At 47.6% G+C, this 144,179-nt stretch overlaps 2 protein-coding genes across 4 annotated transcripts in view; both read right to left on the reverse strand.

Moving 5' to 3' along the window:
- The window catches only part of LOC119973896 (protein disulfide isomerase Creld1-like), a 27,291-nt gene extending 13,688 nt beyond the window's left edge, over positions 1-13,603 (reverse strand). The window contains exons 1-6 of one of the 2 annotated variants that reach the window (XM_038812484.1): positions 13,397-13,602; positions 13,258-13,304; positions 9,760-9,929; positions 8,301-8,383; positions 5,615-5,725; positions 5,079-5,170 (exon numbers count right to left, since the gene is read on the reverse strand). In XM_038812484.1, the coding sequence (XP_038668412.1) occupies positions 5,079-5,170; positions 5,615-5,725; positions 8,301-8,383; positions 9,760-9,915 (442 nt within the window). In that variant the 5' untranslated portion in view covers positions 9,916-9,929; positions 13,258-13,304; positions 13,397-13,602. Of the gene's footprint in view, positions 1-5,078; positions 5,171-5,614; positions 5,726-8,300; positions 8,384-9,759; positions 9,930-13,257; positions 13,305-13,396 lie in introns of both variants that reach the window. The other variant, XM_038812483.1, reaches the window with a different exon arrangement.
- Positions 13,604-33,872: 20,269 nt separating this feature from the next.
- LOC119973898 (interleukin-17 receptor C-like) lies at positions 33,873-121,038 on the reverse strand. 2 transcript variants are annotated; one of them, XM_038812486.1, is made up of 19 exons: positions 120,704-121,038; positions 95,459-95,480; positions 93,378-93,509; positions 91,104-91,199; positions 87,514-87,638; positions 84,867-84,969; positions 81,732-81,776; positions 80,134-80,264; positions 78,895-78,951; positions 75,076-75,133; positions 73,301-73,485; positions 72,052-72,102; positions 62,628-62,673; positions 59,827-59,972; positions 58,074-58,121; positions 55,749-55,806; positions 51,302-51,397; positions 38,583-38,636; positions 33,873-36,923 (listed from the first exon to the last, which is right to left on the reverse strand). In XM_038812486.1, exons 1-19 carry the CDS (start codon positions 120,806-120,808, stop codon positions 36,247-36,249), a joined length of 2,235 nt encoding a protein of 744 aa, XP_038668414.1. In that variant the 5' UTR covers positions 120,809-121,038; the 3' UTR covers positions 33,873-36,246. The 2 variants fall into 2 exon arrangements, with proteins under 2 accessions (XP_038668414.1, XP_038668413.1); XM_038812485.1 differs by having other exon boundaries at positions 91,098-91,199.
- Positions 121,039-144,179: the final 23,141 nt, after the last annotated feature.

Here is a 144,179-nt window from a genome sequence, read left to right on the forward strand (position 1 = left end):
AAAGGGGAGAAGGATCCAGGGTATAAACTGAACATGGGGAAAAGCGATATGTTTGCGATCCAGGCAAGATGGCAGGAGAAGAGACTGGGAGAGCTGCCGCTTAGAATGGTAGAGAAGAGCTTTCAATATCTGGGAATCCAGGTAGCCCGGAAATGGGAGGTACTGCACAAGTTAAACCTATCCTGGTTGGTAGAACAAATGGAAGGGGACTTTAAGAGATGGGACAGGCTCCCGCTATCACTGGCAGGAGGGTACAGACTGTGAAAATGACGGTCCTCCCCAAATTTCTGTTCGTCTTTTAGTGCCTCCCCATCTTCATCCTGAAGGCCTTTTTCAAGCGGGTGAATAAGATTATTTTGGGCTTTGTGTGGGCGAGTAAAACCCCGCGAGTGAAGAAAGTTTTGCTGGAGCGCAGTCGGGGGGAGGTTCTGCAATTACTACTGGGCGGCTAATATAGCCATAATAGCCATGATCAGGAAATGGGTAGTGGGGGAGGGGGAGGCATGGGAGCGGATGGAGGCGATGTCATGTAAAGACACCAGTCTGGGAGCATTGGTAACGACACCTCTGCCGTTTTCGCCGGCCCAATACTCCACAAGTCCGGTGGTACTGGCGGCTCTGAGGATCTTGGGGCAGTGGGGGAGATATAAGAGAGTGGAGGGAGCATCGATTTGGACCCCGATTTATAACAACCACAGGTTTGTACCGGGTAGGCTAGATGGTGGGTTCCGGAGTTGGTAGAGGGCAGGAATTAGAAGGATAGGGGATCTATTTATAGATGGGAGCTTTCCCAGCTGGAAAGCTTTGGAGGATAAATTTAAATTGCCAGCAGGGAATGGTTTTAAGTACTTGCAGGTGCGCCACTTCCTGAGTAAACAGGTGCCAGCCTTTCCGCTGCTGCCACGGGGGATACAGGATAGAGTAGTTTCCAGTACCTGGGTGGGAGAGGGGAAGGTATCGGATATTTACCAGGAGCTTTCGGAGGCGGAGGAAACTCCGGTGTAGAAGCTTAAGGGCAAGTGGGAGGACGAGCTAGGAGGAGAGATAGAGGCGGGTCTATGGGCGGACGCCCTTAGCAGGGTTAATACCTCCTCATTGTGCGCCAGGCTTAGCCTGGTACAATTTAAGGTAGTCCACCGGGCACACATGACAGCGGCTAGGATGAGCAGTTTTTTCGGGGTAGAGGATAGGTGTGCGAGGTGCGCGGGAAGCCCAGCAAATCATGTCCACATGTTTTGGGCATGCCCGAAGCTTTTAGGGTTTTGGCAGGGTTTTGCTGAGGCAATGTCCACAGTGCTATAGATCCGGAGTTCAGGGGGCGAAAGAGGCCGACGTCCTGGCCTTTGCCTCCCCGGTAGCCCGGAGACAGATCTTATTAATGTGGAGGGACTTTAAGCCCCCCCCCCGAGTGTAGAGACCCGGGTTAGTGATACGGCTGGGTTTCTCAGTCTTGAGAAAATAAAGTTTGCCTTAAGAGGGTCAATGTTAGGGTTCTCCCGGAGGTGGCAGCCGTTCGTCGACTTTCTCGGGGAAAATTAAAAATGCCAGCAGATGTAGTATTCCAAAAAAAAGATCCTCAAATAGCAGAAAAGGAGAGGGGGGGGCACCAAAAAGGTACAACATGTAAACTGTTGCCACCTCATCCTTTTTTTTTTAAATGTAAAAATGAAAACTTTAAAAAAAAATTTTCAACAAGGTTTTGGAACGTGCAAAGTTTGCATAGTTAAACAGAAGGAAATCTGGCGTTTAGCAAAATAATGGCAAAAATGCACCTAGGTGAACCTAAATTACATAGTCTTTTTAGCCCAACAATGAGTTTAATAATGGAACAAGTCCTGATGATAACTAGAACAGTTATGGTATATGATTCTAAAGTTTTAATTCCGCTTTATTCTCAAAAGATAAAAATGAATGCCTGCTTAGGAACATTTGAAATGGGAGCAGGAATAGGCCATTTAGGCCAAAAAACCTGCTCTGCCATTCAATAAGATCACAGCTGATTTGATTATGGCCTCAACTCCCCGTACCTGCATGCCTCCCACAATCCTCAACTCCTTTGTCAATCAAAAATCTAACCAAGCCTTGTATACATTCAACGACCCAGCCTCTACTGCCCTCTGGGATAACACTCTTAAGAGAAGAAATTCCTCTTCACCTCAATCTTAAATGGGTGTCGCCTTAATCTGTAACTGTACCCTCGAGTTCTTGATTCCCTTAAGAGCATCTAGTGTCAAGACCCCTCAGAATACGTTTCAGTAAGATTCCCTTCATTTTTATGAACTCCACAGAGTATAGACCCCAACTTGCTCATTCTTTCTTCTTTAGGCAGCCTCTTTATCCCAGGATTCAATGTAGGGAACCTTACCTGAACTGCCTTCATTGCAAGATATTCCTCTTTAGATAAGAACAACAAAACTGGTCACAGTATTCTGGGTATGGTCTCACCATGTCCTGTAAAGTTATAATGGCCTTCCCTACTTTTATACTCCATCCTCCTTCCAATAAAGGTTAATTTTTAATTGTAACAGCTTAGCTGTTTTAGACTCAAGTCAAATGTATAATAATCTTTATTAGTGTCACAAGTAGGCTTACAATAACACTGCAATGAATTTACTGTGAAAATTCCTTCGTCGCTAAACTCTGGCGCCTGTTCAATACACTGAGGGAGAATTCAGAATGTCCAATTCACCTAACAAGCACGCCTTTCTGGACTTGTGGGAGGAAACCGGAGCACCCGGAGGAAACCCATACAGACACAGGGAAAATGTGCAGACTATGCGCGGACAGTGACCCGAGCTGGCGCTGTGAAGCAACATTACTAACCACTGTGCTATGCAGAAATAAGTACATGTATCAGTCCAGGTTAGGACTTAAACCACTCCCTGCTAGTAAATAGTTTTAGCATGAAGTATTTTACTCAATAGAATAGGTTGAGTTTGAACTGTAAAAGATTCTTACAGAATCTAAAATTAGAAGCGTATATAATCTTCCTGTTTGTCCTTAAAAAATTAATAAATATAAACAAGGCCTATTTCAGATGATAACGTGCTTGGTACAACTTTCATATTCCAACCTCAAGTGGCTAAAAAAAAACACACACACAAATCATTATCTCATTCAGTTGTTTGCATATTGTGCTGAATTACATCCACACCACCTGGCTCAGTAGCAAGATAAGGGGAATATTTAAATTATATATTTGCCAAAAGATTTTATTGGTTAATGGTTACCTCGCAAATCTATGTTTCTATTATGAAGGTCAGAGCAAGTAAATGTTTAATATTAGCCTTGGGTAATAATAATGAACCAAGCATTCAGAGAACAAAGTTCTTTCAACATCCACACTACAATCAAGCAAACTGCTGATAACGATCCAGGGTGGCAATAACGCAGGATATTAGAAGCTTTCTTAGCATATTTTATGTATTTTCATTTACAGTCAATCTTGGAGTAAAGTTAGAACATCTACCTTGGACAGCCAGCTTCAACCCAAATGGAATCATCAATTGTAATCAACAGAAAGAATACGAACATACTTCCAACAAGTCTGTAGGTTAGTAATTCTCCCTGCCATTAAGAACCCCCCCCCCCCCCCACCCCATGGGGCAGCATGTGGCAGAGTGGATAGCACTGGGACTGCGGCGCTGAGGACCCGGGTTCGAATCCCGGCCCTGGGTCACTGTCCTTGTAGAGTTTGCACATTCTCCCCATGTCTGCGTGGGTTTCACCCCCACAACCCAAAGATGTGCAGGATAGGTAGATTGGCCACACTAAATTGCCCCTTAATTGGAAAAAAAAAATAATTGGGTGCTCTAAATTTATATTAAAAAAAAGAAACCCCCACAATGTTAATGGACATGTAAATAACATACGGGAGAAAAGGCGATGAATGGTTCCAGTTGGGTGATTTTGAACCCGGCACAGAATGTTTTTGTTTAAAAACAAAGTAAATGGGCCAGATCTGGTGGCCAGCAGCGGAGTGGAGGAGTACACCACTGTCTGTGTTTTAAGTGAATTTGCAGTGGGAGCTTGCTCCTCCAGAAGCAGTATGAATCCAAGAGTGAAGTATGTATGGAGGCCTCATCCAATCCAGTGAAGCCATACATCCTTTGATGACTTGAACTGAAGATATCCCCTTGGGAGTTTTCCTTCAGCTCGATGTCAGGTGCTTTAATGTGCTTTTAATCATTTAAAATATTTTCTTTATTCAACTTTTAATCCCTGCTCCCTCACTCTGGGTTGTGAACAGAGCACAGGTGGGGCGATATTGGGGTTTGGGAGGGGGATGTGGCGTTGGAGTGTTTTGACATTCCACCCGAGTTAAAGGGCTCCATTCCTAGCAGTTCTAGCTTCAGTTTTATTCACTCATATGACGTGGGCGTCGCTGCCTGGGCCAGAACTTATTGCCCGTTTCTAATGGTCCTTGAACTGAGTGGCTTGTTAGGCCATTTAAGAGTCAACCACATTGCTGTGGGTCTGAAGTCACACGTAGGCCAGGCAATGATGGCAGATTTCCTGCGCTAAGGGACATTAGTGAACCAGATGGGTGGTAAGTAAAGGACTATCAGTCCAAGTTTACATACTGATATGTCAACAGTGTGCACACTTTCCCCTTTCTGGCAAACCACAACAACTGGTTGTGGATCTGTTGCAGCGCTCAATAGTGGTGAACAGCTCCATGTTTGCTGCTATTGGGACGACAAGAGCCAGACTAATATGTATTTTCTGTTACACCAATGCTTCACAGGAACACCTAAAGAGGGTCCAACAGAAGCAATCAGTTCAATGCCACTGCGTCATCATAAAGCATGGAAGCAGCAAGCAAGTCTGCTACAATATTCAAAAGATATTTCAATAGTTGCAGAGGTGTAAAAAGCATGCAGTCTCAAACAGAATTTAGTTCCCATATGTACGCTCAACATTTTGAACTTATTTGGAAAATACAAGGAGAAAACACAAAATCATAAAATGCCTTGGTCAATGGAGTATTTCTTTCTGCTGAATGAACAAACAATCCTGTCACACATGTACTGGGATTGCAGGTCTCTATATGAGATTTACAAACTGACTATACTCACGGGAACAGTCGGGTCCAAAGGTCCCAGGAGGACAACACACTTTGATGGTATCCATACAGAGCCACTGGAATAGGTCTGGGTACTCCTCCTGCCTGCAAAGGATGAAACAGATAACAGGGTGAAATCTGGGAAGTGGAATGAGTCCCTCATGCACTGCTCAGGTCAATACTCCCCAAAAATGAAGAGGTCATCGTACCCAGGACAGTGTACAAATAAATCACCAGCGGAAGAAAACCCCTTCCAGATAGTGTCAGGATGCTGTCCCCTCTCCCACAAGAAAGACAAGAAATAAAAGCCTACAAAGACACACATTTGCACTTGTAGAGTAGCAGCACATTTTTCTTACCCTAATTGGGATGTATCTAAAGACAGTTCCACAGTCCAATTACAACTTCCAAAGTTGAGGAACAGAGGAGTTTTAGAATACTTCCAAATCACTCTCTGACCCAAGAGGAGATGGCTGAGAGGCATTTATTGACAAGTATGGCAAAGAGAAGGATAATGCAAATAGCAGCATGACAAAGTCAAACACTCACTTTTTGAACCACCAATTTTCAATGTGCTCTTCATTCTGTTCCACCATCTGATTACAGTCAAAATTCATGCTTTCACATAACATTTCTATGATTTCCAGCAAGCGTGTCTCACTACAAGCAACATAAAGAAAGGAAATGGGGCTCATTAAAATTTTATGTACAAAGATATTAACACAATTAAATTTAAGGTAATCACAATCACCACTCGAGGACATGCCAGCAAAAATGTGGCCACTCGGTCCAGAAGTAGAACATGAGGAACAGCCCAAATGATGACTGTGGACAACCAAGTCAGGCTATCGCCCATATACTGAGCTTCTGCCCAGAGATATCCATTCCTCGTGGCATCATGCATTGGTGCTCAACTTCCATAATTCCATAGATTCTGGAAAGGTTCCTGCAGATTGGAAGGTCGCAAACGTAACCTCACTATTTAAGAAGAAGGAATGAGAAAACGATGGAGGACTCTGGGTTGGTACTTGTTGGAGTCTAGAAGGATGAGGGAGGGATCTTCTTGAAACTTACAGGATACTGTGAGGCCTGGATAGAGTGGATGTGGAGAGGATGTTTCCATGATTAGGAAAAGCTAGAATCAGAGGGCACAATCTCAGACAAAAGGTACGATCCTTTAAAACAGAGAGGAATTTCTTCAGCCAGAGGGTGGTGAATCTGTGGAACGCTTTGCCGCAGAAGACTGTGGAGGCCAAATCACGGAGTGTGTTTAAGACAGAGATATAGGTTTTTGATTAATAAGGGGATCAGGGCTTATGGGGGAAGGCAGGAGAATGGGGATGAGAAAAATATCAGCCATGATTGAATGGCAGAGCAGACCCGATGGGCAGGGTGGCCTAATTCTGCTCCTATGGGGCAGCACGGTAGCACACATGGCTAGTACTGTGGCTTCATAGCGCCAGGGTCCCACGTTCGATTCCCTGCTGGGATACTGTCTGTGCGGAGTCTGCACGTTCTCCCCGTGTCTGCGTGGCTTTCCTCCGGGTGCTCCGGTTTCCTCCCAGTCCAAAGAGATGCAGACTAGGTGGATTGGCCATACTAAATTGCCCTTCGTGTCCAAAATTGCCCTTAGTGTTGGGTGGGGTTACTGGGTTATTGGGATAGGGGAGGTGTTGACCTTGGGTAGGGTGCTCTTTCCAAGAGCCGGTGCAGACTCGATGGGCTGAATGGCCTCCTTCTGCACTGTACGGGGAGGATGTGCAGACTCCACACAGACAGTGACCCAAGCCGGAATCGAACCCGAGACCCTGGAGCTGTGAAGCCATTGTGCTATCCACAATGCTACCGTGCTGCCCTTCAAAAGTTTGCTTTGAGTTGGCCTTGCACACTTGAACAAACCAAGTTAAATTAACACCAGAAGTTTTTTTTAAATAAATTCAGAGGACCCAATTACTTTTTTCCAATTAAGGGGCAATTTGGCATAGCCAATCCACCTACCCTGCACATCTTTGGGTTGTGGGGGTGAGACCCACGCAGACAATGTGCAAACTCCACACGGACAGTGACTCAAGCCGGGATTCGAACCCGGGTCCTCAGTGCTATGAGGCAGCAGGGCTAACCCACTGCGCCATCGTGCCGCCCATCATTGGAATTATCTACCTTAAAGGGCTGTGGAGGTTCAGCCATCTTATGTTCAAGACAGAGGTTGATAGATTTCTGGATATTAAAGATAAGGAATATGGGGATAGTTCTGGAAAATGACACTGAGGTTCAAGATCAGCCTGAGCTGAGAGGCCAAATGACCCACTCTTGCTCCAATGATCCTATTAACACTGTCAGCTGAAGCCATTGAATGGATTGTAGGCCTCAATATGAAACTGTAACTGCTTCCCCGGCAATGAGAATAAAATAAATACAAGTAAGGAAGGCCTATGGTCCATTTTAATTTATCCATCCAAAAAGATCCCTTGACCCCCACCCAGGTGTTTTCTTAAATAATTTCTTGATTTTTACCGTTTTACCGTTACCATAAATAACTTCTTTAGTCTTAAATTTACCTCGCTTCAATTTGAAACGCAAGCCCTTGTAACACTCTCAATTCTGTTTTGTCGTTATTTTCCAGATCTACAGTTTCCATAATTTTTACTGTAGTACCTTATATTCATCCATAAGATCAACTTGTCTTATCACCAATATATATGGCACTCAATGAGACCATGGTTAACATGGCACTGTAACTAATTTTGCAACCAATGCATCAGTGGGCCAATGCTCCAGGGCAGTACCAAAAAATTTCAAAGCTGGTATGCTGCAATTTTTTAAATAGATCAATACTGTAGTCGAAAATGAAGCAAACTAATAGAACCAACGACATATATTGGATTTAACTATCTTCTACCGTTAGATTGGACAATCCTGCTGTATATACTTTCAACATTTGCAGTTTCATTTTTATTTTCTTGCAGAATCATGGCTTAATTATGGTGTGAAATGATGGTGGGAAAGCCCCACTTTTCGAAAGAATATGGGAACTACCAACAGAAACCGGCAACTCACCATTTTAAATTTAGTTCGTAACAAATGACTAAATCAACCTGATTCATCATAAATGCATAACTACCTCTCCTATTTCAACAATATTGGTCATCCATAACACATCCAAGAACCAGAGCTAAATGCACATGTTCCAACCTATATAGTTTTGTGAATACACACTGACCTTTTAAGCGCTTACCTGATTTCATACTTTGCCAAATTTTTGTTTTCCCAGTCAGTGTTTCCACCACCAAAATTCTTGTTTGCAGTATTTTCCATACCCTACGAACATAAATAAGGCAAAAGACTCTACTTACAATGATTTGAGTTAAGCCCCTTTTATTCAGAGCAATTGATTGTCTCATGTTAATTTTGTTAGGGGCCCAGCACTAGCTTACTTCGAGTTTTTTTTCCAACAGCCTATTTAGCTTTTTCCTCCCTTTGTGGTTACAGCTATGAAAGACAAGAATTGAAGCCACTGAATACATTTCAAGGCAAATGTATTCAGGAAATGCTAAGGAAAAGGAATAACAAACACACCATATAAAACTGTCAAAACCATTCCTACGAAAGGGATTAACTGAAGTTTGGAATTTGTATATTCTTTCTGCTTGAATTGATTTAAAGATTAAAGTGCACCTTCTTACCAGCAGGCAAACTGCAACCAACCTTGTCTTTAAAAAGACAGCCCAGAACACTGACTAACGAATTTCAGGCTATATAATACACTTCATTGGAGAACTATCACGGCAATTCTACAAAATCAGATGAGAGGAAAGAAAACCACGCGCTCAATTCCAGTCTGGCATTCAAAGGTAGATTAGTCTACCATATGCTGCAACATATGGTTCAAACACCAGGAAGCACTCAAGTTTGAGAAAATGTGTTCAAACCTCTTTTTTTAAGCCCATTTTTGAAAGTAATTTATTGAACAGAATGAGGTACACAGCCCAATGCTCTTTCCTTTCATTTTACTAAGGGGAAGCACTTTGCGTTCACTTAATGCCTCCCCCATTGGTTTCTTTTTGGATCTTGTATCCCACGACTCTTCAGAATCATAAGATGAGTGATCAACAGAGACAAAACGTGGGTTGGAACTGAACAACAAAAGCTGCGTGACTTTGAGCCAGCTGTCTGGTCGCAGTTTCAGTTTTTCTGTCCTAACCCACGTCACACCAAGTTACTTCAATGACAATGCAGTTCCTCTCTTGGCGACTAGGGGGTTGTCACAGTAACTTTAGAACACAGAACAGTACAGCACAGAACAGGCCCTTCGGCCCTCAATGTTGTGCCGAGCCATGATCACCCTAATCAAACCCACGTATCCACCCTATGCCCGTAACCCAACAACCCCCCCCCCTTAACCTTACTTTTATTAGGACACTACGGGCAATTTAGCATGGCCAATCCACCTAACCCGCATATCTTTGGACTGTGGGAGGAAACCGGAGCACCCGGAGGAAACCCACGCACACAGGGGGAGGACGTGCAGACTCCACACAGACAGTGACCCAGCCGGGAATCGAACCTGGGACCCTGGAGCTGTGAAGCATTTATGCTAACCTGCAACTTTGTTGCAGTGTTCATGTAAGCCTACTTGTGACACTAAAAAGATTATTATTATGGCCAAAGTGTGATTCATAGCCACAATTCCTTACCCTCCTGAAGTTTTCAGTGATGCGACGACAAATCTGACAGGAGTCCTGTTTTGTGGTAGTAGACTCCAGAGATAGCAGAGGAACAATAGAGTAAATGATGAACCATAGGACTGGGGAGATGAAGAGCCTGTGGCTCAGGAGCTGACAGATGTTCATTGTGAAGATCAGGGCTGCACAAAAAGGAAGAAAAAACATGAATCATATGAAAACAAAATTACAATATAAAATCAAATGCTGGAAGTAAGAAATGAAAAAAAATCCAGAAAATGGCAAAAATACTCTGCAGATCTGTAAAAAGAGAAACATTCAACAGAAAATGTAAAAGTTGTCCAAATTCTTTGTACAGAGCTAGCAGCAGGAGAAATCCAAAGGAGTTCTATACGTGTATTATACCGCACTGCCCCCCTCAACTCAAAGCTACCCAGTGTCTTTCAATTCGGTTTAAAACTGTCCCTCATCAGTCCCTGGACGGCGAAAGTTCACTGTAGACAACAGGTTGAAGGGTGATGTCCCCTATCCCTGGATAGTGAAAGCTCAGAGGACAGCAGGGTAGGTGGGTGGGATATTGGATTTCATAGAATTTACTGTGCAGAAGGAGGCCATTCGGCCCATCGAGTCTGCACCGGCTCCTGGAAAGAGCACCCTACCCAAGGTTAATACCTCCACTCTATCCCCATAACCCAGTAACCCCACCCAATACTAAGGGCAATTTTGGACACTAAGGGCAATTTATCATGGCCAATCCACCTAACCTGCACATCTTTGGACTGTGGGAGGAAACCGCAGCACCCGGAGGAAACCCACGCACACACGGGGAGGATGTGCCGACTCCGCATAGACAGTGACCCAAGCCGGAATCGAACCTGGGACCCTGGAGCTGTGAAGCGATTGTGCTATCCACAATGCTACCGTGCTGCCCAATCGTCTCGCTGGATGGTGAAAGCTCAGGAGGACAGCAGGGTAGGTGGATGTGATATTCTCCCCTCTCCCTGGATAGTGAAAGCTCAGAGGACAGCAGGGCGGGTGTGATATTCTCCCCTCTCCCTGGATAGTGAAAGCTCAGAGGACAGCAGGGTGGGTGTGATATTCTCCCCTCTCCCTGGATGGTGAAAGCTCAGAGGACAGCAGGGTGGGTGTGATATTCTCCCCTCTCCCTGGATGGTGAAAGTCAGAGGACAACAGGGTGGGTGTGATATTCTCCCCTCTCCCTGGATGGTGAAAGCTCAGAGGACAGCAGGGTGGGTGTGATATTCTCCCCTCTCCCTGGATGGTGAAAGTCAGAGGACAACAGCGTGGGTGTGATGTTCTCCCCTCTCCCTGGATGCAGGGGACTCGCTGAGGACATCAGGGTAGGTGTGATGTCCTCCCTCTCCCTGGATGCAGGAGGCTCTTGGGAGAACAGCAGGGTGGGTGGCTGTGATGTCCTCTTCTCTCCCTGGATCAAGATCCCGGAGGAAAGCAGGGTGGGTGTGATGTTATCCCTCTCCCTGGATGAGGGCTGTCTGAGGACAGCAGGGTGGGTGTGATGTTGTCCCTGGATGGAGGAAGCTCGCTGAGGACAGCAGGGTGGGTGTGATGTTGTCCCTGGATGGAGGAGGCTCGCTGAGGACAGCAGGGTGGGTGTGATGTTGTCCCTGGATGGAGGAAGCTCGCTGAGGACAGCAGGGTGGGTGTGATGTTGTCCCTGGATGCAGGAGACTCGCTGAGGACAGCAGGGTGGGTGTGATGTTGTCCCTGGATGGAAGAGGCTCGCTGAGGACATCAGGGTGGGTGTGATGTTGTCCCTGGATGGAGGAGGCTCACTGAGGACAGCAGGGTGGGTGTGAATTTGTCCCTGGATGATGGAGGCTCGCTGAGGACAGCAGGGTGGGTGTGATGCTGTCCCTGGATGCAGGAGGCTCGCTGAGGACAGAAGGGTGGGTGTGATGTTGTCCCTGGATGGAGGAGGCTCGCTGAGGACAGCAGGGTGGGTGTGATGTTGTCCCTGGATGGAGGAGGCTCGCTGAGGACAGCAGGGTGGGTGTGATGTTGTCCCTGGATGGAGGAGGCTCACTGAGGACAGCAGGGTGGGTGTGATGTTGTCCCTGGATGGAGGAGACTCGCTGAGGACAGCAGGGTGGGTGTGATGTTGTCCCTGGATGGAAGAGGCTCGCTGAGGACAGCAGGGTGGGTGTGATGCTGTCCCTGGATGCAGGAGACTCGCTGAGGACAGCAGGGTGGGTATGATGTTGTCCCTGAATGGAGGAGGCTCGCTGAGGACAGCAGGGTGGGTGTGATGTTGTCCCTGGATGGAGGAGGCTCGCTGAGGACAGCAGGGTGGGTGTGATGCTGTCCCTATCCCTGGATGGAGGAGGCTCGCTGAGGACAGCAGGGTGGGTGTGATGCTGTCCCTGGATGCAGGAGGCTCGCTGAGGACAGAAGGGTGCGTATGATGTTGTCCCTGGATGCAGGAGGCTCGCTGAGGACAGCAGGGTGGGTGTGATGTTGTCCCTGGATGGAGGAGGCTCGCTGAGGACAGCAGGGTGGATGTGATGTTGTCCCTGGATGGAGGAGGCTCGCTGAGGACAGCAGGGTGGGTGTGATGTTGTCCCTGGATGGAGGAGGCTCGCTGAGGACAGCAGGGTGGGTGTGATGCTGTCCCTATCCCTGGATGGAGGAGGCTCGCTGAGGACAGCAGGGTGGGTGTGATGCTGTCCCTGGATGCAGAGGGCTCGCTGAGGACAGAAGGGTGGGTGTAATGTTGTCCCTGGATGCAGGAGGCTCGCTGAGGACAGCAGGGTGGGTGTGATGTTGTCCCTGGATGCAGGAGGCTCGCTGAGGACAGCAGGGTGGGTGTGATGTTGTCCCTGGATGCAGGAGGCTCGCTGAGGACAGCAGGGTGGGTGTGGTGTTGTCCCTGGATGCAGGAGGCTCGCTGAGGACAGCAGGGTGGATGTGATGTTTTCCCTGAATGGAGGAGGCTCGCTGAGGACAGCAGGGTGGATGTGATGTTGTCCCTGAATGGAGGAGGCTCGCTGAGGACAGCAGGGTGGGTGTGATGTTGTCCCTGAATGGAGGAGGCTCGCTGAGGACAGCAAAGTGGGTGATGTTGTCCCTGAATGGAGGAGGCTCGCTGAGGACAGCAGGGTGGGTGTGATGTTGTCCCTGAATGGAGGAGGCTCGCTGAGGACAGCAAAGTGGGTGATGTTGTCCCTGGATGGAGGAGGCTCGCTGAGGACAGCAGGGTGGGTGTGATGTTGTCCCTGGATGCAGGAGGCTCGCTGAGGACAGCAGGGTGGGTGTGATGTTGTCCCTGGATGGAGGAGGCTCGCTGAGGACAGCAGGGTGGGTGTGAAGTTGTCCCTGGATGCAGGAGGCTCGCTGAGGACAGCAGGGTGGGTGTGATGTTGTCCCTGGATGCAGGAGGCTCGCTGAGGACAGCAGGGTGGGTGTGATGTTGTCCCTCTCCCTGGATGATGGAGGCTCGCTGGGGACAGCAGGGTAATAGAGATGCTGTACCTGGCTGGAAAGCTCCGGCCGGTCTCAATCCGACACACCCCCGGCACCTGCGGAAAATCAGATCAGAAGACGGGTCAGGAAGGAGGTGAAGACGGACAGAGCCGCGGAGGGCGAGCGGAACAATAATGGCGGCGCTCACCCGGTGATGGCAACAGGAAAGCCGGGGCCGCTCCTCAGCCCGGAGACTCCACTCGGCCTTTCCCCACCACCTCACTCTTCTTTATTATTTTGCCTTTTGTTTTCAGTGGAGGGCTCGAGTTTTATTTAAATTTCCCTTTTCCCCCAAAATAAATTCCACCCCAGCGAACAACCTGCTGTCAATCTAATAACGTTCAACCTGATTGGCCGGCTGTCGGGAGCAGCGTAGGCCAATCCGATCGCGCCGTGGGGTTGGGGGCGTGGTCGGAAGGCGGTGACGTCACGCCCAGCCACGCACATGCGCAGTGGCTGCGGGTGGGAGCCCTTGTTCTGGGGTGGGGAAAGTCTGGCTGCAGGTAGACACAGGGCTCAGGTTACATTAGGTAGTATGGGGGGGAGGTGAGTTGCATATAGGGTTCAGAATGAATACCACAATCTGATATCAAAGCAGCAAGTGCATAGTCCTCAATTTAATTCAAAACAAAATACCGTGGACACAGGATATCCAAAATAAAACCAGACGCATCTGACCATAGAACATAGAACAGTACAGCACAGAACAGGCCCTTCGGCCCTCAATGTTGTGCCGAGCCATGATCACCCTACTCAACCCACGTATCCACCCTATACCTGTAACCCAACAAAGCCCCCCCTTAACCTTACTTTTATTAGGACACTACGGGCAATTTAGCATGGCCAATCCACCTAACCCGCACATCTTTGGACTGTGGGAGGAAACCGGAGCACCCGGAGGAAACCCACGCACACAGGGGGAGGACGTGCAGACTCCACACAGACAGTGACCCAGCCGGGAATCGAACCTGGGACCCTGGAGCTGTGAAGCATTTATGCTAACCACCATGCTACCCTGCTGCCCATGGCTGCAGGTATGATGGTGATGGTGACCATGGTGATGGGGGGGCCCAGCATGTCAGTGCAAAAGATAAGGCTGAAGCATCTGCAACAATCTGCAGCCAGAGGTGCTGAGTGGTTGATCCTCCATCTCCTCCAGGTGGAATCATACTTGGCACAAAGGAAGATGTTTGTAGCTGTTGGAGGCCAATCATCTCAGTTCCAGGACATTACTGCAGGAGTTCCTCAGGCAGTGGCGTGCAGAGGGGGGGGGGGGGGGGGCTGACGGTGCATTGGCCCCGGGCATCCATTGGATGGGGGCATCCAATCAGAGAAGGAAAACATTTTTTTTTTTTTTTATTTTCTTAAAAATTTAGATTACCCAATTATTGTTTTCAATTAAGGGGCAATTTAGCGTGGCCAATCCACCTACTCTGCACATTTTTTGGGTTGTGGGGGCGAAACCCACGCAGACACGGGGAGAATGTGCAAACTCCACACGGACAGTGACCCAGAGCCGGGATCGAACCTGGGACCTCAGTTCCGTGAGGCGGTTGTGCTAACCACTAGGCCACCGTGCTGCCCCAGAGAAGGAAATAAGATAGTAATTTTAAAATTTCAGCGGTGATAAATCAATTTTTGGAGGCTCACCACACTGCAGAGGCAGTTGTTAGCCCTTTATTCCTTAACATGGTGTACCCTTTCTGTCTTGAGAAAATGGTGCTTCTCCCCATCCCCCCACACGCATGCGCATGATGTACGTGGTGCAACCATCAAAAGCAACAAGCAGACGTGGCTGTTCGTTCCTGCGTTTCCTCGAGTCATAACTCGTCTTTTCTTCAGCTTTTTGTTCATCTAGATTAGTTCTTTTACCCACTCAGGTCAGTGAATAGTTCTAGAACGGGTGCAACTACGTTTTTTATAGGTTTTTTTGGTGATATTTAATGAAATATTTACGTGTGATGTAGTAAGAGTGAAGCCTGGATGTTCAGAGGACTGCTATGGCATTTAATCTCGGAATAGGAGACATTTATTCCTTAACATGCTAATATTCAAATACAGATACCACTAATTTGCAAGTCTATGATATAAATTGCACAAAATTATCAGTGGAGAATCAGTGTGAAATAATTTGATACGAAGGAACAAAGAAATGAAATAAGGTTTATCCGTCTGCAACTGACCGATTGTTTACCATTTTCTTCCCATTTTCTCATGCGTCTTACGGTTTTTGAGATAGAAAATGAAATGTTACGAGTATTTTGTGTACAACCGAGTGGAGCACAGAACAGGAAAAAAAAGAGGGCCAGAGTCGAAGAAGAGTCCCATCAAAGAGGGGCATTAGATGCATGGATAAAAAGAAGTAAAGAAGAAGTAGGAGAACCTGGAGAAGTAAAAGATGATGTGGGTGCAGAGAAGGATTTTTCTGATACGGATTCAGCTCGGTCAGAACATAATACTCTCTCTCCTCAGTCTCGTTGTCAGGATGATGATCCATGTGAAGAAAATAAAGAAGATTTTAGCATATTTTTGCAAAGAAGCGATTTGGCTGTTTGAAGAAACCGATTCCAGATCATTTGAAGATGACAATATTACAACATGGCCCTGAAAGATATCAGAATAAAAGTGGTTCATTTGCTGAGAAGGATGGGAGATCATTTTCCAAACAGTGGTTTGATAAAGTTTCCACAAACAGAGAAATTGTGGAGAAAAAATGGTTGTTATACTCTCCATATCGGAAAGCATGCTACTGTTTTGTTTGCTTTTTGTTTTCAAAGGAGCATTTGTCGTCTGTGTCAAACTTTGGAAAGGAAGACGGTTTCTCCACTTGGAGAAAATTAAATCCAACAATACTTGACCATGAGAAAAGCCCTTCTCATAGAGCTCACATGAGGGAATACCTGAACCTCGTAGTTCGACTCCATCATTCAACTACGATAGATGCTGAACTTCAACAGCAAATGTCTGCTGAAAAGAAAAGATGGAAAGCTATAACTGAACGGATTGTCGAGGTTATATCCTTTCTGGCAAAACAGAATCTGGCCTATCGTGGACATCGAGGAGAAGGAATATCTGGGTTATCAGAGCCGGGGGAGACAGTCAGTGAAAATACAGGAAACTTTCTAGCAACAATCAGACTTTTGGCCAAATATGATGACATCTTAGCAAAACACTTGCAGAGAGGGAAAGAGAAACCAAAAAGTGTCACCTACTTGTCCAACAGAATTCAAAACAAAATAATCAATCTTGGTGAAACTGTCAAGAAAAATATAATTTCCGAAATTAAGGGCGCAAAATATTTTAGCATAATGCTGGATTCAACTCCAGATATTGCCCATGAAGATCAGGTTTCTGAAATTCTGCGTTACGTTCATATTGATGAAAACAGAAAAGTAGAAATAAAGGAGACATTTCTGGGATTTTTTCAAGTCAACAAGTAAGATGCAGTCAGCCTGGTAAATAAAATTCAGGAAAAATTGGAAGAAGACAAAATTTCCATGAATGACTGTCGTGGTCAAGCATATGATAACGCAGCAGTTATGGCTGGAGTGAGAGGAGGTGTTCAACAAAAAATTCTTGAAGTTAATCCAAAAGCTGTGTTTGTGAACTGCGAGAACCACAGCCTCAATTTGGCCTGTGTCCATGCAAGTGAGGTGCAACCTGTTGTTGTTACATTTTTTGGCATTCTAGAAAAACTCTTTACTTTTTTTTCTTCATCTACTTCTCGTTGGGAAGTGTTAAAATCATTTGTCACTCGGACTGTGAAAAGACAGTGTGACACAAGGTGGAGTTCCAGCCATGATGCTGTGCAAGTAATCCACGAAGAGTGTGACAACGTTATTGCAAGCCTTCAACACCTGCTGGAAGGAGAATTTTCAAGGGAAACTAAATCTGATGCAGGATCGCTACTGAACTCTATTCAACAGTTCCCGTTTATAGCTTTATTAAATTTTTGGTACTCAGTTTTATCATCAGTGGAGAAAGTCTCAAAACGTTTGCAGGATCCGAAAATGGGGTTCCATGAAGCTTCTTGTGATCTGAGAGGACTTATTCATATCTTGAATTTGAAGAATGACGAAATTATCCACAATGCAATAGATTTAGCCAATGAATATTGTGAAAATTGGGGAATACCAATTGCACGAACAAGGAGAAGAAGAATAATGCCTGGAGAGTCAGCAAGAGATAGTGGACTGACGGCACAAGAAGAAATTAATGGAGAAATGGTAGAGATTGTGAACAGATTAAAAACTGAAATTGAAGACCGCAGTGTCCGTCTTCAAAGACTCAGTGACCGATTTTCTTTTCTTCGGAAATGGAATTCAGTAGTGATTGAAGATGAACAAGAAAGAGAGAAATTAAAAAAGGAATGTTCAGACTTTGCAAATTATTATGACAATGATGTGGTTGCAATTCAGTTATATGACAAAATTATTGATTTTGTGATGCTCCTTCGAGCTGGAGGGAATAGAGTTCCCCCTGATCCTAAAGATGCTCTGGAGTCTTTACTGCAGTATGGGAGGGATGTCTTTCCGACGCTGTGTGTGTCATACAGATTACTGCTTACAATCGCATTTTCAGTCGCAAGCTGTGAAAGGTCATTTTCAAAACTGAAATTAATAAAAACATATCTGAGGTCTATGTCACAGGAGCGACTGACCAACCTGGCTTTAATAAGCATTGAAAAAGAATTTCTCACAGCTGATGTAAAAAGTGAAGTAGTTCAGGTGTTTTGTGACAGGAGGTATCATTTGGGGAAAAGAACTTAATAAATTTGATTGATTTATATTAAAATCGAATAAAGCGTTTATTTCATGTTTCATCTGTGTTTATATATTCAAAATGTTTTCCTTTCTCATAATATTTCTCAGTATATTAGGCCTTATACTTGAGTCTTTGGGGCATACAATCAAGATTTGCCCCGGGCATCACCAGACCTCTGCACGCCACTGTCCTCAGGGTGGTGTCCGAGGCCCAACCATCTTCAGCTGTCTCATCAATGACCATCGTTACATCACAACGTCAAAAATTAGGATGTTCATCAATGATCAGTGATTAACCCTAATACGCAAGAGATACTGAAACAGTTCTTGTTCAAATACAGCAATATCTGGACAATATGAGTCTTGCCTGACAACTTTGAAGTAACATTCACACCGAACAACTGCCAGACAATGACCACCTCCAACAAGAGAGAATCTGACCTTCACCCCTTGACGTTCAGTGGCATTTCCATCACTGAATACCCTGCTATCAACATCCTGGAGGTTACCATTGACCAGAAACTGAACTGAATGAGCCACATAAATGCTACAGCTACAATGGCAGGTCAAATGCTAGGAATCCTGCAGTGACTACTGACTTGCCAAAGCCTGTCCACAAGCACAAATCAGGAGTGTGAAAAAATACTTTTCAACTTGCCTGGATGAGAGTATCTCTAACACTCAAGAAGTTCAACACAACGATAACAAACTTGGCATCTACAGGAGCAGAGAACAAGGAAAATACAGGCGAAAGACGGGACGAACGGCTGAATCGGAGGTGAACGTGAGATACAACGGCAGCGAAAACCGTCCGGAGGAAGCAAGCGACAACACCAACACCAGGTCCGTTCGTGTATTGCCCTCTGTAATTGTTCTGTAATTGTTTCTCCGGCACCCAAATGCATATGTACCTCCTCAGTTCCCCCCTACCCAAAAAAAAGATGCCTACCTATGTGCTAAAAATAATATTGCCAATTGTACAGAGTTGCTGTTGTTGAGCTAGCACATAATACCCCACCAGTTATTCTATTTAACTTTTTTTTTCTTTTGTTTTTGTGCGTGTTCCCTTCTCTTCTATGTATATATATATATATATTATTCTGTGTACGTAATGGTAAATATACTTTGCTCAAAAACCCAATAAAAAACATTTTGTAAAAAATGTATGTTTATTCAAAATTTTTCAATAATTTTTACAAGCCACTACAAAAAGAAAAACAACAAAAGAAAACATAACATTAAAACAGAAAACAACTTAACCATTTAACAGTTTAACCATTGAATAAAATAAGGTGTGGGTATTTGCCCTTTACAAATGAAATCCATCCGCTGCCCCAGCCACCTCCCCCCCCCCTCCCCCCTCCTCCCCCCCCCCCCCCCCCCCCCCCCCCCCCCCCTCTGGACTCCTGCTGCTGCTGACCTCCACCTAACGTTCCGCGAGAAAGTCAAGGAACAGTTCCCACCGCCTGGAGAACCCCTGCAAGGGGCAGCACGGTAGCATGGTGGTTAGCATAAATGCTTCACAGCTCCAGGGTCCCAGGTTCGATTCCCGGCTGGGTCACTGTCTGTGTGGAGTCTGCACGTCCTCCCCGTGTGTGCGTGGGTTTCCTCCCACAGTCCAAAGATGTGCGGGTTAGGTGGATTGGCCGTGCTAAATTGCCCGTAGTGTCCTAAAAAGTAAGGTTAAGGGGGGGTTGTTGGGTTACTGGTATAGGGTAGATACGTGGGTTTGAGTAGGGTGATCATTGCTCGGCACAACATCGAGGGCCGAAGGGCCTGTTCTGTGCTGTACTGTTCTATGTTCTATGTTCTAAGGACCCTCGCAAGGCAAACTTTATCCTCTCTAACTTGAGAAATCCCGCCATATCACTGACCCAAGTCTACACACTTGGGGGTTTTGCATCCCTCCACGTTAACAAGGGCCTTCTCCAGGCTACCAAGGAGGCAAAGGCCAGAACTCCGGCCTCTTTCGACTCCTGCACTCCTGGATCATCTGATACCCCAAATATCGCTATCCCCCAGCTCGGTTTTACCCGAGTGTCCAAGACCTTGGACATAGCCCTTGAGAAGCCTTTCCAAAATCCTGTAAGTGCCGGGCATGCCCAGAACATATGGACATGGTTTGCTGGGCTCCCTGAGCACCTCACACACCTGTCCTCCATCCCAAAGAACTTACTCATTCTCGCCACTGTCATATGTGCCCGGTGCACCACCTTAAACTGAGTCAGGCTAAGCCTGGCGCAAGATGAGGAGGAATTGACCCTGCCCAGGGCGTCAGCCCACAGGCCCTCATCCAGCTCCTCACCCAGCTATAAAAAACATTTAGAAAAAAAAGTTCAACACTGTCCAGGACAAAGCAGCCCTCTTGATCATCATCCTGTCCACAAACATTCACACCCATCACCGCCAATGCACAGTGGCAGCAGTATAAACCATCTACAAGATGAACTGTAGGAACTCACCAAAGATCCGGAGACAGCAAATTTGAAACCCATGACTGTTGGAAGGACCAGGGCAATAGATAGATGGAAACACCATTACCTGGAGGTTCCCCTCCAAGTCATTCACCATCCTGACTTGGAAATATATTGCCGCTCCTTCACTGTTGCTGGGGCAAAATCCTGGAACTCTCTCCATAACAGAACTGTGGGTGTACCTACGCCTTAGGGACTGCAGCAGTTCAAGAAGGCAGCTCGTCACCACCTTATGAAGGGCAATTAGGGTGCCAGCAATGCCCACATCCCATTAATGAATAAAAAGCATAAACTCGCTCCACAGTTGTTGCCAGACCAGCTGAGCTTTTACAGAATGTTCTGTTTTTATTACATTGTGCTGATGTGTCTGGAGAAAAGAGGAGGGATGATTTGGTTCAGTGAGAGCCATCACTGGTCAATGGCTTGAGCCTTAAAGTTTATTTTGCCCTGATCAAAGCCACTGGTTTCCATGGGAAAACTTCAAGCATCACAAATTGACATTAGAACATTAAGCAATGAGTGGCAGGGTGGTTAGCACTGGTGCCACACAGCAGTGCCGGGCACCCGGGTTCTATTGTATATGAGTTGCATAAGACACACTGAAGTGTTTGCAACCATTCGATTTTCTTCTCATCCTTTTTCTGAGGTCCCTACGATTGCAGAAGCATCCTTCAGCAACCTTTATTTATTTAATGCAACACCAACATAAGGCTGAGTGGACTGGACATGGCAACGGTTAAGGGACTAGGAACTCAACTGGACAAGCCACATAACAGCTGCTCCTACTACAGCAGGCAGCAGGCGAATTCACACTGAGTGATGCCTCAAAGCCTCTCTTCACTACAAAGCACATGTCAGAACTGTACTTGCGTTGATGAATGCAGCTGCTGCAACAAGTCAGTCAAGTATTTTTAAGGGGATGGGCCGAGGCGTTAGAGGTCTCATGTCTTTACCGATATACCGTGCCCTGCCGTTGTCCCTGTCCCATTTTCCCCTCCCTTTCACAGATAATCAGCTTGTTGAGACAAGGAGAACTGTCACTTTAAGGCTTTGGAGGGTGGCTGGAAACTGAGGAGCTCTCAAAGTTAAGTGATGAGGAGCGATTAGACAAATTAGGCCCATTTTCTCTGGAATTTAGAATGGTAAGGGGTGATCTGATCAATGTCTTCAAGATATTAACAGGAAAAGACAGGGTTAGATAACGATAACTGGTTCCACTGGTTGGAGATTCTAGAACTCGGGAGCATAGTCTAGAAATTAGGGCCAGACCCAGTGGCGGACTGGGTCTAAAAATATTGGTTGCCAGGAGACAAAGGGGGGCCCACCCACAACTACAATGCTATCATTTCATTTTCATAATGAATAAATAAATTTTTTTTAAAATACACATGGAAAAAAGGGTACAATTAAAATGTTTGTGGAAAAAATGTATATTTCTTAGTAATTACAGTGTACATGTACTGTACATATTACTGGCAGTAGATACCAAATGTAAATTCAGAATGTTATAATTGAATTTTTAATTTTTAAAATTTTTTTTAAGTAATTGGTTGATATTTTTAAATAGTTTACTGCACAATTTACACATTAACAGATAGTTCAAAAGCACAATAGAGCATTGCATGCAGTCCACTATATTAAGAGCAATCGTTTGTGTTCGCTAGATGATTGTGCGAATCTGCCAATAATTGCTTCTGCATCCAATTCATCTAACAATTCCTTTTCAATGGATAGCAACATGTATGATTCCAAATTCTCCTCAGACAGCGAATTTCTTAACCTTGTCTTTATGATCTTTAGCTTTGAAAATGTCCTCTCACATTGGACTTGAGTAACTGATAGTGTGCAGATGACTTTATAAAGTTCATAAAGGTTATCATATGCCTTGTCATGAAGTCTGTTGGATGCCAGAATTTTTAGTATGCACGATGGGCAAGTGCTGCAAATTTTACAATTGTTGCAACTGGAATACATATTCCCACCATCATTAAGCAATAGCTTTAATACATCAAAGTTTGAAGCAAAAGAAAACAATTCCAATATTACTTGATCTTTGCTGATTTGTGGAAACAGCTTAATAATACCTTCCAATGCTTCATCTTCAAGGCCCTTCTCTGCAATAGTTTTAAACTTTGCTGGGTCCATACTGGACAAATCTTTATACAACTGTTTGTGTTGTACAAAACGTGATTCTAGTGACTGGACAATGCAATCCATTATTAGGTTAAACACATTTACTCGATACTTAATTAGAAATAGCCCACATTGGGAAAAATGAATATTGATAATTGCAAGAATAACTTGAAGGAACGCCAGATAAACCCCTACTTGATAAAAAATATAAAATAACTTACTTACACTTCAATAGGCTATGTTCATTGGTCAATACTACTGTGGCCTATGTAGCTTCAGAAGAGGAGACAATCCACTGTCCAGTGTTCACACCAGCAAGCAACTGAGACAACTGTTGAAACTTAGAAGTTTGGTCCGACTATAGTAAGACATTAAGAATGGTTCCACGACCAAAGTTAACATGTCCAGTTTGATACCAGTGTAGTGTTACAAGTCGCAACTCTTTGAGTTTACCGATCATGGCTTATCACTTCAATATCTTTGACCTCATGATTCACGGTCAAAGGCACCGTTTCTCCTTTTCGGTGACCTCATGACCCTATGTACTGCTTGATATCCTTTCAAGTTGCCGACCATCTCACATCACGAACTGTAACTTAATCTTTAAATTCACACACTCTTGCTGAAAACGTGGATTTCCAACTATGTCCGACCCGGGTGAACCAGCTCCCCCCCCCCCCACCCCCCCCTTAACTCCTTTTCACATCCGTTTAACACTGCTTTGTTCCTTTATATACTGAGTGATTATTTGTTTGTTTCTTTATTGCATTTTTATTTGGTATTGCTCTTTTTAGAAACAATTATATTTTAATAAGTTAGAATACAAATCTCAGGAAAGAAGTTGGAGATTTATTTATCTAATTAATTATAATTTTTAAGCGCCCTTCAGAGATTCACGGGCCCCTTCTTGGCTCTCCGGGCCCCGGACCGATGTACCGGCTGAACCAAGACTACTGCTTGATATCCTTTGAAGTTGCCGACCATCTCAAATCAGGAATTGTAACTTTATCTTTAAATTCACACACTCTTGCTGAAAACATGGAATTTCCTTAATTATGCCTGACCCGGGCCCCCCTATTCCACATCCTTCCACTACCTCCCCTGCTTTGTTCCCTTTCATGCACTGCTTATTTGTGTCCTGTTCTCTTTTTTTTCTTATTCCTTTTTATTACTAAAACAGTTGTCTGTGTTTGTTTCTTTATTGCATTTTTATTTGATATAGGGGGCCCACCTCATCAGGGGCCCACTTGCCATCGGGCAAGCTGACACCCTGGCCAGTCCGCCACTGGCCAGACCGTTCAGGGGAGATGTTAGGAAGCACTTCTACTCACAAAGAGCGGTAGAGGTTTGGAACTCTCTCCCGCAAATGGAAATTGATGCTAGATCAGTTGTTCATTTTAAATCTGAGATAGATAATATTTTGTTAAGCTAAGGTATTAAGGAAAATGGGCCAAATGCAGGAATATGGAGTACGGCCACAGATCAGGAATGATCGCGTTGAATGGTGGAGCAGGCTTGAGGGGCTGAATGGCCTACTCAATAGTCCTATGTTCCCAAACGCAGGTGACATTTTGTCATTTTTATTTACCTCGTTTGGTGTGATAGTTCATGTTACAACCTGACAAAGAACTTTCAACCTGGTCTCTCATTGCACTTCAGTGTATCGGCATACAGTTACAGTTTTACAATTAATTTTCCACCTATTCCGATCGTATTACATGTTGGTCCAGTTTTTGTGCTGTGAAAGTTCTGATCAATGCTACAGCTAAATAGTTCCATCCTATCCTATTACATTGTCGCCATGCTGTCTTATGTTGGTGTAGCTCTCAATCCTATAATGTTTCTAAAACTCTTCCCCGTCCTAGTATGAAATTACACTGTTCCATGACATTCAATTACACCTTTACCATGCTTGTCCTGTCGCAACTGTTGTACAATTATAGGCTCTGCCCATTTTGTAGTCATGTACCTGCTCAATCACCATTAGTTCTTCCATATCCCAAGCAGAAATGAGATGATTGATGGGGGAATATATTTTTGATAGTGTTGACTGAGGCGTCAATATTGACCAGGACATCAGGAAAACTTTTATTTCTGCCAACTTTATATCACCTGAAACTGCCAGTTGGAATTTTGGCTCTAATTCCTTCAGTACAGTGCTGATGTTATGGCTCAGATATTGTGGTTGAAATATCAAAACTGTCAACATTTGCCATCAGTCTGGAAACTGGAAGCAACTTCTGACATCCACACTTCCGTGTTAATTTTTGTCTTTGTTCCTTCAAGGGATTCAGGTGTCACTGCTCGGCCTGCATTTATTGTCCATCCCTAATTTCCCTGGAGAAGGTGGTGGTGAGTTGCCTTACTGAACCGCTGCAGTCTATGTGGTGTAGGTACATCCATAGTGCTTTTAGGGAGGGAGTTCCAGGATTTTGACCCAGCGGCAAAGAAGGAATGGCAATATATTTTCAAGTAAGGATGGTGAGTGGCTTGGAGGGCAAATTCCAAATGGCGGTATTCCTATCTATATGCTGCCCCTGCCCTTCTAAATGGTGGTGGTCATTGGTTGGAAGCTGTTCTCTAAGGAATCTTGGTGAGTTGCTGCCACTGTGCATCGGTAGTGGAGCGTGTGAATGTTTATGGAACAATGCCAATCAACTGGGCTACTTTGTCCTGGATGGTATAAAATTCCTCCAGTGTTGTTGAAGCTGCACTCATCCAGGCAAGTGCAAATTATTCCATCACATTCCTGACTTGTGCCTTGTAGATGGAGGACAGGTTTTGGGGAGTCAAGAGGTGAGTTGGTCGCCGCAGGATTCCTAGCCTCTGACCTGCTCTTGTAGTCACGGTATTTATATGGCTAGCTGAGTTCAGATTCTGATCAATGCTAACCCCCAGGGTGTTGATAATGGGGGTTTCCATAATGGTACTGGCATTGTGTCAAAGGCAATGGTTAGATTCTCTTTCGTTGGAGATTGCCTGACACTTGTGCGACACAAATGTTATTTGCCACTGTCAGCCCAAGCCTGGATATCGTCCACACCTTGTTGCATTTGGACATGGACCACTTCAGTTTCTGAGGAGTCGCACATGGTTTTGAACAGTGAGCAGTCATCAGCAAACGCCCCATTTCTGACCTTATGATCGAAGGAAGGTCATTGATGAAGCAGCTGAAGACAGTTGGTCCAAGGACACTACGCTGACGAACTCCTGCAGTGATATCCTGGAGCCGAGATGACCGACCTTCGGCAACCATAGTCCTTTGTGCTCGGTATGACTCCAACCAGCAGAGTCCTCCCTGATTCCCATTGACTCCAGTTTTGCTGGAGCTCGTTGGTGCCACACGCGATCAACTGCTAAGTCAAGGATAGTCACGCTCAGCACCTTTGTCCATGTTTAAATCAAGATTGCAATGAGGTCAGGAGCTGAGTGGCCATGGCGGAATGCAGACTGAGCATCAGTGAGCAGAAAAGTGCAGAAATCCAGACGTCGCTGGTCGTGATTCCCCACTCTACAATAAGGTGAGTTATTGCATTCGTTGTTGATGTTCTCGCAGATGGAAACCAATTAGAAATTACTGAATTGGTTGAGTTTTCATTTTCAGCTATTATTCTCACTGTAAAACCTACGTCAAATGGTGTGTAACTGGGGTTTTAATAGCCTACTAAGTCATAATTCCTGCTGAACAACCTTTCTGGCCCTGAAAGATTAATTTTATATTTGTGGAATGTCAAATTTCTCGATTTTTACATAGAAAAATAGAAAATAGAAGCAGGAGGAGGCCTTTCGGTCCTTCGAGCCAGCTCTGCCATTTATTATAATATGGCTGATCATCAAGTTCAATACACTGATCTCGCCTTCCCCTTATATCCCTTGATCCCTTTAGCCCCAAGATCTATATCTTACTCCTTCTTAAAATTATACAACTCAACTACTTCCTGTGGTAGCGTATTCCACAGATTCACCACTCTCTGCATGAAGAAATTTCTCCTCAGTCCTAAAAGGTTTATTCCTTGGTGGACTCTCCACCATCGGGAACATTCTTTCTGAAGCTACTCCGTCTAATCCCGTTAGAGTTTTGTAAGTTTCTATGAGATCCCCTCTCCTCTTCTAAACTCCAATTCATATAATCCTAATCAGTTTAGTCTCTCTTCACATGACAATCCCGCCATCCCAGGAATCAGCCTGGTAATCCTTCGCTGTACTCCCTCCAGAGAAAGAACATCCTTCCTCAGATAAGGACTCTAAAACTGCACACAATACTTCAGAGTGTGGCCTCATCAATGCCCTATACAATTGCAGTAAAACATCTCTATTCCAATACTCAAATCCCCTTGCAATGAAGGTCAACATACCATTTGGCTTCTTTACTGCCTGCTCTACCTGTGCGCTTACTTTCCACGACTGATGCACAAAGACACCAAGGTCTCGCTGAGTAGCCACGTCTCCATTTACATTCATTTAAATAATAATTTGCCTTCCTATTTTTGCAATCGAAGCAGATACCCTCACATTTGTCCACATTATACTGCATCTTCCATGCACATGTCCATTCATTCAGCCTTTCCAAATCCCACTAAAACATCTCTGCATCCTCCTCACAGCTTACCCTTCCATCCAACTTTGTATCATCTGCAAATTCGTAGATAATACATTTAGTTTCCTCATCCAAATTATTAATATATAATGAACAACTGTTATCCCAGCACAGATCCCTGCGGTACTCCACTAGTCACTGCCTGCCAATCAGAAAAAGACCCATTTATTCCCACTTTTTACATCCTGTCTACTAACCAGCGTATTATATATCTCAAGACACTACCTGTAATCCCATGTGCTTTAACTTTACATATTAATCTGCTTTGTGAGACCTTGTCAAAAGCCTTCTGAAAGTCTAAATAATCCACATCCACCGGTTCTCCCTTGTCAACTCTACTAGTTACATCTTCAAAGAATTCTAGTAGATTTGTCAAGCATGATTTTCCTTTTGTAAATCCATGCTGAGTTTGTCTGATTACACCTCCGCTTTCCACATGCTGTGCTATGAAATTCTTGATAATGGACTCTAACAACTTCCCTACAACCGATGTATGGCTCACTGGTCTATAGTTCCCTGTTTTCTCTCGACCTCCCTTTCTGAATAGTTGGGTTACATTCACTACTCTCCAATGTAGGAACCATTCCAGAGTCCAAAGAATTCTGGAAACTGACCACCGATGAATCTACTATTTTTAGGGCCACTTCCTTAAGTACTCTTGGATGAAGATTATCAGGGCCTGAAGATTTCTCTGCCTTCAATCCCATTAATTTCCCCCAAACCATTTCTTTACTAATAATAATTTACTTCAGCTCCTGAGAAGCACAGGTTTTAGAAAGAACTCCCGGTACAATATTCATGTCTTCCTTTGTGAATACAGAAGCAAAGTACAAATTTAGTTCCAGGGCTGGCTCAAGGTACCGGCAACTCGGGCAGTCGCCCGGGGCGCCATGTGCTAGGGGGCGCCATCAAGGAGTGCGTGACCGGCGTCAGAGACCCGGCGCCGCGTAAAAGACTCGGGTCCCGCGCATGCGCAGTTGGGCCGGTGCCAACCAGCGCATGCGCGGTGGCCGCCCTCCCCCAGGCCGCCCCGCACAAACATGGCGGATGGCCACATGGCCACAGGCATAGAAGCTACAATTTCAGAGGCTTGAATTCGTCCGTGCTCCTTTAGCGAAAAATATTAGACAGGTAATGTTAATATATATCCAGAGCATAGATACAGCAACTAAAATTCATGTACCACTACCAGACAGGTCGCAGCAGCTCAGAATCAATGTCAACCTGACCCGACCCCCCCCGACCCGACCCCTCCCCCGACCCGACCCGACCCGACCCCCCCCGACCCGACCCCCCCGACCCGACCCGACCCCCCCGACCCGACCCCCCCCGACCTGACCCCCCCCCGACCCGACCCCCCCGACCCGACCCCTACGACCCCCCGACCCGACCCCCCCGACCCGACCCCCCCGACCCGACCCCCCCCGACCCGACCCCCCCCGACCCGACACCCCGACCCGGCCCCCCCCGACCCGACCCCGACCTGACCCCCCCCCCCCCGACCCCCCACCCTCCGACCCGACCCCCCCCACCCCCCCGAACCGACCCCCCCGACCCGACCCCCCTCCCCCCGACCCGACCCGACACCCCCCGACCCGACCGACCTGACCCCCCCACCCCCTCCCCAACTCCCCCCCAACCCGACCCCCCCCGACTCGATCCCCCGACCCGACCCCTACGACCCCCCGAACCGACCCCCCGACCCGACCCCCCGACCCGACCCCCCCCGACCCGACCCCCCCGACCCGACCCCCCCCGACCCGACCCCCCCCGACCCGACCCCCCCCGACCCGACCCCCCCCGACCCGACCCCCCGACCCGACCCCCCCCGACCCGACCCGACCCCCCCGACCCGACCGCCCCGACCCGACCCGACCCCCCCCCGACCCGACCCCCCACCCCCCGCCCCGACCCCCCCCATCCCCCCGAACCAACCCCCCGACCCGACCCCCCTCCCCTCGAACCGACCCCCCCGACCCGACCCGACCCCCCCCGACCCGACCCGACCCCCCCCGACCCGACCCGACCCCCCCACCCCCGCCCACGACTCAACCCCCCCCCCGACCCCACCCCCGAAGGGCGCCGAAGTTCAGCTTGCCCGGGGCACCAGCAACCCTAGGGCCGGCGCTGTTTAGTTCCCCAGCCATTTCTTTGTTCCCCATTATGAATTAGCCCGTTTATGACTGTAAGGGGCCTACATTTGTTTTTATTAATCTTTTTCTCTTTACATACCTTTAGAAAGTTTGACAGTCAGTTTTTATGTTCCCGCTGGTTTATTTTCAAATTGTATTTTCCCCTTCTTAATCAATCCCTTGGTCTACCTTTGAAAAGATTATGATGTTTCAGTTCCTAAATCTCATGTCAATGTCCAAATGTATATTTCACTTCCTGTAAAATTATAAAAAAGTGTGGGAAAAGAACCAACTTGTTATTTCCTGGTTTGCTGTCTGTGAGAATTCTTCATTGTGATTGGCTCCTTAGCCTGACAATGGCATCATTATTGATGGATGCCAGAGATCCCTTACAGGTGGGGCCAGAATGAAATTAACATCAGGAAAGGTCTTTGATCTTTACGGACTGCTTTCTTCGAGGTCAGCAGCAAGTGCAGTCACTTTACTGACTGCAAAATTCCAGGCCAATATGCTTCAATCCTTAATCAGGGCATGTACTCAGAGCTTAATGCTTCTACTTAAACCAAGCCGGCAAAAATAAACCTGTGTCTTCAATTATAGCTTTACTAAGGTTTGTGTTTGCATTTCTTGTATTAGCAAATTTTGTTTTTGACTGCAAGTCTTTTCCTATTCTCCTTACCTCGTGTCCAAATTAACCCTGATGCTCATCCATAAAATTTAGCCGAACACAGGAAGTTACGACTAGAGTCATAATATTTTATGAGAGGATATTCAACCCGCATATTCATATTGTCTGTCTGAAAGACCAATCTGATAACAGTGACAGTGTGCAGGAAAGCTCCATTCTTCACTGATAAACGATACACTTTTGGGATACATCATACAGTTCTTGAAACCTGTCTGGATTGTGTACAGAACAGTATAAAACGGGTGCGAAAGGGAAAATGCTGGAAAACCTCAGCAAGTCTGGCAGCATCTGTAGGGAGAGAAAATAGCTAACGTTTCGAGTCCGATGACTCTTTGTCAAAACTAACAGACAGAGAAAGTGGGAAATATTTATACTGTGGAGTGAGAAAGAAAGATGAGTCATAGCCACAGAAACCCAGGGAAACCGGGTGCTAATGGCCACAGATACCAAGGGGAAAGAGTGTTAATGGCAGTCCCCAGAGAGGACAAAAGATGTGAAAGGTCAAACAGCAGGGAAACTAACATCAGAGGATGAACTGTAGGTGTTGGGGGGAGGGGAAGGGGGAAGCAAAGAGGAAAGGTGCAGGAAAGGTGGATAAGATTGGGGGGGGGGGAATTAAATGTATATTAAGAAAGAAAGAAATAGTAAAAGACAGTTAAAATGAAATGAAAACAAATGGGTCGAGGTGGGGCTGATCATCTGAAGTTGTTGAATTCGATGTTCAGGCCGGAAGGCTGTAGCGTGCCTAACCGGAAGGTGAGATGTTGTTCCTCCAGTTTGCGTTGCGCTTCACTGGAACATTGCAGCAGGCCAAGAACAGTCATGTGAGCATGGGAGCAGGGTGGCAAGCAACAGGAAGGTCAGGATCCTGAATGCGCACAGACCGAAGATGCTCAGCAAAGCGATCACCCAGTCTGCGTTTGGTCTCTCCGATATAGAGGAGACCACATTGGGAGCAGCGAATGCAGTAGATCAAATTGGAAGAGTATAAAACGGATTATGTAAAGGATGTGTGCAGGAGGCCCCTACAACAAACAATATTGCTGTTCTGAGAGCATTTGCATTTTCCATTATTTCAGCAGCCTAACACAATGAGCTCCATTTTCCAATTCATTTGGGTGTCACCTGTTTAAAGTTATGAAGTGTTTAATGGAGCTCAGAATAAATGAGCAGCCACAGTGGTTTCACATTTCAGTTGATTCTTTCTAAATGGTTAGTTGAGCTGAGCAAAAGTTGAACTCACTGGGAAACGCAGCTATATTTTGCGACACAAGCAAACAGTGCAGACTTTGGTTAAAAAATGAAGTTGTCTTACTGTATTTCTATTTTTCAATGGGACATTAAGGCATACTTTCATCTTTTTCTTTAGCTAATAATTCCCAGAACAGGTTGCGAGGGGGGACCATTCCACATCAAGTGTGGCTGACCTGGAGGCTTCCCTATTCTCCCCGCCAGCCATTGGTGTATATGGAAGGGTTTGCAGGTAGTTGCGCTCAACCAGTTTGACCGCATTATGAACGCACCTTCCTTGGCCATCAAGTCCTGGGGTGAAACCTGAACCCGGAGCTTCTGTCTCAGAGGCACGGACGCTACCCACTGCGCCACAAGACCCCTGTCTTATTGACTAGCTTCTATTTAACATCGTACTGATCCTGAAATTTATGACAGCCATCAGAGCCAAAAGCAGGTCTGGAGTCCACACTTGCTGACAGGACCACAGGAGGCCTCCCAATTTGCTGACAGCTAGCCTGTTGTCCAATTAAGGATGACGGGCAGCATCCTGATGCTACTGGCCCAATCAGAGGGCCGGCAGACCTGAAGACACAGCAGTGTCACCGATGAGAGAGGCGAGTGCTGCTGAGGAATGTAGGCAACCCTGGGAACAGAGACAGGAAAACTTAAAAGAAATAAATCAAGGGAGCCGAATGTTCAAGGCAAACTCGTCTAAAGCCTACCCTGTCTACAGCCTCCTTTTGAGCTATCAAGCCTCCCAATATGGCGGGGGGTAAGGGGGTTGCCCAGCCCTTGGTGAAATATCCCTAATTGGTCCTATAAAGAGGCCCAAATTGAGCCTGTAACTATCTGATTGCCTCCTTGTAACAGTCAGCCACTCTGTATCTATTCCCAACACTGGTAAAATGTCCTATCTGCAGGGACTTATAGCTGCAGGGCTGCGTTGGTAAGGCCACCTCTTTGATAGCTCGTTCCCTGCCTTGAACGGGCCTGTAAAGTCCAGGCTTAAATGTTTTCAAGCCAGAAGACTGAAAATGTATGGAGAATCAAGAAATTAAAGAACCGTGTAACAAGGAGTTGCACTATGATGAGGAATAGCCTCACAGAGAAAAAGGTTCCAGTCAGGAGTTGGATGAAAAGTAGATAATTTGGAAATGCTTCCAAAGACTATAGAGTCCAGTTTGTATGTGCAAATTGCCCGACCAACTGTTGTGGTCCATTGCATCCAAGTTGTTTACCACACAGGACACAACATCATTCTACAGAATCTAGTGCACACAGACAGATTGTCCATTAATCTCATGTTTTTTTAATGTAGAAATTGCAACATGAAAGCAAATTCCTGTCCACAACTCACTGTTTAAACAAAATGTTTCTCCTGCTTTCTGTCTCATCATTTATTCCTGTATCAATGCTCCTTCTTTCTATACTCATTAACTGCTGGAAACACTCTATCCTGTCCAATAGCACAGTGGTTAGCACTGTTGCTTCACAGCACCAGGGACCCGGGTTCGGTTCACGTCTTGAGTCACTGTCTGTGCGGAATCTGCATGTTCTCCCCGTGTCTGTGTGGGTTTCCTCTGGGTGCTCCTGATTCCTGCCACAAGTCCTGAAAGATGTGCTTGTTAAGTGAATTGGACATTCTGAATTCTCCCTCAGTGTACCTGAACAGGCGCCGGAATGTGGTAACTGGGGAGTTTTCACAGTAACTTCATAGCAGTGTTAATAGGGCTGGTTTTGCACAGTGGGCTAAACAGCTGGCTTGTAATGCAGAACAAGGCAGCAGCGCGGGTTCAATTCCCGTACCGGCCTCCCCGAACAGGTGCCGGAATGTGGCGACGAGGGGCTTTTCACAGCAACTTCATTGAAGCCTAAATGTGACAATAAGCGATTATTATTATTAATGTAAGCCTACGTGTGACACTAATGAAGATTATTATTCATGATTTTAAACACCTCCTACCAAATCATCCTGTAAACGCCTCTGCTGTAAAAAAACAGCCCAATTTTCCAAAATGTTGTATTTGTATTTATATTTGTATTAGCCAACATCTTCATAAATATGCACAGTAACTCCCTATAGCCCTTCAATATCATTCCAATTGTGTGGAGCATAATGCTGCCCACATTACTCCCACTCTGGAGCTCCAAAGGTTTTAGATAGATTTACCAGTATGTCTTCCCTTTTATATGTATACTTTGTGCCATGGGGAGCTGGTTAGCTCAGTTGGCTAGCCAACGGGTGTGTCCACAGCATGGGATTCAATCTCAATTCCAGTTGAAATAGACTTATGGCTTACCTCCTTGGCCGACCCATGGTAAAAGATTCACAGCATTTTGCCACGGTTTGTTGAATAATCACCGAGAACCTGGCTTTAGGCAGAGAAATTACGGCGGCGGCAACTTGCTGTAAACCTTGTATCGTTAGCTTTTCTTTAATGAGTTGCGGCTTTTAATGTCTTTTGAACTCGCAAATCTCTTTGCTCTTACCCATCACCAACCGTCTTCCATTAAAACAATCAGAATTCCCAATCCTTATCACGGATCATGGAGGATTAATGTACTGTATACATGGACATTGAGTTGAGATGGAATTCAGCTTTTGTGTAATGCTCTATAACTGCATTTGCTCCAAAGGCATAACCATGAAGAGTAGCAATTGTTTCTCCATATAATTAAACAGAAATGGTACAGTGATTCAGTCATTGAAGCATAGTATCATGCAATCGACAACATTCCTCTCTATTTAAAATGCAAAAATTTTATGTCCAAAAAAAAAAGTCAAATTGAAAAAGTACTTGTGACTCATTGGTCTTTTAGCAGTTACAGAATTAATTGTACAAACCATCACTCCAGTTCCTCCATAATGCCAATTTAACTACATTTTACTATGTGAGAGATGATATATAAATGCAAGCTGTTGGTATTCCAGTTCTCTAGAATTCTCTCCCAAATCCAGAGGAATACCTCCCAAATCCAACCTGGGGAGGCATCTCATTTGTCACTTTGAAAGCTTGTATTAGGCTGAGTAAGGAGTTATTTTATGTACAAAGTAATGACCAGAAATAAATAAGATATGTGAAATAAATTAATAGGTCAGTGAAACAAATACAGTGGAACTTAATACAGTAAATATCTTACAAAAGGTATTTGCCAACTTAGCAAATGAAACCAGTAGAGAAATGATTTTCCTATGACTTCCACGTTTTCCAGAATGCTCAAATTAACTCTTAACCCTAAATGATGATCTGCTGTTGCCTCCCACTCCATCCTCATCTCGCGCCCCGTCTGGTGCCTCGTGTCATCTCTGAACCCTGCACTGGGAATATATTGCGTGACTTCCTTACTAGTTGAGATCTAACTGCAGCAGTTTACTTCAACATCCACTGACCATAGAATTAGTGAGCTGAGAGAAACTTATGTCCTCGTTAAGATAAAAGCAAATTACTGCGGATGCTGGAATCTGAAACAAAAACAGAAAATGCTGGAAAATCTCAGCAGGTCTGACAGCATCTGTGGAGAGAGACCAGAGCTAACGTTGAGTTTGGATGACTCTTAAAGACCTGATGAGATTTTCCTGCATTTTCCATTTTTGTTAGTGGCCTCATTTATCGGCAGCAGTTATAGAATCATAAAGTCGTACAGTATAGAAGAGGCCCTCCGACTCACTGAGTCTGCACCAGCAAAACTGCACTACATCTACATTAATCCCACTTTCCAGCACTTGGCCCATAGCCTCGAATGTTACGACATTTAAAGTGGTCATCCACATACTTTTTCAAAGGTTGTGAGCTTTCCTGTCTCTACTACCCTCCCAGGTGGTGCTTTCCCATACTCCCGCCACCCTTTGGATGAAAACATGTTTCCTCAAATCCCCTTTAGACCCCTGCCCTTCACCTGAAAATTATGCCCTTTCGTTATTGACGAGGTTATGGTCCATAGGCCTGGAACTGGAAACAGCAGCTCACGAGGGCCAAGTGAAAATTTACAGGTTGGGAGAACCAGCGGAACGTTGTCATGAAAAATAACATTATTTCAGTGAATAACTGAATAAATACTTTTTGCAAATAGACTGTGCACTTAAATGGGCTCCACTAGCGTAGATGGAACCAAATAGTTGGGCTGCTGAAGGAAGAATGATTCGAGGGAAATGTGAGAAAGGTGGAGAGAAGATCATCCAAAAGAAGGACAATGATCTTGGGTTTTCCCCATTGCTAACGTTTCTGGTTTCAAATGACTGATTTGTAGTGAAAAAAAAACAAAGCAATATCAGAGTGATCAGACTGGATACAAAACATTTCAGGTATTTACACAGATGTACATATATATATATACACACACATAAAAGACTAGTTATAAAATTACTGAGTGCCTGAGGTTGACTCAATCTCCTGCATTAGAATGTCCACTCTTACTGGATGGGGTTTGGTACTGAGGACGGTCTTCCTGAAGTCTTTTCCAGTAAAGTCTACTTCTGCTGCAGTGCTTTAGATACTGTTTTGTGCTTAAAATGGTCAAAACCTGAAGGCCAGACTGACAACACATCTTGGTTTGACAAGAATGTGTCTCTGGCAGTGAATACATTGACTTTGTTTTTGGTCCCTTCATTAAAGTAGCAAATCATTTCATGATTTAATTATTGCAGAAAATGAGAAGCTTTGTTTTAGCTCAGTTAGGTTTGCTACAGGTTTTGCTCTTCACCTTTGAAGCTGAAGAGAATTCCAGTATTGTGTTGCCAAATATTGGTTTAAAACACTTCAGCTGTTCCAACCATATCGACTAAAATATTATCTGTTTCAAAGATCATCAGCAGGCTTGAATTACAGTTATTGGTTTGCATGCCGTACAGCTAGTTTTCACAATCTTTCACAGTTGGATAGACACCTGGTGTTTAAGCAACACAGCAGGGGACAATTTTTGCTCAGTGCATTGTTGTATTGTCATTATGGTATCTTCAGACCATTTAAAGCATCTCTATTTATATCAGTGGATAGTGCACCATTGCCTCATTGCCTTGTTGTCCTTCAAGAGTCCACTCTGACTTGCAGTTGTCCTGGCACCAGGTTAAATGATTTTGTTCCCACAACTGGCACTCCTTAATGACGCCATGAAGACGGTTACTAATGGTTGACTGATGGCTGGTTGCTTCCTGCTCAGGTTTGAAGTTGGCCGGCATGCCAAGCTCTTGGAGGAACTCAGAAAGTTGAGCTGGCAAACTGTAGATTGGCATGTTACTAAATACTTCTGGTATTTCTTCCTTCTTCTGCAAGTCTTCAAAATAGACAACAACGTACTTCCCAGAAACATGTCCTTTCATGATATCAGGAAGAACACAGTTCAAGGAAGCCATAAATCCGTCATATGGGTCATATGTGGCTTCTGTGCTTACAGTGGATTGAAGCCATTCATTGTATTTCACACTGGCCCCCTTCGAGAGGAGGATGACGATTTTTCCACCTTCTCCTGCAACTTTTTTTTTCTGGGAATGGACCCATGGCAGGGGACCTTGGGCACCCACTTCTCCACGTTTCCATAGGTCCACAATTACTTGGAATTGAAGTTCGCACAGGACAGACGCAAAAGTGTTAACCAACTTTTCAAACTGATTGTGATCCAGCGAATAGAGAAGAAGGACATTCCTATTACTCGAAGAATCTGGAAAACGCAAAAAAGTATATTATAGGCCATAACATAATTTTTTAAAACGCAATTTAGATAGAATGCCATCACAGACTCAATGTTACATGTATATGTACATGCACAGTATAAGGGATTGATTCTTTGTAAGTGCAACCATTGTTATGTAGGTATTGTGTTGACCATTTATGCAGAGCAAATTCTCCTTAGTGGCAGTTGGGTGAATGACCAGATAATCTTTTTTGACAGTATAGAATTGTTAGCTGGGCCAGAGTGACCTTTCAGCCATTCATCAAATAGTGCTGTGGGGTACTTTTTGTCCACCTGGACAGGCAGATGGGGATCCTGATAATGCATCACTCTAGAGACAGCTTAAGATCCCTGTCGAGGCCGATAACTTTAAACCAGAGACTGGGATTCCAAGTGACCACCTTAAAGGAATTGTATAACAAGATTTCAAGTTTGAAGACTTTTACTGTAATAAACTAACAAAAGCAACATTGACTAAACATTACCAAGTAAGCAACTAATAGTGTAAACTACAGAAAACCTAACCCTTAATAATGCTTAAATGCAATTGATAATCCTATGACTAATTAGTATGTATTACAGCACCATCTCTGCAGGATTACAGTCCGTAACTATTCCCAGCTTCCAATAGATTAATGCCTGTCATAATTCACAAAGAATCTGCAGCCTTCTCTCTGCTGACCCCACCAGTCACAACCGTTTGTCTCTGAGACCTCCTCTCTCCCTTTCTGTCCAAAAACTTGAGAGACCAAAGTCTGTCTGCTTTGGTTGTGTCAATATCACAGACTAACATCCGTATACCACGAACATTTATATGTTTAGTGCTAGTTAAACCAGACATGACCAGCTGATATAGCAACCCTGTCATTGAAAGACTTAAAAATGGAAATTATCTAGAGATGGGTCCTGAAGATTTCAAGTGATAGGGCTGTGACTATTTCCTTTGTCCACAGTTAGCTCAGCCAATTTTGCTTTTGTTTTCAGGTGCCAACATTTTGCACCTTGCTTCCAGTAAGTCTCAACCTGGGCTCCCCTGTCCCCATGGTAACCAAGGCACCCATGCCTATTGGGCAGCCCTCACAAAAAGTCACATGACCCTAGTCACAATTCCATTTTTGCTCATTTAGCTTAAGTTAAAGAGATGGTTTAATACATAACAATCATGTAACCTCATGAGTTAATGGTGTGACAGTGAGGATGAAAATAATTGACAGCAACATTATATAGATAGACTAGCAGAAGTGGCAGATGAAATTTAGAGACGTGTGAGATGATGCATTTTGACAGTGAGAAGGGGAGCAACAATACAGACTTAAAGGCATTGTTCAAAAGAATATGCAGGGACAGAGGGACATACAGTTTTGTGCACAAATTTTATAAAGGAGCAGGACAAAATTGAGGGAGCATTTAGAAAAGCATGCAGAATTTGGGGCTTATAAATAGAGGCATTGAGTACAAAAGTGGGGGATTTATGCTGAACCTTTAGAAAGCTCTGGTTAGGCCACCGTAGCCACAATTAGAGTATAGTGGCCGATTTCAACCACTCGGACATCGAGAATGTAACCAAGGATCACATATCTCGATATATTTCAAGCGCAGGCTAACAAATAAAAATGGCTACCTCTGTTACCCTTTGTAGAGGTTTACCTGCAACTGTAGAACCTGTTTCAAAGGGTTTCCATTTGATCACCTTTATACAACCTGGAGGAACAAAGCAAAAATCTGAGTTAAGGTGGTACTCAAGAAAATAGCGACAAATAAGGAATAGAAGTTTGCTGAGATGGGTTTAGAAAATAGCAATACATTGATACAGGCAGGATTCATGTTACATATTCACACAATTAAACTTCCCTCTAATCCTGTTAGATAGCATAATTATGTGAGTTTGGGCAGAATCAATATTTAGACAGAGGCGGAGGACAACATCGACACAGTTATAGTTTTTCTTTAACCGCATTTTATTCAAACTTGTATCACAGTAGGTTACCGCAAATAAACACTCCGGGAAACATTCTTCCCAACAATCAACTCTACAGTTTGTGTAGATTTTCTTCCTTCCCCCCCCCCCCCCCCCCCCCCCCCCCCCCGCCGCGACGAACAGCTCCTCAAACACGGCCACAAACATCCCCCACTTTTTCCCAAACCCCCCTGCTGAGCCCCTTCACTCATACTTTATCTTCTCTAACTGCAGTAAGTCATACAGGTCACCCAGCCATGCTGCTACCCGCCCCCCCCCCCCCCCCCCCCCCCCCCCCCCCCCGGTGGCGATACTGACTGCCACTCCAGCAAAATTTGTCACCATGCAATCAGAGAGGCGAAGGCCAAGACATCGGCCTTCCTCCTCTCCATGAGCTCCGGCTTCTCTGAAACCCCAAATATCGCCACCAAAGGATCCGTTTCCACTCCCCCCTCCACTATCATGGCTAAGACCGTGAACACTCCTGCCCAGAATCCTCACAATTTTTCACAACCCCAAAACATGTGCACATGATTCGCTGGCCCCCGCCCACACCTCTCACACTCATCTTCTACACCCTGAAAGAACCCACTCATTCTTGCCCGAGTCATCTGCACCCTGTGCACCACCTTAAACTGTATCAGGCTCATCGCACAAGAGGAGGTCCCATTTACCCTTCGCAGTGCCTCACTCCATGCTTCCCAATTGATCTCCATTCCCAACTCCGCTTCCCATTTCTCCTTGATCTTCACCACCCGCTCACCTCTCTGCTTCCCCAGCCACTTATATATATCCCCAATTCTTCCCTCCCCTTCCACATCCGGAAGTAGCAGTCGCTCCAGCAGGGTGTATCCCGGCAATCTAGAGAAACCCTACCAGACCTTTCGTGCAAAGTCCCTAACCTGTAGATACCTGAACTCACTACTCCTCGGCAGCTCTACCCTCCCCCTTAGCTCCTCCAGACTAGCAAACCCTTCCTCCAAATACAAATCCCTCACCTTCACCAGCCCCACTTCCCTCCACCTCCTGTATACCCTATCCATCCCTCCCGGCTCAAACGCATGATTCTCACTGCGTTAGCACCGACATCCCTTCCATCCTAAAATGCCTCCTCAGCTGATTCCATGCATTCACCGTGGACTGTACCACTGGGCTCACTGAATACCTACTCAGAGCCATTGGCAATGCTGCCATCACCATAGCCCTCAAACTAGACCCCTTACAAGATTCCTCCTCCATCCTAAGCCACTCTACTCCTTCTCCTTCCCACCACCGCCGCACCTTGTCCACATTCGCCGCCCAATAATAATGAAGCAAGTTTGGCTTTGCCAACCTTCCCTGCTACCTCTGCCTCTGTAGCAGGGTCCTCCCTACCCTCGGCACCTTCCCCGCCTATACAAAGTCAGAGATGATTGTGTCCACTTTCCGTAAAAAGGCCTTTGGTATAAAGATCGGGAGAGTTTGAAAGATAAACAAGAACCTCGGCAGAATATTCATTTTCACCATTTGGACCCTCCCCGCCAACGTTAAGTGCAGTGTATCCCACCTCTTAAGATCCTCCCTGGCCTCCTCCACCAGCTTCATTAAGTTCCACTTATGGAGCCCTGTCCATTCCCTCGCTACCTGAATCCCCAAGTAACTAAACCTGTCCCTCGCTACCATAAATGGCATCCCCCCTAAATTAGCCCGCTGTGTCAGCTCATTCGCCGGGAATACCTCGCTTTTCCCTACATTCAGCTTGCATCCCGAGAACCCTCCAAACCTGCCCAACAGGCCCATAATCCTTCCCATACTCTCCAACAGATCCGAAACATACAGCAAGAGGTCATCGGCATATAGCGACACCCGATGCTCCCTCTGTCCCCTCATTATCCTCTGCCACTCTGCTGACCCCCCTGAGAGCCATCGCCAATGGCTCTATGGCCAGCGCAAACAGCAGCGGCGACAGCGGGCACCCCTGCCTCATACCCCTGTGTAAGTCAAAGCTTCGTGAGCTCATATCAGTCCTCACCCTCGCTCTTGGTGCCACATACAGCAATCGCACCCATGTCACAAATCTTGGCCTAAACCCAAACTTTCCCAAAATTTCGAACAAGTACTGCCACTCCGCCCGATCAAATGCATCCATGGACACCACCACCTCCGGTACCAGAGCTCTCGACGGATTCATCACCACATTCAACAGCTGTCTTATATTACTTGCGAGCTGCCTGCCCTTCACGAAGCCTGTTTGATCTTCTGCAACCACCCCCAGGACACAATCCTCCATCCTCCCCACCAAAATCGTAGTCAATCTTTCACATCTGTGTTCAATAGTGATATGGTTCTATGCGACCCACATTCCACTGGATCGTTCCCTTTTTTGGGGATTAGTGTGATTACTGCCTGCTTCATCGTCTCCGGCAACTCCCCCTTCTCCAGTGCTTCATTAAACACCCCCAACAGATGTGGTGCTAGGTCCGCTGCTAATTCCTTATAAAATTCTGCCGGGTACCCATCCGGCCCAGGTGCCTTCCCCGACTTCATACCCCTGATACTATCCAGCACCTCCCTCAGCCCCAGGGGCTCCTCCAGCGCCTGCCTCTGTGCTTCCTCCACCTGGGGAAATTCCAGCTCGTCCAGAAACCACCCCATGTCCCCCTCCTCTCCTCCCAGTCCACCTCATAATGTTCCTGGTAATACTCTCTAAATGCCTCATTTATCTTCCCTGGCTCTGACACCACATCCCCAGCCCCAGTCTGGATCTTCAATATTTCCCTGGATGCAGCCTGCCTCCGCAGCTGGTGTGCCAGCATGCGGCTCGCCTTCTCCCCATACTTGTTTTGCACCCCTCTTGCCCTACGCAGTTGCCCTACCGCCCTCCCCATTGTCAGCCTGTCAAATTGCCCCTGCAACGTTTTCCTCTTCGCCAATCCCTCCACGGTGGGCAGTCTCGAATATTCCCTGTCCACCTCCACTATCTCTTAGACGGTCATGTTCCACCCTCCTTTCCTTAGTCGCACGAACCATAAATGAGATCATTTCTCCCCGGACCACTGCCTTCAGTGCTTCCTAAAAAATGCCCGCCGATACCTCCTCATTCTGATTGAACTCCACATAATCCCTAATCACCAACTGCACCTTATCACAAAAACGTCCAACCGCCAACAATCCCGAGTCAAACCTCCATCCCGGCCTCTGCTCTTGTCCCGTACTGAACCGAATATATAGCCAGTGGGGTGCGTGATCCGAGATAACTATCCCCACATACTCTGCCCCCTCCACCCCAACCAAAATCTCCCGACTCACTACAAAGTAATCAATCCTCGAATATACTTTATAGACGTGTGAAAAGAAGGAATATTCCCTTCCCCCTGGTTTCTGAAAGCGCCATAGATCCACCATACCCATGCTCTCCATAAACAACCCCCCCCCCCCCCCCCCCCCCCCCAGCTCCCTTGCCATTTGAACCCTTCCCATCGACCTGGGGCTTGATTTATCCACCCTCGGCTCCAGGACACAGTTAAAATCTCCTCCCGTGATCAACTGGTACGTGGCCAAATCCGGGTTTGCTGCCAGCAACCCCCTCATAAAACCCACATCATCCCAATTTGGGGCAAAGACATTTACTAACACTACCGGTGCCCCTTCCAAAACCCCAATCACATATCTCCCACTGGATCCCTCACCTCCTTCGCACTCACAAATCCCATTTTTTTGTTCATTAAAATCGCCACTCCCCGAGTGAAAAACCTGCCTGGCCCACCCCTTCCTTAACCTAACCTGGTCCTTCACACGGAGATGTGTCTCCTGCAAAAAGATAATCCCTGCTTTCAAGCTCCTGAGATGTGCGAACACCCGCGACCTTTTAACCGGCCCATTCAGTCCCCGGACGTTCCACGTTACCAACCTTACCGGAGGCTTGCGCCTCCAATCCCCTCTACCATCCGTCATCTTCCCCACTTAACTCCTGCCCCTTTAATTCCACTCTGTACCTAGCCCATCCCAGATGGCCCCTTTCTTCGCCCTTGACAATGTCATCTCTCACCCCCGCCGTGTCGCAGAAACCACCCCCCCCCCCGCTTTTCCCCTTCTTCCCCCCCCCCCCACTTCCCTTTTCCCCCCTCCCCCTGGCCACCCCCCTTGGCCTTCTCCCCCACCACCTCACCTCCGTTCACCAGCATAACCAGCTAGCGTGGCTGCCCCTGCCCAAAGGCACATCCTAATGCCCTCCCCCTCCCTCTCCCCCCCACTCCTCAGCTCAAAAAAGAAGGCCTCCTGCTGGCCTTACCCTCCCCCACCCAAACAAGGACTTCTCCTTCTCCAGGTAGCTTTCTCCAAAAGCAAACAAACAGATGTTAAACACAAATAGTCCCATAAAACAGGAAGGGGGATGGGAACATCCATCCCCACATAAACTTTTCACCCCTACAACTCCTTACAATCTCAACATTGAACAGAAACCCCCCTCCCACAATAAAAGGCGAGAATCCCTGATGAGCCATCAATTGCACGAGAGACGAGTTGCTATACAAAAGTTAGGCTTTAATAAGCTAGAACTTAGCCCTGCGGTTGACTACAATAAAATGGACGACCGGCGGGCGTTCCGACTATTCGGTATGGAGGCGTGGTTAACTCAGCCTCTCGACCAATCGGAGAGCTGTCACATGACTGGTCTCAACCAATCGGTCGAGAGGCACATGACCGACCAGGGCCAATGGTAAGCCGGTGTTCTGCACCAATGGCAGACAGCTATGCAAATCATATCACCACATTTACCCCTTGCGGAGAAAGAAGCCGGGGGGGGGGGGGGGGGGGGATCAACAAGAGCCGGGGGCGGAGGGGGGAGAACTGGTGATATGAGTAGCAGCCGGGAGAACAAAAATTTTCTCTCCTTTTCTTTTATTACATTTTTGGCTTCCCACTGGCCCAGACAATATATATATTTAGCGACGACAACAAAGACATAAACGACAAAAACAGCAACAAGAATGGCAACGAAAACAACAAAGTCAGGAACAAAGATAGCGACAACAACAAAGACAGAAACGACAAAAACAGCAACAAGAACGGCAACGAAAACAACAAAGTCAGGAACAAAGATTGCAACAACAACAAAGACTGAAACGACAAAAACAGCAACAAGAACGGCAACGAAAACAACAAAGACAGGAACGACAGACACAACAGCAATGAAACAACGACTTGTACACAATGGTACTACTCGGCACATGAAGGACAATGCCACAGCACACTGCAAAACAATGACAAGACTACAAACATGCCATGGGATGACAACGAATCGCACAAACTCACATCTGCTCCAGAACAAGCAGGGACACCAGCATTCAAGGCGGATGAGATAATAAATCGATACCACAAGCACAGAAAAAAGTCCATGTCAGTCAACATCAGTGGTTCGACCATGCAAACACCTCGGGATGACGCATTGGTTACTTAAAATAACAAGGAACACCAACAACATTCACAACTGATTTGCAATATCAATATCACCACGTCAGCAACAACAAAAGAAAAAACTCTGAACAAATTATTCAACTTTGGACTCATAAATGTTTTTATTGACTGGACTCATAAATATCAATTGGCTTTGTAAGATATGCAATAGCACCATCACTTGTATAGATACACATATCATAAGTAACTGTTTTGTACAATTTTCTTTAACGATGTACAGAAAATATGTAAAGAGAAAAAGGGGGATGTGGTGAGCGTAGAGTTGACTAGATGCAATACAACTGAGCAAACACTAGAGGGAGCACGGGAGAGCTATAAATACACCGGGACAGGAAGTGAGGACACACTTCACGGAAGGCAGAACTGAAAGCAGCACACAGACACAAGCAGGCAGCATTTGAGATAGCCGTAAGTTAAGCTCTGAAGAGAGAACGAATTCACAATAAAGCATCTTCTCCACATTTGAGACTACGAGCTTTATTAAGACACGAGGAACAACACAGCCCGTAATCCGTACTTGTCGACCATTCGGTCCATCTCCTGTTGGAAGACCGAGACCCCATTTGTGACACCAAATGGAACCCTAAGGAAGTGGTAGAGGCGCCCATCTGCCTCAAACGCAGTGTATTTACGGTCACTCGCGCGGAGGGGGAGCTGGTGGTAAGCGGACTTAAGGTCCACAGTGGAGAAGACTTTATATTTCGCGATATCGTTTACCATGGCGGAAATACGGGGGAGAGGATACGCGTCCAGTTGCGTAAACCAGTTGATGGTCTGGCTATAGTCGATGACCATCCGGTTTTTCTCCCCAGTCCGGACCACCAGCACTTGGGCTCGCCAGGGGCTGTTGCTGGCCTCGATGACCCCTTCCTTCAGTAACCTCTGGACCTCGGACCTGATGAAGGTCCGGTCCTGGGCGCTGTACCGTCTGCTCCGTGTCGCGACGGGTTTGCAATCGGGGGTGAGATTAGCAAACAAGTAGGGGGGGTCCACTTTGAGGGACGCGAGGCTGCAGACAGTGAGGGGGGGTATAGGGCCTCCGAATTGGAAGGTCAAGCTCTGCAGGTTACACTGGAAGTCGAGTCCTAGGAGTGCCGGTGCGCAAAGGTCAGGGAGGATGAGGGGCCCGGGGGGTGGCGAGCGGAGAGTAGCGCGGTGCGCTGGAGGGGCCCCGGAGGAGAGAGGCGCGCAGGCCAGGCGCGGTGGCCCGGGGGCGGGGGGGGGGGGGGGGGAGAGAGTTGCGCGGCGTCTAGGAGGGGACCGGAAGGGCCCGGAGGAGAGAGAGATGTGCGCAGGCCAGGCGCGGGGGCCCGGGGGCGGGGGGGGGGGGGGGGGGAGAGTTGTGCGGCGTCTAGGAGGGGACCGGGAGGGCCCGGAGGAGAGAGAGAGGCGCGCTGGTCGGGCGCAGGGGCCCGGGGGGGAGAGAGTTGCGCGGCGCACAGGAGGGGACCGGGAGGGCCCGGAGGTCGGGATCCCTGGTCACTGCGCGGAACCGCAGCGACCGTTTTGGCCTGGCAGACAGTGGAGAAGTGGCCCTTCTTCCCGCAGCTCTTACAGAGGGCGGAGCGGGCTGGGCAGCGTGGCGAGGGTGTTTCGCGAACCCGCAAAAGTAGCAGCGGGGCCCCGTGGACTTGTCGGGGCGTCCCGCGGCACAGGCCTGAGGGAGGTCGGGAGCGGCGGATGGCGGTGGGGAAGCGTGCCAGGAGGCCCAGGGTGGCGCAGCGCGGCTGGGGACATAGGCGCGGGCGTTTAGATCGGCGACCTCCAGGGAGGTGGAGAGAGTCCGTGCCTCAGTTAAGCTGAGGTCGTCTTACTCCAGCATCCGTTGGCAGATAGCGGGGGACTGCATCCCAGCCACGTAAGCGTCTCTGATCAGCAGTTCCATGTGCTCCGTAGCTGAAACTGCGAGGCAGGAGCAATTCCTCCCCAGGATGGTGAGGGCCTGGTAAAATTGGCCTAATGACTCACCGGGGAGCTGTTGTCTGGTGGCCAGCAGATGTCGGGCGAATAATCTGTTGACTGGTTTAAGGAATTGTCCATTCAGCTTTAGCATGGCGGCATCGTAATCTTTCTCTTCCTTGATTATCGCGTAGGCTGCTATACCCACGCTGGAGTGGAGGATGTGAAGCTTCTGTGCCATGGTGGGGGGGCTGTTTGCAGACTCCAGGTGTCCTTCGAGACATGCCAGCCAATGTTGAAAAATTTCTGCAGAGTTCGGAGTTTGCGGGCTGATGCGGAGGCATTCGGGCTTGATCCGGAACTCCATCTTCAAAAATCTGAGCTTATTAAATTGATGAGCCATCAATTGCACGAGAGACGAGTTGCTATACAAAAGTTAGGCTTTAATAAGCTAGAACGTAGCCCTGCGGTTGACTACAATGAAATGGACGACCGGCGGGCGTTCCGACTATTTATACCTCGGTATGGAGGCGTGGTTAACTCAGCCACTCGACCAATCGGAGAGCTGTCACATGACTGGTCTCAACCAATCGGTCGAGAGGCACATGATCGACCAGGGCCAATGGTAAGCTGGTGTTCTGCACCAATGGCAGACAGCTATGCAAATCATATCACCACAATCCCCCAATCACTACACCCACTTCAAACATGCTCCCGATCATTACATAGTGCCAGCACCCTGGTTCCCAAGTATTGTCCACTCAGTTCTCCCCCAGTTTATGCTCCTTAATGAAGTCTTCGGCCGCTTCTGGTGTCTCGAAGTAATACTCCCGGCCTCCGAACGTCACCCATAATTTCGCCGGGTAGAGCACCCCAAACCTGATCTACCGCTGGTACAGCACCAGCTTGGCCTTGTTGAAACCTGCCTTCCGTTTTGCCAACTCGGCTCCGATGTCCTGATAAATCCAGACGTTATTTCCTCCCAGTTGCAGCTACGTTTCTCCCTGGCCCACCGTGGAATTCTTGACACGGTTATAGTTAGCCACAATCTTGGCATGTACAGAGCAGATTTGAAATTGGAAAGGATACAGAGAACTATAACACGATCATACTCCAAAACAAATGAAGACTTAGGTTGGAAAAAATAAGTAATATATTACGATAGGATCAGAGGCTCTTCCTGCTTGACTCAATGCTGAGAGTTCCATCTTACATTGCTTTTCCACTTATACATGGCATTTGTTTTCAGATGGTTCTCGCATTTCGAAAGCTTGTCTTGTTCTGTGTTGTAGTACTTTACACTTCACCTGATTTTCAAAACCTATTGGACAGGATTCCCGGTTTACCGACGCCAAAATCGCAAAACGCGATTGGGTGGAGAATAGGTTCTGACGCCAAATTCTCAGCGGGCGCTGATTTGACGCAAAATCACGATTCTCTGTCACCTTGACAGCGGTGTCAATGCGTACTGGAATGCACGTACAGTAAACACTGTTTGCATATCATTAGTAGGCCCAACCTGGTATTCTCCGGGTCCTCCACGAATCTCTTCCTCCGTTAGGCTGAGTTCCCGACGGCGCGGTTCACTTGTGCCTTTAAAAATCGTCAAACCGGCGTTGTGGCTGATAAGGGAGAGAGAGGAGGTAGGATACAGAGAGGCGCAACGGTGGGCTGCCGGGCTGGACTGAGGGGAGTCCTGCCAAGGCCGGCGGAATGGGGGGGGTAACAGTGGTACAGGCCGAGTGGCCGGGGTGACTCCCTACGGGACTGGGCGGTGCTGGGCACAGATCACCATTACCGCGACCATCTTGCTGCACGCCCCCACTGGCCACCCATTTCGGCACCTTGTTCTGCAGAGTGACACCAGCCGATTGGGTGCCCCCATCCTCCGCCCCACCCCCATCCCCACACCTCTGCCACACTTTCCCCCCAACCTGGCCGCCACCCACCGGTAGCCCAGGGCAACACCCCCACAGCCCATACAGGGGCCGTGGTGCATACCCCTGGCAAAGGCGGTGCCAACTGACAGTACCCCTGACATCTGCAACAGGTGCCAGGGCCAGAGGCCCCCACGGTGCCAGCCACCAACGGGGCCAGGGGTGCAGGGATTGGGCGAGGAGGGACATGCAGGGACAGAGCTGAAAGTGCCTGTGGCACCATGTAGCCCGGTGGACCTGGTTGGCATGGGGGTACACACCATGCTAACATGTTGGCCTTTCACCCCCTGCATACAATGGATATTGGAATTCAACCAGCAACAGTGGCCTTCCTTCTAGTTGTTGCAGCCCTGGGGGATGCCCTGCAGCTGTAAGAGCGGACGCTGCTCGAGGAGGAGGAGGGAGCTGCAGCAGCGGAGCGGGCAGCAGTGGAGTATGCCGCAGAGGAACAGGAGACAGCTGCCCAGGATGGATGGCGAACCGCCCAACATGCCGAGGAGGAGGTGCCAAGGAGGCGCCGGATGAGGCGTTGTGTGTACTGGCACCACCTGTCATTCGAGGAGCTGTTGCACCGGGCATGCTATCGCAGACTCCCGCTAAGCCGAGAAACATTGTGACATATCTGCCAGATGATGGCACACCTGCCACCACGGGGGCATGGGGGAGAACAACCGCTCCCGGTGGCCGTCAAGGTGCGGTCGCCCTGAAAGTCTGTGCCACGTGGTCCTTCCAGGCGCCGAGTGGTTACCTGTCCCTGATCTCACAGATCTCGGTGCGCAAGTGCACCCGTGCCATCACGGAGGCCCTATATGCCCAGGCAGCTCAATACATCCACTTCAATGTAGACCGACCCCAACAGGATGCCCGGACAGCGGGGTGCGCCGCCATCGCCAGGGTGCCCCAGATCCGGAGGGGGGAGGATCGACGGGCTGCATGTCTCCCTACGGGTACCTGCAGATAACAGGCCACTGTACACAAACCAAAAGGGGTTCCATTCGATGAATGTGCAGCTGATATGTGACCATCAGCTGTGCATCATACACGTCTGCACCCAATACCCGTGTGCACGGCTCCTTCATGCTGGCACACTTGACGATTCCTGAAATGCCTGAGACCCCCCCCCCCCCACCTCCCGGCAGGGGGGTTGGCTTCTAAGCAGCAGGGGTTATCCGCTGCGGTCGTGGCTGATGACACCTAACCGAAGGCCACAGACCGATGCAGAGACCCGCTACAACGACTCCCATACAGCGACCAGTTCCGTGATCGAGCAGTGGGGTCGGCCTCCTGAAGATGAGGTTCAGGTGCCTGCACCGCGCTGGAGGGGCCCTCCAGTATGATGCTGAGAGGATCCACCCGTATCATGGCAGCCTGCTGTATCCTCCACAACATTGCGCAGCAGCGGAGCGATGTGCTGGTGAAGGTGGAAGACCAGGCCTCGTCGAATGAGAAGGATGTGGGGAGGGCGAGGATGGGCAGGACATGGGGCCCAGGCAGGTACGGGAAGCCACATGAAGTGTGCGCCAGGGCCAACATGCATGGGAAGCTCCGATCGCCTCCAGGCTCACTGACTGCAGTGGGGGGGGGGGGGGGGGGGGGGGGGGGGAGGAGAGAGACTGGCCAGGAGCAGAGGCACTGCATCCCAACCGCACACACCCTCACACACACCCTCACTCCCCAAAGCCCCCCTGCTGCAACTCCCTCCATCATATATACCAGTCGCACTATGGGGTGGAGGCCCTGGGTTGACAGTAACAGTGGGTCTGAACCATGGAGGATGATGACAACCCGCTCTACAATGAGCACTGGTGCTCCACATCATTTGACAATGTCTGACTCCTGCCTACAGTAGCAATTTCCACTGTCCACCTGGGTGACCCCTGCATGTGAGCTGGCCATTCCATCACACGGCCCTATTGAAACGCCTGGGGTGGCGGTGGTGGGGACAGTCAGGTGTAGGGGGGGGGGGAGAGAACCCTGGCCACCAATACGGTCCGTCCATTTCCCCTCCCAATGTCTGCCCATTTCCTCTCCCTGGCCAGCCCGGACCAGCCCACCCCTCACATTGGACAGAGCACCGAGGCAGGTTGTAATGGTGGTAACAGTTATTTAATGTGAACAAATATACACAGATTTATGCCCTAGCCTCGATAACTAAACTGTGGCCTGCACCCGTGCCAACTTAACTGGTGTCTAACTTTCTGGCCTTACGGGCCCTAATGCTATGCCTAGGTGGTTCCCCAGACGGTACAGCAGGAGATGGCCTGCTGTGACTCCTACCCTGCGACCTGGATCCCCGTTGGCGGGTGTCTTTTAGAGGGGGTCAGAGGTGCTGCGGTGTTCTGGCACATCCCCTACATTCTGTCCTTAATTTCCTTTTAACATTTCTAAGTTATTTTAAGTCCACATTTATAATAGAAACTTGCCGCTCTATGATGGCCCTCCCACCAATGCTAGCACTGGCGCCTCCTACGGGCAGCTGTGTGCAATCGGAGGGGTTGGGGGGGTTCGCGGGGGGGGGGGGGGGGGGGGGGGGGGGGGTTACAAGTTTACTTCGGCTATTTCCATGATAAATGTTCACATCAGAATTTAGAATGCAAAAAGATCACAGGAAGTGTACACAGATAGAAGACACATGTAGATTTCAAGCTTTTGAAATGCCTCAAAGCCATTTGCACAAGGAATTATTTTGAGTGCAATGCTTTTTGTTGTCGGAGTCCCATGTAGCTGTTATTCAATATCAGCTACGTCCTACGAATAGCCATAGAATGACCAGTAAGTTTGCCTTTTTTTGGTGAGGATCTTTGGTGAGGAAAGAACGTTGGCTAGGAACTGGGAAAACACCTTGTTCCTCATGGATTTGCACCGTGGTATTTCAATGCCCAGAGATAAGAGGATGCAACTTTAACAACTTATCCAATAGTCAGTACGGTACTGCACTAGAACCTCCGTCTATGTTAGGTGTTTAAATCTTGCTATGGGACTCAAGCCTGAGGGTGAAAGTGCTGTCTTCAGAGCTCTGCTTGCGTTTGACAAAAATGTGAGATTCATACAGAATACTTTAAAACTGCCAGGTCTCCTGTCTGGAGACTTTGGATTACAGAATGACTGTTCCTTACCTTTCAGTAGCTGTGTCTTGACAGTAATTGTGGCAATCACAATTAGGAAAAGTATCAAAAATAATAACAGAAAGGGAGTCCATCGCTCTCTGGCATCTGCAAACAGAAATAAGGCATCAGCAAATCTACAATGCATTGGTAGAAAGCAGATGACAATACAGATGAGTTTACATAATAAAGTCATAGTGACCTCCCCATCCCACTCATTATGCCACGGGTTGAATGCACGGACCAGGGTTTCTGCAACCTGCATTGTAATGAAGAATTAACTGTACCTCTATGTAGAGCCAGTGTCATTGGTAAAGTTAGAAATGAAAGTAAGCAGAAGGGGGGTAGGGGGGAAGAGGGAGGAGACAGGGAACAATAGAGGGGAACGAGTGAGGCGGGGGGGTAGGCAAGGGAATGACAGCCGGAAGGAGGGCACGGGAAACAATAACAAACTTGGCATCTATAGGAGCAGAGAACAAGGAAAATCCGGGCGGAAGACGGGACGAACGGCTGAAGCGGAGATGATTGTGAGACGACAACGGCAGCGAAAACCGTCCAGGAGAAGCAAGCGACAACACCAATTGTTTCCTCGGCGCCCAAATGTATATGTACCCCCCAGTCCCCCCACCCCACACACAAACAGATGCCTACTTATGTGCTAAAAACAATATTGCCAATTGTACAGAACTGCTGTTGTTGAGCTAGCACATAATACCCCACCAGTTATTTTATTCTAACTTTTTGTTTTGTTGTTGTTTGTTTTGTTTTTTGTCTGTGTTCCCTTCTCGTCTATGTATATATGTATTCTATTTAGTGTACATAACAGTAAATTTACTTTCTTGAAACCCAATAAAAAACATTTATTAAAAAAAAGAAATGAAAGTGATATATCTGATAGTGTGACACCTATATATATGCATTGCACAGAACAGCATCGGATGCACAATCCTCACTTTATTCTCCATCAAAGATCAGTAAGGGTGCCAAAAATGTCCCAGGATTCACACCAGGGCCAGCTCCCGAATTCTAGCGAATGAAATCTGCTGAAGTATCTGATATACCTTCAATTCACAGTGAGGCAGAGAGAGCGAGTGAACAGTAGGCTTTATTAGTCATGAACTTGCCTAGCCAGAGTCAGTAGTACAGATGAATGCCGCCCACAAGAGGCCGGCCTATATATGGCCCCGGTGTGGGCGGAGCTAGAGGCGGAGCCATACTGGGGTTACAGTGCAGTATCTCGAAGCAGTTCATATCACCACTTCCAGGTCATAGGTCCCAGGTTATGGTATCATGCATGCATTATGGTGAATACATCCACCACATTCACCCCCTGTTAAAAAAAATCAAGTCCGGCGGTGGGTCATTACATATTCAGTTGATCTGGAGGCTGGATCGTTCTCTTCGACCTCCGCAGCTCTGGCGGTGCGGCGGGCACAGTTGTCGCCGGTGGTGACTCCAGGGGCGTTGTGTCCAGTGCTTGAGCCTCAGTCCGGGATGTCGGAAACGGTTGGGGTGCGGGGGTAGTGTGGGGGTGATGGGTGGTGGCAGTGTCGGCACGGGACAATACAGGAGACCCAGGGGGGCATATGGGGCGCTATGAGTGGTGGTGGGCAGCGGGCAGGGGGGGGTATGTAGACGGGGGGGCGCATTGGCGGGGGAACCAGCTGGCGCCAGGTCCCATAGGGAGACCGTATCATGCCGTCCGTCCTGGTGCACGATGTAAGCGTACTGGGGGTTGGCGTGCAGCAGCTGAACCCTCTCAACCAGGGGATTGGTATTATGGCTCCTCATGTGCCTCCAGAGAAGGACTGGTCCCGGTGTTTTCAGCCAAGATGGAAGCGAAACCCCAGAGATGGAGTTCCGTGTCAGGGTGGACAAAGCTCTCTGTGCTCCCGGAGATGAAAGGACAGGGGGTCTTGTGCCCGTTGACCCTGACGACCATCATGGAGTTCTTCAGCTGTTTTGGCTGCAACTGGTCGAGGGTGACTGCGCCCAGCTGCGGAAAGTCTGTGTGGTCGGTAGAGTCACAAGATGGCTGCCCCCATGAGTCGCACGTGTCGGGCTGGGGCGAAGATGGCGACCAAGATGGCCACCCCCTCGGTCGCACATGTCGGTCGGTGCCGGGGGCCAAGATGGCGTCCCCCATGAGTCGCACGTGTCAGTCGGTGTTGGGGCCGGCGACCAAGATGGCGGCCTCCACAAGTCGCACGATGCCGATGACGCATCTGACGGGGACGTTTCGGGCAGGCATGCAGCCGCATTGCGGTGTCTGTGGGGCTGCGAGTCCATGGGTCGGGCCTTGTGTGTTTTCGATTTCTGGGCCTTAGGCTGGCCCAGACAGACTCTAGCAAAGTGCCCCTTTTTCCCACAATCGCTACACGTTGCTGTGCGGGCTGGGCAGCGCTGCCGAGGGTGTTGGCCCTGGCCGCAGAAGTAACACTGCGGTTCCCCGGACTGGGCTGGCAGACACGCAGCACAGGCTTGCGACGTAGTCGGGTCCGACAGGGGTCATGACGAGGGTGTCCTGGCCCGCAGGGAATGCGCTGAGATTCTGGTAGGCCACCTCTAGTGAGGTCGCTAGCTTTACCGTTTCTCGCAGGTCGGAGGTCCCGTTTTCCAGCAGGCGTTGCCTGATATAGATCGAGCAAACCCCCGCCACGTGGGAGTCCTGGATCTGTGAGTTCATGTGTTCCTCCACCATCACATCCCGATAGCTGCAGTTCCTCGCAAGTAGGGTCAGGGTTTCCAGATACTCGTCCAACGATTCTCCGGCGCGTTGACGGTGAGTAGTGAGGAGGTGTCTGGTGAACACCTCGTTTACGGGCTTCACGAAGTGTGCCTTGAGAGTTGCGACCGCCGCCTCGTACATGGCCGCTTTTTCGATCATTACCGAGATTCGATGGCTCACCCGGGCGTGGAGGTGTCACAGCTTGAGAGTCTCTCTGGGAGGCGTTGTGGAGGAGTCGAGTTAGGCCTCGAAGCATCTGAGCCAGTGTTCGAAAATTTCCTTGGCTTCGGACTTCGTGCGTCGAGTCCGAGGCTTGTCTGGCTTTAGAACGGCTTGCGTAATGCTGTCGGTGACTAATAAATTGATATATCTTCAGTTCACAGTGAGGCAGAGAGAGCGAGTGAACAGTAGGCTTTATTCGTCCTGAACTTGCCTAGCCAGAGTCAGTGGTACAGATGAATGCCGCCCACAAGAGGCCGGACTATACAGGGCCCTGTTGTGGGCGGAGCCAGAGGCGGAGCCATACCAGGGGTTACCGTACAGTACCTGGAAGCAGTTCATATCGCCACTTCCAGGTCCTAGGCCACAGGTGATGGTATCTGATGTGACCATCAATTCACTAGACACACGATTGGAAATAAACTGTGGTTTTAATAGTCTTACAACTGAGCCAGCCTGCGACCAGAGGAACTGAGAGCAGGCTTACGGCTGCAGCACTTTATACTTCCAGTTAGTGGGAGGAGCCATGGGCGGAGCCAAGGATGAAGCCCAGTACAAGTTCCTCATCTCCCCCTATGGGCAGAGCCGCGCAACGGCTGACATACAGAGCCCACAAGGACATAATACAACGCAATGCAATACAGTGTGAATTACAATGCAGTATAATTCACCACAGTATCATGCATGCATTATGGTGAATACATTCACCACAGTATCCATGTGTGAAACAACGAGTGAGAATAGGACTGGCCCCGGCTGTGACACCTGTTGTGGTTGAAACCTTCCTGATGCCACCTATACTCATGCACCAATATTGGCTTGAAAAGAAAGGTGGCAGCGGATGGCTGGAATCCATCGAATTGCCATCAGCAGCACCAATGCTTCAGCAGAAGAGAAAAACAAAGATGGAAGCGATTTGGAGCAAGAGGCATCTTGCTGGGTCAGTTGAATGAAATTTGAAAGGGGAAGCAGATCTTTTACTGGTGCACCCAAATATGTTTACTGCATCCTTCAACTGATATACCTGTTTTGTCTTGTTTTTAAGGTTCAGGATGACTGACACCATTGCTATAAACTAACTTTGTTAATAACACATTTTCAGAACATGAACAAACAACTGCAAAGCACCTTTAGATTTGTTGCAACCTACTGTACATGTGCTATCTGCCCTTCGACCCTCAGGTCAGGTGACCCCATGAAGTACAGAGTGGAATGTATTATATCCACTGTTGGAGTCCACTACCATAATCACCCTATTGTCACAACAGCCTTCTCTGGTTCTACTTGCATATCAGGAGACACAAAAGGCTATTTTACTTGATGTCTTGGTCATACCAGAAGTCCTGTGTGACACTCCCTCCCTCATTTATACCCACTAAATGCCATTGTTTTTAAAATGTAGATTGACTGAGCATGATCCCGGTGCACAAAATGCTGATTTCAGTGAAAAGAACATCCAAATTTGTTACCGATGCAATACATTCAGCTATCAATAAATTATACAATACTTACACATCTCATAAGGACAGATGGTGATTCTGGGTGAGAACTTCACATCTGATCGCCAGACCTGAAAGATAGAAACGGTATTAGGTCAGCTTGGTCATGAGTTGATAACGGTTGCCATTTTCTAGCACACATTATCCCATGCCTTTTGGATGAGGCATCAAACTGATTATGGAGGGCACGTTCTTGAATCCCTGTAATCCACATGGTTTAGGTACACCCACTGTGCTTTCATGGAGGGAATTCCGGAATTCTGATCCAGCTACAGGGATGGTGAAGTAATTCCAGATGAGGATGTTGTGTGACTTGGAGGAGAGCTTCGAGGTGGTGACATTCCTATGTGCCTGCTGCCCTTGTTCGTCTAGGTAGAAGAGGTCAAGGCTTTGGAAGGTGCTATCGAAGGAACCTTAAAGTTGCTGCAGTGTATCTTCTACAAGGTAAAAGGGCAGCTCCAACTTAGTTCAAAATATTTTAAACTTCAGTATCCGCTTTAGCCTTGGCTCAGCATTTGACTCTTCCCAAAGTCCGAATATCATGGGTTCATGCCCAATTCCAGAAAATACTTAATCCTAGTTAAAACATCAGTCCAGGGTATTGCTCTGGGGACCTACGTTTGAATCTCACCGTGGCTGATGGTGAAATTTGAATTCAATAAAAATCTTGAATTTAAAATCTGATGATGACCGTGAAACCGTGGCCGATTGTTCTAAAACCTCAGAAGGAAGTCTGCCATCCTTACCTGGTCTGGCCCACCAGGTGTGACTCCAGATCTACAGCAATTTGGTTGGCTCTTAAATTCCCTTGGAAATGATCTGGCAAGCCACTCATTTCAAGGGCAAATAGGGATGGGTAATAAATGTTGGCAGAGCCCACACCCTATGAATAAATAAAAAGCATTCCGACCCAGCACAGGAATTCCATCTTGTTAATAGTTTATGGAAATGTATCAATTTTCGAATGTATGTAATTTCCTTCCTCTGTTAGCTGGAATGTTGATGCAGAATCATTTCAACACTGAAAACTTTCAGGCATTGGGCACCAATTACCCATCCTGACCCTGCTCACTTCTGCAGTGCATATTCTTACAGAAGGCAGTGAATTTACAGGCCAACTCCCAGTTCACTGGCCAGAAAATGGATTCCTGTGGTGGGAGGCCCAGTTTAGCTCAGTTGGCTGGACTGCTGGTTCGTGATGCAGAGCAAGGCCAGCAGTGCGGGTTCAATCCCTGTCCCGGCTAAGATTATTCATGAAGGCCCCCCCTTCTCAACCTTGCCCCCTTGCTTTGGGTGTGGCGATCCTCAGGTTAAATCGCCACCAGTCAGCTCTCCCCCTGAAAGGGGAAAGCAGCCTCTGGTCATCCGGGACTGTGGCGACTTTAATAAGCAAAATAATGCAGATGCTGGAATCTGAAACAGAAATAGAGGACGTTGGACAAACTTGGCAGTCTGGCATCATCTATCAGGAGAGAAAGCAGCGCTAATATTTTGAATCCTTCTGGTTCTCTGTCGGAAGAGAGAATGCTAAGATTGTTTCTCCATAGAATCAGCAGAGAGTATCTTATATAAATGCACATTCCTTGTTGTTTCCTTGCACTCTGATGAAGAGATATTTCTACTATTCAGCCTCAATAGAATGGATCAGAAAAAGACAGACCTAACACACACCAGGCAGTAGCTATTATAAACAAATCCTTCTCAATTCACATTAGTGGAGGGTTTATGCATCATAATCATAATATTCTAGTGCTGGCTATTGGTTTGGGGAGAGTATTAGATCCAAGAAGTTAATTGCGGAAGTTAAATTAACATGGCAAGAACTGGAATAACCAGAATTCCAAGCGACAAGGTAAGTGGTTGCGGGAAGGCTGCACTGCCTGGAGCTTTGCATGTTATTGATCGGTAAATAAACAGGAACTATAGCTTCCGTAATGCAGATCTTATCTGTCAGGACAGAATAAAAAGGTGTCTTTTAACAGTAATCCCTCACTCCTGATTTGAATTGGTGTTTCCTTTTCTACTTCCTGAAGGTGCTGGGTGCGATCCTCAAACACCAGCAGAATTCTGGCACGTTGCCCAAGGGGCCTGTCCTCCTGTGTGAGCCATTCAGTGACCACTGGGGGGGGGGGGGGGGGTGGGGGGGGGGGGGGCGGGGGGGGACATCACAGGCAAGACCAGACCTGTCCCTCACTTAACTTCCAGTTGATTGTGCTGTTGCTGAGGCTAACTGTGGTCTTTCCAGTCTACAAGATGCATTTCTAAACCAGGCAATCCATTTGTCCTCGAAAACACTTTTAGAACGATTCCAGTCAGTATTAAAAGGCTACACACCAACCTGAATGCAGTCTTGGGAAACAAAGTCCAGTTGCTTCTTCTGGTCAAGCTGCATTAACCGTGGAAGAAAACTGAGATTAGTAACAGTCACAAAGATGCAAAAAAGTATCTAATTCCTCAGCGTGAACCCCTAATTACTCATTTCTGAATGGAGGAACCTCTCCCACTCATCGCATATCGAATATTCTTATTTTTTTAGTTCATTCACAGAATGTGCACATTTCTGGTCAGGCCAGCATTTGTTGCCCATCCCTAATTGCCCTTGAGAAGGTGGTGATGAGTCACCTTCTTGAACTGCAGCAGTCCATGTGATGTAGGTACATCCACAGTGCTGTTAGGGAGGGAGCTCCAGGATTTTGACCCAGCGGTAGTGAAGGAACAGCGATATAGTTCCAAGTCAGGATGGGGAGTAGCTTGGAGGTGAACTTGCAGGTGACGGTGTTGTCATGAATCTGCTGCCCTCATCCTTCGAGGTGGTAGGGATCGAGTGTTTGTAAGGTGTTGATGAAGGAACCAGAGTGAGTTGCTGCAGTGCACCTAGTACATGGTACACACTGCAGCCTCTGTGCACTGGTGGTAGAGAGGATGACTGTTTAAGCTGGTGGATGGGTTTCAGTCAATTGGGCTGCTTTGTCCTGGATGCTGTTGAGTTACAGAAAATAATACTGTTTCAGAATAATCCATAGTGAGTGTTCATAAATCTTTTTTGGGGGATGATTCTTTAGTTTGCTAAAAGGTTAGGCATGTCAGAGCTAAGGAATGGAATTGGTTTTCCATTTTACACATCTGTCATCAACAACATCATGAGCTCCTAACTTATAGCATGGTCAGATAGAATACAACTTCCATGGATTGCTAAATATTATGGCTTAAACACAACCTCATAGAATACCACCTTTTACATCAATGACAAATATGTCCCCACTGAATACAAATAGAAATTCATGACCAAATTCTGTGTATATTTTTTGTACTATTGATCTCAGTAAATACGAAGGGGGGGTTAGGGTTGATGAAACCCATTTCAATGGAGACCCTTTGGAGAGCTTAGAAAGTGCAGACTAGATGTAAATGCTAGGATCATTCAGAAATGGAGTGAAAAGTCATTACCGTTGCTGCTGCCAAGGAAAACAGTATACCGATAGAAGTACTTCTGACATTTGTTTCATGGCCTCAGCAAGCAAGATTATTTTTCTACACATTACATTGTTTCAGTGAAACTCTTTTACAGTGCTTGCTTGATGGTGATTTGACCAGTCTTGTTTCAGTAAAGGCTGTGGGATGTGTCTCAGGTTACAGGGATATATGTCCAAAGACCAACATAGAGATAAAGACATGATACTGGCACTAGGCAAAGTGGGCAGCATGGTAGCTAGCACAATTGCTTCACAGCTCCAGGGTCACAGGTTCGATTCCCGGCTTGGGTTACTGTCTGTGCGGAGTCTGCACGTTCTCCCCGTGTCTGCGTGGGTTTCCTCGGGTGTTCTGGTTTCCTCCCACAGTCCAAAGATGCGTGGGTTAGGTGGATTGGCCATGCTAAATTGCCAGTGTCCAAAAAGGTTAAGTGGGGGTTACGAGGATAGGGTAAATACGGAGGTTGAGTAGGGTGCTCTTTGTAAGGGCCAGTGCAGACTCTATGGGCCGAACAGCCTCCGTCTGCACTGTAAATTCTATGATTCTATAGTCAGCGGTTAATTTTCAGCTTACAAGCGCTTCAAAGCAGGACTGAGTTGTCCATTACAGATTTAACTTACCATTTTTACGTTCGGCTGCACATGCTCACACTTGTCTCCTTTCACAGCACAGATTGAGAAGTTCATTTCCTTTTTTCGATGAGATATCATCAAGGTAACATTTCTGTGCTTCAATTTGGTATCCACTTCCCATGGGAGTGAGTGATCTAAAAAAATTCATTGATAATAGGAACAATTGTATGTACAATAATCAGTCTACAATTGTAACAATACATAAGTGTACAAGGGGAGGGAGTGGCGGAGTAATCCAGAGGCTCAGTGCTCTGTGGGACTCAGGTTTGAATCCCACTGTGGCAGATGGTGAAATTTGAACTCAATAAATATCTAGAATTAAAGCTCTGACGTAGACTATGAAACCATTGTCGATTGTCATAAAATCCCATGTGACTCCTCAGGCATCTGCCATCCCGACCATCCTCCATGTAATTCCTAGCAAGCCACTCGATTAGGATGGGCAATAAGTGCTGGTCCAGCCCCCACAGTCCACATCCAACCGGCTTTCATGGTGATATAGGTCAGTCAGCAATTTTTAAAAAAAGTTAAAGCCTCCATAGTCCCAGATGACCGTAGCGACTTTCCCCTTTGAGGGGGAAGAGCTGACTGGTGGTGATTTAACTGGAGGATCGCCACACCTGAGGCGAGGGGCAATATCCTCAGCCAGTACAGGAATTGAACCCACACTGTTGACCTTGCTCTGCATCACAACCTAGCTGTCTAGCCAACTGAGCTAAACTATACTTGGTTTAGTCAGATGGTTAAATGGCTCCTTTACAACTCTCTTGATCTTTGTAATACCTCACTATAAAAGCAGGTAAAGTTATGAAAGCTGAAGCCCTGTTTCTTAATTGTGCAATACCAGAACAGAAAACAGCATCCAATATAAAATGCTGGGACAGTGAATAGCTCCAGATAGGAAATTACTACATTATTCATGCTTTGTATCCAATGATATTTTACATATTATTACTAATTATGGTACAAAAGGGGCTGCTTTAGCACCCTGGGCTAAATCGCTGGCCTTTAAAGCAGACCAAGGCAGGCCAGCAGCACAGTTCAATTCCTGTACCAGTCTCCCTGAACAGGTGCCGGAAATGTGGCGACTAGGGGCTTTTCACAGTAACTTCATTGAAGCCTACTCGAGACAATAAGCGATTTTCATTTTCATTTCATTTCAAAAGTAGTTGCTTAAATCAAACAATATTTAACACTGACCCACATAAAGTGATATTAGAGCAGAAAGCCAAAGTCACCAAGAGGTAGATTGTAAGGAGGGTTGAAGTTTGAGGAGGAGGAGAGGTCCAGCCGGGGAACTGCAGACACATTAGGATTCTCAGGGGGGCTTGACAGGGGAGATGGAGAGAGGTTGTTTCCCCTCAAAGCTTCCGATTTAAACATTGCGGTATTTGGTCTGCTGATGGCTGTTGAACTATGGACTCCCCATCGGAGATTTCCGATGTTTCAGTTTCCATCTCTGAATCGGTGTCCATGGGCCTCAGTCACCTTACCGTCTTGACCCCTTCGACATCCCCTGACTGGCTGTTTCGGCAGCAGAGGCGGCTGGGTGAGGATGTGGAGTTCATGAGGAAGCAATCAAAGTGGTCGCCTAGACCAAATGTGATCAAGTTGTTTTCGCACGATCTGACCTTGGACTTGTACTTAATAGAAAACCAGCGGACGATAGTTTCGTAGACCCACTGGGCAGCGTCTGCAAAGTTTAGAATACACATCGAATCACCTGGTACAAAGCGTCGAGGTGGTCGATGCTGAACGGGCAACGCCCTTGCAAATCCTGGATGTGGTGCATTTATGTCCAGGAAAATCATACTAAGGCAGGTTTGAAGCCTACGCCTCATCAGCATTTCAGCCGGGACCATCCCAGTCACAGTATGTGGAGTGGTCCTGTAGCAAAATGAGAAATGAGCCAGCCTGGTATCTGTCAAACCTGAAGGCTGCTTCTTGAGGCCCCTTTTGAATGTCTGTACCACCCGCTCCACTAAACCATTAGAAGCTGGGTGGTTCAGAGCAGTACGAATATGCCATACACCATTCGCCTTCAAAAGCCCCCGAGAACTCTTCACTCGTGAATAGGGTCCTGTTGTCTGCAATGAGCACTTCCGGGATGCTGTGTGTGCAAAACGGCAATCGCAACCTCTCGATGGTTGCCCAGGAGGTGGTCCCCGCCATCTTGTGGACTTCCAGCCATTTTGAATGGCCGCCAATTAAGAGGAAGAACATTGAACCCTGAAATGGGCCAGAAAAGTTGCCATGCAATTGTGCCCATGGCCGTCCTGGCCATTCCCAAGGGGAAAAGGCACAGAGGTGGGGGCTTCTGGTGTTCCTGACAGATGGAGGTTTACTGAGCCATCTTCGCAATGTCCACATCTTTGTCAGGAATGATGACACACATATTCCATCCTTATCGCCAGTTTCAGAATTCCATGAATTCTACTTAGTAATTCAAAGAAATGTAACAATAAATGGTACACGGTAGATTCCAACTGGGTCTCCCTTGCCGGTGCCTAACTGGCCAGCTTTATATAAGCTTACAACTATACATTGTTTAGGTGTCTCCCGCCTCCCTAATGGGGGAGCTCGTATTCTGCAAGGGGCACGGGAAAGTTAATTATTCCCACCCCGTGAGATACTTGCAGGTTACAACAAAGCTCAAACTCAGTTAGTAAAATGCATTGCCCCTTGTAAATCCAAATCTGTAATGAGAAGTGCCATAAAGAACCGTCACGAAAACATGGTTGAGAGTCTATCAATAAACAAAAAACTATCAGGAGGTAAATCCTACTCACCAGCATCAAAAGGGCAACTAAAATTGACGTGGTCTCCAGAGATAACCTAAGCAAATAAGAAAGCAGATTCAGAAGAGAAAATCAGCATTGTGAGGTACAATTTGAAACACATGACACATGTTAGAAACAGTAAATAAATTCCATTTTAATTCCTTGTTGATGGTCATCAAGTACTTTTTTTTTATAACTATTTTATTGAGGTATTTTGGTATAGTGACAAACAACAAAATAAACAATATACATGAAACCATAAACATAGTGCAAAAGCATTTACCTCTCGTACAGGTCCCACCCTTATTGACCCCCCTACTCAAATCTAAACTACTCCACCCCCCGTCTGCTGACGATTAATTTCCCGCAAATAGTTGACGAACAGTTGCCACCTCTCAAGGTAAACTTGATTTTCTCCAAACAGAGAAAGCTAGCCATGTCCAATATCTCCCAGACTCCGCTCAAGCAGTACCTTCCTTACTCTCGGGTCTTGCCCGCCCAGACGAAGCCCATGATCACATCTGTTGACCCGCTTAAAGAAGGACGCGGAATAATGATGGGGAGACACTGAAATACAATAGGAATCCTCGGGAGGACCGTCATTTTCAATGTTTGCACCCTCCCAGCCAGAGACAACGGAAGCATGTCCCATCTCCGAAAAATTGTCCTTCATATTGGTCCACCAGCCGGGCCAGAATCAATTTATGCAGCCGGTTCTATTCCCGCGCTACTTGGATGCCTAGGTACCTAAAGCTTCCTTCTACTAACCTAAACGGCAGCTCTCCCAGTCGCCTCTCCTGTCCCCTCGCCTGGACCACAAACATCTCACTCTTTCCCATTTTAAGCTTATACCCCGAAACCAGCCAAATCCCCCGAGAGTCCTCATGATTTCTTCCATCCCCTCTATTGGATCCGAAAAGTACAGAAGCAGGTCATCCACATAGAGCAAAAACCTGTGCTCCAACCCACCCAGGACCAGTCCTCTCCAGCCCCTTGAGGCTCTCAGAGCAATTGCCAACGGCTCTATACCCAGTGCAAACAACAGTGGGGAGTGGGGGCATCCTTGTCTCGTCCCCTGGTGCAGTCTAAAATAGTCTGATGTTGTCCTATTTGTCCGTACACTTGCCACAGAAGCCTGATACAGTAACCTGACCCAATCAATAAAGCCCTGCCGGAATCTGAACTGTCCCAGTATCTCCCACAGATAATCCCATTCTACCCGATCAAAAGCCTTTTCTGCATCCATTACGATCACTACCTCCACCTCCCTACCTTCCGGGGGCATCATGATTACATTTAATAGCTTTCTTACGTTGGCCACCATCTACCTGCCCTTAACAAACCCCGTCTGGTCCTCCCCAATAACGTCCAGAACACAATCCTCGATCCTGGAGGACACGATTTTGGCCAGCAACTTGGCATCTACATTCAACAGGCAGATCGGCCTGTAGGACCACACAGCTCCGGGTTCTTGTCCCGCTTAAGAATCAGCAGAATTGTTGCCTGTGACATCGTCGGGGGCAACACCCCTCTTTTCCTTGTCTCATTGAACATCCTCAACAATACTGGCCCCAATATCCCCAAGAACTTTTTATAAAACTCCACTGGGTACCCGTCCAGACCCGGGGCTTTACCCGACTGCATGGCCTTCAGACCCTCCACTACCTCTTCCAACCCGATCGGGGCCCCCAGCCCTTCTACCCGCTCCCCGTCCACCTTTGGGAAATTCAGAAACTCCAAGAGGTGCCTCATCCCCTCTGGCCCCGTTGGCGGTTCCGACCTGTACAGCCTGCTGTAGAAATCTCTAAACGCCTTATTCACCCTTACTGAATCCCAACCAGGTTCCCATCTCCGTCTTTTACTTTCCCTATCTCCCTAGCTGCCTCCGTCTCACTAAGCTGTTTGGCAAGCATTCTGCTGGCTTCTCTCCATGCTCATAGATCGTCCCTCTCAGCCTTTCTCAGCTGCTCCAACCGCCCTCCCTGTGATCAGCAAGCTAAACTCCACCTGTATCATCCGCCGTTCCCTTAAAAGCCCTGCCTCTGGGGTCTCCGCATACCTCCTATCGATCTGTAGTATCTCATTTACCAGTCGGTCCGTCTCCGCCCTGTCCACCTTCTCCCTATGGGTCCGGATCGAGATCCGCTCCCCCTGACCACCGCCTTCAGTGCTTCCCACACCACCTCTACACTCAGGTCCTGGTAAACCCGCAGGATGCTATTGTCCAATTTACAGCGCCGTGTCTGCTTGGCCCACTGTAGAATGCGTTCCTTATCCGAGAACCTGTGGAATCTCACCACCATTGCCCTCGGGGTCTCCCATTCGTGGCTTCCTTACGAGTGTTCTGTGAGCCCTATCTACCTCCAAGGGCCGGGAGAATGCCCCATCACCCAGCAGCTTCATAAACATGTCTGAGATGTATACCCCAGCGTCCGTTCCTTCGGATCCCTCCGGGAATCCGACGATTCTTAGGTTCTGCCGGCGGGATCTATTTTCCAGGTCCTCCATCTTCTCCAGGAGCTTCTTCTGCTGGTCCCTCAACATCCCCACCTCCAGCTCCACCACAGTCTGATGTTCCTCCTGCTCAGCCAGCGCCTTCTCCACCTTCTGGATTGCCCGATCCTGGACGCCCAATCTATGCTCCAATCCGCTCAATCGACTCTTTTATCAGGTCCAAGCAGTTCCGTTTCTGCATAGCAAAGCCTTCCTGAATGACTTGCATCAGCTGCTCCATAGACTGCAAGGTCGACAAGCCAGAGGTGCGAACCTCGGCCATGCTGTCTTCTGTTGCAGCTGCAGCCCAAGCCTTCTCTATCTTTTGTTTCTACCTTACGAATACTTCTAGTCCTTCTCTCCATGCACCGAAGTGGGAATTCAGGAAACAATTGCCGGTCCGGTAGAAAAACGGGGGCAAGGTCCAAAAGTCCGACCAGAACGGGAGCCACCAAATGTGTGACTTACTCCTTCGTAGCCGCCACCAGAAGCCGTCATCAAGTACTTTTAATGGTTTAATAATTAATTTACAAAACCCTTTGGGAATTAAAAATGTACAATGAGTAACATCTTGTTCCTCTCTCGTAACAAGATAAACAAACACTGGCCCAGGGTGCTAATTGAGGCAGACGTTCACTATTTTTTTTTAACAAACAATTTTATTGAGGTATTTTAGGCATATAGAAAACGTGACATTGTACAGTACTCTACCCTAGCCCCCCCCCCCCCCCAAACCCGCTGACGCTTACTCCTCTGCGAAAAAGTCAATAAATGGCCGCGACCTTCAGGCGAACCCTAATAGCGAACCTCTCAAGGCAAACTTGACTTTCTCTAGGCCAAGAAAGCTCACCATGTCCGATAGCCATACCTCAGCCCTCGGGGGCTTTGAGTCCCTCCATGCTAAAGTATTCGTCGCTGGGCTACCAGGGAAGCAAAGGCCAGAACGTCGGCCCTCTCTCTCTTCCTGGACTCCCGGGTCCTCCGAAACCCCAAAGATTTCCACCTCCGGGCTCATTACCACCGGCAGTTTTCAATACCCGGGACATGACATCTGCAAATCCCTGCCAATACCCCCTGAGTTTAGGGCACGACCAGAACATGTGTACACGGTTAGCCGGCCCTCCGGCGCATCTAGCACACTTGTCCTCCAGTCCGAAGAATTTACTCATCCGGGCCACCGTCATGTGGGCCCGGTGCACGACCTTAAACTGGATCAGGCTGAGCCTGGCGCATGATGCAGCCATGTTTACTCTGCTCAGGGCTTCTGCCCAAATACCATCCTCCATCTCCCCCCCCCCCCCCCCCCCCCCCCCCCCCCCCCCCACCCGCTGAGCTCCTCTTCCCACTTAAGCTTCAGGTCCTCGGTCTGCGTATCCTCAGCTCCCATTAGTTCCTTGTAGACGTCTGAAACTCTACCCTCTCCCACCTCTCCCCTTGAAACTACCCTGTCCTGTCTCCCCTTCGGCGGGAGACGTGGGAAGGATGGCACCAGTCTGCGTACAAAATCCCTCACCTGCAAGTGTCTAAAGTCGTTCCCTCTCGCCAGCCCAAACTTCTCCTTCAGCGCCCTCATGCTCGGAAAGCTCCCTTCCAGGAACAGATCCCCCATCCTCACAATCCCCGCCCTCCTCCACAGTCGATACTCCCCGTCCATGCTCCCCGGGGCAAATCGGTGGTTGCCGCAGATTGGGGTCCACACCGATGCTCTTACCTCCCCTACATGCCTCCTTCACTGGCCCCAGATCCAAACAGCCACCACCACTATCGGGCTGGTGGAGTACCGTGCCGGCGGAAGTGCAGAGGTGCCGTGACCAGGGCTGCTGAGCTAGTGCCCCTGCACAAAGCAGCCTCCATCCGCTCCCAAACCGACCACGCACCCACCATCTATTTCCTTATCATCGCTATGTTGGCCGCCCAGTAATAGTTGCTGAAGTTCGGCAACGCCAGCCCCCCTTCTCCTCTGTTCCTTTCAAGCATCACCCTCTTCACCCGCGGGGACTTCCCTGCCCATACAAAACCCAGAATAATTTTATTCAGCCTCTTAGTGGCAGCACGGTAGCATTGTGGATAGCACAATCGCTTCACAGCTCCAGGATCCCAGGTTCGATTCCGGCTTGGGTCGCTGTCTGTGTGGAGTCTGCACATCCTCCCCGTGTGTGCGTGGGTTTCCTCTGGGTGCTCCGGTTTCCTCCCTCAGTCCAAAGATGTGCAGGTCAGGTGGATTGGCCATGATAAATTGCCCTTAGTGTCCAAAATTGCCCTTAGTGTTGGGTGGGGTACTGGGTTGTGGGGACAGGGTGGAGGTGTTAACCTTGGGTAGGGTGCTCTTTCCAAGAGCCGGTGCAGACTCGATGGGCCGAATGGCCTCCTTCTGCATTGTAAATTCTATGTAATTAAAGAAGGACCGCAGGATAAAGATGGGGAGACACTGAAAAACAAACAAGAACCTCGGGAGAATGATCATCTTAACAGTCTGCACCCTCCCCGCTAATGACAGCGGGAGCGCATCCCACCTCCGGACCTCCTCCCTCACTCGTTCCACCAGTCGGGACAGGTTGAGCTTGTGCAACCTGCCCAAGTCCCGTGCCACCTGAATCCCCAAATATTGGAAACTCTCCCCCACTAGCCTGAGCGGCAACCCCCTCAGCCTCCTCTCCTGCCCCCTCGCCTGAATTACAAACAACTCACTCTTAGCCATGTTCAGTTTGTGTCCGGAGAACCGGCCAAATTCCCTCAGGGTTGCCATAATACCGTCCATCCCCACCATTGGGTCCGATACATATAACAGCAGATTGTCTGCGTATAACGAGACAACCCCGGGGGGGTTACGAAGTGTACAGCTTCCTATAAAAGTCCCTAAAGACCTTGTTCAGCCCTGCCGGGTCACCCACTAGATTACCCTCCCCATCCACTACCCTCCCTATTTCCCTAGCCGCTTCCCTCCTCCTTAGTTGTTGTGCAAGCATTCTACTAGCCTTCTCCCCATGCTCATAAATTGCGCCTTTCACCTTTCTAAGCTGCACTACAGCCTTGCCTGTAGTCAGCACCCCAAATTCAGCCTGCAGCCTCTGTCGTTTCCTGAGTAACTCTGACCTCGGGGATTCCGCGTAACTCCTGTCCGTCCGTAGAATTTCCTTAATCAGTCGGTTCATCTCTGCCCTGTTGTCCTATCCCTGTACGCCAGGATTGAAATCAGCTCCCCTCTCACCACTGCCTTCAGTGTCTCTCAGAGCACCGCTGCCGAGACTTCTCCAGTATTGTTCACCTTCAGGTAATGCTGCATGCATTTCCTCAGCCTCTTGCACACCGCCTCATCCGCGAGTAATCCAACTTCCAGCCTCCATGATAGGCGCTGAAAGCTGTCCTTACAAAACTGCAGGTCTACCCAGTGCGGAGCATGGTCCGATATGGCAATTGCCGAATATTCTGCCCCCACCATTCCGGCCAGCAGGTCCCTTCTCACAACAAAGTAGTCAATTTGGGAATGCACCTTGTGGACGTGGGAGTAGTACGAGAACTCCCTCGCCGTCGGCCGGCTAAATCCCCATGGATCTGCTTCCCCCATTTGCTCCATGAACCCTCTCAGTCCCTTTGCCATCACTGGCAATCTGCCTGTTCTTGAACATGACCAGTCCAGGCTCGGGTCCAGGACTGTATTAAAGTCCCCGCCCATAATCAGCTTACGTGAGTCCAAGTCGGGGATCTTCCCTAGCATCCTCCTAATAAAATCCACATCGTCCCAATTAGGGGCAAACGCATTGACCAGGACTACTCTCACTCTTTTGAGCTTACCCCTCACCATAACGAACCTGCCACCCCCATCCACAACTGTGCCCTCCGCTTCAAATTGTACCCTTTTATTAATCAGGATCGCAACCCCCCTCGTCTTAGAATCAAGCCCCGAATGAAAGACCTGACCGCCCAGCCCTTCCTTAACCTAACCTGGTCTGCCACTTTCAGGTGCGTCTCCTGCAGCATGACTATGTCTGCCTTCAGAACCCGCAGATGCGCAAACACACGCGTCCTCTTCACTGGCCCGTTTAATCCTCTAACATTCCAGGTGATCAACCTGGTTGGGGGGCACTTCGCCCCCCCTCCTTTGCCGATCAGCCATCCCCTTTCCTTGGCCAGCCTCCCCAGTCATGTGTCGTGCTTCATCTGGCCCGCCTCCTGACCGGCTCCACCCATGACTTGCTCATTGTTACCATGCCCAGTTTCCATCCCCGTCAGCAGAACAACCCCCCCCCCCACCCCCCCCCCCCCCCCCCCCCCCCTAACAATACTGTCCTATCACCTAACCCCTGCTCTAATCTAAGGATATGCACACCCCCCACCTCGGCCTCCATTAACTAGCCCCACTCAGCTAGCCTGGGGCTCCCAGCCTCGGCGCCAGCACGTCTCCCACCCATTGTTCCCAGTCACCCCGACCCCGATCCATCTCTACCACTTCCCCAGATCAGTCTTACTTAAGCAAACACTCCATACAAGTCATAAACAACCCCTACAATAGCACAATTCAAGTTAAACAAGAAAGAAAAAGTGATAAGAAATAACAGGCACTCTCAGTCCTTCCCATTAGGACACAGAAAAAGATTGCACAAAGTTCCCCTGAAGCAACCATCTTAACCCAACCCTTTTAACTGTTTTCTTTATTATTTCCCCCCCAGCCAAACTCCAACTAATCAAAGAGCCCAAAAAGGAAACATTCAGGTAAACCACTCAAAAAAAACACAACCCTACCACCTTCCAACACCCTAAAAAGGTCGAAAAAAGAAACGACAAAAATGGACCCGAACATGCAGGCAATTTTCAAAACGGGAGTGACACCACATATACTTAAAAGTTCTAACATGAGACCAAACGTCCTCAGCTCAGGGCCAGCCCTTGCTTCTTAACGAAGTCCATCGCCTCTTCAGGTTCCTCGAAATAGTGGTGCTGACCCTCATACGTAACCCACAGTCGCGCTGGAAAAAGCAGCCCGAATTTCACCTTGTTTTTAATCAGTATCTCCTTCACTTGCCTGTAGCCTCCCCTCCTCCTGGCCACCTCAGCGTTCAAATCCTGGTAAACATGCAGGGTGGTATTGTCCCAAGTACAGCTTCGTGTGCTCTATGCCCATTGCAGCACCCGTTCCTTGTCCAGGTACCTGTGAAAGTGTACCACCATCGCTCGTGGGGGACCCCCTTGTCGTGGCTGCCTCACCTGCACTCTGTATGCCCTGTCCACCACTGGCGGGCGAGGGAACACCTCGTTCCCCAGCAACTTCTGGAACATACTCTCCACAAACGTGGCAGCATCCAGCCCCTCTGCCCCCTCCGGGAGGCCCACGATTCTTACGTTCTGCTGGCGAGATCTGTTGTCCAGGTCCTTCAGCCTTTCCAGAAGCACTTTTTGCTGGTCCCTCAACCTCCGAATCTCCACATCCGCCACCGTTTGAAAGTCAGCCTGCTCCTCCACTGACTTCTCCAACTGCTGGAGCTTCTCAGCCTGATCATCCAGCCTTTTTCCCATCCGGTCAATCAACTTCTGTAGCAGTTCCAAGTTGTCAGGCTTCAGAGCCAAAAAGCCCTCCTGCACAGCCTGCAGCAGCTGCTCCATTGTGGGCTCTGAACACCAGCCATGCTGGTCCCTCTCACAGCCTCCACTGTGCCCTTACTCGACCACTTCTTCTGCTGTTTACGGTCCCTCCGGCTTCTTTGGTCCATACAATTCTGTATGGGTCCTGTGCCTGAGTATTATTGCTTTCCAGTTCTGTGCTCAAAAGCGCAAAACAAGTCGGGGGAGAAGGTCCAAAAGCCCGACCGAAACAGGAGCCACCAAATGTGCGACCTACTCCCTCATAGCCGCCACCGGAAGTCAGAAGTTCACTATTTAAACATTGCATCATGTTTGCTGAACCAGAATGCCTTGATGAAGGGACAATATTCCTCCCATGAAAATGTAAACAATAACAGCAACCTGGACTTAATGTCACATCTTTAACACTGTAAAATATTCCAAGGTGCTTCACAGCCGCATCAGCAAACAAGGTTTGATACCGTGGCGCGTAAGGACATATTAGGGCATTTGACATAAAGCTGTTTAAAGAGGTGTGTTTTAAGGGGCATCTTGAAATGAATAGAGAGGTGGAGGGAGAAAATTCCAGAATTTAGGTCTGGACAGCTGAAGGCACAGACATCAATGGTGGAGTGAGTAAAATGGGGGATGTGCAAGAGATGGAAATTGGATAACCCCAAGGTTTTGGAGTAATTTACAGACATAGGGATGGAGGAATAAAAAAAAAAGATGGAGGGCTTGATTCTCCGTTCCTGAGGTTAAGTGCTGATGCTAATGGAGGATCTGTGATGTTTCACGACGGGAAAATCGACACAATGCCCACACTGATTCTGGTACCGTGAGGGGCTAGCACCGGCGCCACGTGAAACACTCGTGGAAAACGGTCGGAGAATCGGCGTGTCCCGGGCTGCACATGCGGAGGGCTGACAAGCTGCAGCCGCACACGCCTACACCCCGCCACGTGCATCGGTCCCAGCGGGGGGGGGGGGGGGGGGGGGGGGGGGGGGGTCGGAGAATCCTGTTTGCTCTATTTTGTTAGGTTCTCCTGATGACTTGTAAAATAAAGCACATTTTTTCAATGTTACATGGGACCTGGGAGCAAAGGAGAGCTATAGGTGGGGAATTCTAGTTATATGGTTCCCTCAATTATCCATCTGCACTTGATATTTAGTCATCTGTTGATAGAAGATTCTCTTTAAATGGGAATGATGGTGTGTACAGACAGGGTGCAGATGTGTGTCTAGCTGCTTTGAAACTTCCCCATGTCCTCAAGACCATGCCTCTTAACCATGTCAACTCCACCTCCAATGATAGCTGTGTACAGTTTGAAACGTATCTATCTATTTTTAATTCCTTCTTTCGACGCTGTAATGTTGGTAAATACCTTTATGCAGAGGGCTGGGTGAGGATCCACATTTCTGAATTCATTTCGTTGCTGATTGAAAGAGAAAATGGAAAGACTGAGAACAACTCTTTTCATAGACACCAACATGTCAAGATTCAATGATTTTCGTTGAGGCTTAGGTTTCAGTGTGATTACTTTTACTCATTTCAAAAAATATTATGATCAGTGTTGATAACGGCACTGCCACCAACGCTGTAGCAGCACCAACACAAATATCAGCATCAGTAGAGGTATCAATACTAACAACAGATCTTCCCTGTAAACCTCGTCACTGTAGCTTTTCCTCAGTTTTGACTTTAGTACCATTTGATTCAAATCGTTTCTTAGACCTGGAGCACGAATAGGCCATTTGACCGCCTCGAGCCCACTCCACCTTTTAATAAGATCATGGCTGATCTGATTGTGACCTTAACTCCACTGCCCTACCTTCCCCCATAGCCCTCAATTCACTTATCATTGAAAAATGTATCCAACACAGCCTGTGAATATATTCAATGACCCAGTCTCTCCTGCTCCCTGTGAAATAAAATGCTGAAGAGTAACGACTCGCCAAGAGATGAAATTCTTCCTCGTTTCTGTCCCTTCTTTTTAAATAATGCCAGCTGGTCCTAGATTCCCAGTGAATCACTCTGCTCTGCCGGGAAACCCGTGGGTGGGGGTGCACTGCCGGCGGAAACAGAGAATCCCAATTGCCGGGGAACAGGTTTCTTAGTTGGATGATCAGCCATGATTCTAATGAATGGCAGAGCAGGCTTGAAGGGCTGAATGGCCTCCTCCTGCTCCTATTTTCTATGTTACACAATAGGTGACAGGACAAAAAAGTTCACATTTTGAGTGGAGCATTTCAGTGATGTGTGAGCTTCATATACATCTTCTAATTTGTCATTTCACTCAGATCAGATACTTACCCTGCAGATAATCACTGTCATGGTCCACACATTACCAGGGGCTAGTTTAGCTCACAAGGCTAAATCGCTGGCTTTTAAAGCAGGCCAAGCAGGCCAGCAGCACGGTTCGATTCCCGTACCAGCCTTCCCGGACAGGCGCCGGAATGTGGCGACTAGGGGCTTTTCATAGTAACTTCATTGAAGCCTACTCGTGACAATAAGCGATTTTCATTTCATTTCATTTCATTCTCTGATACTCCAGATTAGCTTCAAGTCCAACTTAAATCGCAAAGACTTAAGCTGTTCTTAGAACAATGTTAATGACCCCAAAAAGGACTTACATTAATTTGAATTGTCCGTCTGGAGTGAGGGATCTCCTGACACAATGTACCACCCCCTGACCTTGAACAAAGGGAGATCTCCCCCTTCATGTCACATGGCGACGAAAACGTCCACTGAAGTGCTTTGCCCTCGTATTCCACTGCCAGACTGCTCCACTTCCAAATGTTTTCTTGAAATTCCTCAACTAAAAGAAATGAATTAAGTTAACAAAAATCAAAATCCACTTTGCATCCCTCTGAAAAAAATGTGTTTGGAGGGAACATCACACAAAGATAAACTGATCAAACCCTTAAAAAATGTTGACAGGCAGAGCTAGTACCAAATCAAAATATATGAAACTTATTAATTAGGGACTGAATGGGTGCAATAGGTTAGGCACCGGGGGGCGGTTTAGCTCAGTTGGCTGTGAGGCAGAGCAAGGTTAACTGCGTGGTTTTAATCCCCGTACCGGCTGAGGTTATTCATGAAGGTCCCACCTTCTCAACCTTGCCCCTCGCCTGAGGTGTGGTGATCCTCAGGTTAAACCACCCTCACAGGAGAACAGGTCAGCTCTCCCCCCTCACAGGAGAAGCAGCCTATGGTTATCTGGGGCTATGGTGACTTGACTTTGCTTACGTTACCAAAACACAAGCATTAGGTGCCATTTGGCCCCATCGTTACAGCAGTGGAACAGAAACCCAACGTTGACTAGGGAAATAGGTTGTGCATAGCGAAGATGAAGTCAGCTTTTCTTTTATCAGGCTGTAGCGAATGCTGAATTGTTTGTCACCCGGCTGCTCCCTTCCGGAGTTTGCTTGGTGGCTGTTACCCAGTGATAAAGGAAGCCTTGAGATATTAGCCTTCATTAAACAAACAAATAGCGAACTGTTCCGATAATTACTCGCCATGGAAACAGATAAAAGTCTGTCTTAAGGCACCACTGGGTGTGGGAAGAGAATTGGTAACACAGACATGCACACATATTTCTGTATCACTGATGGATAGAAAGGGATTGGGCAGGATATACAACAAACAGCAAATCCACTACTTTCTGCTTTGTGCCTCCACCAAGGAATATAATGTGATCCAAGTGATTGGGAAGTTACAACAGTTACCAGTCTGTATTGATCACAGTGAAACACAGACTACATTGTATACACCCCCACCAGGTGTGTTATCCGTGGGACCCACATAAAGTAGGACAGGTGCCCACTCCACCACCTATCTGCCCACCCCCAAGTTCACCCCCATAATACAGGGAGTGGGCGGGCACCAGAATCAGCAGCCCACCCACCATATTTAATTGGATGATTAAGGGTCAATTAATAATAATAATAATCTTTATTGTCACAAGTAGGCATACATTAACATTGCAATGAAGTTACTGTGAAAAGCCACTAGTCGCCACATTCCGGCACCTGTTCGGGTACACTGAGGGAGAATTCAGAATGTCCAAATTTCCTAACAGCATGTCTTTCAGGACTTGCAGGAGGAAACCGGAGCACCCGGACAAAACCCGCGCAGACACAGGGAAAACGTGCAGACTCCGCACAGACAGTGACCCAAGCCGGGAATCGAACCTGGGACTTTGGCGCTACGAAGCAACAGTGCTAACCACTGTGCCGCCCATTGGGCTCATTGCCAAACTAATTAACATTGATAATGCACTGAACACACCATAAAATGATTGTTGTGAGCAGTCAAGTGGAAGTGGATAAATCGAACAAAAACGTACATAAATATACGATGACATAAACACCTGAAAGTGGAAAGTTTTAGAAGCAGTCAAACTCACGCTCAGAAAAGGGACATTTTTCACATCGTCTGGCATCTTCTATTGTTGCAGACCACACCTATCAAAACCAGAATAATATGTAAGCAAAGTCATTACTGAACAATGGTTGTCACAAATAGACTACACTGTAAGCAGGATACAGGATTTTAATCCATTAGAATATAATAATGTCTTCTGCTCAATTTAACAAAACTACAATGTCAACAGTTACTTTGAAGCATTTTACAAAGAAAATATACAGCCAGCACATCATGGTGCTCTTTTTTTGAAAAATAACAATGAGTACATTTGTACGTAGATTCACACATGCACTGTGAATATATCAGTTCCACAATCACACAGCAAACTCTTATTGATGAGTAGCATCAAGGTGCACATTTATGTAAATGCAATTTATGCATTGGGTTATCATCTAAAATTTTCCCTGCGGTATAAAGTAAGTTGTGACTTCATAGAGTGTCCTGGAATTGAATTTTCCTCTTATGAACAAATTAGCAGCAGTGTGAGACTTCAACCCTATACATGACCCTGCTGCTAATCTAATAAAATTCCTCATCAGCAATCGAGGGCACTCACTCACTTACTGGGTTAGCATAGCAGGGAGAAAGTTTGCTGCCACCTCTAAAAGATGCAGTTCAATAAAAGGGGATGTTAGTGAGTTGTAAGAATGTCGGAGTTGGGGGAGGGTTCAGTTGCATGATATTACTCAATAGAGAAGATGTGTGAAGAGGTCAGATCAGTCCATACGTCCATCAGTCCATAAGAGGGTTGTTTAGGAGTCTGGTAACAGCGGGAAAGAAGCTGATTTTGAATCTGTTTATGCGCGTTCTCAGACTTTTGTATCTCCTGCCCGATGGAAGAAGTTGGAAGAGTGAGTAAGCTGGGTGAGAGCAGTCTTTGATTATACTGTCCGCTTTCCCAAGGCAGCGGAAGGTGTAGACAGAGTCAATGGATGGGAGGTGGGTTTGTGTGATGGACTGTGCGGTGTTCACGACTTGAAGTTTCTTGCGGTCTTGGGCCGAGCAGTTACCATATCAGGCTGTGAGGCAGCCAGATAGGATGCTTTCTATAGTGCACCTGTAAAAGTTGGTAGGAGTCAATGTGGACATGCCGAATTTCCTCAGTTTCTTGTGGAAGTATAGGCGCTGTTGTGCTTTCTTGGTCACAACGTTGACGTGGGTGGACCAGGACAGATTTTTGGTGATGTGCACACCTAGGAATTGGAAGTTGTCAACCATCTCCACCTCAGCCCCGTTGATGCTGACAGGGATGTGTACAATGCTTTGCTTCATGAAGACAATGACCAGCTCTTTAGTTTTGCTGACATTGAGGGAGAGATTGTTGTCGGTACACCATTCCACTAGGTTCTCTATCACTCTCCTGTATTCTGACTCATTGTTGTTCGTGATCCGACCCACTACGGTCGTGTAATCAGCAAACGTGTAGATGGAGTTGGAGCCAAATTTTGCCACGCTGTTGTGTGTGTATAGGGAGTATAGTAGGGGGCTAAGTATGCAGCCTTGAGGGGCCCCGGTATTGAGGACTATCGTGGAGGAAGTGTTGTTGTTTATTCTTACTGATTGTGGTCTATGGGTCAGGAAGCTAAATTGCTGGCTTTGAAAGTAGACCATGCAGGCCAGCAGCATGGTTCAATTCCCGTACCAGCCTCCCCGAACAGGTGGCGGAATGTGGCGACTAGGGGATTTTCACAGTAACTTCATTTGAAGCCTATTTGTGACAATAAGCAATTTTTATTTCATCATTTCATTTCAAGGATCCGGTTGCAGAGTGAGGAGCCAAGTCCTAGGTTTTGGGGCTTTGATTTCAGCTTGGCTGGGATTATGGTGTTGAAGGTGAAGCTGTAGTCAACAAATAGGAGTCTGATATAAGAGTCCTTGTTGTCAAGATGCTGCAGGGATGAGTGTAGGACCAGGGAGATGGCGTCTGGGTTGCGGCGGTATGCAATTGCAGTGGATCTCGGCATTCCGGGAGTATGGAGTTGATGTGCCTCATGATCACCTTCTTGAAGCACTTCATTATGATCGATGGCATTTAAATTAGATAACTGTGAAGTTATCCATTTTGGTCAGAGGCATAAAAAGGCAACTTATTATCGTAACGGAGAGAAACTTCAAAATGCTTCCGTGCAGAGGGATCTGGGTGTCCTCACACATGAATCGAGAACGTTAGTATGCAAATTCAGCAGATAATAAGGAAGGTAAGTGGAAATTTGGCATTCTCTGCTAATGGAATAGAGTATAAAAGTAGGGAGGTGCTGTTGCAATTGTATTGGCCACTGGTGAGGCCGCATCTGGAGTACTGCTCACAGTTTTGGGTCCTTACTTGAGGAAGTATCTAAATGCATTAGAGAAGGTTCACTAGATTGATTCCAGGGATGAAGGACTTGGCTTATGAAGAGAACTTGAGAAATTTAAGCCTATATTCACTGGAGTTTAGAAGAATGAGAGAAGATCTAATTGAGGTATACAAGATGCTGAAGGGGATTGGCTAAAGTGGATTGACAGGGTAGACATGGAACAGACATTTCCTCTATTTAGACATTCTGGAATGGGAGACCACAAATTTACGCTAAGGGGTGGCAGATTTAAAGTAGAAATAAGGAAGAATTACTTCACCTCAAAGGGTCATGAACCTGAGAAATTTTCTATCCCAGAGTGCTCTGGACACCAGACAGTAAACAAATTTATGGGGAAAGGTAGTTTTGAATTAGTAGCGGGCAGGAAGATGGAGATGAGGCAGAGATGAGATCAGCCATGAATGTATTGAATGGCGGAGCAGGCGCGAGGGGCTGAATTGCCTACTCCTGCTCCTAGGTTTAGCACAGTGGGCTAAACAGCTGGCTTGTAATGCAGAACAAGGCCAGCAGTGCAGGTTCAATTCCCGTACTAGCCTCCCCCAACAGGTGCTGGACTGTGGTGACTAGGGGCTTTTCACAGTAACTTCATTGAAGCCTACTTGTGACAATAAGTGATTATTATCATTATTAGTTCTTATGTTCTGAAGGAGGCTGCACAGCAGGAGTGGTTGGCAGATTCTCAGGTGAATCCTTAGAGGTGGAGTTAGCTAAAACTAGAGAGACTGTTGGGCACTGAAAGCAGAAGTCCTATTAGGAGATGGTTCAAGCTGTTTGAAGGGCGATTGTACAGGCAGTCATTGCCAATTCCACCACCGCTGGAACTACTACATCACAGAGGAAGAGATACAATGGCTTCCAAAGGATTTCCAAGGAATTAAGGCAGCATTGCCACCCCATATTGTATACCACTGATAGAGCCTTTACCCATATTTCTCACTAACATTTTTTTTTTAAAAATCGCTTATTGTCACGAGTAGACTTCAATGAAGTTACTGTGAAAAGCCCCTAGTCGCCACATTCCGGCGCCTGTCCGGGGAGGCTGGTACGGGAACTTGCACTTTAGGGAAACTCAAGGACATTCCTGCAAACTCAAGTTATTATATCAACTCACAAGGGATTTTGCTCGTCCTGCAGGACAATTGATTGAAGATTTGACTGAAATGTGAGCTTCTTCAGTTCACCGGAGGCAGGATTTTAAGGTCCTGTCACGGCGAGGGTGGGGCCCCAGCAAGGGGTGGAGCCATAATGCTAACGAGCGGTTCAAAGGTCCATTAACTTCGGCGAGACTGAAGATCCTGTCAGTGTGAGGGAAGAGAATTCTGCCCAGGGTGTAACCGTCCAGTCATGGAGCAAGTAGATGTAATGGATGGTGTTCATTGAAACAGTAGAACACTAGTCCTTATCTTAAACATTTTAGATAAAACAATACAATAGACACATACCTGCACGCACAAACAAGGGACGATGTCGGAGTAGTTGAGGAGCACATCACTCGCTTTCTGGATAAACAATAATAAAGAATGATCACTCCCGTGCATTTATAGAAAGCCATATTTCACTGTTGTTGAAACACAACCAACAGGCTGGCCACGGCTGACCAACTCAATGGGGATGAAATTTGTCTTGGGCCTGAATAGAATAGCTGACGGCACATTGGTTATCTGTTTTATAACCTGCCATTGATTTAACTGGGAGAAAGAAATCAGGTGGTGTAAAAAGGGGTAGCTATTCACCATCAACTGTTTTCTTCTTTTTCACCCCTTACGCCTCTACATACCAATGACTTCTCAATTACATGATCACAACACCAAACTGCTCCTCTCTCAAATCCATTTGCCAAAGGTATAATATTCTTTTGCCTTCAGGTTACACAACCTAATTAAAGTTGTTTTTTTTCCCCCTTCTCTCGCGCTCCCCATGAACCCGTTTGCGTCACATTTGGGATTCCCATGACATCACTTCCATCACCTTCACCTCGAAGACGTCCAGTCAGAGGTGGAAATCCTACCGATAAATCAGAATGTTGAGCGGGCGTTTCCCTCCACCCTGGACTCTCTGGATTGTGTAAATGTGAAATGAAATGTTGAGAAAACCTTGTGAATCCAGCCAGGGCCTTCTAAATTTTGAAACTGGCAGATAGTAATTCAAGAAACCCTGTCGCTCCAACCTGCAAACTGGTAAAAATGACATGCCTCCCATTTTTTCTGGGGCACTGGGATATAAGATTTGATTGATCCAGCGATGCCTAGGCGTCTGCAGTGGTAGTTACAAACACACTCCCTGTGATTTGGAGTAAAGACTGACTGTCTAGCAGGAGATACATTTTGATTGAATTCCGTCAGTAGTTAATACTGACACTGGTTCCAGACCAACCCCTAGCGGAGACCACACTACTCATGACTGTGCCTCTTCTTCAAAATATGGAGTTATCATTTTTCTCCCTTCTTCGGTCTTCTACCGTCATATGTTTTTTTACCTCCATTGGCATGGGGTAATAGCGAGCCCTCACTTAGTGCCACTCTACAATAGCATGGGGTACTCGCCATATAAGAAATCAGGGCAGTCTTCTGATTCAATACGAGGACGGTTTGAAATCCAATAAAAGTTTTGGGCTTTGAGGAGTTAACAGATACTACAGATTTACACACCCACATATACCCAGGATTTCCAATGCTACTTACCAACTTTTCAGTGACCAGCCGGCTCTCAAACGGTGCCATCACTTTATACTTGAACATTGTGTAGAAATTCGGTGGTACATGAATAACAGCCATTTGTGTCTTGTTTTCTAATGTGGTACTTATGTTTGGAACTGTAATGCAAGAAATAGAGTTTGACGTGAGGAATCATGTCAAAACCATCCAGGGTCGAAGAAGAATTAAGAATACAGAAAACTGGCACATGAATAGTCGATGCAAACTCATGTCCCTCAGTTATACAGAGTCATGAATTGTCATGTCATGTTCTGTTCTGCCGTACCATTATTTCAGGTTATTTTAAGCACAAATCTATGAAGGAACTATTCACCGAGAAAGCTCCTAATTGTTCTGTACAAACAACAGCAATTGCTCTTAGTAACTTTTACAGGTGTATCATAGAAAGCATCCTTACTGGCTGTATTACAGCCTGGTATGGCAACTGTTCGGCCTAAGACCGCAAGAAACTTCAGAGAGTCCTGAACATTACCCAGTCCATCACATGGACCGACCTCCCATACATTGACTCTATCTACACCTCCCGCTGCCTTGGGAAAGCGGGCACCATAATCAAAGGTCTCTCCCATATGGCTTTATCACTCTTCCAACTTCTTCCATCGGGCAGGAGATACAAAAGTCTGAGAACACGCACGAACAGATTCAAAAGCAGCTTTTGCCCCACTGTTACCAGACTCCCATAATCTGATTAATACTCTTGTATGCTTCACCCGATGCCGGTGTGTATGTATTTATATTATGTGTTGCCCTATTATGTATTTTCTTTCCATGCACTAAATAATCTGTTTGAGCTGCACGGAAAATAATAATTTTCTCTACCTCGGTACATGTGACAATAAACAAATCCAATCCAATCCAATCTTCTGATTGTACTTCAGTGCATGATTGCAGACATCATGTGAAAGATTTTAAACCCATACATTTTGAAGTTCCAAAAGGGTTAAAATGCTGACCACTATACATAAAAAGTTTGAGTAGTCAAGTTTCACCATTGTCGGTCGTTGAGTTTGTTTTACTTGGGACAGTGAGTTGGGTGTCACTGCCTCTCCCTCATCTCTAACCTCCTCCAATGCCCACAGCTTGTGCAGCCCTAATTTTCTTCATCTTTGGTAACTGTACATTCAGCTGCTTATGCCCTCAAGTCCGGAATGCCCACCCCAAACCTCACTGCTTCTCGACATCTCCTTCCTGCTTTAACTCGCTCCATAAAAAGCGGCCTCTTTCAGCAAATAAGGCCTCCTGTCCTTATTTAGCTCGGTGTTATGCCGTTGTCCGATAATATTCCTGCACTTAATGAAGTTGTTGTCATTGATACGTAAGCTTGTACAGTTAGAATGCTATACAACAGTGAGTAAATCACCAGTCTGCAGAATTGTTCTGAGTTACAGAATGAATTTTGATATTTGTTGCATTGTAGCTTTAAAATCATCTTTGATCATTTACAAATTTCAGTTCTTTCCCCATTGCATTATAATGATTTTCTTTATTGCTTCCATATCATTATATATTTTTTAAAAATAGATGATAAAATAGTGTATATAATGTAGATATATGTGCTTCCTTACTCTTGCACCATTCTATGTTCTCCAGAAAATCTTTCACGGTACAATCTGCAAGGAAACACAAAAGACTCATTAGGAATTGTTTACCAGCACATGTATTTTGTGCAGCAGTGGAGCAGCACAGCACTAAACATCTTCAGAAACTATGACGGTTCAACCAGGGATTCTTTACCATCTTTGAATCAGAATACTGAGGACATGTGCTCCAGAACTAGCCATATCCCTTAGCCAAGCTGTGACTTCACTTATGAACAGAGATTGGGTTGCGATTCTCAGAGCCCCCCGCCGGGCTGGCGAATCGCCGCAACCGTGCCACGCCGCCGGCGCGCAATTCTCTGAGGTGCAGAGAAGCAGTGCCATTTGCGCTGGCGCATTGGTGCGGCGCCGGTCACGGATCGCTGTCCGCGGCCGGGCGGCCGATTCTCCGGCCAGATGGGCTGAGCGGCCGCGCGGAAATGGCAGAATTCGCCGTTCACCCCTGGTTGCTGCCGGTGGGAACTCTGCGCAAAGGGTCGGGAGGCAGCCTGTGGGGCTGGGAAAAGCACTCCTTCACCAGGAGGGGGGGGGGAGGGGGGGGGGGGGGGTGTCGGGTGTCTGGCCCGCGATCGGGGCTCACCGATCGGCAGCCCCCCCCCCCCGCCTACTGTGTTGCGCATCCGGCCCCAGAACCCCCACGCCATGTTGCGTGGGGTCGGCGCGTTGAAGAAGTCCCCCGCGCATGCGCTGGTTGGCGTGGTGCCACTGCGTATGCGCGGGTTGACACGGTGCCACTGCGTATGCGTGGGTTGGCGTGGTGCCACTGCGTATGCGCGGGTTGACACGGTGCCACTGCGTATGCGCGGGTTGACACGGTGCCACTGCGTATGCGCGGGTTGGCGCAGTGCCACTGCGTATGCGCGGGTTGGCGCGGTGCCACTGCGTATGCGCGGGTTGGCGCAGTGCCACTGCGTATGCGCGGGTTGGCGCAGTGCCACTGCGTATGCGCGGGTTGGCGCGGTGCCACTGCGTATGCGTGGGTTGGCACGGTGCCACTGCGTATGCGCGGGTTGGCACGGTGCCACTGCGTATGCGCGGGTTGGCGCAGTGCCACTGCGTATGCGCGGGTTGGCACGGTGCCACTGCGTATGCGCGGGTTGGCGCGGTGCCACTGCGTATGCGCGGATTGGCGCGGTGCCACTGCGTATGCGCGGGTTGGCGCGGTGCCACTGCGTATGGGCGGGTTGGCGCGGTGCCACTGCGTATGCGCGGGTTGGCGCGGTGCCACTGCGTATGCGCGGGTTGGCGCGGTGCCACTGCGTATGCGCGGATTGGCGCGGTGCCACTGCGTATGCGCGGATTGGCGCGGTGCCACTGCGTATGCGCGGGTTGGCGTGGTGCCACTGCGTATGCGCGGGTTGACACGGTGCCACTGCGTATGCGTGGGTTGGCGTGGTGCCACTGCGTATGCGCAGGTTGACACGGTGCCACTGCGTATGCGTGGGTTGGCGTGGTGCCACTGCGTATGCGCGGGTTGACACGGTGCCACTGCGTATGCGTGGGTTGGCGTGGTGCCACTGCGTATGCGCTGGTTGACACGGTGCCACTGCGTATGCGCGGGTTGGCGCGGTGCCACTGCGTATGCGCGGGTTGGCGCGGTGCCACTGCGTATGCGCGGGTTGGCGCAGTGCCACTGCGTATGCGCGGGTTGGCGCAGTGCCACTGCGTATGCGCGGGTTGGCGCGGTGCCACTGCGTATGCGCGGGTTGGCACGGTGCCACTGCGTATGCGCGGGTTGGCACGGTGCCACTGCGTATGCGCGGGTTGGCGCAGTGCCACTGCGTATGCGCGGGTTGGCGCAGTGCCACTGCGTATGCGCGGGTTGGCACGGTGCCACTGCGTATGCGCGGGTTGGCGCGGTGCCACTGCGTATGCGCGGATTGGCGCGGTGCCACTGCGTATGCGCGGGTTGGCGCGGTGCCACTGCGTATGCGCGGGTTGGCGCGGTGCCACTGCGTATGGGCGGGTTGGCGCGGTGCCACTGCGTATGCGCGGGTTGGCGCGGTGCCACTGCGTATGCGCGGGTTGGCGCGGTGCCACTGCGTATGCGCGGATTGGCGCGGTGCCACTGCGTATGCGCGGATTGGCGCGGTGCCACTGCGTATGCGCGGATTGGCGCGGTGCCACTGTGTATGCGCGGGTTGGCACGGTGCCACTGCGTATGCGCGGGTTGGCGCGGTGCCACTGCGTATGCGCGGGTTGGCACGGTGCCACTGCGTATGCGCGGGTTGGCGCGGTGCCACTGCGTATGCGCGGGTTGGCGCAGTGCCACTGCGTATGCACGGGTTGGTGCGGTAGGGAGGCTGGAGCGGCCTGAACCGCTCCAGTGCTGTGCTGGCCCCCTCTGGGGGACAGAATCGGTAGCCCCGCGCCAATTTCGCGCCGTCTTGAAACGCGACTGTTCTCCTTGGAGAAAATAAGGCTAACAGGAGATTTGATAGAGGTATTCAAAATCATGAGGGGGCTGGACAGAGTAGATCGGGAGAAACTGTTCCCGCTTGTCAAAGGATCAAGAACGAGGGGGCACAGATTTAAAATGTCACCCTGTTCCCGAGGACACCCAGAAAAACACTTCAGCTTTTGGTGGGGCTTTGAAATGATTGCCCCAGGTCTTTACCTGAATAAGCTGGAAACCTCAGAAAAAAGGGTCCTCCAGCTGTGCAGCACTGCAGGGCTGTTATGAATAATCAATGCACAGAAGATGCACAACACTACACATTGACTCTAAGCTTAAATTGAATAAATCGGTGGCCCTGAGGGGAATATTGCTCGACGCTCCAAAAATAAATGGTAAGAAAAGGGACTTTAAGTCATTTTTTGTGGGGTACCTAGGGATATTATAACCATCCCCCTTGCAATATAAAAATCACTCCCTCCCCTACAATGCTTGACCATCCACAATGATCCTTTGTAATTCCCAAGGAGGAGCCGGTGTACTTCCCGGCCTGCTGACTACTGTAGTGCACTTTTCCGACTGGGTTAGCAAACCTCCCTCACTATGAAAATGGTCACTTAAAAATCCACCCTGCTAAGTCATGAGGTTTGGAGGGCTGGGCTTTTAATAATTCAAGGGTGAACACTGCCTTCTGATGCCTTACCCACCTTCGACTTTATGCATATGCCGCAGACGCGTTACACCTATGGAAGCAGTTATCTGAACGTCACTCTCCACAGCTGTTTGAAAGCAACGCAACTCCACAGTTCCCTAGGAAGAAAAATAATGAGCAATTGTTTAATTTATATCTTTTTCTCTGCGGCTGTAGCAGCTGCATTGTCACCTCTGCCCAAAAAGTTGCATTAGCTTATTATAACCAGCAGGCAATGTGACTGAAGCATGTTTCCTTTGTGCCCTTATACACGAGTGCTGTCTCTTCCCTCCCCCATTTCGTCCCACATCTGTTGACACATGAGCCAGGCAAAGCACATGCACATGTCTTTTCCCAGATGTTGTTTTTTTCCTGGCACAGGGCGCCACTCCACACCAAGCATGGCTGGCCAAGAGACTGCCCTCACTCAGACCAGCAACCATAGGCATATTGGATGGACTTACAGCTTCGTAATTAACATGTTTGTTCAGCCTATGAACGCACCTTCCACGGCCAACAAGTCCTGGAGTGGGACTCGAAACTCAAACCCAGAGCTTCCAGCTCAGAAGCAGGGATTGCATGATTCGAACAGTGGGTGAGATTTGGACGGGTCGGAAGTTAAATTGCAAAGGAAATGTCAAATCTGAACCCAATCCACCTCCAAACGCCCACTCCTGGTTTTAACAGACACGGGACAAAGGGAAGCGATCAGTCAGCTCTCAGGAAGCAAACTGGTTGTTGAAACTGTTTAAAGAAGGTTGCGTCCCTCCACTTTGACAGTGCTTCCATTTATAACTGATGTGGGATAGCTCTCCCAGGCCGAAGAAGCCTGGCAATCACAAGAGGCTATAAAAAATGTCTTTATAGCATGGCTTGTCAACCAAGAGCAGCAGAAGCGTTTCTTCCAGTCCCAACAAAGTAAACCCTACAAACATCCCCATGACCTGCTGGCCCCCAGCACCATGATCTCTTACCCGGCTCCAGCCCTGGGCGATCTCCCATCACCGGTAAACCTCCCGGCTCCTAGATGGAGCCTTCTTCGTCAAGCAAGTAGTCGAACAAGTCGATTAGGCTGGTTGTCAGACAGGGGTCCAAGGAAATAAAGTTCAAACACTCCCGGGCATGAACGCCATATGGGAAACCTGTGCTTCCAGAATTGCTGAATGTAACTATTCCCCAGCACTCCAAAATCCCATCCCAGTAAATCTCAGTACTCTTGACTTCAATTTTCGGTCAAAGGGCTGAATTGCTCTGATGCATTCTGATCTACAACCATTGGCAGAGCCATTGCATGGTTGTGCTAGGTGCTGTACCTGGATTCAGATTCTAGTTGCCCCTTAGTATTGATAGCAATGATTCCGTTATTCCATTAGTGCCCACTGTAGCTGCACTGGTTCCTTGGAAAAGCAATCAAGATTCTCCCACCCACCGGCTCTTTTTCTCTCCTTCAATATTACCTTTCGAAAGCTCCAATAGAATCTTTATTCACCATCCTATCAGACAGTGCATCCCAAATCCTAACCACTCATTGCGAGGAAAGTTTTTCCTTTATGTTTGCAAACATTTATAAGATATTTTACCATAGAATCCCTACAGCCTATTCGGCCCACCTTCTAAACAAAAGGAATCTGTTCATTTCCTCGTGCAAAATTGTTTCACAAGGGAAATAGGTTTCTATCGGATATCTTGGTGAAGCAGTGCCGCGCTGAGATTTGGTTTTTGGAAGCAAAGAACGGAAAATGCTGGAAATGCTCAGCAGGCCAGGCAGCATCCATGGAGAGAAGCAGAGTCAATGTTTCAGCTTTGTGACCTTTCATCAGAACTGGAAGAGTTAGCGATGTAACACGTTTTATGCAAGTAAAAGGCAGAGGGAGAGTGGGAAAGAAGGACTGTGATTGGGGGCATGGGGGGGGGGGGGGCAACAGGAGAGAATGAACAGCAAAAGTGATGCTGGTACAAGGCAAAAAGGAAATGATCGTGGAACAAGAAACAAAAATATAGATCTAGAGGAGATATAACCATCTGCTGCTGCCCAAAACAAACATGATTTTGAGTCCAGAGGGATGTAAAGTACGTCATGGTGAGATGAGGTGCCTTTCCTCATTTGAGCTTCACTGTAACAGTGTAGGAGGATGAATTTAGGCAACAGGCAACCTGAAGCTCTAGGTCACGGTTGCTGACTGAAAGGAGGTTTTCCACAATGGGGTCACCCAATCTGCCTTTGCCATCCCCAATTTATAGAAGGCTGCATTGTACCAGTGACCCAAATTGAAAGAGGTATGAATAAATCATAAATATGGCGCCCGAGGCAGGGCAGCTGAGAGGTCACGGCGTGGCGGGCTTATAGGAGGACGCCAACCAGCATGAGTTCCGTGGATGAATATCTCATGAGCTCTGCAATGGACAAAATGGTGTGAAAACCTACCATTGTGGCTGCCGGCAAACCTGCCGTTTTTCACTCCCGCCACGGCACTTCCCCCGCGCACAAATTAGAAAGTTCCACCGACTGGAAGGAGTGTTTGGGTTCTGGATGGTAGGAGGGAAGGGGGTAAAGTGCTGCATCTAAATTAGCATTGACTCAACAGTATGTTTCCACATTTGGTCTCGTATCAAATTTGTTGACACACGTTTCTCGGAGTTTTAACTCTTCCTCTTGCACTTACCGTTAGGTGTGACCGTGACGGTGTGTTGTATCCATGATCAACGTGAGGAAACTGAATTTTCAGCTGCGCACATGCGGACATCCCACCATTCGGCTGTATTGAAGTAATATTTATCAATCCAACGCCTGTAAGGAAAAGGAGGATTATTTTTTGGTTCCAAAAACCCGCACGTTGACTCGGCCACTCTGTCTAATGCTGCCATTGGTCTTAAAACCAACCTATTTGGAAAATGAGTGGCGGAATGAAAGGTGCAGTTCTTTTTTTGAAGGATAATGTTTGCTAAATAGTGCATTCATAAATTCCCTGTCCATTTGGAGAAGGGATCGCAGGCTAAAGAAACAAATAAACTTTTTTTGTGATCTAGCGTTAGGGAGAAACCAGTAGTAATGTTCCAGTTTTCAAATGTAGGATTAACCTAAAAAGAGAGAGAGAGAGAGAGAGAGCCCATATAAAAGATGCAGTGCATGGGACTGGGTTGAGGTTTTACTGGTGAAGAAGCCAAGTTAATTTAGACTGCCGCCAAGTATCTGCCTTGTGTTTTCTATTTTCTGTCCACTACTTACACACTCCCTCAAAGGTCTTGTGGAGTAGCACAACGGGTCATGACATTTGCTAATGCAGCTGTATGCCACCCTCCTTCTATAAACAATTAGAACATAGAACATAGAACATTACAGTGCAGTACGGGCCCTTCGGCCCTCGATGTTGCGCCGACCCGTGAAACCATCTGAAGCCTATCTGACCTACACTATTCCAATTTCATCCATATGTCTATCCAGTGACCACTTAAATGCCCTTAAATTTGGCGAGTCTACTACTGTTGCAGGCAGGGCGTTTCACACCCCTACTACTCTCTGAGTAAAGAAACTGCCTCTGACATCTGTCCTATATCTACTACCCCTCAATTTACAGCTATGTCCCCTCGTGTTGGTCATCACCATCCGAGGAAAAAGACTCTCACTGTCCACCCTCTGTCTAACCCTCTGACTATCTTATATGTCTCTATTAAGTCACCTCTCAGCCTTCTCCTCTCTAACGAAAACAACCTCAAGTCCCTGAGCCTTTCCTCGTAAGACCTTCCCTTCATACCAGGCAACATCCTAGTAAATCTCCTCTGAACCCTTTCCAAAGGGGTCATCAATTACAGGACAATGAAACTGGGACTGGATCATTCTACAGGTGGACAGTCTACGGGCGGTTCACTGCAATGGCGTAGCATGGTTAATGTTTCTTTTTAAGTACGTGCTACTCCGGTGCTATGTCTTTTCGTCCGACGTCATTTCGTCCAACGACACTTCGTCCACATCTTTTGGTCCAACGTCTTTTTGTCCGCACGTCTTTTGGTCCTACGTCTTTTTGTCCGATGATTTTTTTCGTCAAAGACTTTTTGTGACTTGTTACGTTTTTTTGTCGGATGATTTTTTTTGTCAAAGACTTTTTGTAACTTGACTTTTTGTAACTTGCTTATTAGCACTCCACTCCACTCCCCACATTAACATTTTGTAAATAGAAATCTTCTCTAATGCACATAGCAAGGTATAATATGCAATAAAGGATTTTTATTACCGGTCTCTTTCCTTTAACGAGCCTCGTTAAAGGATAGATATTATCGTTCTCTTTCTTAATTCGCCCATCCCGAAATGGCAAAGTTCATTGTGTCAATTTACATCAATTTTAAGTAACTTTGGGAATTTTAAGTACCGTATATACTCGCGTAACTTTCGATCTCGCGTATTATGCGACCCCTAAACCCAAAAACATGCTTTTATGGTATACCTCATGTATCATGCGAGTGACTTTTTTGGAAATTAATTTTGGAAACTAAAACTTCCAAATGGTATCATTGTGTGTGGTTTCTGCAGAGTTGATTCTGCTGTGAAAGCTGTTCGCGATTCGAACAGCTTTCCAGCTGGCTTTACTAGCGTTGTTCAGCCACTTGCCGTTTCCATTCATAAAAACATGAATGGAAACGTCAAGTGGCTGAACATCTTCCCATCAGAATACTACTCTTCAGACTTTGACCACAGCATTCTGATGGGAAGATGTTCAGCCACTTGACGTTTCCATTCATGTTTTTATGAATGGAAACGGCAAGTGGCTGAACGACACTAGTAAAGCCAGCTGGAAAGCTGTTCGAATCGCGAACAGCTTTCACAGCAGAATCCACTCTTCCCATCAGAATACTACTGATTGTGACCACAGCATTCAAATGGGAAGATGTTCAGCCACTTGACGTTTCCATTCATGTTTTTATGAATGGAAACGGCAAGTGGCTGAACGACGCTAGTAAAGCCAGCTGGATGCTATGTGACTTATCTTGGCCAGCATTTCACACCCGCGATTTTTGTACCTCGCGTATCATGCGACCCCCGAAATATAGGCTTCAAATTAGGTGCTCAAAAGTCGCATGTTACGCGAGTATATACGGTAATTAGTAAACTTTTAGATTTTTTAACTGCATTTTTAGATTTTTTAACTGCATTTTTCAACTTGCATTTTACTTATTAAATGGTTTTATACGGAGTTAATTTGTAATTGGATAATTGGACAAAAAGACGTTGGACCAAAAGACGTGCGGACAAAAAGACGTTGGACCAAAAGACGTGGACGAAGTGTCGTTGGACGAAGTGACGTCGGACGAAAAGACGCGACACGGCTACTCCTTCTCCTACTTGTACACATCTCCCAGTGTTTACGTATTGAATGGGAAATAAAATTACTATTGCTCGTGATTCACCTTAAGTAATAAAATGTACACTTCACAGACTGGATGAGATCACTCATATACCCTTCAGCCAGTCCATAAGAACTTTTCTTTGACCATGTTTTGAGATACATTGGACTGTTTGGTCACACTGCTGAGTTCCTCGCAATAGGAGATTGGAGCACATGGCCCGCGTGCAAAGGCAGTGGGCTGTCACCAGAAACCCGCTCACCTCCCTAAGCGCCTTGAGGAACTCATTAACGGGATGGGGAGGGCCAGGTGCCAATTTTGAAATCTGAAAATGCCAAACTCAAACAGTCTGATGAATATCAATGAATTGCTGCCCAGTTCAATGCGGGGAGGTGTAAAATAGCATTATTAAAACCAATAAATTTATGCCAGCAGGGGTTTTGTTTTGGGATCGGGTGTAGTACCGTCTGGTTGGTTGTTTGGCCAATTCTGAGTGCCAAAACTTCTGAATTCCTAACTCCTCTTTGTGCAGGGCAGTGACAGGCCCCAACATGGCTGTCATCTGCCTTTGACAGGGGCTTTTCACAGTAACTTCATTTGAAACCTACTCGTGACAATAAGCGATTTTCATTTCATTTTCATCTGCCTTTGACACTTTTGCCAGTAAGCATCTCCCATCTCCTCAAAGAGCTTGGCACCATTAATTGGATGTCCAGCTGGCGTCCGGCCCAAATAGGGAATCAATGTGTGAAGATCACGCCCCGCAGGTGTGGTGCAGGATCGGCTTCCGGAAATTAGCTGGGTACCTGATTCCCAACCCCGATTTGAAAATCAAGCGCAATAAATCTGGATTTCTATCGCAGGTTTGGGTTCAGCACTTATGTAGGTTTAGGTCTTGGACATTTCTTACCGATACCTTCATTGTAATCTTCATCCTCACTTTCTGTGTCAACGTTCTTGTTTCTTTTGGATATGCTTCCACTTCCAGCCAGATTCCATTTACCCTCACCCGCTGGTCAAAATAGGCAGAGTTAAAATTTATTATCTTCGGCACCTTCTTTTAACGAAATCAAGCACCTTTATGTAGCACCTAACCATGTCTTCAGGACAGCCTAAAGCATTCTGCTGCCAATTAAGTACGTTTGAACTGCAGTCAAAGTTGTTATATAGATAACTGCAAGAGCCAATTGCATGCAGCAAGGTTTCATAACAATTCTTGTTCTGAATGACCAGTTAAGCTCTTATTCTCTTTGTATTGCTTTTGAGATGGGAAAACAGGCCAGGCAGACCAGGGGAACACCTTGCCCTTGGAAGAGGGTCTGTTATTCCCATCTGTGCAGTCACCTCAACACCACACTGAACCGTTAGCGTAGAATGGGGCTTGAACCCTGAGACAAGAGTGCTCACTGCCATACCCAGGCAACGCTACATTCACTAGGCATTGCCACTGTGATATTTCTTCAGCTAGGTAGAAAGTCCAGGGGGGGTGGGGGGCAAATTCCAGGTATAACCGTGCATGCTCAATAAACAATAGGGAGATTTTTAATTCAGGGCCTAATGGTGCCAAATTCAGCAGGAACCGTTTTAATAAGGACACGGGGCTACCTCACTGGGTAAAGTAAGAACAAAGCGATATATACACTACCCGGGAGATTCCTACTGGGTTTCTCTCTGGTTGGTGCCTTAGTGGCCGACCTTATATTCTGGGTAATTAAGATACCGCGCCCCTAGCGGGGGAACTTGTACTCTGCAGGGAACACGGGGAAGACAAGCATTCCCACCCCCTGGTCACATGAGGGGTATTACACTTGTGCTGCACATGTTTCACAGTGACTGAGAAATTGGTTTTGCACGAGAAACTGCAGCAAAATGGATACACAGAGAGCGGTGGGAATCTGGAACTCACTGGCTGAAAGGGTGGCAAGGGTAGGAACCCTCACAACATTCAAGAAGCATTTTGATGAGCACTTGAAATGCTATAATAGATGTGGCTATGGATCAACTGCTGGAAATGGAATTACAATAGGTATATGTTTGATGGCCTGCGCACACACAATGGGCCGAAGGGTTTCCTTCTGTGCTGTAAAACATGGTTCTATGTCATCAGCCCAAAGCTGAATTCTGGATTCCATATTGTAATGAGTAATGATTCAGGTAGATGCATGGTCTTCCCAGGGAAAGCACAAGGTGGGAATGGGGCTCTTTATGGCACACAGTGATTTTATCTCTGCCACCTCTTGAGGTGGTCTTGTGGCGAGGTGGGTAGCGACCCGGTCTCTGAGCTAGCAAGCTCTCGGTTCGAGTCCCACCCCAGGATTTGATAGCCACGGAAGGCGCGTTAATATCAAGGCCAAACAGGTTTAGTGTCAACCTTCCAACACGCCAATGACTGGCGGCAAGAGCGAGAGACATTCCTGGTCAGTCATAATGCACAGTGACTCTTATCACCTCGGGCAATAGGCGAGCAACTTGTTCCAGGAAAAACTAGCTATGGAGACAGATATATAGATACTCGGGAAAAAGAAGAGAACAAGAACAAGCTCTTGAGGTGATTAGAACAGATGCACTTTAGGGAGAGTTAGATAAACAAGTGAGGGAAATAAAGTAGGACCTTTGATGAGGTCAGGTGAAGATGGGGAGGAGGGGGTTTGTAATTGAACATAAACGCTGGTACGGACCTAATGGCCTGTTTCTGTTGTATATTTGTGTTGGAATACTGTGTAATACTGCCCTATTTATGGCAAGCAGGCAGAGTTCAAATTGTCCACTGTGAGTCTTGCTGGCTGCTTTCTAAAAACAAGTGCTTAATTTTATCTATAACTGGCCTCAGACAGCAAGGATATTAAAGTGGCCTATAAGTACGGTAAAACCTTTTTCTAAGGCTCGCCATTGCTAAGATTGGCAAGTGATTGCTAACGGAATACAGCTCTGAGCAGTGGCCAATTTTTACTGAGCACAAGGAAAACAACGCGTTTAATAAATATTTGCATAGTATAATATATAGTTTCAAATTTATTTATGTATCTGATGAAGCAATAGGGATTTATATCTGAACGCAACGTTAGGCACTGTGTCCACTAAAAATACTTCCTGAGATATTCAGTGGAAATCACTGCAGTTTGTGAATGATTGCAGTCTTGAAATTCCTGAATGTTTGGGCAGTTTGACATAATAAGTTCTTCACTCTTACCTTCCACTTTTACAGTCAGCTGGACACGAATACATGGGGTGCAAGACTCGTCTTCTTCACAGTAAAGTATGGTGGAGGTTATTAAGTTAGTCAGGAGCAGTGTGTTCGCTTCATTATTTTGTTCACAGTTATCTGTTAATAAGAGTAATTGAACAGTTCAGCATGGTAATTACATGGCGGATAGAACAGAAGGTACAAGGGTCACTGGGCAAAGGCGGAATAACTGCTGGCGTGGCTTAAGTGATAACGTTAAAGCTCAAACATAAAATGTTGCAACAGCAGGGACAACAGCACACCTGCGCCATAATCTATAGTACGAACTTTGAAACCACAGAGAGAATTCAAGAAAATAGATTCCATGGTACTTCACCATCTTAAGTAAGATTGACAGCATGTAATGTCTGGGTGCATGTTTCAGAAATGCTGCATGTACGAGGTCCCCACCCCTCTGCATGGGATGAGGTGAGTTTTCAAACTTATTTTACCACTTAGAAATGAGAATTATTTCAAGAAATTAAATATGCCAGTTTTGTTTTTCTTTAGATCTGGTCTATATCTGGTCAACGTTACTAAATGGATGGGAAAGTTAGAATATAAGCAAGAAAATATAAGATAAATTAAAGGCAACAAGGATCTGAGGCAGAATTTAGTGTCCTGTCTTAAAAAATTTTTTTTAGAGCACCCAATTCCTTTTTTCCCAATTAAGGAGCAATTTAGCGTGACCAATTCACCTAACATACACATCTTTGGGTTGTGGGGTCAGACCCAGGCAGACACGGGGAGAATTTGCAAACTCCACATGGACAGTGACCCGGTGCCGGGATCGAACCCGGGTCCTTGGCGTCGTGAGGCAGCATTGCTAACCACTGTGCCGCCCCATTTAATGCCCTCTCCTGATGATAATTTGGTAACTGAGGGGCATCCCTGCCCTCACTCAACTATGGCCTGGCTCCCTCAGTGATCCCAGGAATCTCTCCACGTATATTGATGACACCAGCCATCGCTCCAGCTGGCAATGGACAGCTCAGGAAAGACCAACCATTAGTCAATTAAGTTTGTGTTCAGCACTCAATTCCTCTGACCCTTCCTCAAAAGGAGGTGACTCGCGGTTCCTGCCTTCTCTCCAGCTGGCAAGCAAGACCCACTTGTCGCCTCGATTAAATAACGTCCGGGGTTTCTGCAATGTATGCTGAGGATTAGTTAAGACATCAGACACAACTAATGAGGAATAAAAGCAGAAAGTGCCGGAAATATTCAGCCGGTGTGGCAGAGGGACCTCAAACTACAGAGAGAGGGCAGCATTTTCTATTCAAATTTCAGAAGTCCAGCAGCCACGTATTTTGCTTTCGTTCGGCTAGAGAGGAGGTTTTTAGGAAACACACAAGAGAGGAACTTGATCAGCAAGAGACAATTCCTTGAGTGCACACTTCGGAGAGAGAAACTGGAATGTGTGGCAGTGACAGGGAAGCAGAATGTGGGGGAGAAAAAGGAGGAAATACAGCGACAGGTTAAGAACAACAGGTTAAAAATGTTGGCTCCCATCAAGGACCGTGAAAGATGGAGAGCCAAGATCATTGGTGTTGCAGTAAAACGTATCAGCCAAAGAAGTTGGGCGGGATTCTCCGTCCGTGCCTGCCCGGCGACCGGGGAATCCCGCCGGAGGTCTATGGACTTTTCCATTGTCCCGGTCTCGCCCGTGACAATTTTGTGGCGGTCAGGGCGGAAGAATCCAACCCGTAATCTCTCCAGATTTTACATTCTGCAGCCAATTATGTTCCAATTAGAGTTCATGGTCATGTGACAGTAGCCTATGTAAATTAGGGACAGGGACTCTGATTGTTAAATTCAATAGCAATTGCCCTTCAAGATGACAGCGTGGGAGAGTTTGTGATGTGGGCTGGTCCCATTTTTGCCACTGTTGGAAAATGGAGGCTTAAAAATGTAAACATATTTTTGGAGACTGTTAATCAAGCTAAACATGAAAGGACAGCATACAATTCACAGCTAGAACCATGGTATGGCAATGATGCCAACAGAGGTGGTCTTACTATAAAATACTATTGACAAAATAGAATACTTACACTTGGCTTCACATGAGAAGGCCTGCAAAGAAAAGGAGAGAGAAAAAAAGTTTCAAAATTGAAGTGAGTAAAATCATAGCAATTTCATCTTCATAATAATATTTATTATTGTCACAAGTAGGCTTACATTAACATTGCAATGAATTACTGTGAAAAGCCCCTAGTCACCACATTCCGGTGCCCGTTCGGGTACACAGAGGGAGTATTCAGAATATCCAATTCACCTAACTGCACGTCTTTCAGGACTTTGGGAGGAAACCAGAGCACCCAGTGGAAACCCACGCAGACACGGGGATAATGTGCAGACGCCGCACAGACAGTGACCCAAGCAGGAATCGAACCAGGGACTGCGGTGCTCTGAAGCAACAGAGCTAACCACTGCACATTCAGAAATTCCAGTGCATGGCACATGCTTCTCCATCTCATAGTGGTCACAAAATGAAGGGCAAAGTTTGACAATGACTCCTTTCCAACCCTGACACATGGAAGATGATAACATGTATTTATAATAGTGCCTGAATTGTAGTCAACAGCCCAAGGCACTGCCTACAGGGGAAGCAGATTTTCAACAGAAGTAGGAGAGAAAACTAAATCAAAACCATGAAAATTAAGACAAAGACTTTTGCCACCTCCGGGCATCCACCCCAGGACATTCGGAAACACTTACACACAATTAAGAACTTTTGAAGTGTATTTATTGTTCTAGTGTAGGAAGTGGGGCAGCCAATTTGAACATAACAAACTCCCAGAAACAGCAATGTTTTTGGAAGATTGGCTGAGGGATAGATATTGACCAGGACACTGGAGAGAGCTCGCTTGATCTTCGTTGAAACAGTATCATTGGGTCTTTAACCCCCACCTCAAGCGAGGCAACATGGCCTCAATTTAACCAGCACCTAGAGATCCAGAACACAAAAGGTTTCTAGGATACGTAGGTGAAAACATGAGTGTAATCATTGCTGTGATGATTGTTTCACAACTAGTTTTCTAATAATTGTCAGAAGATAGTATACAGTTAACCAGCAGGAAATGGGTGACTCATTCTGGTTGAGCAAGATGCCATTCTTCACATTGCTAGCAGTCTGTGCTCCTCCCAAGCCTGGAATCAAAATGTGTTGAGTCACATTCTCCCAAATCTGAAGCAAGTACATTTCTTGTAATTGTCCTGAAAACAGTCCCTCAATGCTAGTCTGTAGTCACTGCAGGAACTCCACGTGACCATAACTGATTGTGTGCCTGTCAATGGCCAGGGATAAGCTTCCCCCATCTGCTCGAATGGTCCTGACAAGGGCTTTCTTTCCCACCACTGCCCAACCTCCAAAGTGTTAACAGCTGGAACATTGATATACAGGAACATTAAAATACCAGCCAGTGACTCCAGCTTTTCTCTCAGACTAGTTCTGTGCTGCAGGTTTTAAAGGCCCCAGTCTGCTGCAATCACACATGCTTTGCCCTGAAGGAGGCCATGCCGGGAGTCACATAGCCTCCGAAGGTTTAGGGAGGCCTGGGTCGGGAAGGTCACATGACCCTCAATGTTCATCGCAACATCCATCCCCACTCAGGTCCATTAGCACCTCCCCCGCAAGTACTGGAAATCTTGGTCTCAATAGCCCAGTCTATCAGGGGGGCTCCATTTGCATTGGGAGTGACGAGGTGTTCTCCCTCAGGAGTTGTCTTGCTTGGGCCGGTCTCTCCAATTTCTTCTGAGGGTACGAGTGGCTCTTTGGCCATTGCCAAATGACCACAAGTTCCGGACTTACGATGACTTCTTTGGCCACTTAGGGGGCCACTCTAGTCCTTATGTTCTTGTCACATTTGTACCCTGAAAAATCCTCAAATGAAAAGAATCACTCCTGGGGCAGGATTTTTGAAGATGACAGGGTTTCCCACCCCAACCTGCCACCTGATGAGTCGGCAGAAAACGCATCCCCACCAATCACGGCCATTTAACCCTCCAGAGAGCATTAATCGGCTGCAGGCGGGCCCTCTAACCCTCACTTCGGAGGGAGTCCTGCCTCAGAGAGCCCCAGAAATCTGATTGACTGGCAACTCTGTAGTTCCAGCAGATTCAGTGACGGCAGTAGCAAGGACAGCGACTACAAGCATGCCCCAGATGCTAAATCCCAGAGTCTGGGACCAGCTAAGTGCAGAGGGTCTCACAGCAGAGAAAGGAGGTGAGGCCTAGGGAGGGGATGTTGAGGGGGGGGGGGGGGGGGGGGGGGGGGAAGGGAACAAGTCGGGGTTTGATGGAGAGGTCAGGTAGGGAAGGAGCACCTGGGGAAGGGGTGGGTGGTTGATCTTTTGGAGGGGGTGGAGTCCGTTATGGAAAGGGAGTCTCGGAGAGCAGCGCTCCTTCTCAATCTCACTCGATTTCTGAGCAAGGACAACCTACTGGTCCTCCCTTCAATGCACCCCCCCCCCCCCCCCCCCCCCCCCACCCTCCCGCCTCGCCCTCGCGCATGCCTCAAAATTGAGGCCAGGCAGGAAACAGCCTCAAATGGCCAATAATTGGCCACTTAACGGCCGCAAATGGGGCAAGGACAGGCTGGCTGCCGTTGGCCTTACTTGCCCCACGTAAAATTGCATAATAGGGCATTTGTGGGAGGAAGGCCTCAGGGGAATGTTATTGATGTTTCCGCCTGCAAACCTGCCTGAGAAGGAGTCGGTAAAGTCCTGGCTCCTGGTCCCACTGCTCAGCATCTGCTGTTAACCTTTACACCTGTGCCTCATGAGGATGAAAACGGAGCAGATACATGGTGCTGAGATGGAGGAAGTGGACGGTAAGTGAGTGAACAAGGAAGAGCCAAGAAGCCAGTCATTCAGGCTGGACAGGAAATGGAGAAATACCATCGTCAAACAGAAAGAAATGGGGGAGGCGATTCCCAGCGAAAGCAGGGACTTTCTTGAAAAACTAACAATAATCCAATGTGAGGAGAGGAAAAGCAGTGGGGCGTTCAAGGTGCGGCATATTTGCTCCCAATGCTCCACCTTTGGAGAGATATTTTCAATTGGCAAAACGTATGTACAAACCTTAATATGCTTATACTGCATTGACCAGTGGGATATTTCAATACAGGCACTTGTTTTATTTTTTGAAAATCAGCGTATACTGAACATAATGTGCAGAGGGATGTAATAACAATGCATTAAGAATTCTTAGCTGATGAGTGCTGCTTCAAATTTGTCAATATTACCATCTCCATAATTACTCAGCAGTTGAGGTGTGAATGTACTTTTGTGCACAGTTCATCGAATCCCTACAGTGCATTCGGCCCATCGAGTCTGCACAGACCCTCCGAATGAGCACCCTACCAAGGGTCAGGCCTCACCCTCTCCCCACAACCCAGTAACCCCCCCTAACCTTCTGAATACTAAGGGGCAATTTACCATGGCCAATCTACCTAACCTGCACATTTTTGGATTGTGGGGAGGAAACTGGAGAACCCAGAGGAAACACCCACAGATGAAAATGAAATTAAATGAAAATAAAATGAGATATGGGGAGAATGTGCAAACAGTCACAAGCAGTCACCCGAGGCTGGAATTGAACTCGGGCCCCTAGAGCTGTGAGGCAGCAGTCGTAACCACTGTGCCACCGAGCCACCCTGAAGTTCGTACAGATGTAAAATATTTAATCCTCATAATCTCACAATACTTGCATAAAGGGATACAAGAGTTTAACTATAGGTATAAATGGTTAGCTCAGATCATGCAAGGTGTGTGGAAAATGTGGTTTGATAATCAGAATCCCGCAATGTAAAAGGAGGCCATTCAGCCCATAGAGTCCGCACTGACCCCCCAGGAGAGCACCCCACCCAGGCCACTCCTCGGCCTCATCCCCGTAACCCCACCTAACCTGCACATCTTTGGTTCGGAGCTATGTCAGGGAGAATGCAAAGTATCTCAGGGACTAGTTTTAATGCGTCTAATTAAGTTTTAATTAATTCATGTGGGCATTGCTGGCTGGGCCAACATTTATTGCCCATTCCTAATTGCCCTTCAACTGAGTGGCTTGCTGGGCCATTTCAAAAGGCAAATGACAACAATCCCAGAGGGGGCAGCTGAATCCGAGGAACTGGTACAACAATTGCAAAATGAGTTGGCAGAACATGCAAGTGGACATGGTAATGGCAAGTGAAAGAGTACTGAAAGTGCGACACTGTACGGATTGTTGTAATTCAGGCTTTTCCAGATTCTTTGATGAATGCCCAAAGCTACGCCTTTGTTGGGGCTTCATGTGTATTGATGCATTACCTTGCAAGTGCGGCCGAGTGTATGTGACATATTTACATTTCCCAAAACCCACATTTGTATGTTGTATGTTGGCCTACATACCAACACACACCAAAATTACTTGCCGAATCATTAGAATCAATCTCACCTCGGTACGTGTGACAAGAAACAAATCCATACCAGGACTTTAGTAACAAATAAAAACAAAAGTTTATATTGGATTTGATGATCTCTGGACGCCTCACGAGATCTAACGAGATCTCACGAGATGTCACAATCTGGACCTCACCCTCGCTGTGCGACACCCAGATTTACATATTGAAGTGAGCAGTTACACTCATGTCTCCCAGGCCATCGGAGCATCCCCCCCCCCCCCCCCAACCGAGTGGTTGGGCTCTGGGCAGGGTGATAGCCTGGCACTCCTGCTGTCACTTGGCACCTTGGTACTTCCAGGCTGCCAATGCAACGGTGCCCAGGTGGTAGGTTTCCCGGGATCGTGCCCAGAGGATTCGAGGACCCCCTAACAGGTACGTTGGGGGGGGGGGGTCATTGAGAGATCTCTTCCTGCACTGACGAGCTAAGCGTGGCATCGGCGGGACGTTCCTTGCCGAGGCTCCACATCCCACTAAACACGCCCAAAACTGGACCCTGTTTTTTTCCTGTGAAATCGTGCCCTGTGTGTCTCTCTGCACTGATGCTTCCCGACTTGCTGGCTGTCTTTTTCCAGCACTCCGTTTTTATTCCAGATTTCAGGTATCCGCAGTATTTTACTGAAATAATTTTTTTTCACAGATTGACGCTATTTACAGAGCAATCAACAACAGTGAATTGCCTAAGTCGGTCCAAATGAGGCAGCAGCTTTACCCTAGTCGATGAAAGCTTTAAGCAGGCAAACCCAGCTGTTCAGTTCCTTTGACTGGCGTTTGTCTGAGATATTTCTCACAGACGACAGACAAAGAGTTCTCAGGACGGGAGTCGTGGTCTGTGCTCTAATTTGAAATCACAGTCGAAACTGCAACTGCCTGGTAACTCGACCATTCACTCCAACGTTCAAAACCCTTTGGGATACAGACCCACTTTGGAAATGTTAATCTGTGCAACTGATTGGCCTTACTCAAACAATGAACAATAAACTTCAGCGCGCACACCCAAAGGCATGACAAAGGATATCTATGGTGTTTGACATATTGCTGGAGCTATACTGCGGCATTAAATTGTGGATCAGTATCTGAGTGGTACACACTAGTTGTTTATAGCGATGGAGTGTGTGTTTGCTGGTTGTTCAACCAGAAGCATAAATTGGTGTCACCAACTGCAGCCACTGGCCTTGTGTCTCATCTGTTTCCTACAATGCAAAAAAAAACCACAGTCCCAATTGATGCTGTTGGAGAGGCCACTTTGAGGACAGTCTCAGAAAAATGAATTTTGAAGCCAGAAAACATAATACAGTGAAAATAATAGTTGGAACTTGGTGTCATCGTACAAGCAGCAGGTGATTTATCAGAAAACTGCGGGCATTTTGTCCATGACCTGATAGTGATAGACAGAAGAGTGTAGGTAACTCCCCTGTGATTTTCTGATGAACTCACACTGCATTAGACCCCACTGGTGTCCCGGTGCCTCTTGAAGTTCCACCTCAGGAGCGGGATTCTCTGACCCCCCACCGGGTCGGAGAATCGCCAGGGGCGGTGTGAATCCCGCCCCCGCCAGCCGCTGAATTCTCCGGCACCGGCGATTCGGTGGGGGCGGGAATTACACCAAGCCGTTCGGTGGGATCCCCCCCCCCCCCCCCCCCCCCCCCGGCGATTCTCCAGCCCACAATGGGCCGAAGTCCCGCTGCTGTAATGCTGGTCCTGCCGGCGTGAGTTAAACCACCTACCTTACCGGCAGGACCAGGCGCACGAGCGGGCTCCAGGGTCCTGGGGGTGGGGGGGGGGGGGGGGGGGCGCGGGCGATCTGGCCCCAGGGGGTGCCCCCACGGTGGACTGGCCTGCGATCGGGGCCCACCGATCCGCAGGCGGGCCTGTGCCGTGGGGGCACTCTTTTCCCTCCGCGTCGGCCATATCCTCTGCCACGGCCGACGCGTAAGAGACCCCCCCCCCACTGCGCATGCGCGGGGATGACGTCAGCAGCCGCTGACGCTCCTGCGCATGCGCGGACTTCCGCCGGCCGGCGAAGTCCCTTCAGCCCAAGCTGGCGTGGCGCCAAAGGCCTTCCAAAGGAGAAATCTGCACCTTTAGGGCGGCCCGACGCTGGAGTGGTTCTCGCCGCTCTGTCCCCCCCGGGACCCCCCACCCCGCCGGGTAGGGGAGAATCCCGCCCCAGGTCTTTTCTGACATGAAACTAGCTTCTAAATAACCCTCACATTCGGGGAATATTGTGAATACAATCATTATGATGCTGCCACTAATAGTACCTATAGTGTGCTGTATTTGTAAACAACTCATCAATTCTTCTGCTTTTGGAATATAGAGAATTGTAACCTGAAAGACAGACCTGCATCTTGGCTCTTCAGCAGTTCTATGCTTGTGGATAAAGCTGCTGACATTGCCTGGCTGGTTTTATGATGCTCTGTTTGTGCTTCAGTTTTACACAGAGGTTACTGTTGCTGAAAATGTTATTGAGTAAAGTGCTTTCACAAACTTTGCCAAAGCAACTCTGTTCCAAAGTTCAAACTATGTCTATTTTAGTCACATAGGAATTTGCTATCGCTGCCAATACGTTACACCTATGTTATTTTGTATCACTCAGTGAAGTATTTACTCTTTTAGTCAGGCTAACTCCGGGTCAGTTAGATATATTCCCTCCTCCTACTCCAAATCGTTTGGTGTTTTTAATATGGATTTTCCTCCCCTCTGAGGCTCCCCAATCAGCCCTCTCATATCTGTCTCCAAGTAGTCAGCACCTGTCTGTAACTCCTTGCAAAGGTGCAGCATAAGAGTTACAACTGGCCTGGTCTCCAGACATTCTCATTGGCTTTTATGCGGTAAATTCCTCCAATGGGTCAAGGGTCACTGGGAGAGGAGGGGGGAGCCATGATTCTGACTTCGGTCAACAAGTGTCAGATACTCACCATTGAATCAGTTGCCCATTCTATACCTTTTCAAATTGTCAGAGACTACCCCCTCCATGTGTGTGAGGGAATCATTTACATTAGTTGATGCAATGTGTTCCTCCACCAGTTTAACATTCAATTCCATGTACTAATTAGATTTGCATTGTTCAAGTTTGTAGACCGAAGAGTCATGGCAACAATTTCTTGGCAATATAATTTAAACAGTCCGCCCCTATCCGTTTCTTTATTCTTCAAATCCATGTGCATAGTTCACCTTCAGGGATTACCATTACTAGGTACATTTTAAACAAACATCATCTCTGTGCTTGTTAACTTATCTTGGCTCCCGGTTGAGCAACGCCTCCATTTTGAAATTCTCACCCTTGGTTTTAAAGCTCTCCATGGCCTCACCTCTCCTCCAAGGATCTTCTCCAGTCCTGCGGACCTCCAATACACCGGTGCTTATCTAACTCCAGACTCTTGAGCATCCCTGGTTTTAAGTGTTCCAAAAATAGAGGCTATGCCTTAGCTGCCGCTTCCCTAAACTCTGAAATTTCCTTCCTAAACCTCTCAACCTCCCTTTTCTCTTTCAAGGTGCTCCTTAAAACCTTGCTGTTTGAACAAATTTTTGATCGTCTGCCCTAATTTCTCCTTATGCAGCTTGACATCACATTTTGCTTCATAACATTCTGGTGAACATTTGGGATGTTTTATTTTGCTAAAGGCATCAATCAAAATTGTTGTTTTACACACCAGCTTTGATGGAGAAATGAAGACCAGTACCAATAGCAACCAGCTGGGGTCTCCTGGGGAGGCCATAGATGCCGGGAGCCAGTTGGATCCTGTATCTGCCCGTTTAAGTGCGGTCTTAAACCCATTTAACTGTGCGAGACTGCCATCTGGCTATTTCACGCGAGGCCTGGCCATCTCGAATCCCAGGAGAGATCTCTCCCAGCATTTACTGGCCGCATTCTGCTCCAAATCCAGCGGGATGCAGCTGGTAGATCGTGCCCGAGATTAACAATCTGAGAGAGGCACAGAACTCACTGTGACCAGGATTTTCTGGTCATGCCCACCCCAAGATCAGAGCTGGTGTGTAAAACGTAGAGCTGTATTAAAATTCAACCATTTTACCACTAATCTGGAGTGTGTGTATTCATTTACTGATGAATCAGGTTCTTCTTGAGTTCTCTGCTCAAAGGCAGGGCAGGTGTGACCCACAGCGCCACACCCTCCATCATAGATAGCGCAAAGAAACAGGTCCCAAATTTACCCCAACTGGAATAGGGATTGACTCCATACTGTTGACATCAACCTGGTGTCCCCACAGTAACCCCCCCCCCCCCCCACCCCGCCCCCAAGGATCCAGAAGCTCGGAATTCCTATGACATGCATGAAGCTATGGATAGTGATGGTAGAGGTTCCAATTTTCTTTCCATCACATGGCTGACCAGAATCTCTCCTGCTCTTGCAGCCCACCATTGGTGGATTTGGGAGTTACAAGCCGATACTCAATCTGTTTAGCCGCATTATGAACACACCTTCTTTGGCCATCAGGTCCTACAGTGGGACTTGAACCCAGAGCTTCTGACTCAGAGGCAGGGTCACTACTCACTGTGCCACAAGACCTCCATCACAGATTCTATGCCTGTGGAATCTGCAAGTGCAATATGTTAAATCATGAGTTGCTACATTATTCCAAGAAGGATTGCGTCATGAGGTGGATTTTCCTATGGTGTTGGGGCAGGTGAAATTTGAGTCCACTCATATTGCCAGTATCAATTTCCTGACATTTTCATCAAATGTGAGGGGTTCGATTGAACAGGACGGTTTCTAAGTGTCATTTCAGGCTGGTTTAGCTGGGGGTTTCACCCTGGCTCTGTCGGCGAGTTCCCTTCTCATGACCCTTTCAAGTTCCTCCTCCCTCCTTCACCCCCCTCAACCTGCAGGAGGCCCCTTCATACCCACCCTTCACCCCCACCCTTTACAGCCCACCTCATCCCTCTTTACATGGGTATGGCCCTCCTCTGGCTCTGACCCTTGGCTGTGCTTCTGCCAGCCTGACAGTGCCACCTGGGCACCTTGGGATTGCCAGCGTGGCAGTGCTATGGTGCCAGTATGGCAGTGCCAAGATGTCCAGGTGCCAGCGGGCCACCCTGCTCATTCCCAGGGGACTCCATGGCCTGGGAGACCCCCCAGGTGCTGTTCCTCCTGGTCCATGTTTGGTGGACCAGTACCAATAGCAACCAGCTGGGGTCTCCTGGGGAGGCCATAGATGCCGGGAGCCAGTTGGATCCTGTATCTGCCCGTTTAAGTGCGGTCTTAAACCCATTTAACCGTGCGAGAATCCCAGGAGAGATCTCTCCCAGCATTTACTGGCCGCATTCTGCTCCAAATCCAGCGGGATGCAGCTGGTAGATCGTGCCCAAGATTAACAATCTGAGAGAGGCACAGAACTCACTGTGACCAGGATTTTCTGGTCATGCCCACCCCAAGATCAGAAATTCCCATCAGAGGTCAACAGACCTTTATATGGTCCATCAAATTTCCGTCCCGCTCGCAACGATTTGTCAATTGTCCGGGACCGGACAATTTACTCCTGTTTTCCGTCTACATTTTCAGTCGCAGGTTCTGGGCATTGCTGACATGCTCCCAACCCGAACTGCCCTGAAGAAGTTGGTGCTTTCTCCATACAGTTGCAGTCCGTGTGGTGAAGGCATTCCCTCATTCCTGTTAGAAAGAGAATTTGAGGTTTCTGGCCCAATGACAATGAAACAACAGTGATACATCTCCGAGTTAAGATTGGTGCGTGACTTGGGGGGGGAGCTTGCAGATGTGCCAGGTCTTCCCTTGCACCTGCTGTCACTGTCCTTTCAGACAGTGAAGATCACAGATTTACCTTTAGTGAGAAAATTAAAATTCCAAGCGACTGAACCATTGTTAACACATATTAAGTGCAGCTTACTTCATTACAGGCCTGGAGGGCCGAAGGGCCTGTTTCTGTGCTGTACTTTTCTTTGTTCTTTTTCTTTGTACAATCAACTCTGAAAACTTGTCCATTTTTAATGCAAAGCTATAACAATACATTAAAAATAGAAAAGAGCAGCACGGTGAGCAGTGGTTAGCACCGTTGCCTCACAACGCCGAGGTCCCAGGTTCGATCCCATCTCTGGGTCACTGTCCATGTGGAGTTTGCACATTCTCCCCATGTTTGCGTAGGTTTCGCCCCCACAACCCAAAGATGTGCAGGGTAGGTGGATTGGCCCTTAATTGAAAAAATGAATTGGGTACTCTAAATTTATGTTTTAAAAAATAGAAAATACAGAGCTCTTTGAGGTTACACTTTATACTGAGAACACTTTAAAATAAATTACAAAGAAGCACCAGAGAAATGATTTGTTTTCTAAAGAACCCCAAACTCTGGGCTAATTTTTAATGTCTTGAAGCAATGCAAATGCAGGAAATTTGCATGTGTTGCTCTGTATCCTAGGGCAGAGCCATTGTAATGAGCCGAGATCCAATGCGGGGGGCACGAGGATCGATAGACTGACGTAAAAGATTGAGAAAATCTAGTAACATTAAGTGTGCAACATATCTGCACTCAGGTTTGCTCAATATTTTCTGCTGAATGTTTATGTTCTGATTATGCCTGGTTCTGGATAGAAATTCTCCCTTGCCGAGAGTGTTAATTAAGTGTGCTCTACCCCAGGGCAGGCCCTTGATTCATTGTCTGCCGATGCTTCATTCTGAGCCTCTTTCTTGGCAGGTTCTGTCAGTGGTGGTTTGCACTCACAGGGGCAGGGCGGAGGAGGCAGGTACCAAGTCTACCTCAAGCCGGAACAAGAATAGAACCTGCACACTTGGTGTTACTCTGTGCCACGCGCCAGCTATCTTGCCAACTGAACTGACCAGCTGTGGTGATATGCTTATGGGCCATATCACAGTTGGATGGTGTGGTGAGACCTCCAACCAGCAAGTGGCGGTGCAGACACACTATGCGGTCTCAAGACCAAGGTCATGTGACCTGTATATAACGAGAGGCTCACCCGGCCATCTCCAGATGAAGACGAGATAGACGGTGATAAGATGTACATGTAATAGGTCAGCAGAAGTTGTAAGTTCCAGAGGCAAGACACCAAGGTAACATGCTCTGTATCAGATTGCCATCCGACTGTGCGAGACACAATAAAAGGATCTTGGTTGGACGGATCAAAATGCTTGGTGAGTGTGGTGGTATGATTAACATAGCTGTCTGCCATTGGTGCAGAACACCGGCTTACCATTGGCTCTGGTCGGTCATGTGCCTCTCGACCGATTGGTTGAGACCAGTCATGTGACGGCTCCCCGATTGGTCGAGAGGCTGAGTTAACCCCGCCTCCAGGACGGGGTATAAATACCCAGTACTCCCGGCGGTCGTCCATTTACTGTATACGACCGCAGGGCTAACATCTAGCTGATTAAAGCCATACTTTTGTACAGCAACTCGTCTCGCGTTCAATTGATGGTACATCAGTGAGTTCACTTAAAGTACAAGGGACTAAACACAACACCAGCCACCCCACTCAATGACGGTAAATTTGAAAAACTCACATGGCTGTACAAAGCAGTGAAAGGATGCTTTACACAGTGTGGAAGCACGAGGAAAGGGGAGGCATGGAAGGGGAGAATAAGGACAGGGATTCTATTATATGGGTAGCTGGGAGTTAGGGCACGGGGAAGTTGCATATGTTACTGTGGGGTTTTTGCGTGTGTCGGACCACTCTGTTATTTAGAATGTTAACATGTTAAAATGTTAAAATTATAAATGCCTCAATAAACTGGTTTCTAAAAAAAAAGTGGAAGCATGAGGGCCTGTAACAGAGCTCAGCTTCACACTTGTCTCCACTCAGCTGCTGTTGAAACACTGCTTTCATTAATTTGGATTTGGCGATTCCATTGCACTTCTGGCTGATCTCCCACATTATTGCTCAATAAACTGGAGGTCATCCGAAACTGCTGCCCCCCAGAAAGTCCACTTTCCCATCACGCTTGTAATCTCTTCCAACCCCACAACTCAGATATCTGTGCTCTGCCAATTCAAGCCCCTTGCACATTCCCGGTCAGATTTGCTCCAAATTGGTGGCTGCATCTTCAGTCACCTGGGTCCCAAGCTCTGCAATTCCCTTCTTACAGCCCTCTGCCTCATTACCCTCACTTCTCTCTGTGAAGATACTTCTTACAACCGACCGTTTTGACCAGGACTTCGATCATCTGACCTATTGATCCAAATCTTCCAATCAGCACTTCTATTTTAGGGCAAGGTTACATGGTACCCACGAGTTAGACTAGAATGTTTCTGTCTAACATTTCATAAGAACATAAGAACTAGGAGCAGGAGTAGGCCATCTGGCCCCTCGAGCCTGCTCCGCCATTCAATGAGATCATGGCTGATCTTTTGTGGACTCAGCTCCACTTTCTGCCCGAACACCATAACCCTTAATCCCTTTATTCTTCAAAAAACTATCTATCTTTATCTTAAAAACATTTAATGAAGGAGCCTCTACTGCTTCACTGGGCAAGGAATTCCATAGATTCACAACCCTTTGGGTGAAGAAGTTCCTCCTAAACTCAGTCCTAAATCTACTTCCCCTTATTTTGAGGCTATGCCCCCTAGTTCTGCTTTCACCCGTCAGTGGAAACAAACCTGCCCGCATCTATACTATCTATTCCCTTCATAATTTTATATGTTTCTATAAGATCCCTCCATATCCTTCTAAATTCCAACGAGTACAGTCCCAGTCTACTCAACCTCTCCTCGTAATCCAACCCCTTCAGCTTTAGGATTAACCTAGTGAATCTCCTCTGCACACCCTCCAGTGCCAATACGTCCTTTCTCAGGTAAGGAGTCCAAAACTGAACACAATACTCCAGGTGTGGCCTCACTAACACCGTATACAATTGCAACATAACCTCCCTAGTCTTAAACTCCATCCCTCTAGCAATGAAGGACAAAATTCAATTCGCCTTCTTAATCACCTGTTGCATCTGTAAACCAACTTTTTGCGATTCATGCACTAGCACACCCAGGTCTCTCTGCACAGCAGCATGTTTTAATATTTTATCATTTAAATAATAATCCCTTTTGTTGTTATTCCTACCAAAATGGATAACCTCACATTTGTCAACATTGTATACCATCTGCCAGACCCTAGCCCATTCACTTAACCTGTCCAAATCCCTCTGCAGACTTCCAGTATCCTCTGCACGTTTTGCTTTACCACTCATCTTAGTGTCATCTGCAAACTTGGACACATTGCCCTTGGTCCCCAACTCCAAATCATCTATGTAAATTGTGAACAATTGTGGGCCCAACACGGATCCCTGAGGGACACCACTAGCTCCTGATTGCCAACCAGAGAAACACCCATTAATCCCCACTCTTTGCTTTCTATTAATTAACCAATCCTCTATCCATGCTACTACCTTACCCTTAATGCCATGCATCTTTATCTTATGCAGCAACCTTTTGTGTGGGGAGCCTTGTCAAAGGCTTTCTGGAAATCCAGATATATCACATCCATTGGCTCCCCGTTATCTACCGCACTGGTAATGTCCTCAAAAAATTCCACTAAATTAGTTAGGCACGACCTACCCTTTATGAACCCATGCTGCGTCTGCCCAATGGGACAATTTCTATCCAGATGCCTCGATATTTCTTCCTTGATGATAGATTCCAGCATCTTCCCTACTATCGAAGTTAAGCTCACTGGCCTATAATTACCCTCTCTCTGTCTACCTCCTTTTTTAAACAGTGGTGTCACATTTGCCAATTTCCAATCCGCCGGGACCACCCCAGAGTCTCGTGAATTTTGGTAAACTATCACTAGTACATTTGCAATTTCCCTAGCCATCTCTTTTAGCACTCTGGGATGCATTCCATCATGGCCAGGAGACTTGTCTACCTTTAGCCCCATGAGCTTGCCCATCACTACCTCCTTAGTGATAACAATCCTCTCAAGGTCCTCACCTGTCATAGCCTCATTTCTATCAGTCACAGGCATGTTATTTGTGTCTTCCACTGTGAAGACCGACCCAAAAAACATGTTCAGTTCCTCAGCCATTTCCTCATCTCCCATTATTAAAACTCCCTTTTCATCCTCTAAAGGACCAATATTAACTTTAGCCACTCTTTTTTGGTTTATATTTTTGTAGAAACTTTTACTATCTGTTTTTATATTCTGAGCAACTATTCAAGCAATATTCCTGGCTAACTATCCCGCTAATTGTGTTGAAAATGCCAGAAGTATCCCACTCTAATTGGAGACATTTTCAGAGGGTCTCAGGGAGCAGGGAAATTGCCCATTGGAAGTTCAAATTTCCCAGGCAATTCCCATGGAGATAGTGCGTTGGGAATTCTGTGGGGGGAGAGAGGTTATATCTGGTTTTCAATGATCCAGAAACTAGAAGATCTGGCCCAATATCTCTATTTGACTCGGTGTCATATTTTGTCCGATAATATTCCTCTGAAGTGCCCTGGGATGCTTGATTATATTAATGGTGCTATATAAATATAAGTTGTTGTTGGAGAATAATAGATAGATGAGACTGTGTAACAAAGTTGTTGTTGATGTCCCTGACCATAAAAGATTAAGGAAGCAGCTTATCACAGCACATCTCAAATCTCATCTGTTCATTACATCTGTCAATATCCCTCAAACCAGGTTAGCTTTTACTAAATTTAGAAACTCTGCAAGGAATTCATAGACCAACAACCAGCCTGTTCTTCTCATGTTGTGTGCTTGAATACTTTGGCTTGTGACATCAAGTGGTGCTCCAACAATCTTTTAACAATCTATTTTCTTGAGAAACACTTCCTCCAGCTATTCTCATCACTGTGACTGTGTTGGAACTGGCAACAAGGCAATATTGTAACAGGACACTTGTTTGATGCAACAAGCGCTAACATTTTACTATAAATGAGAAGGAAGTATTGCAAAATTAGTTCCAAGATGCTGTTACACAATATATTACTTGATAACTCTGTGCTAATCCCTGGATATTGTTTCATAATAATAGTGTGATTCACGGAAATGCAACACTCTTGTACATACTTGTTGATCAGCAGTCTGAGTTAACGTCAGAGGCTTCAGACATTTCCGACATACTTAGCTGGATAATTACCCAGGAAATGTCTATAACTCCTGGGTAACCATACGATCACACCCCTCCCTCCATCCCGATTCCACCCCCCTCGACACTCCCAACTACCTCTCCTCACTCCTCCCTGACCTGACTACCGCACACCAGCGTGCCCTCCCCACCTTGCCCACTTACCTCAACCACCCTACCCCCTTAGCTCACCCAGGTAAAAACCATTGTTAGTGGAAGGGAGGGATGGTACAAAGGGGACGTGGGTGGATCCAGGTGGAGGGGGGGGGGACTGAAAACCAAAGGAGAGTTTGGGAAGGGTTGATAGGTGAAGCAGTGGGGGTGGGAGGATGAGGCGAGGGGCAAAGAAGTGAAGGAGGGGAATGAGTGATGAGGACAGACAGACGGGGGTCAGTATTTCCTCTAACGATTTGAACTTGCAGATAGATGAGGGCAGCATCATTGAATTTACAGTGCAGAAGGAAGCCATTCAGCCCATCGAGTCTGCACCGGCTCTTGGAGAGAACACCCTACCCAAGGTCAATACCTCCACCCAGCGCCGGCCCTAGGGTTGCTGGCGCCCCGGGCAAGCTGAACTTCGGCGCCCTTCGGGGGGGGCCGAGGGAGTGGGGCAGGGCCGAGGGGAGGGGGGCGGGGCCGAGGGGAGGGGGGCGGGGCCGAGGGGGGGCCGAGGGGGTGGGGACGGGGGGGCGGACGGAGGGGGGGCGGAGGGGGCCGCCCTGGGGGAGGGCGGCCACCGCGCATGCGCTGATTGGCATTGGCCCAACTGCGCATGCGCGGGACCCGGGTCTCTGGCGCCCCCTAGCACATGGCGTCCCGGGCGACTGCCCGAGTTGCCGGTACCTTGGGCCGGCCCTACCTCCACCCTATCCATAACTCAGTAACCCCACCCAACACTAAGGGCAATTTACCATGGCCAATCCACCTAACCTGCACATCTTTGGCATGGTGGCATAGTGCTGAGGGTTGCTGTCTCACAGCACCAGGGACCCGGGTTCAATTCCGACCTTGGTGACTATGTGTGGAGTTTGCACATTCTCCCAGTGTCTGCGTGGGTTTCCTCCGGTTGCTCTGGTTTCCTTCCACTGTCCAAAGATGTGAAGGTTAGGTGAATTGGCCATGCCAAATTGTCCCCTAGTGTCCAGGGATTTTCAGGTAGGTGTAGTTACGGGGCTAGGAAAAGGGAGGGGTGTTTTTCTTCGAAGGGTCAAAGTGCAATTATTTATACTCTCCAACTGAGCCTCAGAATCCAAAATGACTGATAATTTGACTTTAGTAAAACAGGTAACTGAATTTTACACAGTGCAAAGCAATGAATCAGACATTTTACTATCCTTCGGCCGGTCAGATGGGCAGAACAGTAACAGATGGAATTTAACCCTGAAAAGTGAGAGGTGCTACATTTGGGGAGAGAACTTATAAGGCAAGGAAATACACAATGAATGGTAGGACACTAGGAAGTACAGAGGACCATAGGGGCCTTGGGGTGCATGGAGGCTTGAAGGCAGCAGAACCAGTTGCTAAGGTGGTTAAGAAGGCATACCGGCTGCTTGTCCTTATTAGCCGAGGCATAACGTGTGAGAGCAGGGAGGTTATGGTGGACCACAGCTGGAGTACTGTGTGCAATTCTGGTTGCTACACTATAGAAAGGACGTGATTGCACTAGACAGAGTGCAGAGGAGATCCTCTAGGATGTTGCCTGAGCTGGAGCATTTCAGCTAAGAAGAGAGGCTGTTCCGGGCTGGGATTGTTTTCCTGAGAGCAGAGAAGGCTGAGGGTGGAACTGATTGAGGTATACAAAATTGGGAGGGAGATAAATAGGGTAGAAAGGAATAAACTTTCCCCTTAGACCAAACGAAATAGGAACAGGAGTAGGCCATTCGGCCCCTCAAGCCTTCTCCGCCATTCAATAGGATCATGATTGATCCAAAATTCCTCACAACCACTTTTGTGCCCTTTCCCCATGACCCTTGATTCCCTTACTGATCAAGAATCTCTCTATCTCAGCCTTAAATATACATGAGGACTCTGCCCCCACAGCTCTCTGTGACGAGGAATTCCAAAGACCACAACACTCAGAAAAGAAACTCCTCCTCATCTCAGTCTTAAATTGGCACCCCTTTATTCTGAGAGTATGCCCTCTGGTCCTAGCCTCTCCCAGGAGGAGAAACATCCTCTCAGCATTTACTGTGTCAAACACCTTAAGAATTCTGTCTGTTCTAATGGGATCACCTCTCATTCTTCTAAATTCCAATGAGTAGAGCCCCAACCTGTTTAACCTTTGTTCATAAGACAATCCCTCCATACACGGAATCATCCTGGTGAATCTTCTCTAAATCTGCTCCAACGAACCATAAAATCAAAGGGCGCGATTGCATTGTTCCCGGCGTGGATCCGGGCGTGCCGGGTAAAATCCGGGAGAGTCCCAAAACAGGCTCCGCGCCGAGCCAATGGCAAGTCACCGGACATGAGCCGCCCATTTAGCAGTGGTTTCCACAAACATGGAACAGGCGTAACGGCACCTAGTGGGAGGGGGTCGCAGACCATTAGAGACCGCCCAGGCTTGATCAGTTGTGACCCAGGTCTCTGAAGGTGTCAGTGAAGGTGAAGGAGTTGCAGGGGTTTACAGAGCGGATAGTGGGGTGGACTCGCGGTGGTTTGAGAGGCCGAGCGCGAAGGGGCTTTTGTTTTTTCCGTATGTCCACCGGGTGCATTCCCGGATTGATTTTTTGCACTGGACAAGGCGTTGTTAGTGGAAGTGGTTGGCTCGGAACATTTGCCGATTATGCTGTCCAACCATGCGCCGCACTGGACTTGTGTGTGGAAAGAGGGGGGTGCTCCCAGCGACCACAATGGAGGTTAGATGTGGGGTTGTTGGCAGATAAGGAGATCTGTGAAAAAGTTGGGTTGGCTATCTGGAATTATGTGGAACATTACAAGACAGGTGAGGTCTCCGCCTCCACGTGTGTGAGGTGCTGGAGGTCGTGATTGGGGGAGGGAGGGGTTTATTTTGATTTGGATGCACGAGGAGAGGGTGGAGAGGCAGAGGGTGGTGGAGGCCATGCAGGTGGTGGACCAGAAGTACTCTGCAGCACCTGAGGAGGCGCTGTTGAAGGAGAGGCAGAGGCTCCAAATGGAGTTTGGGCTTATGTCTACAGGGAAGGCGGTGGGGCAATAGCGCAGGGCCCAGGGAGTGATGTACGAATATGGGAAAAAAGCAAGCAGGATGCTGCGCGTCAGCAGAGAAGGCAGGCGGCGAGGGAGATTGGATGGATGAGAGGTACTGGCAGTGTGGTGGTCACGGAGTTGGGGGGGAGGGGCTGGTGAATGGGGTATTTGAGCCTTTTTACCGGAAGCTGTACAGTTCAGAGCTTCCAGTGGGGCATGAGGAAGTTCCTGGAGGGGTTGTAGTTCCCGATGGTGGAGGAGAGGAAGGTGCAGGAGTTGGGGGCACTGATGGGGCTGAGGGAGGTAATGGATTGTGTGGGGCCTATCCAGTCGAAGAAGGGCCCGGATGGGTTCCCAGCAGAGTTTAATAAAAAGTTTGGTTCAGAATTGGGCAGCACGGTGGCACAAGTGGATAGCCCTGTGGCTTCACAGCACCAGGGTCCCAGGTTCGATTCCCTGCTGGGTCACTATCTATGTGGAGTCTGCACATTCTCCCCGTGTCTGCGTGGGTTTCCTCCGGGTGCTCCGGTTTCCTCCCACAGTCCAAAGACGTACAGGTTAGGTGGATTGGCCATGATAAATTGCCCAAAAAAAGGTTAGGAGGGGTTATTGGGTTAAGGGGATAGGGTGGAAGTGAGGGCTTAAGTGGGTCGGTACAGACTCGATGGGCCGAATGGCCTCCTTTTGCACTGTATGTTCTATATTCTAGAATTGGGGACCCTATTAATCGGGATGTGCAAACATCATTGGAGAAGGTGGAGCTCCCCTCGACGCTGTCTCAGGGTTCTATCTCACTTATTTTAAAAAAGGTCTGGGGCAGTGTGAATCATGCCGTTGAACGTGGACGCGAAAATAAACGCTGCTGGTGACTCGTATGGAGGACTGTGTGCTGGGGGTAATAGGAGAGGACCAGACCGAGTTTGTGAAGGGTCTTTTTGTTTGTGGGCGATCTCCTGTTGTATATTTCAAACCCTGTGGAGAAATTCGCTAGGAGTATGGAGATTTTGGGGGAGTTTAGTCTGTTCTCGGGATATAAACTCAACACGGGGAATAGCGGGGTGTTCCCGATCAATGTGCGGGGGCAGCGAAGCAGTTTGGGGATGCTGCATCTTGGCTGGTAGAGGTGAGCTTTCGGTATCTGGGGATACAAGTGGCAAGGTGCTGGGTGCAGCTGCATGAGTTGGTTGAGGGAATGAAGGAGGATTTTAAGAGTTGGGATGTTTTGCTATTATCATTAGCTGGGCGGGTCCAGATGGTAAATATGACTGTGTTGCCAAAGTTTTTGTTCACGTTCCAAAACCTTACGATCTTTGTGCCCATGTCCTTTTATGGAGGGCCATTAAATGATATTGGAGTTTATATGAGCGGGCAAGGTTCCCCAGACTAGGAGGATGTTCGTAGAGCAGGATAAGCAGAGAGGAAGGCTAGTTTGCTAAATCTGCAGAATTATTATTGGACAGCAAATATAACAATGATTAGGAACTGGGCAGTGGGGAGGGGTCGGTGCAGGGCTGATGGAGGAAGCCAGTTTGCGGGCATTTTGCTGGTGCTTCTTCTGTTTTCACTAGCCAGGTACGCCACAAGCCCTGTGGTGGTGTCAGCGCTGAGGGTTTGGAACCAGTGCGCCAGCACTTCAAAATGGAAAGCATGTCCCTTTGGGCGTCAATTTGCTGCAACCACAGGTTTGTCCCGGCTGGATTGGATTTAAAGTTTAGGAAGTAGGGGTGAATGGGGATAGAGTATTTCAAGGACCTGTTTATTGGGGGTGGCGGGTGGTTTGCAGAGACAGAGGAACTGGAGGTGACCTATCAGTTACCAAAGGGAAATAGTTTCCGGTACCTGCAAGTTAAGCAATTCATGAGAAAGGAGCTGGGCTTGTTCCCAAAGCTGCAGAATAAGATTCTGTCTGAGGAGGAGATTGCGGAGGGCAGGGTGTAGGGCATACATGGGGTGTTGATGGAGAGAATGTATTTTGGTGGAGAAAGTAAGCCGCAGGTGGGAGGGTTTCTGAGGCTGGGGTATGGAGTGAGGTGTTCTGGAGGGTGAATTCATCCTCGTCATATGCTCAAGGTGGTATAGGGGCACACATGATGGTGTCCAGGATGAGCTGGTTCTTATTAGGGCTAGAAGTTAGGTGTGGGTGGTGCGCAGGAGGCCATATGTTCAAGGCATGTCAGACGCTGGAGGAGTTCTGGAAAGCTTTTGCGGACACAACGTCAAAGATCCTGGGGGTGAAGATGCTTCCGAGCCTGTGGGATGCAATAAGTGGAGTGATGGTGGATCCGGGACTGCAAGTGGGGAGAGAGGCTGACTTGTTGGCCTTTGCCTCGCTGATAGCCCAGATGCGGATATTGCTAGGGTGGCGGGACTTGGAGCTGCCTGGCTGGGCATGGGGGAGCAATTTGGCGGAGTTTCTGCACCTTGAGAAAATAAAGTTCGCTATAAGGGGTTTGGGTGAGGGATTCTTCGCGAGGTGGAGGCTATTCACCGACTTCTTTAAGAAGTAATAAAACATCGGCAGGAAGGGGAGGGTCCTTTCTTTTGTTTGGAGTTTGATCTGGTAAGAGAAAAGGGGGGGGTGAGTGGGCTGGAGAGAGGAGAGGGGGCAATTTGGATATGGTTATTGCATATTGTGTGTTGATGTTGTTGCTGTTTCTCTTTGGTTTGTATATTTGTGAAAATGCCTTTAATAAAAATATATATTTTTAAATAACCCCCTTATCCCTACTCACTGTTTCCTGTCTGCTAGTGAATTCTCTATCCATGCCAGTATACTACCTCTAACACCGTGAGCTCTGATCATGTAACTCAACCTTTTGAGGTACCTTGTCGAACACCTTCTCAAAAGTCCAAATACGCTACATCTACTGGTTCCCCTCTATCCAATCTAGATGAGATTTCCTCAAAAAAACTCTAATAAATTAGTCAGATGCTATTTCCCTTTGTTGAATCCAGTATTATGACTCTGCTTAATTAGATTATGATTTTCCACATGTGCAACTAGTGCTTCCTTAGTAATTGATGTTAAGAATAGATGTTAGGCTAATTGGCCTATAGTTACCCGCTTTTTGCTTCCCTTCCTTTTTGAATAGGGGTGTCACATTGTGATTTTTCCCAACCTCCAGAATCCAACCAATTTTGGAAAATTACAACCAGTGCATCCACTTTCTCTGTAGCAGCTACTTATAGAATCCTAGGATGCAAGCCATCAGGGCCAGGGGACCTATCTTCCGTTAGCCCCATTAGTTTGACTAATACTACTTCGAGTAGTTGTATTTAATTCCTCCTCAGCATTCTTTAGAATAATGGGATGTTCGAAGTATCTTCCACCGTGCAGACTGATGTAAAATATCTGCCATTTCCTTGTTTCCCCTAACTATCTCCCCAGATTCATTTTCTGAGGGGTCCATGTTCACTTTGACCTCTCTCTTTTTATATATTTAAAGAAGCTCTTAATGTCAGTTTTTATATTCCTCACTTGTCTACCCTTGTAGTTTATTTTCTCTTTCTTTATTATCTTTTAGTCCTCCTTTGCTGAATTCTGAATTTATCCTGACTTTTGCCTCCTTATATGCATTTTCGTTCCAGCCACGTATTCATCCGATATATCCTGCTTTTCTACTCTGACTAGCACATGGCACTGGTAATAATCCTGAGATCACAACATTTCAGGTCCTATTTTTCAACTTACTTCCTAACTCCTTAAATTTGGCTTTTGGACCTCACCCTCTTTGTTACCCATGTCATTGGTATCAATGTGTATCACGGTCATTGGCTGTTTATCTGCCCGCTCCAGAAAGCCACAGCTTCAGCTTCAAAACACAGACTTATTGCTGTAGCTGAATACACTTAGAACATAGAACATAGAACAGTACAGCACAGAACAGGCCCTTCGGCCCTCGATGTTGTGCCGAGCAATGATCACCCTACTCAAACCCACGTATCCACCCTATACCCGTAACCCAACAACCCCCCTTAACCTTACATTTTAGGAAACTACGGGCAATTTAGCACGGCCAATCCACCTAACCCGCACATCTTTGGACTGTGGGAGGAAACCGGAGCACCCAGAGGAAACCCACGCACACACGGGGAGGACGTGCAGACTCCACACAGACAGTGACCCAGCCGGGAATCGAACCTGGGACCCTGGAGCTGTGAAGCATTTATGCTAACCACCATGCCCTCACAACAATAAATCACAAAATGATCTTACAAACGCCACACAGTGACCTGGGGCCAGGATCGAATCCGGTTCCTCGGCGCCGTGAGGCAGCAGTGCTAACCTCTGCACCACAGTGTCGCCCCCTAAGACAGCGCGTTATTAAGGGGAAGAGTTGACTTCATACAAACCATCTCAATTAGGGGGTTGCTGTTGACTTAAAACATACTCCAACACATATTGCGAGTTTATAATTTATGCAAATAAGAATTGCACATCTTTTTGCATTTTTAAAGTTTTCCCAGTTTTCATCACACATGGTGCCATGACAGACAGCCATCCCTGAGCATCAAAATCACCACATCGAACATATGTTGTACATTATGATTTGACAAGTATCGATGTTGGAATTGTCTAATTGTAATGTATACATCCAACAAATAATTTAATGACTGGATCATTATATTCTAGTCTTTGTCACTCAACCTCTGCTAGAAATGCACATCCAACATTGAGAACAAGCACATTAGTCAAGCAGGATTGGAGGATGGAGTGAGATTTAGACTGAGAAGGTGGGGAGGCAAAAAAAGATGAAGGAAGTGGGTGGGGATAAGGGAAGACAATCAGAGTTGGGAGAAACGCTCTCAAAGGGGGTGTCCCTCAACTGAGGGGAGGGGCATATTTGTAGTGGGTTCTTCTTTTGGGGGTTTGATTTTTCCTCTCCGTGAAATGCCTTCTTCTCTACCCTGAAGCTTAATATCAAGATAGGCAAGGCTGCACCAAGCTGGTTTCGAGGTGGGAGGTGGGGGTCAGTTGAACTGTCTGTCTACACCCTGTTATGTAAAGTCTGCTGCATTACATAAGGTGTTGACTATCACTGGGTTATGGTGTTCCTCTATGCAAAACCCATGGTGCCACTGAAGTCCCACCACACCAGGTTAAAGTCCAACAGGTTTATTTGAAATCACAAGCTTTCGGAGCTTCAAATAAACCTGTTGAACTTTAATCTGGTGTTGACTGACTTCTTACTGTGCCCACCCAAGTCCAGCACTGGCATCTCCACGCCACTGAAGTATAACATTTCTGTATTTCCTTATAATTAAAAGGCATTTACACAGGACAGGGGTATCAGAGGCTGACACACCTTAATCGTGTAACTGTGCATCACACCTTAAAATACCTGCAGGGCAAATATGATTTTCTCATATAATACAGTGACTAAGTGTGTGAGATCACCAAAACTCAATTCCAGGTAGGAAACCAGTACCGGCACAAAATCCTCAAACTCACTTCACCAGCAATGTTGTTTTCTGGCCCTCCTGCATAACTTACTCCTTTTACAAAAAGTTTAAGTTCACATGATACGTAGGTTTAAAAGAAAATCATTAAACTTATCCAATGTCTGTTTGGACTCTCAGCATTTACAATACAGGCTACAGTCCAAAAAAACCAGGGCATTCGACCAAACGTTCCAGCCATCCCTGTTCCTCTAATCCTATCCTCACGTCCTTCTAATCACAGGAAAAGAGAGACTGGGTCTCTCCACAATGACTTCAATCTATCTGGAATTTTAATCTTTATTTGTGCCACAAGTAGGCTTACATTAACACTGCAATTAAGTTACTGTGAAAATCTCCTAGTTGCCACACTCCAGCGCCTGTTCGGGTACACTGAGGGAGAATTCAGAATGTCCAATTCACCTAACAAGCATGTCTTTCAAGACTTGTGGGAGGAAACCGGATAACCCGGAGGAAACCCACAAGGGGAGAACGTGCAGACTCCGCAGAGACAGTGACCCAAGTCGGGAATCGTACCCAGGTCCCTAGCACTGTGAAGCAACAGTGCTAACCACTGTACTACCGTGCCGCCCATATGGAACCCATGTCTGATGGGTTAAAGGTTCAGATCGCAGCACCGCTGCCTTCGGGGTCATCCATCCACCCATATAAAGGTAGACAATCCATTTCACTTGCCCGGGGCCCAGCCCTGGCCACAGGCACCAAAACCTCTCTGGGGAAAATAATGAAAGAGAAAAAAATACCTGGCAGCAACTCATTGACTGTATCTGGGGAGGGTGGGAAGGGGTGGAAGAGGATGGGGAAGGGGGGAAAGAGGGTGGGGAAGGGGGTGGAAGAGGGTGGGGAAGGGGGTGGAAGAGGTTGGGGAAGGGGTGGAACAGGATGAGGAAGGGGGTGGAAGAGGATGTGGAAGAGGGTGGGGAAGGGGGTGGAAGAGGGTGGGGAAGGGGGTGGAAGAGGGTGGGTAAGGGGGTGGAAGAGGTTGGGGAAGGGGTGGAAGAGGATGAGGAAGGGGGTGAAAGAGGGTGGGGAAGGGGGTGGAAGAGAGTGGGGAAGGGGGAGGAAGAGGATGAAAGGGGAAGGGGTGGACAGGGTGGGGATGGAGGTGGGATAGGGAAACATCAATGGGGAGGGGGCAAGAGATCAAGGTCCAGAATAAGGTCTGGGGGGGGGAGTCTCACCTCATGGGGACAACTGGCTTCCAGCAGTGGTCCGCGAAACTTCTCCAGGCTGCGGATCCCGCCTAGCCACAGCAGCAGCAGGAGTGGGCGGAGGTCGAGCTGCATGGCCGGGGGGTGGCCCCCGGGGGACGCAGGCTCTTTCAGGCGAAGGACGGGGTGAGAAAGTCGGCTCCCAATCGGTTGGAGCGGCAGCGACCTGACTAGGTCACCGTCCCCATGGCACAAAAAACAAACAACAACTTCTCTCAGTAACAATCCGCAATGTGCCGGGTTCCCGGGGGCAGAGGGACAGCCTGTCGCTGCCTGTCAGGCGGTGTGAGGATCCAGGGGGTGGGGATGGGGACCCGGGGTGGGTGGGTATGTGTGTGGGGGGGGGGGGGGGGGGGGTGTTGTGAGGATCCGGGGGGGGGGGGGGGAGGACCCAGGGGGTGGGTGTGTATGTGTGTGGGGGGGGGGGGATCCGGGGGGTGGGGATTTGTGGGAGGGGGTGAGGACCCCGGGGTGGGGGTGAGGACCCGGGGGGTGGGGGTGAGGATCCGAGGGCTGGGTGTGTGTGTGTGGGGAGAGGGGGGGGGGGGTGAGGACCCCGGGGTGGGGGTGAGGATCCGGGGAGTGGGGGTGAGGATCCGAGGGGTGGGGGTGAGGATCCGTGTGTGTGTGTGGGGAGGGGGGTCCGCTCTGTCAGCCGCTGCGCTCTCCCCCTTCACCGCAGCAGGTTGCTCCCGGGAGGCAGCCCCTAATCCACCGTCTCCTGCAGCCCGCTCCGCCAGCAGCCGACAGGACAACGCTCCAGAGTCCCTGTGGCATCAAACACAGCCGCCGCCCCTTTCGCCCAGGGGGAGGAGTGGTACAGGAGGAGCTGCCCAAAATGCCAGTCCAGCCAATGAAGGGCGGGGAGGCAGCCCTGCCTTCAAAGCTTCGCCAAACTTTCAAACCCTGACATTTCTGCAGTGCCTGGAGTGGGAGAGTGGCCTGTTGGTTGTGACGTTAATCACAATTTTAATTCAATACTCTTCTTCAAATAATGTATCATATTCCAAACACAAACCAAATTTTGTGACAAAGAACATCCACCCAAAAGGGAGGGTGCGGTACGTTTCAGCGCCGCCGTTTCAGCGCCAGGACATTTCAGCGCCAGAAAAAAAAATTCTCCAATGTTGTCATATAGTTATGACAGAATTTGTTTGGCACAAAGCAATTTACAAATCTGTAAGTTCATAAAATGAAATAAAACTCAAGTGTTAACTAAATGTTTTTATTGTAAAAGATCCACTTATAAAGATCCAAAAACAGTACATTAAAACAATTTACAAATCTGTAAGTTCATAAAATCAATCATTAAAAGGAAAGTTCATTGGACATTCATTGGATATTCATTGGAAAAAACGCATTTAGTTTGTTAAATTGTGCCCTATTGAACGAAGGTAGTCAATTTCATTCCTGCTACCATATTCGGAAACAATTCTCAATATCCTCTCATCAGCTTTTCTATATTTAAGTAATTTTAATTGAGGTTCATTGCCAGCTAAAAGTTTCTCGAAGTGCTCGTCTCTTCCCTTTTGAACATGCTTAAGGACATCAATGAACTTCCAGATAGTTGGGTGTGACATTAACAGTTCACTTTTCAATCTCCTGTTGGCCGCCTCAGCATAGTTATTTGTTCTGTCATCCCCATCTAATGTTCTTTGATACATATTCCACATCTCGGTAGGAAATAAAGGACTTCGTCTGCCTGCTCCTCGGCGATTAGGACGGCCGATATAATTGTCTTCGAAATAGTTTAAAACCGGAATTAACTCCTCCGGTAAATTACCTGCTAAAGAATCCACGTGACTGTCAAGGTCGGCAACTGGCACAAAACATAGGGCAGTTATCATTTTCGAATGTAATTCAAAATCGGGATTGCTCTTATATAAACGCATGAGACCAAAACCAGTTATCTGCCTCAGTATATTTTGAGACAGATGAAAAAGGCAGCCTCTTACTTCTATGTTGGGGAAGGAGTCTTTCATGGCAGCAAAAGCAGCGCGTTCAAAATCACAATTGATAATGGCAGGTCCTGCATTTGTAATCATCTCTTTTACCATCGCAAATAACATCATATAGGTCGCATACTGTTTGTTTTGTAAAAGCGCGTACAATACAGGGTGAACTCCGTTATTTTTCCTAACCATGATGATATAAACTTGATAAAATAGGTGTGGTGCTACCGCAAATGTTCCGTCAGCATACCAAGTCGTGGAAGTTGCCATGTGTTCTAACCAACTCTCTCTCCCAAATATAATAATCCGTTCGTTGTTCGTACCACTATCCTTTAAACAGAAATTTTCCTCGGTTTCTGGGGTGGGTTTATAGATCATGTATTGATGAGGTAACTGAAGCTCTTGAATCGATCTTGGATTATCGGGGACCTGATTAACTTCGTCTCGTTTTCTACGAATAATTTTTCGCATTGCCTGCCTGTTTGGTAACTGTGCCATACCTGCCACGGACATTTTTTCAATGCACTTGTTGATAATCGTACTTGGAGGCTCACAAGTCTTTTCAGCCCGGTCTCTCGCATCAGTTATGACCTTTTCCACTTCGATAGCAACTGCAGATGGGGGATGAGTATGTTCGTTGATCTTTTCGATCACCTCTCTTTCTAACGTGTGAATGCGGGCCTTGCACCTACCATCCTCATGGCATCGCCAAAACTTAACTTGCTTTTGTTTCTTGCTTTCTTTGTCAAAACGATATATAAAACCTTCATGACAGAACTTCTCTCTGCCTCGCTTGCTTTTCACTGATTCAGCCATGGGTTTAAAGATATGGAACTTACCAAATTTACCAAAAGAAATTTACCAAATAACTAAGTAAGTATAAAAACTTGTTAACAAAACTCTAACTTTATCTAAATAGTAATCATAATAAAACTCCAACAAAATCTAAAGACAGTTAGAACGATGAAACGACCAAATAACTAAGTGTAAAAGCTGGTATACCTGTGTCATACCTGTGACCATACTCAAGAATGATTTCTGAATGAATGAGCGCTGAAACGTCCTGGCGCTGAAATATTTGGCGCTGAAATATTTGGCGCTGAAACGTCCTGGCGCTGAAATGGCGGCGCTGAAACGGCGGCGCTGAAACATCGGCGCTGAACTGTCCCATTCCCCAAAAGGGAGGACCGTCCCCGAGCGAGCGCGTTTAGCCGCGTGATTCCCATCACTGGCAGTGTCGAGAAACACATGGCTATTCAATGTGACTGGTGTTGATAAAAGGGGCCTGAATGGGGAACGCGTGGCCGTGGCTGCACATAGCGGGTGGAATTCTCCGCACTCATGACGGGGCGGAGAATAGCGGGCGGCGTAAATTTTTACGGCCACGCTGGTCCGACGCCCTCCCGCTATTCTCCCCCCCCCCCCCCCCCACGCCCACCTCCCGACACGAATCGCTGCCCACCGTTTTTTTACGGCGAGCAGCGATTCACCCCTGGTCGATGGGCCGATTTCCAAGGCCTTTACGACCGTTTTTATGAACGTAAAACACACCTGGTCTGACCGTTCGTAAAAACGGGCGTAAAGTCCCGATCTGGGGAACCATGGCACCGATTGGCACGGCAGTACCATGGCCATGCCAAGGGTGCCATGGGCCCATGATCGGTGGGCACCGATCGCGGGCAGCGGGTACTTACCCCGTGCACTCTTTCTCCCTCCGCCACCCCGCTGTATCCATTCGCGGGGCGGCTGAGGAGCATACCGGCCCGCGCATGCGCGGGTTTCACGCATATGCGTGATGACGTCATCCGCGCATACGCGGGTTGGAGTCGTCCAATCCGTGCATGCGCGGCTGACGTCATCTGACGCGTCAGCCGCCGCTAACTCTGGCTAGCGGGCTTAACGAAATTCGTTAAGCCTGCTATGCCGGAGGTCACGGCCGCGCGATGCTAGCCCCGACCGGGGAGCAGAATCGGTTCCCGGTCGGGGGGGGGGGGGGCGGAGGCTGGCGTCAAACCCGCCCGTTTTTGACACCAGCTTCCCGAGTCTTCGTGACTCGGGAGAATCGCGCCCAGCGTTTGTGCAGTGTAGCGATCTCCGAGGCCCCCCGAAACAATCCCCGACGTCCCTCCCAGCCTGAACACACTATGGAAGGGTTCTGGTCCCGTCCCCGTCTCCCAACACCCACGCTGGGCAACCCCAGCCTGGCGTGCGTGCGCAAGAAATGCCAGCCTGGCACCTTGACAGTGCCAACCTGGCACCCTGGCAGTGCCCACACCAGCTAGCAATGCCACCTGGGCTCCTTGGGTGCCAAGCTGGCACTGCCAGGTTGCCCAGGGGACACCAGCAGTGCCAGGGCACCATCCTGCCCAAAGGGCATGCAGCTGGGGATCCCCTGGGAGATCCTGCCCACAAGTGCCATTCCGTCTGGTCCCCATTTGTGTGGGCCTGTGCTGAACAGGACTTGCCCGACGACTCCGAGGTAAACGGGTTGAATCCCACAGCTGGCGTAGTGAGCCGCCGTAGTGAGCCGGGTAGATCCTGGTGGTAGGGTCCCCCAGCTTTCACCGGTCACGCTCCACCATGGCGAGCTGCTTTTCGGGCACAGCGTGGGCGTTGGATCGCACCCACAATCCTTGTTTGGACAAGGTTTTCCCCTTTATATCCCTCTCCCCGATGACAAACAGTTCCTTAAACATGGATAAGAATGGATACCATCACACGCAGACCCAATCCGATTCCCGTCAGACAAACTTAATCTTCTCCAGGCTCAAAAAGTCCTGCATATCCCCCATCCATGCAGCCACCCCTGGCGGCACTACCGACCGCCAGTTCAGCTGTATCCTTCACGGGCAATCAAGGAGGCGAAGGCCACCACATCGCACCCACCCACTCCCCCCCCCCCCTCCACCAGAATTTCTGACACACCAAATATCAGCACCAGGGAGCACGCCCTTACTCCTCACCCAATACCTCTGACAAAGCCTTAAACGCCCCTCCCAAAACCCCTCCAGTTTCTCACACCCCCAGAATATGTGGGTGTGGTTCACCAGCCCCCTCCCACACTTCTCACAGCGATCTTCCACCCCGGGATGAATCCATTTATCCGGGCCCATGCCAAACGCATCCTGTGCACCACCTTAAATTGAATGAGACTAATCCTTGCGCGCGACAGGGTCGGGTTGACCCGGCACAATACCTCCTTCCATAGCCCTCATCCTAGCGCGATCCCCAGCTCCTCTTCCCATTTGTCCTTAATCCTGTTCACCAGCGCCATCTCTTTCCCAGCCATCCATAGATATCCCCTATCCTCCCCATACGTCTGGAACCAGCAGTTTTTCCAGGAGTGTATGTTCTGGTAATGAAGGAAACCTGGATAGTTCTTTCCTTACTAAATCTCGCACCTGTAGGATTCAGAACTCACTTTGCCATGTCAACTGAAATTTCTCTCAATACTCTGCCCACTCCGCAAACCACTCTGCTAGATATATGTCCCTCACTTGTTTTGCTCCTTCCCTACTTCACCTCTCATACATCCTGTCCATCCTACTGAGTGCAAACCTGTGGCTCCCACATAACGGGGTCTGCACGATCCTCGTCCAAACTTAAAGTGCTCCTTATCTGATTCCAAATCTTTATCGAAGAGACCACTACTGGGTTATTACTGTACATCCCGGGAAAAACGGGAGCCGGGCTGTTAACATGTCTCAGACTCGAGTCCTTACAGGAGTTCCCCTCCACTTGTACCCAATCCAGCACCCCCTCTACCCAGCATTGCCATACCTTCTCCACATTGACTGTCCAGTAGTATTGTAGCAGATTCGGAAGCGCTAGTCCCCTACTTGGGATGGTTCTCAATAGAGGAGGAGGCCAAAAGCATCCAATTAGGACAGTAACCTGGAATGTCCGGGGTGTGAAAGGACCAGTCAAAATATGAAGGGTGTTTGCGCTCCTTGGCCAGTTTAGCCCCAATACCCAGGTATATCCGAACCTAATTCCCCTTCCAGCTAGAATTATGAGTGGTCTTGGCCCACCTCAATATCTGGAATCCAGGAATTTGTGCATTTGCACAATCACAGCCCGGGACGGATCCCCTGCGCTCGACTTCTGTCTCAAGGACCGGTGGGTCCAATGCTCTTCAGGAGCCCTCTCGAAGGCCTTATTAGCTTCCCGAGCATCCTCGGCACATAACTGGTGGCACTCGTCCCTCCACTCCCTCCGGCAGCCCCACAATATGCAGGTTCTGCCGCCTTGACCGATTTTCCTGGTCATCATCATATCTCGGCCTTCAATGAGATGATTCAGTCACTCTGGGCCGATACTGTCTTCTCCACCTCTTTGATCATCGCCCTCTATGCCTCTAGCCACTTCTCCAATCGCTCCAAGGACCCGCATGCGAAGAGGTGCCACCACACCCTCGATAGCCACTGACCAGTTCTCCTGCATCTCCTTGTGCTGTTGTCTGAATTCCTCCTTAATAAGCTCATAATCTGCTCCATCTGCAATGTGACCCTCAACGACAATCCATCCCCCTCCGCCATCTTCCCCACTGCTGTTGCGTCATGAGACTCTTGGTCGAGAGCTCTCACCGATTTTAATCGGGTCGGGTAGCCGGCCGTCATCCCACACTGGGGGAGAATCCACGACCCTATTCTCTCCTCACAATTCATCACCAAAAACCGGCCATTAAATGGGTAGAAAGGTCCAAAACCTACAGTTCCACGTGGGAGCCACCCTGTGTGTGACCGGTCACACCATGACTGGCACCGGAAGGCTTAATTGAATACTCTTCATTTTAATACCCTGCTGGATTTGTTTATATAGTTTTGTTACTATAGGACTGTTACATGTTTTTAACTTGATTACATAATCTTGGGGCAAAGGGGATCAAACAATATGGGAGAAAGGCGGGATCATAAAGAATGGCGGAGCAGGCACGAGGGGCTAAATAGCTTCCTCCTGATCCTATTCCCTATGTTTCTATGTGTTTTTAAAATATATATAAATCACACTTCAATTCCGCCTTTGGGCTGGGAACTTGTTCCTTGAATACAATACACGTATTATTATTATTGGGCTCTTTTTGAGATGCTGTCACTATCTTATTCAGCCAAAGAAGTAACATCCCTCTGCCGGTGGATGACCAGTTGACACTTGTGCAAGAACGAAGTATGTTAGATGCTGGAAATCTGAAATGGAGAGAAATGCCAAAATACTCAGCAGCTGCAGAGAGGAGCAGAGTTAACTTTTCAGGCCGATGATCTTTCGCCAGAGCCAATTTTTCAATTAATCAGGGAAAGGAGGGAATGAGGAAAGGACAGAGGGGAAGGTCTGTGAAAGGACGAACAGCAAGAGGGATTTTTAAAAAAACAAAAGTGATGATGTTGCAATGCAGAAAGTGATGGGACAAGCAAAGAAACAAATGGCGTATCTGGAGGAGGTGTAAATGGGAAAAGCAAAATCATCAGCAGCAGCTGCTGTCCGAATAAACCACCTGGGGCTGGATTCTCTGCCACCCACCACTGGTAGTGCCGTTCCCAATGAGGCGGAGAATCCCGTGTGGGGAACAAAACAAGATCCGTTTGCAATGCTCTGGTCCTCCACTGGCAACAGCATCGAGGTTCACGCCCCGCACCAGTGGGATGGGCACCAGATTCTCCAAGACCGCATGAATCTCTGGTTCTCTGAGCCAGGATTCACGCGGGTGTAGATTAGTGCAAGTATTTGCCAGCATGACCCTGATGCAGTGGACCTCGGGGTTAAGTATTTACAAGTGGGTAGGTATTTAAGGTCCTTTCCCCCAATGTACATTGGAAGCTCCATACAATGCAAATCCTGCCCACCCTAGCCCCAGACCACCCCTCCCCCCACCAGATCCCCCATCAGAGACCCCAACAAAGATCTCCATCAGACTCCTCCATCAGAGACCGCCAGCGGAGGCCTGCACCAAAACCCCCCATAACAGAAAGCCCCTTAACAGAGACCCCTGCCCCATAACAGATACCCGCCCATCAGTCACCCCTGGCTGGAAGCTAAAGAGTGGTCCAGACAGAAACAGTTAAAAAATCACTGCTCTTTAATCCACCTGTGCCTTACACCTGCTGCCTCAGATAGATGTTTAAAAAAAGTAGCAATTGTTACTTCATAGAAAGCCAAAGCCACATCACATGACTTTAAACCCCCTCAGATACTTTGATATGCAAGGTCCCTATTCACCTAACCACAATGTTTACAAACATCTAGGAATTAAGTGTTTTCACTTCATCGTTTCCTCAGCAGAAAGAACTTAACTGCTTTTGATGTGGCCATGAGCTGTCAATCAAGGCTAGATGTTTAGAAACATAGCAGTTAGATCCACAGCAGACTACTTGAGATGCATTCAAGCCTGAAGGGAAATGAAAATAAACGATTCAGACATCTGGCTGTCTGGAAGCTGCCAATTAAAGCATTTTTTTTATATAAATGCTTTTATTCTCCATTTTCACATTTTCCTTCAAAATTTACACCCCACCCACAGACAGTAAATGGCAACAAATTCAAAATCAATCCCCTTAACAATGACAACGATCGCATCCTCCCACCACTCCAAACAATGGCCCACCTGTCAATATATGCATCCAATAAAACAAACCCTCCCACGGTGGAAACAAAAAACAAAGGAGAAAAAGAAAAAAGGAGTCTGGGACTGCCCATGGCCCATGGTCACCATAGAGTCCACCCCCCCCCCCCCCCACACACACACACACTCAACGCCATCCAACCTCTGAAAGAGTGCCGTACATCATACCCAAGAGTTGTAAACCACCCCCCCCCCACTCCCCAACTCCTCCCGTCCACTGCCTCTTGTAAAACTCCTCCACCCAACCTCGGTTCCTTCTCCACAACTTTCCACCCTGGCTAGACCACTCGGACCCTGTTCTGCCAGGCTCTGATGGCCGCAGCCCCTCCCCCCACCTTACTCCCATTCACTGGCCGGCTTAAACCGGCCAATGTGGAGGCCCTTGCCAGACCCTAGGAAAGCCCAGAAATCCCCTTTTAGCACACAAACCCCGCATATCCACCTACACCCAGTGGCGGACTGGGTCTAAAAATATTGGTTGCCAGGAGACAAAGGGGGCCCACCCACAACTACAATGCTATCATTTAATTTTCATAACGAATAAATAAAATTTTCAAAAAATACATATGGAAAAATGGGTACAATTAAAATTTTTGTGGAAAAAATGTGTATTTCTTAGTAATTACAGTGTACATGTACTGTACATATTACTGGCAGTAGATACCAAATGTAAATGCAGAATGTTATAATTGAATTATTATTATTTTTTTAATTTTAAGTAATTGGTTGATATTTTTAAATAGTTTACTGCACAATTTACACATTAACAGATAGTTCAAAAGCACAATAGAGCATTGCATGCAGTCCACTATATTAAGAGCAATCGTTTGTGTTCGCTAGATGATTGTGCGAATCTTCCAATAATTGCTTCTGCATCCACGTCATCTAGCAATTCCTTTTCAATGGATAGCAACATGTATGATTCCAAATTCTCCTCAGACAGCGAATTTCTTATCCTTGTCTTTATGATCTTTAGCTTTGAAAATGTCCTCTCACATTGGACTTGAGTAACTGATAGTGTGCATATTATCATATGCCTTGTCATGAAGTCTGTTGGATGCCAGAATTTTTAGTACACACGATGGGCAAGTGCTGCAAATTTTACAATTGTTGCAACTGGAATCCATATTCTCACCATCATTAAGCAATAGCTTTAATACATCAAAGTTTGAAGCAAAAGAAAACAATTCCAATATTACTTAATCTTTGCTGATTTGTGGAAACAGCTTAATAATACCTTCCAATGCTTCATCTTCAAGGCCCTTCTCTGCAATAGTTTTAAACTTTGCTGGGTCCAAGCAGGACAAATCTTTATACAACTGTTTGTGTTGTACAAAGCGTGATTCAAGTGACTGGACAATACGATCCATTATTAGGTTAAACACATTTACTCGAAAAACAGCTAGAGAATCTGAGGAATTTCTTTCATCATCAATAAGCTCATCTGCCATTCTTTTCTTCTTCCTCTGCCTCTTAACTGGCAATGCTGTTTCCAACGCATCAATTTCCAATGTTTGATTTTCATCCATATTCATCTGTGAAATCCTGTCATTACATTTATTTACAAATTCCAAAGCCTTGCTGTGAATGTTATCAAATGTTCTTGTCTGTTCCTTCAACTTTGTTGTAGCTGAATCTACCAACTCCATGCAGTAAACATATCTAAACCACTTGTCTGTAGATAACTTGATAACGGGGTTGTAGTTTCAAATATATACAAGTAAGTAAATGCTGTCAATATGGTTTCAAACTTTAGAAGACTTTGAAGTAAAACATTTGCTTCATGTTTTGTTTTTGCATCAAACTTTTCTGACTCTTGTATCATTGATAAGCATGTCAATAGATTTACGAAAATACTGGCAGCGGCACCATCAAACCGTCCAAATATAGTTGTTGCTGCATTGGATTTTCCTGACCATCTGGTCTCACCAATTAGCTTTAATCGTTTCATTTTTTTCTTGTCCTAGATGTTTTCCAACAACTTCTATCCAGACAGCCATTCTCTTGTATGATGCTTTCACAAAAGTTGCTATATTCTGGAGCAAATTGAAAAAAGAAACTGCAGGCACATAACATTTTGTTGTTTCAGTTATCACCAAATTCAAGGCATGGGCATAGCACCATATATGAACATGTTGATCAGCCACATCAGCAATTTTACTTTGTAAACCATTATACTGGCCATGGTAGCTTGCAGCACCATTTTTGCTATCAGATAAACATTTTTGGGGGTCAATTTTAAAATGCTGTAATGTTTCAATCAATAGATCAAAAAGTCCCTGTCCTGTACCATCATTACTTGGCACAACTGAAAGTAATCGCTCACAAATAATACCTTTAAGCACATACCGAATAAAAATGCTAAACTGATCGATGGGTGAATTATATGTGTTGAATCAACCTGAATAGAATAATACTTTGCCTGAGAAACTTCATGACTAATTCTTTCTTGTATCAAATTCTTCATAATTTTGATTAACATGTTTATAGCTGTTTTACTCAGGTATGTAACAAGTCCACCACGGTCTTTACTTTGAGCCTTTCCTTGTTGCTCTAATCGTTTGATTCTTTGTTTAGACTTGTTTTGCACTGCAGAAACATGAGCTGCCATAATGGGGTCATATTTTGCCATCAACTGCACTGTAGCTAAAACATTGCCATGATTCAGAACCTCATTATCTAGAGTGTAGGCCGATTAATTTCTGTGACCTCGAAAAGGAAGTGCTTGCTTGCCTAACATCTTTATGATGTCTACAATCCTCATGACAATACTTCTCTGCTTCAATACTTCTTTCCTTTTAATTAGTGATGCTGCAAAAAAATTATCTAAGGTGCCATCATTAACCACACTGATGTATTGCTGAGCATTTCTGACATGTGTTGTTGTCGATTCATGTAAAGTAAGCTCTGGCTAATACGCCTGTAGTCATTAAAGCCACGTACAAAGGGGGATGGATTACAAGTGTTGGGAAACTCAAAGGCTAAGCAGTATGAATAATATAAGCATCTATTTTCTTTGTTATATGTTAGCCATTTTCTTGGGACTGAGTCATTCATAATTTTCCTCTCATACAAACGAGCATCAAATGGCAGATCATCAAGTGGCTGAAGTGGATGTTCCGCAAAAAACTAAATATCGTGATGGATATTGGAAGATTCCAGTAATTGATCTTTCATTTTCTTGCGTAGGTTCATTTACAGGATGTGCTTCAGAAACCAAGTCATTTATGCTTGAAGGAATATCTGATTCCCTGTCACTAGTTGAAGCTATGTGTTCAGATGTTGCAACTACAGGCAGTACAGATACCGGAACAAGGAAGCCAGAAGAAATATTGGGCCTGGGTTGATTAGTAATGGATGGACTTGTATTTGTCTCTACATTCAAAGTAGCCCCTCTCTGTTCTTGTAACTCGCATGTCATTGCATCATCACCATGAGCATTGTTTCTTGCTTCTTGATTATTTGTTGCAGAACTGGATATTGATGTGGATTGTGCTTGTGGTATTTTAAACTCTGTAATAGGCCTGCATCGCTTGGCTGATTCCTTCCTTTCTGTTTCTTTTTGTTCTTTGCGTTTTAGTGACCCAGATTTATGCTTTTTCTTTTCCATGCTGGTAGGGGTAATATTCCTGAAATAAAAACTTAATTAAAAATAGCCCACATTGGGAAAAATGAATATTGATGATTGCAAGAATAACTTGAAGGAACGCCAGATAAACCCCGCCTCCTCGCCAGCTCCACCGTAAAGTCCACCAGCTCAAGCCTACTGTACCACCCGCTTCTGCTTGGCCCAACACAAGACCTTCTCCTTCATACTGTACCTACGGAAGCACAGAGTGACTACCCTTGGCGGCTCACTCGCCTTTGGTTGAGGCCTCCAGCACCGATGAGCCCGATCCAGTTCATATCGGGAGGGATCCTCCCCCTCCCCCAATAATTTCGCCAACATCGTGGCAAAATACTCAGTCGGCCTCGGTCCTTCCACTCCTTCGGGCAGCCCCACAATCCTCAAATTCTGTCGCCTGGATCTGTTTTCCAGGTCTTCCATTTTTCCTCGCAGATCCTTGTTAATCTCCATCACCTTCCGCATCTCCTTTCCCATCAAGGTAAGTTGATCACTGTGCTGCAATAATGTCTCCTCCACTTCCTTCAGCGCCTCCCCTTGCTCCTGCACCTCCGCCACTGCACTCGCCACCGCCGTCGTCATCGGGGAAATCGCCTCCTCCACCAGCACAATCAAAACCTCCCTCATCTCCATCCTCATTGTCTCCATGTATTTTGTAAACTGCCTTTCGAATTCCGCAGCCATCACCTTAGTTATTTCTTCAGCCGTAAGCAATGCGGCCTCCCCTGGTGCTCCAGCCTCCATTTTCCTTGGTGACCCTGCGGTGTCCTTTCTACTCCCCGACAGACTTTCAGCTGTTTTCACAGCTGTTTTTTTACTGGTCTTCGACATATCCCTTCCCTGTGCATTCTCCTGACCTTTGCCGCCTTCGCTGCCCCGAGGACCGGACGTTAATCCCCGACAATGCCGTTCCCGAACGGGAGCCCTCCAACGCGGGGCTGCCTCCCGCCCGCCATCACCGGAAGTCCCCAGTTAAAGCATTCTAAAGGCTATTTCTCTTTGAAATGAATAGAAACCTCGCAGATCAAAGGATTTGAGGGGGTTTAAAGTCATGTGATGTGGTTTTGGCTTTCTATGAAGTAACAGCTGCTGATTTCCCCATCTCTTTCTGAGGCAACAGAGGTTCCTGATAAGGGGTGTTCTCTGATATGGAAGGTTCCTTGTTATGGGGTGCTCGTTTAGCACACTGGGCTAAATCGCTGGCTTTTAAAGCAGACCTAGGCAGGCCAGCAGCACGGTTCAATTCCTGTACCAGCCTCCCCAAACAGGCGCCGGAATGTGGCCACTAGGGGCTTTTCACAGAAACTTCATTGAAGCCTACTCGTGACAATAAGCGATTTTCATTTCAATTCGTTGATATAGGGGGTCTCTGATATGGGGGAGGTTCTCTGATATGGGGGGATCTCTGATATGGAAGTTCTCTGATTCGGGGAGGTTCTCTGATATGGGGGGTGTTCTCTGATATGGGGGGGGGGGAGTTTCTCTGATATGGGGAGGTTCTCTGATATGGGGGGCTCTCTGATATGGGGGGTCTCTGATATGGAAGTTCTTTGATTTGGGGGGCGGTTCTCAGATATGGGGGAGATTCACTGATAAGGGGGGTTCTCTCTTATGGGGGGTTCTTTGATGTGGGGGGGGTTCTCAGATTGGAGGGGGGATTCTCTGATATGGGGGGTTCTCTGATATGGGGGTTCTCTGATATGGAGGTTCTATGATGTGGGGGGGGTTCTCAGATTGGAGGGGGGATTCTCCGATATGGGGGGTTCTCTTATTTGGGGGAGGTTCTTTGATATGGGGGAGTTGTCTGATATGGGGGGTTCTCTGATATCGGGGGGTTCTCAGATTGAGGGGGTCTCTGATATGAGGTTCTCGGATATGGGGGGGTTCTCTGATATGGGGAGGTTCTCCAATATGGGGGGGTTCTCCAATATGGGGGGGGGTTCTCTGATATCGGGGGTTCTCAGATTGAGGGGGTTCTCTGATATGGGGAGGTTCTCTGATATGGGGGGTCTCTGATATGGGGGTTCTCTGATATGGGTAGGTTCACTGATATGGGGAGGTTCTCTGATATGGGGGAGGTTCTCTGACATGGGGGGTCTCTGATATGGGGGTTCTCTGATATGGGTAGGTTCACTGATATGGGGGAGGTTCTCTGATATGGGGGAGGTTCTCTGACATGGGGGGTCTCTGATATGGGGGTTCTCTGATATGGGGAGGTTCTCTGATATGGGGGAGTGTTCTCTGATATGAAGGTTCGTTGATATGGTGGGGTCCTTTGATATGAAGATTCTCTGATATGGGGGGGGGGGTTCTCTGATGTGGAAGTTCTCCGATATGTGAGGTGGTTCTCTGATATGGGGGGGTTCTCTGATATGGGAGGTGGTTCTCTGATATGGAGGTTCTCTGATATGGGGGGGTTATCTGATATGGGTGGGTCTCTGATATGGGAGGTGGTTCTCTGATATGGAGGTTCTGTGATATGGGAGGTGTTTCTCTGACATGAAGGTTCTCTGATGTGGGGGAGGTTCTCGGATATGGGTGGGTCTCTGATATGGGGGGGTTCTCTGATATAGTGGGGTTCTCTGATATGGGGGTGTTTCTCTGATGTGGGGGAGATTCTCGGATATGGGGGAGGTTCTCTGATATAGTGGGGTTCTCCGATATGGGGAGGTTCCCTGATATGGGGGAGGTTCCCCTGATATGGGGGAAGTTCTCAGATATGTGGGAGGGTTCTCAGATACAGGGGTGTTTCTCTGATATGGGGGGGGTCTCTGATATGGAGGGTTTCTCTGATATGGGGAAGGTCTCTGATATGGGGGAGGTTCTATGATATGGGGGAGGTTCTCTGATATGGGAAGGTTCTCTGATATGGGGGAGTTTCTCTGATATGGGGGAGTTTCTATGATATGGGGGGGTTCTCTGATATGGGGGGGTCTCTGATGTGGGGGAGGTTCTCTGATATGGGGGGGTTCTCTGATATGAGGTTCTCAGATACGGGGGGAGTTTCTCTGATATGGAGGGGTCTCTGATTATGGAGGGGTTCTCTGATATGGGGAAGGTCTCTGATATGGGGAGGTTCTCTGATATGGGGGAGGTTCTCTGATATGGCGGAGTTTCTCTGATATGGGGGAGTTTCTCTGATATGGGGGAGGTTCGCTGATATGGGGGAGGTTCTCTGATATGGGGGAGGTCTCTGATATGGGGAGGGTTCTCTGATATGGGGGAGTTTCTCTGATATGGGGGGTCTCTGATATTGGGGGTCTCTGATATGGGGAGGTTCTCTGATATGGGGGGTTCACTGATATGGGGGTGTTTCCCTGATATGGGGGGGGGGGGGTTCTCTGTTATGGTGAATCCTCTGATACATGTGGGTTTCTCTGATATGGGGGTTGTCTGTTATAGGGGTTTCTCTGATATGGGGGTTCCATGATATGGGGCCTCTGTTAATGGGTACTCTGTTAACAGGGTGCTCTGATATGGGGAGGGCCTGGAGGGAGTCTCTGACGGGCGTCTGGTGCATGGTTCTGGTTTAGAGTCTCTAATGGGGGGGGTCTGGTGGGATCTGGATGGGGAAGTCAGATCACCCTCATGGATGCATTCTGTTGGTGGGGGGTGACCCAGCAATTCCTGTGGTGGGGGGTGCGGGAGGATTCCTCTACTTGTCAGTGGGAGGGGCAGGATTTGTGTTGTGGGGAGAGGTCAGCTGCCGGACCTCGCTATCAGGACGTCCGTTCAAAATGACGGATCGATAGCAATATTTTGCGACAAAATCACTCACAATCACCGGCATGCATATACTTGCACGGCCAATGAGAGTGATTCGCTTCTGGCCGCTACTTCTAGTGCCAGTGCAAACCAGAAATGATTCAACTCTGGCAGGAGAACATCATCTTTCAAATTGTTTTTTAAAATTTATTCACGGGAAGTAGGCTGCACTGGCTAGGCCGGTATTTATTGCCCATACCTAATTTCACTTAAGAAGATGGCGACGAGCTGCCATCTGGAACCACTGGTGTAGGTACAGCCACAGTGCTGTTATGGAGGGAGCTCCTTCACCCAGTGTTAAGTTTTGAAGATGTTCAGCTTCAATGGAAGAGTTGAGGAGTCCGAGCGCAGAAAGGAATGGAATGGGGAATTAAAATTGGGGGAAATTGGAAGTTCGGAGCCACAAACTGTGGATTGAATTGAGGTTTTCTACAAAGCTATCATCCAATCACTAGGGGAGGCAGTGCTGTCATCACTAGACAAGTAATCCAGAGACCCAGGGTAATCCTCTGGGGACCTGGATTTGAATCCCACCACAGCAGATGGTGGAATTATAAGAACCTGAATAAAGCCAGAGTTACGTGATGCGAGTGCAGGATCGGCTGTGTTTTCACCAGCTCCAGCTTTGCCCATCTTTCAATCCATCTTTCCAATTCTAGTGCACATTTTGTATTTGTCTTTTCTTGGGTTATTTGGCTTGTGCTATGTCCCAGAAAGTGTTTGCGAGAAAGAGCAGAGATAAAAATGTTAAATCATCGCTTGTTCACGGTGGCTGGATTGGCTGGGGGTGGGATCCAGTTTGTAGTGGCACAGTTGCCGTCAAGCGAGCTTTCGCCTTAGCAATGCTCTGTGCATCGAATGATGACTGCCATTGGAGATGTTGCCTTTGCTGAAAATCTTGGCCCTGCGGTGCTGGTCGTCAAGGCTCACTTCCCAAAGTTGCAGAATACTTTTATGGAGGCAATGGAGAGCACAAGGAGGTTCTTGTACCTGAAAGAGCAATTTCCCTGGGGGGGCCTGCCACCTGTGTTGGCGAGATCCTGTTAAAGTGGCTTGTCGTCCATCCTGAACGTGAGGAGGGTATACCACTGGTACCGGCCCCTGGCGATAGGTGTTGGAAGAGGTCCGGGGGGAGTTTGAGGATTGGCTGCCATGTTTGATAATCTTGATCTGGAGACTGGGTTTATCAGGTTCGATGGAGCACAACATGTTCCTGTCTTGAAGGCCAGGGGTCAGTCTGGCTCAGCAATCACTGGTCTTGTATTGTCCCGTTCCTGATGCTCAGTGTGAGTGGTTGAGATGGCCAAATCGGTCGAGTCATCCCTCCCTGGCCAGGTGCCGAGGCTGTAGACTGCCTGGGTGTTGTGAGACAGCAGTGGTGGAAGAAATGATGTCTCGTGCTTCTAATCATCGAATCCTAAAGAGCACCTCATTGATCCAGCTTTATCTTGTCCTTTGCTTTCTTCATGAGATCGGCGTCCTGAGGTGTGTGCTGCAGCTTCGTCTGTTATCGCTGAATATTACTCCCTGTTGATCAGGTTGTTGTTTTCTTGATGTTGTCTTTTTTTCTACAGGAGAGTGTGAAATCTGGGTGAGGTTGACCTGCACCATTGGTTATCCTGATTTAGCAAATGGGAATGGGTACTGTGGCACAGTTTCACACCTAATTGTATATGCCTTATAACTGGGAGAAGAGGGTGCTCTTCAATATCACCTCCTGTCTTGTTTCAAAAGAAGATGAGTGAAGCCGGAGCGGGGAGAGGGGTGGAAAGTTGGGGGTGGTAGGGGTCAGTTGACCCTTGCTGTCTTTGAGGATAGTCCCCCCCCACCCCCCCCCCCCCCCCCACAGTTTAAAGCAAATCCGTTTCGGGTTTTTCTTTCAGATTTGAATTTAAGCTTGCCTGTTATCGGAGGAGGCTGAGGTGGACTGTTATTGGAGTCTGAGGATTGGGGATGAGAATGGCCCTGTGTATCCTTTATGAGTGACCATGAGTCGGTTGGTGTCTCCCCTCCCTGAGGGTTTCTTTTTCCTTTTTTTCATCTGGGCGAGAAGTTTGTTGGCCTGGTTCTGGTCAGGCCCGATGGAGTGGGTGGGGGTTCTCGGGTGGTAGGGGGGGGAGAAGGGCCAAACCTTCCCTCCCAGGATGACCTATTTCTATGATGTTTCTTCTCCCGGGCTGGAAGTCCCATCCTAGCTAAGGTTTAGAGCGATAATCCTTCCCTCCTTGTGTGGGCATTGCCCTGATGGGGTTGGGTAGGTGCGGACTCAGCAGGGTGTGGGTTTTTGGGGTTGTGTGGGTGATCCGGGGGACATAATTTCCTGAGTTTTCTTTTTGGACGGTGTTGGCTAGGCTAGCCCTGGCGCCAAGGCTGGTATCCTGTTTTCCCCCTAGGATTGGAGGTGTGGTGGTGGCAGGAGTGGGGGTTGAAGAGGCTGGGTTTTGGTTCCTGGGTTCATAGAGATTTGGGGATGGACTGAGCATTGTACTTCATAGATATCCTGGGTTTTTTATCCATGTGATAGGTGTGATTCCCCTCTTATTGACTCCCTCTCCTCCCCGTTGGTGTGTCGCGTGGAGAGCTACCACGAGAAGTTGGGCTGTGGGTAGATTTTGATTCCCTGTTCTGTTTGTTCCCCGCTTTTTTTCAATGTATGGTATTATTTTGTAACTTTTGGTGTCAATTTCTAAAATGTAAAATCCCAATAGATACACCTTTTTTAAAAAAAACTCAATAAAACATTTGGATTTAAAGTCTAATGATAATGGAATGCTTGCCTTCATTGGACGGGGGCATCGAGTATAAAAACTGGCAAGTCATGCTACAGTTGTATAGAACCTTGGTAAGGCCACACTTGGAATATTGCGCACAATTCTGGTTGTCACACTACCAGAAGGATGTGGAGGCTTTGGAGAGGGTGCAGAGGTGGTTTACCAGGATGTTGCCTGATCTGGAGTGTGTTAGCTATGCAGAGAGGCTGAATAGACTCGGACCTGTTTTCATTAGAACGACGGAGAGATTGAGGGGTGACCTGATAGAGTTCTACAAGATTATGAGGGCATGGATAGAGTGGATGGGCAGGCACTCTTTCCCGGGAGGTGGAGTGGGTCAGTTATCTGGGGCATAGGTTTAAGGTCTGTGGGGCAAAGTTTAGAGGAGATGCGCGAGGCAGACTTTTTAAACAGAGGGTAAGTGAGTGCCTGGAATGGCGTTACCGGGGGAGGTTGTGGAAGCAGATACATTTAGCGGCGTTAAAAAGGCATCTCGACAATGGCAGGATAGGTTGGGTATAGAGGGATATGGCACTAGGAAGTGCTTGAGGGTTTTGGCCAAGGTGGTATCCATGACCGGTACAGGCTTGGAGGGCTGAAGGGCCTGTTCCTGTATTGTTTTCTTTGTCAAACAAATAAGGTGGGCAGCACAGTAGCATGGTGTTAGTACATAATGCTTCACAGCTCCAGGGTCCACAGGTTCGATTCCCGGCTGGGTCACTGTCTGTGTGGAGTCCTGCACGTCCTCCCCGTGGTGTGCGTGGTTTCCTCCGGTGCTCCGGTTTCCTCCCACAGGTCCAAAGATGTGCGGGTCAGGTGGATTGGCCATGCTAAAATTGCCCGTAGTGTCCTAAATGTAAGGGTAGGGGGGGGGGGGTTTGTTGGGTTACGGGTATAGGGTGGATATGTGGGTTGCGTAGTGTGATCATGGCTCGGCAAAACATCGAGGGCCGAAGGGCCTGTTCTGTGCTGTACTGTTCTAGTTCTATGATGCAATAAGGTAATCTGCTAAAACAAACGGGTAAATGCTGGGAAATCTCCAGCAAGTCTGGCAGCATCTGTAGGGAGAGAAAAGAGCAAACGTTTCGAGTGCGGTGACTCTTTGTCAAAAGCTAACAGACAGAGAAAGATGGGAAATATTTATACTGTGGAGTGAGAATGAAAGATGAGTCACAGCCACAGAAGCCCAGGGAAACTGGTCATCGGACTCGAAACGTTAGCTCTTTTCTCTCCCTACAGATGCTGCCAGACTTGCTGAGGATTTTCCCCTTTCGTTTCAGATTCCAGCATCCGCAGTAATTTGCGTTATCCAGGTAATCTGCTGAAGGTCAGACCTGAAAGAAAATCTTTTAAAGTGAAGCCAAAATTAAAACCTGGGTGGATCACCAGGTTTGATGGGAAAGTATTGCTTCAGAAACTATTGAAAGAAAATGCTTGCTCCACTGTAATAAATCTGGAAAGGCAATAAAAAGGTTTTACGCAATGGAGCAAATTTAGTCATAAATAAAAAGGTCAACTGTCTTTTTGGTCTCATTAGATAAGTGAATGTTTGTTCCTGACTGATAGGAACTGTACAATGTTGACCTTGAACAAGGCTGGGTAGTGGAGTTTGAGAATAATTTGGACAAATATTTGTCCAACAAATATTTTATTGTTTAGTCAATGTCTGTACTACAATGATTCTCGTACCTTTACCACCTATACAGGTCCCAGATCGTCAATGGCCACATGCTAGAGTACTCACCTGCTGAAATCTATAGGTACTCCTCATCTGTATGTGGATCATTATGACAGTATAGTCACATCAAGTAACACGTTGCCAGGAGACTTGTATAAGAGCATGATCAAAGTTCAATTATTACTTTAGTAGAGTTTGTTCAGTGACAATAATTCTGTGATATCAGTATGAGAGCAATGAACTGAAAGGAATATATTTGTACTGGGCTTTTATGACACCACATCTAGAATAATTGTGTGCAATATTTGTCTCCCTATTTGAAAAATATATAATTACGCTTCACTTACCCTGTCCTGGGGCTAGTGGCTTATTTTATGAAGAAAGTTGGAAAGGTTGGGCCTAATGAATACCTCATGACCCTTTGGCTACCCTGGATTCAATAGTGCAGAAAGAGGCCATTCAGCCTATCGAGTCCTACACTGCCCTCGTAAAGAGTATCCTACCTAGGCTCACTCCCCTACCCTATCCTCATAACCCCACCTAACTGTTAGACACTAAGGGCAATTTAGCATGGCCAATCCAGATAAACCTGCACATCTTCGGACTGTGGGAGGAAACCTGAGCACCCGGAGGAAACACATGCAATCAGGGGGAGAACGTAGAACCTGCACACAGACAGTCACCCAAGGTTGGAATCCGAAGCCGGATCCCTAGTGCTGTGAGGCATGCAGTGCTAACCACTGCCACCATGTCGCCCCATAAGTCATGTACTGATGGCCAAAATGTCTTTACACTGGATGCTGACAAAATGAGGCTGTAGCAGCAATGCAGCAACCAATAGATGTGAAAGCAGTGCAAGGATTTGTTGGACTTGTGAACTATTTAGCTAAATTTGAGGGCAGTGGCGCAGTGGAATTGTCCACTGGACTATAAATACAGAGACCCAGAGTAATGCTTTGGGGACATAGGTTCGAATCCACCAGAAAGGAATTTAAATTCAATAAAAATCTGGAATTAAAAGACTAATGATGACCATGAAAACCATTTGCCGATCTAGTTCACATACCCGAAAAGACGCCCGAGTGTGGCGACAAGGGGGATTTTCACAGTAACTTAATTGCCGTGTTATTAAGCCTACCTGTGACAATATAAAGATTAATGTCCTTTAGGGAAGGAGTCTAACCGTCCTTACCTGGTCTGGCCTCCATATAACTCCAGACCCACAGCAATGTGGTTTGGTGTCTTAAGTGCCCCAGGTCACATCCATGAACGAATGAAAAAAGAACACACCCTGGGGAGGCCAGAGAATCTGGCCTGGATATCATATCCAAGCAAAGGAACAGATGTAAATCACACACAAAGCTGTTGACAGCAGCACTCCATATGAAGAAAGTTGAGGATTGTCACAACAGAATGTGAAATCCTTCCAGATTCAACGTGAAGCAGTGACTCGATGAGAGTTGGAAGGCATCAATAATAATATAATCTTTATTAGTGTCACAAATAGCTGACATTAACATTGTTTACTCAGCGTGACACTGAATCTGACGGACAATCATGTTTTGCTCAAAACAAGAGAACCTGCCCAACAAAGTGCATAACTCTCCAAGTGCACTAGAAGTAATGGTGAAAGGTTGGCCTGAGAGCATCAAGGGCACATCTGTGGTGACAGGAGTATTTTGGGCATACCGAGATGAATTGCACAGACCAAGAGTGGCATCTTTTTAAAATGAAAATTTAGACTACCCAATTCTTTTCTTTCCCAATTAAGGGCAATTTAGCGTGGCCAATCCACTTACCCTGCACATCTTTGGATTGTCGGGTGAAAACCACACAACACGGGGAAAATGTGCAAATTCCAAACGGGCAGGGCAGCCCGGTGGCGCAGTGGCTAGCAACCGCTGCCTCAACGTGCCGAGATGCCTGGCTTGATCCCGCTCTGGGTCACTGTCCTGTGTGGAGTTTGGCACATTCTCCCCGTATTTACGTGGGTGTTCGCCCCCACAACCCAAAGATGTGCAGGGTAGGTGGATTGGCCACGCTAAATTGTCCCTTAATTGGAAAAAATGAATTGGATACTCTAAATTTAAAAACAAAAATTCCACTTGGACAGTGACCTGGGGCCGGGATCGAACCGGGGTCGTCGGCGCCATGAGGCAGCAGTGCTAACCACTGCGCCACCGTGCTGCCCCAAAGATGAAGCTAGGACCCTTCACTCTAACAGGAACTGATTATCTTATCACTGTAGACTACTATTCTGACTACTGGATGTTAGACCAGCTGACCTCAATGACGAAAGGAGAAATAGTAGAACATCTGAAAACATACATCAGTTGTTGCAGCTGATGAGACCATCAATTCACAAGACACGTGATTGGAAGTGAACAGTGGTTTTAATAGTCTTACAACTGAGCCTGCCTGCGATGAGATGAACTGGCAACAGGCTCAGACTGCAGATTTTATACTTCCAGTTAGTGGGAGGAGCCATGGGCGGAGCCAAGGGTGGAGCCCAGTACAAACTCCTCATCTCCTCTCTATGGGCAGAGCTGCGCAACGGCTCATATACAGAGCTCACAAGGACACAATACATATGATACAACACAGTGTGAATTACTAGGTTTATAATTCACCACATTCACCCCCTGTAAAAAAATCAAGTCCGGCGGGGGTGATGGTTCTACAAATTGAGCCGGTCCGGCAGCCGAGCCGTCCTTTGGCATCGGCGAAGCACCGGGGTTGCAGCCTCTTCTGGTGGTGGGTGGTGGTGGACGGTGAGGGTACGATGGTGGACTCAGGGGTGATTCGGTCCGAGCTTCATACCCGACTGGTTCGACTGGCGACGGGGAGTACCGGAAACCCATAGGTGCGGAGCACGGGCAGTGAACCTGTACGTGCGGGGGCGTAGGGCGCCGAGTTTGCGGGGTGTATTGTGAGGGTACCTCGGCGGTAGTAGTGGTGGGATTGGATCCTGCAGGCACCAGGTCCTGGAGGGAAGTGTCCTGACGGCCGTCAGGGTATTCTATGGACGCGTATTGGGGG

The sequence above is a fragment of the Scyliorhinus canicula genome, chromosome 11 (genome assembly GCF_902713615.1).
Source record: "Scyliorhinus canicula chromosome 11, sScyCan1.1, whole genome shotgun sequence".
NCBI classification, from domain to species: Eukaryota; Metazoa; Chordata; class Chondrichthyes; order Carcharhiniformes; family Scyliorhinidae; genus Scyliorhinus; species Scyliorhinus canicula.

Coding starts and splice junctions, on each gene's coding strand:
- LOC119973898 (XM_038812485.1), bottom strand. CDS start 120,808: ATGCAGCTCGACCTCCGCCCACTCCTGCTGCTGCTGTGGCTAGGCGGG. Junction 93,510..95,458: donor CTTCTCATGTGAAGCCAAGT/GTAAGTATTCTA, acceptor TCTTATTAACAG/ATAACTGTGAACAAAATAAT. Junction 58,122..59,826: donor TGCAGCCGAACGTAAAAATG/GTAAGTTAAATC, acceptor CGGTTAATGCAG/CTTGACCAGAAGAAGCAACT.